The sequence below is a fragment of the Dreissena polymorpha genome, chromosome 9, assembly GCF_020536995.1.
Source record: "Dreissena polymorpha isolate Duluth1 chromosome 9, UMN_Dpol_1.0, whole genome shotgun sequence".
Classification (NCBI taxonomy): Eukaryota; Metazoa; Mollusca; class Bivalvia; order Myida; family Dreissenidae; genus Dreissena; species Dreissena polymorpha.
This window is the reverse complement of record NC_068363.1, coordinates 82020842-82144304: the sequence shown is the minus strand read 5'-3', so window position 1 is coordinate 82144304 and position 123463 is coordinate 82020842. Positions and strand designations below refer to the sequence as shown.

Below are 123463 nucleotides of genomic sequence, written 5' to 3'. Positions count from 1 at the left end.
GGATGATAAACTCAAGAACGCTAGGCCTGGGATCATGAAATTGATAGGAGATTGATCATGACTACAGATGCTCCCTATTGATTTTAGGTCACTAGGTCAAGGTACAGTGACCAGAAAAGTTTAAAATGTTTCCGGATTGATAATCAAAGAACGCTTATGGCCTAGGATCATGAAACTTTGTAGGTAGAGGGATTGGCTGGCAGATGACCCCTATTGATTTTCAGGTCACTAGGTCGAGGTTCAAAGGTCACGGTGTGACACGAAAAAGTTAAAATGGTTTCCGGATGATGATAACTCAAGAACGCTTATGCTAGGGTAGGATCATGAAACTTCATAGGTACATTGATCATGATTGCAGTTGACCCCTACTGATTTTCAGGTCAAAGGTCAAGGTCAGGTGACCCGAAATAGTAAAATGGTTTCCGGATGATAACTCAAGAAAGCTTATGCCTAGGATCATGAAACTTGATAGGTAGATTGATCATGACTCAAAGTTGACCCTATTTGATTTTCAGGTCACTATATCAAAGGTCAAGGTCACGGTGACCTGAAATAGTAAAATGGTTTCTGGATGATAACCCAAGAACGCTAATGGCTACGATCATGAAACTTCATAGGCACATTGATCATGACTGGCAGATGACCCCTATTGATTTTCAGGTCACTAGGTCAAAGGTCAGGTCACAGTGACAATAAACATATTCATTTTAAATCTAGGATTTAATAACCTGCAGGAGAAGCTCAAAAGGGTATAGTGAAAAGCCATACCAGTCATGTGACATTTTATTAATTTTATATCTTTAAATATCTATATTATAGTACGCCACTCAACCTTCGCCTTGACACAAACACAACTTAAAGAGTTTGAGGGAGGATCTCAGATAGTGTGATTGAGTAGGTAATTGGTATATTGCCAATTTGGTATGTAGTAATTGACTGTGTTAACTCACCTGAGGATAGGTGGAGGAGGAACGTAGAGGAGTGGATAATCATGAATATTTGTTTTTATAAGCATGCACTAAAATTTCTTTTTTGACGATGCTGCGAAGCATCGTCTAAGTTATCATATCAAGAACAAATTCTTCCAATGGCACCTATGTAAAAGACCAAGCCAGTCCGATTGAGATAGCTCGATTTTCTAATCGGCATACCTCGCTGATTATCATTGATAAAGGTATAAGAAGCTCAGCTATAAATAGGACAGCATATTCTGGGAAAAGATTTAATAATAGTTTGAAAATGTTAATTTTAAATCAGTATATACAATCCATTATATGTTTATAGATCAATGAAACAACTATGCATTCAGTAAATAAATTGCGAATTGAACGTGTATAATTAACTTTCAACGCGATCATGAGTGTAAAGAAAACAAATTATTTCGAAACCTGCCATTTGTAAACGTTGTAGCGACTATGGTACATTTTGTATATAAACAGCATAATAGCCGTATCATATCTGTGATACTCGCTGTTCTGCGTGCTTTCTCATTTTGCATATTTAATAAATATTTAAAACATAATTACAGAGCCACATCAGTGCACATACTATGTTTGACAATTCATTCGTTTGTTGGATATTGTTGCTGTTTTAAACACATATTAGGTTCATATCGCGGAGATTTAGTTAACCTTACCATTGTGTTCATGGGCGAACTCACGTATTCAAGTGCTCTTACGACTATGTGCTCATACCCACTTTTGATCGGGAATCATCATGAAATTAATGCAGTAAGACGAACAAACATGCCTTAGCTTATTGAATTAGAGAAAAAGAACAATAATCAAAAGAGAAAAAGTATATGTTCATGCACATGGGATTGTGAAATCACGTCCGTACACATAGCATCATTAACTTAGGAAAGGAAACAACGAAATATAAAGTTGGTATAACATACATGTGAAGTTAAAGATCATGGTGTAATTAAAAAGCATGTCAAGCTTTGAATTTATATGCTGAAACATAATGTCATAACCCACAAACGTTTTACTGTAACAGACATTTTTTTAAGATAAGTGGTACAGAAAATACACGTTGAATACCTTTTTAAAGATATTTGTTGTTATATTTAATCGAGAATGTAACCCGCCTCCCAGATTGGCTGAAACGATCAAGTTCCCCACGGGTACTACTTCTCCGTACCCCCATTTTTTTTCGTACCCTACATTTTTTGTACCCAATTTGTTTCGTACCCAATTTTTTTTTTCGTACCCAAATTTTTGCTCATAACCAAAATTTTTTTCGTACCCAATTTTTTTCCTACCCAAATTTGTTTCGTAACCAAATCTTTTTACGTACTTATTTTTTTTGGCATAATTGCTGTACCCAAAATTTTCGTATCCATTTTTTTCCTACCCAAAATTTTCGTACCCACATACACAATTGTGATGATGTAGATAAATTTAAATAGATGCTTTTATATCAATCCTCTTCAAAAGCATCGTCACACCAGTACTGTCAGTACTTTCATTAGTACATGGAAATATGCATACTGCTTAGATTTTATTTAACTAATTTAATTAAATCAAATCACTTTGATCCAAAATAATAAAACTCACTGGTTCAACAATGACAGTCAGTTAGTCAGTTGTGAAAACTACCAATCACCTTCGATATTTTTGATTACCTATAACAAATTAAAATCAACGTTGAAATTATAACTCCAAAGTACACAATCATTGGGCATTATAAAATTTAATATTGTTAGGCATCATAATACACAATGGCATTATATTTATGCCCCCCTTTGAAGAAGAGGGGGTATATTGTTTTGCACATGTCGGTCGGTCCGTTCGTCCGTCGATCGGTCGGTCCGTCCGTCCACTGATTGGTTTCCGAATGATAACTCAAGAACGCTTACACCTAGGATCATGAAACTTCATAGGTACATTGATCATGACTCGCAGATGACCCCTATTGATTTTCAGGTCACTAGGTCAAAGGTCAAGGTGACGGTGACTCGAACTAGTAAAATGGTTTCCAGATGATAACTCAAGAATGCTTATGCCTAGGATCATGAAACTTCATAGGTACATTGATCATGACTCGCAGATGACCCCTATTGATTTTCAGGTCACTAGGTCAAAGGTCACGGTGACTTGACACAGTAAAATGGTTTCCGGATGATAACTTAAGAAAGCTTACGCCTAGGATCTTGAAACTTCATAGGTACTTTGATCATGACTGACAGATGCTATTGATTTTCAAGTCACTTGGTCAAAGGTCAAGGTCACAGTGACTCGAAACAGTAAAATGCGATCCTGATGATAACTCAAGAATAATTATGCCTAGGATCATGAAACTTCATAGGTACATTGATCATGACTCGCAGATGACCCCTATTGATTTTTAGGTCACTAGGTCAAAGGTCAAGGTCACAGTGACAATAAACGTATTCACACAATGGCTGCCACTACAACAGACAGCCTATATGGGGGGCATGCATGTTTTACAAACAGCCCTTGTTTAATACATGATATTTTCCAAATATTTCCTCAAAACTCTGCAAGAATATGTACGAAAAAATAAATATGAAATGGTTCTTTTCCTCTCTGCACAAATAACCATATTTTTTTTTAGCACACCTGAGCACAACGTGTTAACACTCTGGATGCCATGTTAATTGTCCAATCTCCCTGAAATTTGGTCAGAACATTCATTTTTAATGATGCCTCGGCTGAGTTCAAAAATGTTCTGGTTGGTTGAAAAACATATCTGCCAGGGGGGCAGGGTAGTTTTCCTTATATGGCTATAGTGAAATCTTGTTAACTTGGTCACTACAATTTTTCTAATGATATCTCTGCCTAGTTTAAAAATGGTTCAAGTCTGTTGAAAACCATGGCTGCCAGGGTCGGCTCAGTTTCCCTCAAATGACTATACTATAGTGCAAACATTCTACAAGTCACATTTTTCGTCTAATCATCATGAAACTTTGTCAGAACATTAATTTTGTTCTAATGATGTATCTGCTGAATTTGAAAATGGTTCCAGTTTTTCAATAAACATGGAAGCCAGGGATTTCGGGTTTCCTTATATGGCTATATTGAAACCTTATTAACAAGCAAAAAGTCACATTTTTAGTACAATTTTTCTTGAAACTTGGTCACAACATTTGTTGTTATGATATCTTGGACGTGTTCAAAAATGCTACTGGTTCATTGAATATCATGGCAGCTAGGGTGAGGGAAGTTTTCCTTATATGGCTGAGTGAAGCGTACAGCTACATGTATCTCAGGTATCCATTGTCAATTTGATACAAACCACAGTATCTTAAATAGAATTACTACTGTCCAACAAATTTGAATAGATTAAAGAAATGATAACTTCTAAATTAGGATACTTAAGATAGCTGTACGTTTTATAATAACAACTTCAAAAATTTATGTTTAGATTTTCCTTTCTTTTTAGGTATCAAATGCAGTTTGGAGAAGAGATTTGTTGTTCTACCTCAAAGTCAGCATCGTATATGGACAATTGTAGCAAATAAAGACAAGCCCCAAACCCCCTTGGTCATGATTCATGGCATGGGAGGTGGGGTAGGACTATGGGTGCAAAGCATAGACTCGCTGGCAGAGAAACGACCAGTGTACGCTTTTGACCTTCTGGGATTTGGACGCAGCTCAAGGCCAAAGTTCAGCTCTAGTGCCAAACTGGCTGAAATGGAGTTTGTGGAATCTATTGAAGAGTGGCGTCAGGAGATGAAAATTGAGAAAATGGCCCTGCTGGGACACTCTCTTGGTGCTTATTTAGCCAGTGCTTATTCTTTGAAATACCCTGAAAAAATAGAACACTTATTTCTAATTGATCCATGGGGATTTCCAGGTAAGCCAAGTGGCGAAAATGAACGATCCCGAAGAATACCAACCTGGGTTAAAGCAATTGGTAGAATTTTATCTCCCTTCAACCCGCTTGCTTTAGTACGAGCTGCCGGACCTTGGGGTGAGTTATTATACATATGCAGAGGCCTTCAAACCAGTCTTTAAATATATCTGTCCTAGGTTTTCCCTGCAAAATCTAAATTAGTGGCCAAATCATTTGATTCTTCAATAACAACTGTTATTTATAAATATAAAAAAAACAAAAAAACTAGTATTATTTTCAGAATTTTTTATAGGCAAATGGGATTTTTAGAGGGTGATTGCTGTTTAAGCTACTGGTAGCACATATGATACAGAAAAATAGTTAAATGAAGACCTATTAACTTGTATCTGATTATAGATCGTTCTGTCTTTCTGTTTGCTCCATTTTTTTGCCTCTGTGCATATATCATGTTTATTTCTATCATATTGTTACCAGGCTTGTTTGAGGAATGATGATGCACTAGTGACTGTCCCAAATTATTTCTTTTTTTTATATATGTCCGCGTTTATTTTCAGCTTTGTTCAATTTTCAACAAATATTGAGTTTGATTTGTCTTGTGAATGGTTTCAAGAAAATTGAGTTTAGCCAGTAAAAATAGTTTCATAACTTTGCTGATTAGTGATGTATCAAAGTAAAACATTGAATCCGTTAAAACATTACTTTAATAAAATAAAATCAAGTAAAGTTAAATAAAAATAACATATAAGAATCACCAAATAAAATAATTATTATATTAATAACAAACAAGGGCAGTAAAGATGGCAGTCTGTATTCCCTTTCATACTGGTATGTCAATACCACAGATTCATTGAATTAGGGACATGCATAATTTAATAATCAGAGATTCTTTTCATTGAAAGTTGGGTCCGGTAATCCGCCCTATTCCCAATTGAAAAAAGTATATATTTTTCCCGAATGGTAGCTAAAAATTCCCAATCGAAGGTTTCAACAAAAATTTTTTTTTTTTAGATCTCAATATTTAGTTCCTTTCCCATCCATATAAGTTCAGCCTTAGTAAATATAAAACTGAAAACACTTGTATTCTCAATTTTGAAGCATTTGTTAGCAAAACAACAACAACACCAATTTTCCAATTTGAGTCAAAACGCCGCAAATTGTCTCAATCCAAGGGGACCCGGCTCCATTCCCAAAATGTTGAAAAAAAAACAACAGAGATAATAAATTCCAATATTGACAACATTGTTTGAGAGATATAAGAGATCAGAAACCAATGTTATGAAGTACAATAATAAAAGAATAATGTTTAAGTGTAACAAAATTTGGTAGTATAATTGTTTGGAGTATTTCTAAAATATCTCTAATATCAAAAGCATAAAATATATTGATAGAGAAGCATTAATTTGACAAATTGTGCAATCTGTTATGTCTTGAATTAAGACTGGTCAGATTTGAGTTGTGTAATGGCAGATTATGAAAAATCCCTGTGAAAATATATTCCATGACCAGAACTTGTTTTTGTACATATGACTGTGACGCTCATTCTGTAAACATTTTAGTACATAATTTAATTAGGCACATTTATAAATGAGCATATTGTTTTTTTTTAAATGAGTGATGATTTATGATTAGTTTTTCATAGGGAATATATAGTATTATGATGCAGTAAATATTATGTATGTGACTGCATTTTGTATATTACTGTAAACTACTAGTATTCAGGGGTTTCACTGGGTCAAAAAAAGTTGTTGCCACTTTTTCAATATGTAAAAAACCTTTACATGTCTGTAAATCAGACTTTAAATATAGACAATGACATAAATGTAAAAACAGTTCATTGATTTATTGTTAATATCCTGCATTCCATTTATGTCTTTGCCTCTATTATCATTTTTACAAGTATATAAACACATTAATTTCAAGATAAACTTTACTCTTCATAAGATTTATTTTTTCATACAAATAAGAAGTTTTTTGCTCTTGGATTATCAATTTATCATACTTCCAGTTGATATTGAATGTTATTTTAGCTACTAAAGTTTTATATTTTTGCCAATATTTGCCCATAGTTATAAAATTAAAAATAACAATAATTAATATTGACAGATTTCAAGAGTCAATTAACATCATTTCTCAACATAAGTAGCATAAATTCTATTCTCGTGATTGAAATTCAACTTTATAATTGTTAATAATATGAGATTTTTACTTACAACAATAAATTTCAACTAATTTAATAATGTCAACATTATTCACAGTTTATCGGGTAGGGAGAATATATGACAATATCGTAATAACACTTTACTTGCAGAGCGCTAAATCCTGCTCCCAAAAAAAGATCTTCATTTGTTGAAATAACAGCTAAATGACAGTGTTTTCTTAGTTCAAAAATCAAATCCAAAACAAATATTTGTTTCGATGCCGTAATTTAGCTTCGTTTTTGAAAAAAAGGAAACCTCATTTCCAATAAAAAAATATGCTTAAACTAAAAAAATACATTGGTAATTTGAAATAAAAATCACTATATTGCAAACAAATGCATTTACACATTTAGAGTTGTTATTTTTTACTTGAATGGAGTTTAATTACCGGTAACCAAGTGTGGAACAGATGCTGTGATGTTGGAGATTAACTTTCACACCATGTTAATCTCTTCTGATAACAAACAATGCCATTAGGGATTGCTTAGGTTGCTAGCATGCGGTGTGATGAATAAATATGCTCCAGTTATCTACCAAACAAGATTTATTGTAATATAGATTAGCACAGTCTGAAAATATTACAAATAAGGTGTCAATAATGAAATTCGCCACAATGAAAAATGTGTTGCCACTTTTGAAAATTTGTTGCAATGTGCGACAGTGGCATTGAAACCCCTGAGTATGAGTTTATGGTAGACATATTATGTCAATGTTTGTCTTTATTAATCATATTTTAATTGTTGCAGGCCCAGGCTTGATAACAAGATTTCGCCCAGACTTGAGGGAAAAATTTGTCAGTGTGTTTGAAGATAACACAATTCTGGACTACATATACCACTGTAATGCACAAACACCCAGGTAAGCTTGACTGAGATTTTATCATTTATTCATGTACAGATTTTGCAAAAAAACTTTGTTCCACCAATATTTACTACCATTAATATTGGTATATACTACAACCTTGCCTTATCAAAATCTTATTATGAATTAAAATGACAGAATTTTAAGTTCCCAATAAATTTACATTTATTTTATGACCATGATGATTTAAACATGGCAACCAGGGGGCGGGGCATTTTTCCTTATATGGCTTTATATGACTTTAGTAAAACCTTGATATCACTCTAGAGGCCACATTTATAGTCCAATCCTCATGAAACTTGTTCAGAAGATTTATCATAACACTATCTTGGACGAGTTCGAAAATGGTTCAGGTTGGTGAAACAACATGCCTGCCAAAGATTGGTGTCAGGGGCGAGCTGTTTTTCTTATATAGCTGTACTAAAACCTTGTTAACACTTTTGAAGTCAGATTTAGTGCCCAATCTCTATACAACTTGATCAGAACATTTGTTCTAAAAATATCTTGGCTGACTTCTGAAAGGGATCCAGTTTGTTAAAATGGGATCCAGACATAAGCCCCCCAGGACAAAACCCCCCCAATGAAAAAATGAACATTTGGACAATACCCCCCAGTAGAAATGACAGGTAGGATATAAGCCCCCCAGTGCTTATTTTGCATCTGGAAATTTGCCCCCCAGTGCTTATTTTAGAAGTGGACATTTGCCCCCCAGTGCCTTATTTTCAATGACATTACTCGATTGAGCAGATAATCATGTCCAATTATCACCACCTGATTACTCAAAACCTTTGAGATGATAAACTATTTCTCCAATTACCACCACTAAAAGGCTAAAAGAATGGAAGGGATAAATAAGAATATACAGTGTTAAAAAATGATCTTTATTTTGCAATTAAAAATACAATTGCAATTACGATAGATGTGATAGTTCCTTATATACTAAATTTTTGTTAATTATCACTCAAACAATGTAACTACAAAAATAATTGCCTTTAAATGTTGTTATATGTGTTTACTTAAATTATCATTATTTGTACTAAATTATGATAATTATTATTGATAATCCTTTTGATTGATTAACTAAAGAAGCCTTTAATTTTCATCAACAAGTATATGATCAAAGCCACATGTCACACCTTTAACAAGCTGATAATCCCTTTGATTGATTAAATAAAGAACAATTAAAATTCTTTAAGATGTTTGTTTTACCTAAGATGAGGCAATTAAAGTGAGTTTCCTGACCTTTTTTATTTCAAATTATAATGATCCAAGTTTCTATGATTATATATTTATGAGATATGAAGCAATACTGAATCCAAATATATGGAAACAACATATGATATTAGCACTGGGGGGCAAATGTCCACTTCTAGAATAAGCACTGGGGGGCAAATTTCCAGATGCAAAATAAGCACTGGGGGGCTTATATCCTACCTGTCATTTCTACTGGGGGGGGTATTGTCCAAATGTTCATTTTTTCATTGGGGGGGGGGGGGGGGTTTGTCCTGGGGGGCTTATGCCCTACAATCGTTGAAATACATGGCTGTCAGGTTGCTGGGCAGTTTACCTTTAATGGCTGTATTGAAACTTTGTTAACTCAATAGAACTCATGCTTTTTGCCCAATAATCATGAAACTTGCTCAGAATATTTGTTCTAATAATATCACAGTCGAGTCCAAAAATGGGTCTGGTCTGTGTATAAAGGTGGCTGCATATCCTTATCTTAAATGTCCATATCAAGTGTGAGTGTTGGAGGATGCATGGTTAAGTTAGTAGACCGTGTGAGAGATCTTGGTGTTACAATGACCAACACTCTTAACCTTGACCTTCACATCACGAAGAAGTGCCAAATTGCCCAAATTCAATTGCGTTATTTAAAAGCTATACGCAGGCTTTTGACACAGAAGTTAGCGGAGGTGTTAGCGCATGGTCTTGTACACTCCCATATTGACTTTTGCAATGGTCTTTTCACCGACCTACCAGCTTACCAAATTCAAAAGCTTCAGCGGACTCAAACCATGCCGCAAGAGTGGTCCTGAATGTGTCATTTGATCAACCAAGCACTGAACTCTTGAAACAACTCCACTGGCTACCAGTAAAAGCTAGAATCATGTACAAAGTCCTGGTTATCAATGTGCGGGAACAAAAACTGTCATGTGACCACAAATGCTAACGACCACGGCTATTTTGTGGACAAAACGTCAATCGAAGGTATGTTTTCTTATACCGTATTTTACCATGCATAGCGCGCAGTTTTTTACCTTCAAATTTTAAAATAAAAATTCAGTGCGCGTAATACATTGACACAACGCTTTCCTGGTTGCTAAATTGCAAAAAATCCATTTCGTAATCGTAAATCTTCACAATTGCCGCCATTTTTTTATTGCAGAAAACTACACCCTATAATGTTATAGACTGAAAGGGCCGTTGTCGAAACAACAAAAAGCGGGAAAGGGTAGGAATGAACGGGGTGGTAACAGTTTTGACAAAAATTAAAAGATGACAAAATGTCTTTGTTGGTGTTTTCACACTTCTTTATTGATTGTTCATTAAAAAAAATCGAGGTATATCAATCCCCGCGTCGTCGCGGTATTGTTTGTTTAAGTTTTTGTTGTCATGAAAACTCGTTGATTTACAACGCAAAACGTCTTATTTGAACTGACGCTAATTATTTCAATCATATTTCTCAACTTCGCTTTTGCTTTATTTTGATAATTTAATCCAAATTTTAATGTTAGCAATTCCGAAAATTTGCACTCTATGTGAATTGACAGTTTGACGTCATCAAAGGAAAGCCGCTTCCTGTCTGAAGCAATAAAGCGACAAGTTTCTCGCCGACAAAATTGGCTTCCTTTGTCTAGCAATCAACATGCCGAACCAATCGTGTGTTTGTTCCTCAATGGCAATCGTCCAATTAAATAATAGCACATGCAAAGCTCCGCCTCGAACCTTTTTGCAGAGAACGGAGGTGGAGTTAAACGGTTAATTGAGCAAGTGTTATACGTTAGTTGAGTTCCGATTTGCCGAAATTTCTCGGCCCTAAGCATTGAAACGAGGAATACATTTATCAATGATTTTCCGATCTCTGCATTAATATGCTACCGTGCGAGTATACTACGTAGGTTACAAACCAACAATAGAGATATAGACTCATTTTAGTTTCTTTCAATAGAGACAAACAAATGATATTTGTCTAATGGCTTTACGCCGTTAACACCAACTGTATGGAATTGAGCGTTCGGGTGTATTGTTTGACTCACTATAAATACCGATCAACTAGACGCAGTGACGGCGCGAAATACCGGGTCAAACTGGATTAAATCGGGAGCATCTCTTAATGGGGAAATATTTAAGTCGATGAAAAATAAAATGGGATCCACGGACGATTTGCGTAAAATTGGACATTGCGATGTTGCGGGTCTGCAGAAGACTATGTCATACGATGTTGTGAGCGGCAGGTAATGAAAATGTTACACTGTTCAAATGTGAGGAATAGGTAATAGTGGTTCGAATTTAACGCGCAGGGGTCTTGAAAAAACACGCGCAGTGCGCCACAATAAGGACATATACGGTGTTCTCGAGAGAATAATCTTAAAAATTGTCGAAAATATAATGCTTTGCAATCCATGCTCCTGATCGTATAAACGCTCCCTACTTTAAAACAAAACATTAAGCACCCGAAAAACTCAGATTAAATGATTGCGCAATATAAGAATGGCGGCCATTTTCGGCCCAATTTTCAGGATTTTGATCTTGAATCCTTTTTTTTCTCCTTTTTGCTTTAAAAAATCGCATGCGCGTTATACATGGGAGCGCGCTATGCATGGTAAAATACGGTATTTTCTCCATTTTAGCAGAACACATGTTACAATGTCTTGGCACACCGTACGCAGTGCGAATTCTACTTTTCATTGATGTATTGCTCATATTTTTAGGTATAATACTTTCTGAGAACATTCAAAGACAAATATAGAACTCAACAGAGCAGACGACCACACATTTTTATTAATACCTGTGTTTGTTTTTAAAGCAATTAAAACTGAAGGTTTTATTACTGTATGCGTAATTTTTTCAAATACGACAAAATATTAGTCTCAATATTATTATTTTATTATTTAGAACGACCGACGACATTTGTTTTGAAATTGGCAAACGACAACACTTGAGTTATAGGCGAGTGACCACACACTGTATGCTTGAAACATGTATGCATGCAATGAAATGTATATTTCAGATGGATCACTCAAACCCACAGATTTGTAGCTATTGTGGCAATGTTTTTAAAAGCAAGTCATCTCTGTGCATGAGATGAGTCACAAAGAGACTGGGAAGGGATATACCTGCTACGATTAAGTGTACTTCAGCAAGGCAAATCTAAACAGGCACAGGTGCAATAATTTTTTTAATCATGTATTGAATTATGTTTGTCAGAAAGTGTAATAAATACAAAAATATGCTGTTAAGTTCTTCTTTTTAATAACAAGTATATCATGTCTGCACATGCAAAAAGTCTTACTTCCTTATGTTTGTAATGGGATCAAAATGGGCTTAATTAGCAGCTTGTAGTAATGATAGTCTACACCATATGATTAATACTAATTGACCCATTATAAAATATATAAGAAAATTGAGAATGTATGTATATAATAAAACGCTATTTAATGGTACTGATAATTATAATTTTAGATATCATGTACATGGTGAAGAGAAGGCATTCGTGTGTATCAAGTGCAGTAAGCGATTTATTCAGAGTAATGCTCCATGAAACTAGGCGACCAATTTGAACATCTACGTCTAACACCTAATCATTGTGTGTGATCAATGTGTAGTAAGAACACAATTTTGGCATCAACATTGTTTTTCACCTGCTTGAAAGGAGCCATTTCGGGGGTATTTTTCATCTTCATTTACGAGTTGTTTGCTTTTTTCTAGTGCCATACTATTTGTTATTAATTGGTGCCTCTGATAAATCATTTATAAAAACCTTGTTCTTTAGTTCATGTTTTGTTTGTTATTGTTTTTTTATGCGTAACAATAACGATGGTGTAGATTCATTCAAATAGTTTATACAATTTGTTATGCTCATTTGAAGTAAAAATGAGTCACATGATACAAAAGCCTTATTAATACAGATATAATATAAACATTTCTAGTCAAAAGTTTCAACACAATTTGATTGATGGTTTGCTATTGCTTTTGTATTATATTAATGCATACTTGATGTTCCATATGGCGAAGTCATTAATGTGATGATTTATGACTATTTACACTCAGTGCTATTTTTTATGTTCTGTGATAATGTGTTCAGGAAATATAATTATACATTTTAGACTTACAGTTTTATGTTTGCAAATTTCCTCACTGTGATCTTTGTCTTTGATTATTTTTATAATAAATTGTTGATCTGAAAAATGTTTGTTGTAAATAAAATAAATGAACAGTTTTATGATTGAAAGGATACAAATTTCAATTTTCACTCGTTTCACCATTCAACACCATTGTAAATAACTGCATATTTCATATTAAGACTTCCACCTCATTTATGAAATTTAATATGCATATATTGACACTTATAACAAGTTAAACAATAAGTTGCGTATCCACAAACTCCACTGACGCATGGGATACGTAAACAATATGTAGAAAAAAATGCACATTCAGTTGGTAAATTTTCGTTTAAGTATTTACCTTTAATTGAATATGTCATTAGCTGGTATATAATCTATATTATTTACATTCAAATTCACCGTTTTGATGTTCCAATATAGTACACGAAACACAATGAAAGTTAGATGACGTCTGTTAAGCCCATTTAAGAAGTAACCAGCATTTTGAATTCATTTCTTCTAGCTTTTTCCCACCTAACACCAAGGGCGCCTTTTAGTAGAGAGTTTCTGTCCGTATCAACGGTGCCGCCTTTCTTCTAACTCCCTTTTTGATGATCAAAGAAATGGTCCCTGAAAGATTACATACCATATTGAGATTTATTATTTTAAACACCAGGTAGCGCAAATATTATGATAAAATATATTACAACAAATTTGGTTCGTATTTAATTATTTGTAACTTAAAAATTATTGTTGTAAGTTAAAACATTGCTAGCCTATTTCGAAGTTAAACAATCCACGTGGTTTCCATTTGATATTTGTTTTGTCATAACGATCGGAATTGAGCATACATGTACTAGCGGGATAAACAAAACGAAGTTTGTTTTCATAGCCTTCAATTAGTCCAACTAACTTACTTGATCGTAATATCAGTAACGACTGCTCTGGATGTAGATACACATGCCACACACAATTCTGGTCACACTCTGCTGATGGTAAATCCTTGGACTTTTCCAGCAGATGATATTTATGAGATCGTCCCTTACGATATATAAATGGTCTATAATGAAAAATATATTGTTATATGCATGGAGATTCTATGACTATATACTAAATTATACTAAAGTATACAAAGGTACTAAACAAAACGAGTGTTTAATAATTAAGTGTGGTCGTTCGCATAAATTTATTTCTAAGTGTGGTTGTTCGCAAACATTTTTCAAGTGTGGTCGTTCGCACATTTATTTTTCCCCTTGTAATTCTACTATAGACAATGTTAATAACCTTTTCAAAACTATGTAGATTTCGAAGCTGTTCTGTTGGTCTGTTTCGAATAGTTAAACATTGACAACTTAGTCTTTTAAAAGAGAAACGCCTACAGAAAAAAGATGAGTGGTCGTCTGCATCATCGAGTTCGATATTTGTCTTTGAATGTTCTCAAAAAGTATTATACGTAAAAATATTAGCAATACATCAATGAAAAGTAGAATTTGCACTGCGTACGGTGCACCAAGGCATTGTAACATGTGTTCTGCTAAAACAGAGAAAATATAAGGAAACATACCTTTGATTGACGTTTTGTCTGCAAAATAGCCGTGGTCGTTCGCATTTGTGGTCACGTGACAGTTTTTGTTCCCGCACATTGGTTATGGTCTTTGTGTTGTCCATGGTTATGCTTCAGGTTACTTGCAAGAAATGTTTGTCCCAGCAAACAGTCGGTATAGACTTCGATAACAAAGTGACTGTAATCTTGTTATTCCCAAGAGGCGAACTAAGATGGCGGATAGATCTTTAGCTGTTGTTGGCCCGAAGTGGTGGAAAAATTTACCAAGCCACTTAAAAATCATTGACAATGAGGGCTGTTTTAGATCAAGACCTAAAACTCATTTGCTCAATCTTTTTCATGGATAACCAATGTGCAGTGTTTGTGAAGCGCAATAGAATATTTTTATAATAATTTTGCGCTATATAAGTGACATGTATTTGTATTATTTGTATTTATATTTGTATTTATATATAGCGTTTTGTATATATAGCTATAGTGAAACTGTGTACATTCTAGATACACATCTTTAGCATATTCAGCATACAATTTGAACAGAACATTTGTTCAAATACCTGAGTTCAAAAATACATGTAGTTCTAGGTAAAAAGCAAGTTAAGAAGCCATATTTTGTTGAGAACCAATACACTGAGTTGAAGGGCTGAGACATTCTTTTTATCGACCCTCACAAATAAATGAGGTAACTTTTGGTTCAAAAGTTAGTAAGTATATGTACACAAGTATACCAACAGGACAGACAGACAGACAGACAGACAGACAGACAGACAGACAGACAGACAGACAGACAGACAGACAGACAGACAGACAGACAGACAGACAGACAGACAGACAGACAGACAGACAGACAGACAGACAGACAGACAGACAGACAGACAGACAGACAGACAGACAGACAGACAGGCAGGCAGGCAGGCAGGCAGGCAGGCAGGCAGGCAGGCAGGCAGGCAGGCAGGCAGGCAGGCAGGCAGGCAGGCAGGCAGGCATTTACAATTAGGACCTGCATACTAGAACATTACATTTAAATATAGAATAATTTGGTTCATTTGTGTAGTTTTAATAATTATACTATAAACATTACACATCATTTTAACACCTAAATAGTTTATTGAAATTATAGAGCTTTTTGTTAATTATCTTTTAATATAAGAATGAATGTTTTTGCTGATTTGGCTGATTTGTCTAGTTGGGCCAAACAGAATGTTCAAATATATTCAGACAGGCAAAAATGTATGCCTTTTGAGGCAAAAGTGTGCATGTTTGCATAATTGTGTACATGTAGGCATATCTATTTTCAGCTATTGTGTTTATTATAAATGCATTAAATAATTGGTTTCTAGCTTTCTTTGGATATAGAACATAAGCCTTGAAAAATATTCAGGGAAGCTGTAAACTGAGAAGGTTAACAAATTGCAAATAAAAAAATGGCTCAGTAATTTTCTAACGGGGGCTGTTGTCTTACTTGATTAATGATTGTAGAAGAGTGAGCTTTACACTCTCCTTGTGTGGACATTTTTGAAATGGGTCAGCAATATACTAAGGATAATGCCCTAAAAAAGACCACACATTCACTCACCTGTTAATGCACCCCTTCGAAGAAGAGGGGATATATTGTTTTGCTGGATGTCGGTCTGTCTGTCCGACTGTCTGTCAGCAGACAAGTTTCTTTCCGATCAATAACTTGCTAAAAAAAATGACCGATTGACTTGATACTTCACATGTGCATTGGCCTTGGAAACTAGATTAACCCTTTTGAAATTTGATTCACCAGGTCAAAGGTCATTGGAAGAATAAGTGTGAAAATTGTTTCAGATCAACAACTCATTAACAAATAGACCGATTGGTTTGATACTTCACATGTGTATTGGCCTTGGACATTTTATGATCGCTAATGAAATTGGGGTCACTAGGTCAAAGGTCAAGATCACTGTCACAATAAGTGTGAAAATTGTTTGCAATCAATAACTCGTCAATGAATTAACTGATTAGCATGATACTTCACATGTGAATTGGCCTTGGACAGTAGTTGACTCCTATTGGAATTAAGATCACTAGTTGAAAGGTCAAGGCACTGTGTCAAGACCAGTGATTTTTTTTGATTTTTTTTGTTACAGCCTGTGCCATTTGGATTGGAAAAATTAGCGCGATAAACCATGAAATTGGGAAACATTATAAATATGATTATAAGAACAGAATAAAAATTATTAAAGTATGTTTGACAGCAATTTTATATTATAAATTGCTAATTTAATGTGTTCTTACAATGAAGACAATGTTAAGTTAATATCCTTCCACATGCATATTGAACTTGCAATAATCTATATATATTCTTAAATATACCATTTAATCATAACCTCTTTAACAGTAAGAATTAAATTCAGTATTTTTTTAATTAAATATCATATGGTGAAAACATTAACAAATATTTAAAAAAAAAACGCTTTAGTGGTCTTGCTATGTCAATGATGTATGAAATGGGGTTAAAATAATTTATTTCATTTCTTTATCTTTCAACATCTTGCACTTGACATCCTCCGTTCAATGCTATTTCAGTAAACTGTAAACAAACATAATAAAGCAGAATATGCATATGAATCTGATTTTACACAGATCCACTAACATATAAATCATATCATGTTTGTCTCTTTCCATTTTCGAACGATACTCATCTTAAATGCATTAACTTTGTGAGTACCGGTAGACTAATGCCAATTTCCCAACACTGATTTCCGTGATGCACATTCACTGTGAAGATTTCTAATAAATATTTGTTGTTTTTATCTCAAACGTTGTATTTTGCGTTAATGGACACAGTAAATTATTCCGTAATAACCATATGATATCCGTTGTTTATTTGAATATTATTTATCATTTTCGCCGCTCATCGCAAATTTCTCGTCTGCTTGCCGCCATCTTGGACGTGTGTAAAAACAGGCGTTTACAATCGGGATACATCGACTATCGTCGGTATCCTCCGAAATATTGAGAGAGATGTGGATAGCAACGTTAAATCGTATTTGGCTAAATTCGCGAACAATACGTAAGTCAGTTGTCGTTCGGCGACGTCTCGACAAGCTCGATCGGCACTCGTTCAAAATTATTGCTAAATTATTGCTAAATTACATTGTAATCTTATTGGCTTTATTGGGAAAATTTTGTCCTTTTGGGGGAAATTTTAATCAAATTTTTGGGAAAAAACGTCATTTTTTGCAATTGGGAAGCAGCCAAATATCGGCTGTAATTTTTGGCAAAAAAAATCACTGAAGACCCTGTTTGGGGGCATGAGTCTCTGACCGCAGAGCTCCTGTTTAATTTTTATTGCTTTTAATTTTAAATTTTTGGGGGGAGCATATAGTCGCCGCTTTGTCTGTCCGTGCGTGTGTCCGTCCGTCCGTTCACAATTTTTGTCCAGGCTATTTCTCAGCATTTAATAACCGGAATTCAATTAAACTTTATGGGAAGCTTCACTACCAAGAGGAGATGTGCATATTATCAGCCGGTTCTGGTCGGATGATTTTTCACAGAGTTACGACCCTTTGAAATTTTCCATTAACTGTACATATAGTGCAATTCTTGTCCGGGCTATTTCTCAGCAACTAATGACCGGAATTCAATGAAACTTTATGGGAAGCTCTACTACCAAAAGGAGATGTGCATATTATCAGCCAGTTATGGTCCGATGATTTTTCACAGACTGATGGCCCTTTGAAATTTTCCATTAACTGTACATATAGTGCAATTCTTGTCCGGGCGATTTCTCAGCAACTAATGACTGGAATTCAATGAAACTTTATGGGAAGCTTCACTACCAAGAGGAGATGTGCATATTATCAGCCGGTTCTGGCCGGATGATTTTTCACATACTTATGGCCCTTTGAAATTTTCCATTGTACATATAGTGCAATTCTTGTCCGAGCTATTTCTCAGCAACTTATTACGGGAATTCAATGAAAATATTATGGGAAGCTTCACTACCAAGAGGAGATGTGCATATTATCAGTCGGTTATGGTCAGATGATTTTTCACAGAGTTATGGCCCTTTGAAATTTTCCATTAACTGTACATATAATGCAATTCTTGTCCGGGCTATTTCTCAGCAACTAATGACTGGAATTCAATGAAACTTTATGGAAAGCTTCACTACCAAGAGGAGATGTGCATATTATCAGGCGGTTATAGTCGGATGATTTTTCACAGAGTTATGACCCTTTGAAATTTTCTATAAACTATACATATAGTGCAATGCTTGTCCGGGCTATTTCTCCCAAACTACTGACTTGAATTTAATGAAGCTTTGTAGGAAGCTTAACTACCTTGAGGAGATGCGCATGTTATTTGTGGGTTCTGGTTAGATGATTTATTTAGACAGTTATGGCCCTTTGAAATTTCTATGTTGCTAAACCATCCATCCTATTATTTTGTCCAAAGTTATGCCCCTCAAGACGTTTACTTTTATCTGAATATATAGTGCAATATTGTGACAAAAAAAAACTTTGGGGAGCATCACCCGTCTCCGACGGTTTCTTGTTATCATTACAATTTATAATCTTACAAATTCTATTGACATAAAACCTTTCAGCGGTGAGGCTGCATTTCGAACACTCTCACATCCTCTGGGTTACCCTAAACGTCCAATGATGCACCGTGTGGCGGAGATTGACAGAGAATTACCCATCACCTTCATCTATGGGTCTAAAACATGGATGGATCGCACTTGCGGGGCGGAAACAGTGTATCTACGAAATGGATGTCACGTAGATGTTGAGGTAAATTATAGGTGATATCACCCCTAGGTCAATTTTAAGTATAGCAGTTTTCAGTGAAAATATTATCCAGATTTTTGCAATTAATTTTTTTTATCTGACGGGAAAAAACAAACTTGTATATGAAAAATTAATGGAAGTTTGATTCAAATAATGAAAAAAGTTATGAAGTATGTTTTGGAAATGATAATTTATATATCAGCTTGGTTTGTATCGCCAGATAAGTTTGGTTTTCCAAAGTCTAGCAATTTCTGCATGTGACAGTGAAAAAGTGTGTTGATGTACCGAAATTACTCTATGTTTTCGGACACTCAAAGTTTTCAGACACCCCTGTTTTCAGCAAATATAATTATTTTTTGTGACTCTTAATTTTTCGGACACACGAGTTTTCGTCCATAATTAATGTCTCTAAGTTTTTGGACAGTATAATTTACAGCGCAATTTTACCAAATGTCGGTCCTGTTTTCGATATCTAATGACACTTTGATCACTGGGTTTTACAACCGGATTAACATCATAAAACATTGCAGGTGCATGCCTGACGGCAATGGACCATTACATTTGCTTTTTATAGGGTAAATAATCTTGTAAACCGGTATTTAACAATGGTTTTGCCCGATAGCATAAGCGTTATGACAATTACCAGGGGTAGGGCCAATTAGCAGTTCAACTATCTACCGCAATGGTAGTACCCATTCTCAGTAAAATAACTGTGACAAATACTTAACTTTCAAAGTTTGGTGCACCCTATTGCAAGTTTAACGAACAATGGAAGGGTTAGACAAGAAATATCAGAAATGAAAAAACAAAGAATTCATAGTTTGCTTTTTTATTGCGTTAATTACAGGTTCGTACTAGCGAGTATCGGTACATCACATGCTCATCTTTGAACTTGTTGGTCAAAGTACAACCTTGTAGTTACTATCTGTTTAATAAATTAAGCGTTTAAAATTATTTGAAATGCAGTGCACACATATATAACTGTAATTTATACTATACGGCATGGTATTTTACAAGTGCGTGCTATTACCGGTAGTGGTTGATACAATTGACGCTTTTTTCGGACACTTCAATTTTCGACTCTAAGTTTTCGGACACCGAAAATATTTTGTGAATATTTTTTGTATCTTAGTTTTCGGACACGAAAAAATTTAATTATTTTTAAGTGTCCGAAAACATAGAGTAATTACAGTATTTTATAAATTGATTAAAGCTTAATGGATTTGCATGAAGGGTTCGAAAATTATAAAACAGTATATGTGTAACAATTGTTCAAAATGCAAAAATTCTTTCACAACCCTCAACTTGTTTTCTATTGACAACGAAGGAAAATAAGTGTTATTTTGCATTTAACCATGGGCGGAGCCTAATGTTTCAATAAATTTTTCAGGAAATACAAGGCTTTAATGCAGAAACTAGGAATCTTTGAACAACAAATGTTTGCTTCGTGGAGGGCAGTAAAATCACATTAGTTCACACAACTGTTTATGTTTTGTCAATACTTAACATTTGTTTTGCATTTATGAGCAAAAAAGCTTCAGAGAGTATATCAATACTCATAGTGTCACTTTTCAGGCAGCATGTAGCATTGCGACTTTTCTGTGCGAACCTTCCTGTCTTAGCCATAACCAGCTTTATATTGATGGATGTGAACCACCTTTTGTTGACTTAGGTGTAACACCCGTTTACCTACCTTAAAGGTCAAGGGCACACTTTAAGGTCAAATGCCAAATTAGTCATTAACAGCTTGAACACTCCCGTGTTGGCCATAACTTTGCGATATATTTATGGATTTTGAAAAAAAATAACCACAAATGATAACCATCAAAATATGACATGTTGGATACAACACTTATCTCTACCTCTGACAGGGGAAGGACACATTTACAGTCAAATCCAAAGAAGGCAAATGTTTACAGGACAAGTCTTGTAAAATGGGAAATATTATATGACTTTGACTATGACACAATGTGCTCTTGGTGAGCTTTTGTGATCGCCCTTTGTCCATTGTCTGTTGTGCGGAGTAAACCTTTGCCTTGTTAACACTCAAGAGGCCACACTTACTGTCCGATCTTCATGAAATTCTGTCAGAAATTTGTGCCTAGGGCGAATTTAAATGGTATTGGTTGGTTGAAAAACACGGCTGCAAGGGGGCAGGGCAATTTTCCTAATTTGGCTTTAGTAAAACCTTGTTTACACTCTAGAGGCCACATTTATTGTGCTATAATCATGAAACTTGGTCAGAAGATTTGTCCCAATGCTATCTTGGAGGAGTTAGAAAAATGGTTTCGGTTGCTTGAAAAACATGGCCATCAGGGGACGGAGCTTTTTTCATTTAATGGCTATAATAAAACTTTGGTAACACTCTAGTGGCAACATGTTTTGTCCTGTCTTCATGAAACTAGGTCAGAACATTCGTTCTAATGATATCTTGGATGAGTTTGAATATGGTTCTGGTCTGTTGAAAAACATGGCCTCCAGGGGGCGGAGTTTTTCCCTAATATGGCAAGCTGCTGGAACCATTTTCGAACTTATCCAAGATCATAAGGACAAATCTTCTAACCAAGTTTCATGATGATCGTACAATAAATGTTGCCTCTAGAGTGTTAACAAGGTTTTACTAAAGCCTTATAAGGAAAAATGCCCCGCCCCCTGGTGGCCATGTTTTTAAACCAACTGTTACCGTTTTTGAACTCATCCAAGATATCACACAACAACAATACCAAAAATTTTATAAACACATATGAAGAGCAAGAAAAATAATCATAAATATATTGGGAAAGACCTTGCCGACATACTATTGTAAATTGACAAGTGCCCCCAAAATAAGTTGTGTAACCTACAGTATGGTATAATAGTGTGGGAAAAAACAATAACATTCAAATAAAAATGGCTTCCTTGTTTTTTATTTTCGTCTTCAAATTTATTTTAAATGCTGTGTACGTACCTGAAAAAGATAGAAAATATTAATGTTAACTTTATAACGCTTGTACATCTATATTCAGATAATAAATGTAACACAATTATTAGCATAGTTACAGTTAAAACAACGGGGAGCAGACATGTGTGAGTTACCATAACTCGGTAACGGAAAAGGAAAAAATCTCTTGGCATGGCTGTATTGGTGTATAACGCACATCAAGTTTTTATTAACATAGTTACAGTTAAAACAACGGGGAGCAGACATGTGTGAGTTACCGTAACTCGGTAACGGAAAAGGAAAAAATCTCTTGGCATGGCTGTATTGGTGTATAACGCACATCAAGTTTTTAAAATTAAATTTTGTGGTAAAAAGTGTGTGTTATACACAGCGTTTTACGGTAACCTACAATGATTTTAATATATTACGCGAAAAAGCATACATACATAAAATATCATGATGTCATCTCTTCAAATCCCAGATTCATTAATAAACAGGATTGAAAAAAAGACATGTGTCCATAGGACTAGGATGCCCCCACATTCCACCATTGTCTCCTCTTATGTCAAAAAGAAGCTGTTAATAGCCAAATTTGACTTTAATCCATAAGTATGACCGTGACCATTGAGCTAATTAGATAGGAGATGGCACACCACTCTCAATCTCATGGAAGTCCACCTTGAGAATTTGAGTGAAGGGGCAGATGTCCGTTTAGTCCTGATTTCATGAAGGGGCAGATGTCCGAAGGGGCAAATGTCCTACATTCTATGATTGTTGAAATTTGTGCCAACTTATTTCAAAAGAAATAAGTTGTCTAATGACCAAATTTATTATTATACGTCTAAGCGGAACCTTGACCTTTGAGGTATGGACACGGCGTTACACAGGACATGTTGTCTTGTCCTGGAGGTCATTTGTGGTATCGATTTCAAAATCCATCAGTATAAAGCAAAGTTATGACAACAACAGGAATGTTCTAGATGTTAATGGCCAAATAACACCTTTGACCTATAAATGTGATCTTGACCTTTGAGTTTAGGAGATAGATTTTATCTTATTATGGATGACATCTGTGCCAAAATTTATAAAGATCTTTAGCTCACCTGATTGCCCAGGTGAGCTTTTGTGACCGGTCTTTGTCCGTCGTCCGTCCGTCCGTCCGTTTACATTTGTTCGTAAACACTCTAAAGGCCACATTTATTGTCCGATCTTCATGAAACTTGGTCAGAAGCTTTGTCCCAATGAAATCTCGGTCGAGTTCGAAACTGGATCGTGTCGGGTCAAAAACTAGGTCACTAGGTCAAAAAAAAGAAAAAACTTGTAAACACTGTAGAAGTCACATTTCATGCCTAATCTTCATGTAACATTGTAAAAATGTTTGTCTAAATGATATGTTGGTTGAGTTCAAAAGTGGTTCCGGTCCATTGAAAAACATGGCCGCCAGTGGGCGGGGCAGTTTTCCTTATTTGGCTATAGAGAAACCTTGTAAACACTCTAGAAGTCACAATTTTTGCCCAAACATCATGAAAGTTGGTCAAAACATTGGTTTTATTGATATCTCGGACGAGTTCGAAAATGGTCCAGATCGGTGAAAAAACATGGCCGTCAGTGGGTGGGGCATTTTTCTCTATATGTTTATAGTGAAAACATGTGAACACTTTAGAAGTCACATTTTTGGCCCAATTTTCATGAAATTTGGTCAGAACATTTTTTCTTTGATATGAGAGTTGAGTTCGAAAATGGTTCCGCTCAGTTGAATAACATGGCTGCTGGGGGGGGGGGACAGTTTTCTTATATTTATATAGTAAAAAAAGCTGACCTACTAATTGTTTATAATATCAATTTAATACTACTCCAGTTTCACTTCTTTATATTGTGAACACTCTAGAAGTCTCATTTTTTGCCCAATCATCATGAAACTTTGTGAAAAGATTGGTTTGATATATATCTCAGATGAGTTCACGAATGGTCCGGATCGGTATAAAAACATGGCTGCCAGTGGGGGGGTGGCAGTTTTCCTTATTTGGCTTTAGAGAAACCTTGTAAACACTCTAGAAGTCACAATTTTTGCCCAATCATCATGAAAGTTAGTCAAAACATTGGTTTTATTGATATCTCGGACGAGTTCGAAAATGGTCCAGATTGGTGTAAAAACATGGCCGCCAGTGGGCGGGGCATTTTTCTCTATATGTATATAGTGAAAACATCTGAACACATGAAATTTGGTCAGAACATTTGTTTCCTGGATATGAGAGTTGAGTTCGAAAATGGTTCCGGTCAGTTGAATAACATGGCTGCCGGGGGGGGGGGGGCAGTTTTCTTATATTTATATAGTAAAAAAAGCTTGTGAACACTCTAGAAGTCACATTTTTTGCCCAATCATTATGAAACTTTGTGAAAAGATTGGTTTTATATATATCTCAGATGAGTAAGCAAATGGTCCCGATCGGTAAAAAAACATGGCTGCCCGGGGGGGGGGGGGGGCAGTTTTCCTTATGTGACTAGAGAACAACCTTGTGATCGGACACAATAGAAGTCACATGTTTTGCCTACTCATCTTGAAACTTAGTCAATACATTGGTTTTATTGATTTCTTGGACAAGTTGGAAAATGGCTCAGATCAGTGAAACACACTTTTTAGCTCACCTGATTGCTCAGGTGAGGTTTTAGGATTGGTCTTTGTCCGCCGTCCGCCCGTCCACATTTGGATTGTAAACACTATAGCATTCACATTTCTCAAGCATTCTTTATCAAAGTTGCTGAAAGATCTCAGTCAAGTTTGATAATGAGCAAAATCACATAATAAATGCCATAATTATTGCCCTTAGATTGTCCAAAATTTTCATTTTATTGTACAAAATTCTTGTTAAAACTCTAGAGGTCACAATTTTGTTTCAGATTTTATGAATCTTGGTCATAATTTTTATTTTTGTAAGCAAAGTTTGATATTTGGTAAGGGGTGTCGACCCAAAATATAGGTCACCATGTCAAATCTTACAAAAACAAAAACACTCCATACACCAGAGTTTAGGTTCAATAATGATGAAACTTGACCAGGATGTTTGTCTGGACAATATCTAGGTCAAGTTTGACGTTTGGGAAAGATTAAATTAACCGACTCCTCTCAGATGAGCGAACTAGGGCCATCTTGAAACTTAGTCAAAACAATGGTTTTATTGATTTCTTGGACAAGTTGGAAAATGGCTCAGATCAGTGAAACACACTTTTTAGCTCATATTGTTTATTGCATACATGCCATACGTCCTGGATTATCCCGGAAATGAAGAACGTGTCCGGCAGCCCCAGAAATCTGTCAAATGTCCTGGATTTTACAAAATCCATATATTCATGTAACTTATCTGCACCTCGAATCTGTGTTCCCACTAATCCGCAGCGTCGCCATGGCAATGCATACCTGAATAGGTGACTTCGCTGCGTGTCAAAATCGATCAATTGACCAGAAGATTCTTGCGGTTGTGAATTAGTCATGCATGAAAAAACCCGTGTCAATATCAATTTATAGTTTTAGTGGTTTTGTTATACCAAGCACACTAATAGGTCCATATTGTGTGCTCCTCCAAGATAAAATCGTGGACAGTTACTTCATAGACTTTTGATGAAAAAATCGATGTTGTCCTCGTGGAAATTGTGCATTTCATGCATAATTCAGTTATATCAAAACATTTATTTTTACGCGAGATTTAATTATAAAAAAACACACATAAACAATGAGTATCTTAATTGTCTTTATATATATAAGATAATAAAATTATTGAAACAATAACTGTAACGTATACTAAATAAACATTTAGCAAATATATTATACGACTTTATGCTGCTAAGCGCACCTGCCACTTACATCATTTTTAACAAGATGGCGGACTTTAAAGAAAATAAATTGTGACTCGGCAATCATGGCAAATAAAGATCGAATTAACGATGGAGATCATACACTTAGAAAAGATTAATGAAATACCTGTGATAATTAACGAATCATAAAATCGTTTTAGATGCTAACAACATATTTATTAGTAATGTGTACTCAATTTAAGATGTGAAAAAATGCCTACCAAAAGTGCATATATGTCTATATATATCACTATATGTATACATGTCCCGGAAAATCGGCAAATATCCCGGAAAATTGAGCTCAATGTCCCAGAATTGGTCTGAAAATTTATGGCACGTATGTTTATGATCAAATTAAAAATTAGACCCTTAAGTGTTATCTCCGCATGTACAATATTGTAAATTCAGGCCTGTCAGTCCAATTTTCAGGACTGTTTGTCAGGTAAAAGATTGAGATTGTTTTCGAGGGTTTGTCTAGGCTTCTTTAAGTTGTCTGCATTGCAAAATGAGCACTTGCAATAGCGTCTGTAGATATGTGCTTCCCTGTACCAATGCCCACTTGTTGCTGACCTGATTGGTCCATTTTTATGCATCTTTATTATCTGACTAAACCCGGTGAAATTGGTCCAGCCCTAGTAGCTTCACAAGATTATCTGATTACTTATTAATACAAATGTCAATTTGCGTGTTTTGAATTGCAATAGCAATTATCATAGTAGTCACATGCGCCATCATGATCTTGGCTGTCAATATCAAGGCGTGAAAAAGGCTGGTCGTCATTTATCTAGGCTGTGATTAAACAAAGCCATATCTTACATGCGCACTCACATACTACAAGTATCAGCTACTTTTGTTTTGGGAATGTTGACATATTATTAAGATATTACGAAGGTACGCAACTGGCTTATTTTAACATTAAATTCTGTACCCAATAGTTCCCTTAAACAAGACGGCCTGAAAAGCCCAAAGTTGTTCACCTGAGATGTAAAGGAACTGACCTGTTCTGTGCAGCCCAAGATATGATAAGAACATATGTTCTGACAAAGTTTCATTTAGATTTAACTATAAATGTGACTTAGAATATTAACAAGGTTTTACTATAGGCGTATACAGAAAAATGCCGCGCCCCGCCAGGCCATGCTTTTAAACAGACCAGAACCATTTCCAAACTCATCCAAGATATCATTACATAAAAAATGTTCCGACCAAGTTCAATAAAGAATGGACTATAAAAGTGACTTTACAGTGTTAACAAGGTTTTACTATAGCCTTATAAGGAAATATTCCAACCCCTAGCGGCCATGTTTTAAAAAAAATCTGGAACCATTTTCGAACTCATCCAAGATATCATTAGAACGAATGTTCTGATCAAGTGTCATAAAGATTAGACAATAAATGAGATTTCTAGAACTCTTTAGAAGTCACATTTATGGTTCAATCTTCATGTAACTTGGTTAGAACTTTTGCTCTTATGACAGCTTGGCTGAGTTAAAAAAATGTTTCCTGTCCTTTCAAAAACATGACTGCCAGTTTTCATTATATACGGCTACAGTAAAATCTTTTTAACATTTACCTTATTAACGCTCTAGAGGCCACGTGACTTGTCCAATCTTCCTGAAACTTGGTCAGAACACTTTTCCCAATGATTTCTGGAATGAGTTTGAAAATTGTTCCTGTTAATTGAAAAACATGGCTTCCAGGGGGCATGGCAGTTTTCCTTATATTGCTATAGTAAAACCTTGTTAACACTTTAAGAGTAACATTTATAGTCAAATCTTCATGAATATTAATCAGAATATTTGTCCCAATTATATCTCAGCTCAGTTTGAAAATGGTTCCGGTCCATTGAAAAACATGTCTAACAGCATTGTTTTTCAACCATCCGGAACCTTTTGAAAACTCATCCAAGATATCTTTGAGAAAAATATGCTGAACAAGTTTCACGAAGCTTGATCATAAAATCTGGTCTCTATGGTGTAAACATGGCTTTACTATAGCCATATATTAAAAAGGAAAAATTTCCAGCCCTCTGGAGGAATTTTTTTTTAACCAACCAGAACCATTTTTAAAAACATCCTAGATATCATTGGGATCTATGTTCTAACCAAGTTTCATAAAGATTGGACAACACATATGTAAATTCGGACTCTAGAATGTTAACAAGGTTTTACTTTAGTCATATATAAACAATTGCCCCACTACCTTGCAGCCATGTTTTTCGACCAACTGGAACCATTTTCTAAATCGTCCAAGACATAAGAGGCAAATCTTCTGACCAAGTTTCATGAAAATCAGAAAATAAATATTGCCTCTAGAATGTTGACGCTGCATTTTGCATGATGAACAAAAGGCGATCAAAAAAGCTCACCATGAGAAGATTTTGCTCAGCTAAACAAGAGGACCTAACAGGCCCAAAGTCACCCACACCTGAGATACAAAGGAACTGGCCTGTAATGTGAAGCCAAATATATCATAAGAACAAATGTTCTGACAACGTTTCTTAAAGAGTGCACTTTAAAAAATGTAATTTTCGAGTGCGAACAAGGTTTTACTATAGCCATATAGGAATAATTTTCCCGCCCCCCCCATCTGGCGGATATGTTTTTCAACAGACCAGAATCATTTTCAAACTCATCCAAGATATCATTAAAATAAATGTTCTGACTAAGTTTCATGAACATTGGACAATAAATGTGACTTTTAGAGTGTTTACAGGTTTTTACTATAGCCATATAAGGAAAAATGTCCCGCCCCATGGCGGCAATGTTTTTAACCAACAGTTATCATTTTCAAACTCATCCAAGATATGATTGCGACAAATCTTCTGCCCAAGTTATATTAAGATCAGACAATAACTGTGGCCTCTAGAGTGTTAACAAGGTTTTACTATAGCCCTATTTGGAAAAATGCCCCCCCCCCCCCCCCCCCTGGCGGCAATGTTTTTCAAGCAACTGGAACCATTTTCAAACTCATTTAAAATATCATTGGGGAAAATCTCCTGACCAGGTTTCAGGATGATCGGACAATAAATGTGGCTTCTAGAGTGTTAACATGGTTTCACTTATACCATATAACGATACCTTGAATTGATATGTAAATAGTTCCTGTCTGTTTAAAAAACATGGCCGCTAGGGGGTGGGGCATTTATCCTAATATGGCTATAGTTAAACCTTGTTAACACGCTAAAAGTTACATTTATAGTTTACTGTTCATCAAACTTGGTCAGACCATTTGTTATGCCCCCCTTCGAAGAAGAGGGGGTATATTGTTTTGCACATTTCGGTCGGTCCATCGGTTGATCTGTGCACCAGATGGTTTCCAGATGAAAACTCAAGAATGCTTAGGCCTAGGATCATGAAACTTCATAGGAACATTGATCATGACTGGCAGATGACCCCTATTGATTTTCAGGTCACTAGGTCAAAGGTTAAGCTCACAGTGACTCGAAACAGTAAAATGGTTTCCAGATGATAACTCAAGAATGCTTAGGCCTAGGATCATGAAACTTCATAGGTCATGACTGGCAGATGACCCCTATTAATTTGCAGGGCACTAGGTCAAAGGTCAAGGCCACAGTGACTAGAAACAGTAAAATGGTTTCCTGATGATAACTCAAGAATAATAAGGTCAAGGATCATGAAACGTCATAGGTACATTGATCATGACTGGGAGATGATTTTCAGGTCACTAGGTCAAAGGTCAAGGTCACAGTAACATAAAACATATTCACACAAAGGTTGCCACTACAACTGACAGCCAATATGGGGGTATGCATGTTTTACAAACAGCCCTTGTTTTAATGATATCTTGGGCTGCACAGAACAGGTCAGTTCCTTTGTATCTTAGGTGAGCAACTTTGGGCCTTTGAGGCCCACTTGTAATGTAATTTGCAACAAACTGTTTATTTTAAAGGATTGATTCCCATTCATCACAAGTCACAAGCATCACCTTGTGCTTGTTGTAAAAACAAACAAATGTGCTCTTTTGAATATATTGTGGTATAATTTTAATGTGTGTGTGTGTGTGTGTGTGTGTGTGTGTGTGTGTGTGTGTGTGTGTGTGTGTGTGTGTGTGTGTGTGTGTGTGTGGGTGCGTGCGTGCGTGCGTGCGTGCGTGCGTGTGTGCATACATTTTATTTTTGCCATATAGTAATACATCCATTCATATACAATTCATGTAAAATCGTGCAACATACATAGCAAATAATAAACACGCACATGTAGGGTGTGTATAGCCATGGGAGTAGTAATCCAAAATTTACATACAACACATGTTTCAAATTCAAATTCGGAAAAAGGAAAGAAAAGAAAAATACTGTATACACTTCATAGATTGAAGATTCATATTGATGGATATTAACATAGTTTCGATCTTATCCCATTCCTGTTTAACTATTAACATATCTTTGTCTTTCATTTTTTAGCAACAAAAAAAAAGAAAAAACTACAATATTGGTTTACTTATAAAAGTAAAAGTGACAACATTGGTTTACTTATAAAAGTAAAGTAACATGTCATTAAAGTAGAGAAACACATGTATGTGTGCATATTTTTTTCTATTTATAAAATAATATGCACGTAAGGAAGATGATTTATTTAATTGCTGAGTTTCATTATGTGTATTAAATTTAAAGTGCAGATTTAACAAAATGCAGATGTGATGAACTATACATATATTATGTGTTATGATTAATTAGGTAGTTGCAGGGGATGTCTGAAAAAGTTTTGACTAATGATCAGTTTTTCGATTCTTCTTCTGTTTTTATTGTAGCTTTGTATATTTCAAATGTTTGTTTCATGCTATTTACAACTCTATTTTTATACGCCCGTCTATGACGGGACGTATTATGGTATACCCCGCGTCTGTCCGTCCGTCTGTTAATGTCGTACGCTACGTCAAATATCCTTTGACAGATTTTCTTCAAATTTTAACACAATCTTAATATTGATAAACCCTGATCCCCTTTCGTTTTTGACGGAATTCTGAATTGTCGTTCCAGAGTTATGGGACTTTGTTCGTCAAAATTTCGTGATTTCATTGAATGTCCTACTGTAGCTCAAATATCCTTCGATGGATTTTTTTCAAATTTCAACACAATCTTAATATTGATAAACCCTGATCCCCTTTCGTTTTTGACGGAATTCTGAATTGTCGTTCCAGAGTTATGGGACTTTGTTCGTCAAAATTTCGTGATTTCATTGAATGTCCTACTGTAGCTCAAATATCCTTCGATGGATTTTTTTCAAATTTCAACACAATCTTAATATTGATAAACCCTGATCCCCTTTCGTTTTTGACGGAATTCTGAATTGTCGTTCCAGAGTTATGGGACTTTGTTCGTCAAAATTTCGTGATTTCATTGAATGTCCTACCGTAGCTCAAATATCCTTCGATGGATTTTTTTCAAATTTCAACACAATCTTAATATTGATAAACATTGATCCCCTTTCGTTTTTTAAGGAATTCTGAATTGTCGTTCCAGAGTTATGGGACTTTGTTCGTCAAAATTTCGTGATTTCATTGAATGTCCTACCGTAGCTCAAATATCCTTCGATGGATTTTTTTCAAATTTCAACACAATCTTAATATTGATAAACCCTGATCCCCTTTCGTTTTTGACGGAATTCTGAATTGTTGTTCCAGAGTTATGGGACTTTGTTGAATGTCAAGGAGACGGCGCTCCATGCTCATGTACTTATAAAATAAACCATGTATTCAAATACAAATAAACTGAAGTAAAAAAATGATTCAAAGGGTTATTTATTACCTTACTACTTCATTGGCGAACGACGGGCGTATCATGCGCTCATGGCGCAGCTCTTTATTCTTCTTTTGACAATCAAAAATGTACCGTTTAATTTCAAGGCATACAATGTTAATATCAGTCAGTTTGGAATTTGTAATCCCAAGTATTACATCCTGACATGTCAGCTGAGTAAGTAAGCTAGGTCTACTCCTCTTGATGATTTCAACAGCAAATTTAACAATTTCTTGGGTAAAGGGGCAGTACCAGAACAAGTGTGTTATGTTTTCTATTTCATTATTACAGAATGTACATAGATTATTGGCAACAATTTTCATCTTGAACATAATAGATTTTGTTCCCAAGATTCTGTGGATATTTATACACTGCAACCATCTAATATATGTATCCCTAGTTAAATTGAACACCAGTGTATATACCTTTTTCCAATCTATATTTACAAATTCTGAATTCCATTGTGTTTGACAAGTTGGAATATCTCTATTTTGAATTAATATTTTATAAATATGTTTGTCTTCTTTAGGACTGGTTACTATTTTCTTTATATAAGTCGGTAGTATAAGCCCTTGGGTTTTATTGTTTAAATTTGACATGTTATGACAATTTCCAATGTATCTTCTTATAATGCTGGTTAATCCTTGGTATAATAGGAAATTAACATGTGTTCCAAGAAGTAATTCCAGAGATTCTTTTGAAATAAAACAATCACTTTCTATCATTATGTCTCTAACAAAACGGAAACCTCTTTCATATAAACTTTTCATATAAATATGACTGTTGTTCAGTTAAAAATTATGATTATAAAATAGTGGGATGTCCAGAATATCATCACTTTTTATTATTGGCAGCTTTTCAATGTACAATATATATGCTTTTAATACATCAATCCAAAATTATTTTTTTGGCTGTAAACATACTTTCTCTGTGTACAATTTACCAGTGTTAACAATTGTTTTAAAATCTATTATCGATTTAACAAGTGTGTAACAATTTCCTTCGCTTGACACTAATCTCTTTAGCCATGTTAGTTTCATGTATTTCGCAAATGAACATATATCAATCATATTTAAACCGCCTTCATTTTACTCTTTAACAACAACGGTGGCTTTTATTTTGCTTGGTCCTGCCCAAATAAAGTAGTAAAAGACTTCATTTAAATGTTTCATGGTTTCATGGTTTCTATTTTTGGTGTTGGTAGAGATATAAATAAAAACGTAATGAAAGGTAAAAGTAATGATTTAAAAATTGTTATTTTTCCAAGTGTTGTTATATTTCTGCGATTCGAATGACTTATAGCTCTTCTAATACTTTCAATTTTATGTTCAAAGTTTGTTTTTACCATGTTTTCTAAGTTAACATCAAAGGTTATTCCAGGAATTTTAAAAGCAGTAGCTCCTCAGTTTATATTTAGTTTTAATTGATCTAGTGCTATACTTCATTGAGCCTATCCAAATTAAATTAGTTTTGCCATAGTTAATGGTTAGTCTTGAGTATCTTGAAAATTCATGATGCAGGTCTAAAGTACAAGTTAGGGATTATTCTGATCCTTCAAGTAGTAGAGATGTATCGTCAGCAAATTGAGATATTTTATATTCTATGTCTTTTATTCTTATTCCTTTTATTTGTTTGCTTTCCCTTATTTTAATAGCAAGAATTTCTGCACATATAATAATCAAAGTACTGACAGTACTGGTGTGACGATGCTTTTGAGAGGATGGATATAAAAGCATCTAGTTAAGTTTATGTACATCACCACAATCACCACAATTGTGTATGTTGGTACGAAAGAAAAATTTGGTACAAAAATTTTGCGAACAAAATTTGGGTATGAAAACAAATTTGGGTACGAAAAAATATTTGGGAACAAAAAAATTGGGACCGAAAAAAATTTGGGTAAGAACAAAAAATTGGGGATGAAAAAAAAATTGGGTACGAAAAAAAAATTGGGTACGAAAAATTTTAGGTACGGAAAAAAAATTGGGGAAACGGGAAAGTAGTACCTGTGGGGAACTTGACCCACACTCGCACATTTTCGGCCCTTTCCGTCAAACATCAGATAAGTTCCTCGAAGGCAGTAGTATGAATACACATTTCAGAAGCGGTAATGCGGTCCTACCTACGCGCCTCAAAATGTAAGCGAAATATGTACACAAGTCTGCCAGGAATGATTGAATTAACGAAGAAAATCATGTATTGATGTAAGTTTTTTGAAGAAATGTGCAGAAAATATATTAAACAAGAGCAGTGTTTGTGAAACACAATGCCCCCTGCTGCGCAGCTTTGAAGCCATATATTTTACCTTTGACCTTGAAGGATGACCTTGACCTTTCACCACTCAAAATGTGCAGCTCCATGACATACACATGCATGCCGAATATGGAGTTGCTATCTTCAATATTGCAAAATTTGACCTTTGACCTTGACCTTGAAGGATGACCTTGACCTTTCACCAATCAATATGTGCAGCTCTATGAGATACGCATGCACGCCAATATTGAAAAAGTTATGGCCAATGTTAAAGTTTTCGGACAGACAGACAGACGCTTTATATTTGACATTTGACCTTTAAGGATGACCTTCACCTTTCACAACTGAAAATGTGCAGCTCCATGAGATGCACATGTATGCCAAATATCAAGTTGCTATGTTCAATATTAAACAAGTTATGGCCATTAAAGTTTTCGGACGGACAGACTGACACACTGACTGACTGACTGACTGACAGTTCAACTGATATAGGCCACCCTACCGGGGGCATTAAAAGCAATGGCAATATTTTTCTCAGCCACATAATTGTTAATAGTTTGATATCACAAAACGAAAGTGAAAGTAGAACTGTCAAAAATGACAACCTGTCAAAGTGTTGTTTTTGCTGGCACGAGAAGGCGATTACACTCAATGTGTTCACATTTTGACCATAGGCTTTGTCAATGACCTTTATAGTATGGGTAGCTTTGATATTATTTATTGCTTTCATGTAACTGCATGATTGTGTATATGTTTACAATACACAAAGCATAAATAATGATATAAATATACTGATTGAGCTTATAATAATCTGAGAACTATAGCCAGGTCAATTAAGGACTTAAAATACTGAGCTTATAATAATCTGAGAACTATAGCCAGGTCAATTAAGGACTTAAAATACAATTTTGTGTCCTGATTTCATGAAGAAATGACCATGCATATCCTAGATTTCAAATTCAAGGCCCTGGTGTGACACATTGGTAGCATTACCGTTAAACTGTTACCAGGCTTATGAAATTAGTTTTTATTGAACTATCTAAGGAAATCTAAATCAGGCACTGATTTTTCTTGTTTTAATACAGTCATAGATCAGTTGTGGCCTCTGGGTAATGACCAATTTTTGCTTACTTGTCACACCCTTAAAACTTTCCACACGTCTATAATAGCAAATCTGGATTTAGGTGATCTTCATGGTAAATTTAAACTTTAGCTCTGTTACAAGAGTGCTGGTAAAGTCCAGTCACATATTTAAATCTAGGCCATGTCAAAATCAAAGTGTCAAAGACAAATGAAAGATGCGTTCATTAATTATTGTCCAGTTGTTTACTACTGCTGTAAGTTTTTATATAATATGACTGATGAACATCATGTGAGAGAAAATTCACATTATCATTGTATATCAGGTTTAGCAGCCTTTTAGATAACAAAGTATGCTAGTTTTCAATGTCGCTTCTGGGTATCAAACCCGTAGGGCTTTTAGGAAGATTCTGAAATTTTCGATCCCTCGAGAGCAACCAAACCAAAAATTAAGTCAAATATTGCCGACTCGGTTTTTTGAGTCGGTTCATGAGGGATAATGGAGCTTGATTGGTCATTGTCGGCTCTGGTACTACTTACATGTACCATGGGTACTCTTAAGTATACTTACATGTACCCTGGGTACTCTAAGTATACTTACATGTATCCCAGGTACGGTAAATAAACATAATTGTACTTGGTCCATATTAGACTGTACCCGAGTTGTATTCGCGCCCAAAATCCGATGTCGTAAAACGCGCAACCGATTATCTTAAACACACTTCTCTTAAAAAAACACTGCATCAACATGGTTTTTGAGTATGTGTTACGATAATATAGAGGCCATTCTACAGAAAATTGACATAAATGTGTATATATAATTATTACAAAAAAATAGTTGACAACGACTGATTTAGGGTTAAATTTCCCGGGTACATTTTAGTATATTTACCGTACCCAGGATACATGTAAGTATACTAAAGAGTACCCGGGGTACATGTATGTAGTACCCGAGCCGACAATGAACAATCGAGCGATACTGGAAGGTGCAACATCTCTCACGCCCCCTAGCATCGCCTTTAGCAGTATTCAATTCTCAACAGGAAAGTGCTGGAGTCATTGATCCTGAGGGGCAAGAAAAACAATAGATTAATGTTCGAAATAAATAATTTGATTAATGACAATTCTATTATTTGAGCCAGGTCACAGGAAAAGCGCAGTCAAATCATTATCCAATTAAATTATTTGTTATTGTCAGAAAAACGCTTTTAAGCAAACAGCTTTCAAGCGACTGCAGGCTGATCTAGATCCAAACTGGCCACAATCGCCTTAATGTCTCTTTTACTGTGACACAGTTCATTTAACTTTAAAATGATAAAAAGTACTAACACTAAGAAATAGTACAAACCAGTAAAGAGTTTGAAATCAATGTTGAATTTCAGGACAGCTTGGTGATCTGCAAATCCCCGATGAAATGTTGATATCGGGTATCATAGTCATTCAATAAGTCGCAAAATGCTAGAATACAATTTATAAAGCACAATGTGACTTATATTGATAAATAAAAATACCAGTATGCCAGTTTTGCCGTGTCAAGCTGTTACGATCCAGAAAGTCCTTCATTCACATCGAGTATATATCCTTTGAATTCCAACTATTGTTGTCATAAGCGAAGATTAAGTGAATAAATAATTCATATATCCTAAATGACAGCTTCTAAATAGCGAAACAAGCCAATTTATGCAGTAAGAAAGTTTTGAATCGAGACCCTCACTGGGGCGGCCATTGTTGAATGTTGAAACACGAACGACAACTCTGCTAGGAGAATGTTATCAATGACGAGCAATCTCCTACGCAGTGGCGAATGCAAATGGGAAGTAACCTAAAAAATCGAGTTATCTCAATCGGACTGGCTCGGTCTTTTACATAGGTCGCAATTGTGAATTTTTTATGTCCCCCACTATAGTAGAGGGGGACATATTGTTTTTGCCCTGTCTGTTGGTCTGTTGGTCCGTTGGTCTGTTTGCGCCAACTTTAACATTTGCAATAACTTTTGCAATATTGAAGATAGGAACTTGATATTTGGCATGCATATGTATCTCATGGAGCTGCACATTTTGAGTGGTGAAAGGTGAAGGTCAAGGTCATCCTTCAAGGTCAAATATATGGGTCAAAATCGCTCATTTAATGTATACTTTTGCAGTATTTCAATATTCAAGATAGCAACTTGATATTTGGCATGCATGTGTATCTCATGGAGCTGCACAATTTGAGTGGTGAAAGGTCAAGGTCAAGGTCATCCTTCAAGGTCAGATGTCAAATATATGTGGCCAAAATCGCTCATTTTATGAGTACTTTTGCAATATTGAAGATAGCAACTTGATATTTGGCATGCATGTGTATCTCATGGAGCTGCACATTTTGAGTGGTGAAAGGTCAAGGTCAAGGTCATCCTTCAAGGTCAGAGGTCAAATATATGTGGCCCAAATCGCTAATTTTATGAATACTTTTGCAATATTGAAGATAGCAACTTGATATTTGGCATGCATGTGTATCTCATGGAGCTGCACATTTTAGTGGTGAAAGGTCAAGGTCAAGGTCATCCTTCAACGTCATATATATGGGTCAAAATTGCTCATGTAATGTCACTTCTGCAATATTGAAGCTAGCAATTTTATATTTGAAATGCATGTGTATCTCATGGAGCTGCACATTTTGAGTGGTGAAAGATCAAGATCAAGGTAATCCTACAAGGTCAAACTTCATATAGGGGGACATTGTGTTTCACAAACGCATCTTGTTCAGAAATATTAATTCCCAATTTTAGATCACTCTCATTAGAAAAAAGTATATGGCGTTATATGGCCCCTCCAGGGATTATTTTTAACTTCAACTGCCACCAATATCAACACCATGGTGTTGGAAGGTCTTTAGTTAAAGAAGACTGTCACATTCGTTTGGCTGGTTTTTAGATGATTATCAAAACTTGGACAATGCTGTTCCAGCATCGTCAAAAATGTAAGCACTTATTGGGTCTCCTTGACGACAGCCCCTCTCTATACAGAAGGTGTTCGACAAGAATCCATTTATTTGTATTGAGGCCATAGTGTTTTGCAAGAACATGGATATCTATTTTTGAAACATTGGTCCGAAATTAAAAAAACTTAAGGTGGTTTCTATAAATTGGAAAGACAAGGTATCAAACGCTTTTTCAAAATCGATTGTCATTAGTAAACCAGGTAAATTATTTTCTTCAGCGTATTTCAGGATGTCATAAAGTAACCTTGTGTTTTCACCAATAAATCGTCCTTTAATAAAGCCAGTTTGGTCTTTGGAGATTAAAATATCAAGTACAGTTTTTAGTCTATTTGCTATGGATCCTGATGCTAGTTTGTAAACAACATTTAATTAAGTTAATGATCTTAAATTTTTCAGATGACACTTTGGCTTGTTTTCTTTTGGTTTGCAAGTTATAATTCCATGTTTTTGTGTTATGGATAAGGAGTTTGTAATAAAGGCATAATTAAGACCTCTTACAACAAAATGACCTAACTTTTTCCAAATACTTTAAAGAATTCAGCAGTGAATCCATCAGAGCCTGGACTTTTGTCAGATTTCATGTTTTTAAGAGTTATGGATACTTCCTCAATATTAAGCATTCCTTCTAATGTCATACTTAATTTCGTTGTCTTTCTTTTTGTACAATGTTTTATAGAATGAGACAGCTTCATATAAAATTTCATTTTGATCCTGCAATTTAACACCATTTTCTAATTCAATAAAAGGTATCGACTTGTTTACATAATAGCTTGATTCCAGCGAGCAAAAGTATTTTGACAGTTTTTCCCCATCTTCTATCCATTTAGCTCTAGATCGAATAAAATACCATTTACGTTTATTTTCCCTTATATTTAATAGTTCGTGTTGTAGTTCTATTAGTTGGTCTTTATTTGTTTCGTTTCGTAATTTTTGAAGTCTGTCAATTTCCTGTATTAAATTAGATTCGCGGTTTTTGTTTAGTTTACTTTTATATGAAGAGAATGAAATAGTTTTTCCTCTTATTTCCATAAGTAATGTTTCTAGGAATAACTGGTCGTTGATGACAAATGTATATTATTATTGTCAGTATGTTCAATGTTTTCAAAGTTGTAAATAGGAATACAATATTGTTGTTTAACAGTTTCAATCAAAGTATTAATGCAGTTTAAATAGTCTATATTCTTTAACAATGTATTGTTGAATTTCTATAGCCCTTTTCCATGTGCTACATCTTCAAAACTTATTTCTAGGTCAATAATGGAGTGATCTGATTTATAACATGAATCAATCGTAGATTTTCTTATTTTAGATGACAGACAATTTGAAGTAAGGAAAAATCCAGTCTAGCCTGCTGTAACGGTGTAAATCTTAACCATGTATATTGTTGGGTAGTGCCGTTTATATATCTAAAAGTATCAATTATATTGTTATCTCTAATAATATCTTGTAATGTTTTTCTTGCATTTTTATTATTATTATTAATCGATGAATAATTTTGATAGTCCAAGTTAACATCTAATACACAGTTAAAGTCTCCGCATATAATGAATTCATCATTTTGAAATTATGTTAACTTTTTAAAGAGATCTGTAAAATGATGGGCGTGTCTTTATTAGGTCCATATAATGAACATAAGGTAAACCTACTGGTCATATATGTTAAATCCAGTAAGATGTAGTTACCTGAAGAATCATTTTCAATTTTATTCACTGTGATTGGTAGGTTTTTTCTAAACATGACACAAATTCCTCTAGAGTTTGATTTCCCAAAACTATTATAACATTCCACGTCCCATTCTGAGTAGATTTTATTTTTCATATCAGGAGTAAAGTGACAGTCTTGGAGACAGTAAATATGTGCTTGTTTCCCTTTTAAAAAATCAAAAACATCTCTACGTTTATTATTATTATTTAGGCCCCTACAGTTGTATGAGATTAATTTAAGATTATCCATTTAATATAGGTTGGTGGAACATGTGCTTAACAAATAAATTATTAAACATATAATTGGTATACAGTATACATCGACATCATTTTCAACTCTAAAATTCCGTATTTTAAGATGAAAGCAATTCAGCAAATTAAGTACAAAGAAACAAAGAAACAAGAACAAAATAAACAAAGGGGTAGCAAGGTAAAACAAATGATCGTGATTACAAGCAAACAAATCAGTTTGTTGACATCAAAATTCATGATTTTACAACATAATTTTTACATATATGTGTTAAAGAAGTGATTTTTACAACGTAAATGTTTTGAACTTATTATTGTATATGTCATTATTCATCTTATCACATCCAATGCAGAACATATAATATGATATTGAAAATGAGACAAACGCACCCGATTCTTACGCATAATGACATTTAAATACTTAAAGAGCATAATGTCTTAGATCAAAAGCATGTTTTCAAGTTATTTACATATACTTATATATATTTACATCTATATAGATAAATACTGACATACACAATCACCCACAAAAACATTCCCATATACATCTATATCTATATCCTAAATAAATGCATAATGCCTTAGATCATAAGCAAGCAGGTCACTGTATGGGATATATATATATATATATATTATATTAACATCTATATAAATACCGACAAACACCGTCACATACACAAAAACATACCCATATACAGCTAAATATATATATCCTAAATAAAAGCATCTTTAAGTATACATCAAAAATACAATTGTTATAGTGAAAAGAAAAGGACCAATGTTTTGTTATTAATTTTGTCTTGATTAGTCAGTGATATGATGTTGTTGTTTTTTAATGAAATATTAATTACTATAATTAATACAATGTTGTGTTATTATATTTGTCCTGATTAGACTAAATAAGTCGGCGATATGATGGTGTTTTTTTTAAATAAAATATTAATTGCTATAATACAATAGTTTTGGATAAAAGGAGCTTAAATTTGACAAACAGGTGTTTATTTTCTGAAGTCAACAACATCCATACACTCATATTATAAATACTTTTATTAAAATTATAAAACTAGTACGGAACAACTGCTTCTTTGATATAAATAGATAATTTTATCAACTTCCGTGTGCTGAAAATATCATTCGTATCTTAACTGTTCATTTTTATATTAAAATACTGTATCGTTCATCGTTAAGTAGAATTGGCATAGCCCCCTACACATAGAAACAACAAATAAAGCAGCATCAATAAATCAAGTATTCCATGCAGCTTAAACTTTGTCAAGCATATATAAATCAAAGTACTGACAGTACTGGTGTGACGATGCTTTTGAAGAGGATTGATATAAAAGCATCTATTGAATTTTATCTACATCACCACAATTGTATAAGAAGGTACGAACTTTTTGGGTAGGAAAAAAATGGTTACGAACATTTTGGGTACACAAATTATGCAACAAAAAAAAATGGGTTGAAAAAAGATTTGGTTACGAAAAAAAATTGGGTAGGAAAAAAAAATTGGGTACGACAAAAATTGGGTACGAGCAAAAATTAGGTACGAAAAAAATTGGGTATGAAAAATGTAGGGTACGAAAAAAAAATGGGGGTACAGGGAAGTAGTATCCGTGGGGAACTTGATCCATTCAGCGAAACTGGGAGGTGGGTTACATTCTCGATCAAATATAACAAGAAATATCTTTAAGATATTCGACGTGTATTTTCTGTACCTCTTATCTTAAAAAAACGTTATGTTACAGTAAAATGTTTGTGGGTTATAACTTAACGTTTCAGCATATAAATTCAAAACTTGACATGCTCTCTAATTTCACCATGCTCTTTAATTTCACATGTTTATCATACCAAACTTTATATTTCGTTGTTTCCTTTCCTAAGTTAATGATGCTGTACGGACGTTATTTCACATGCTCATGTGCATGAACATATAATTTTTATCTTTTGATTATTTTTTTTCTTTAATTCAATAAGCTTAGGCATGTTTGTGCGTTAAGTACAGCAATAATTTCATGATGAATCCGGAAAGTAGGTATGAGCACATAGTCGTAAGAGCACTTGAATACGTGAGTTCGCCTATGAACACATGGTAAGGTTAACCAAATCTCCGCGATATGACCTAATATGTGTTTAAAACAGCAAACAATATATAAACAAACGAATGAATAATCAAACATAGTATGTGTACTGATGTGGCTCTGTAATTTCTGTTTGAAAAGTTTATTAAATATGCAAAATGAGAAAGCACGCATAAGAGCGAGTTTCTCAGATGTCACATGGCTATTATGCTGTTTATATACCATAGTCGCTACAACGTTTACAATTGGCAGGTTCGAAATAATTCGTTTTCTTTACACTCATGATCGCGTAGAAAATTAATTATACACGTTTTTTTTCGCAATTTATTTACTGAATCACGACAAATGTCAAATACAATACAGAAAATGCATAGTTGTTTCATTGATCTACAAACATATAATGAATTGAATATAACTGATTAAAAATTAACGTTTTCAAACTATTATAAAATCTTTTTCCCAGAATATGCTGTCCTATTTATAGCTGAGCTTCCTATACCTTTATCAATGATAATAAGTGAGGTATGCCGATTAGAAAATCGAGCTATCTCAATCGGACTGGCTCGGTCGTTTACATAGGTCGCCATTGTGAAGATTTTTCGCAGCATCGTCAAAAATGATTTCAGTAAAGTCTATCATTCATATGCATCAATTTTGTAAATATCAATCTAAGTATACTACATGAAAACATTTTTGAAACAAGGGCTGTTTGTAAAACATGCATGCACCCCATATGGGCTGTCAGTTGTAGTGGCAGCCATTGTGTGAATACGTTTTTTGGAACTGAGACCTTGACCTTTGACCTAGTGGCCTGAAAATCAATAGGGGTCATTTGCGAGTCATGATCAATGTACCTATGAAGTTTCATGATCCTAGGCATAAGCTTCCTTGTGTTATCATCCGGAAAACATTTTACTCTGTCAAGTCACCGTGACCTTGACCTTTGACCTAGTGACCTGAAAGTCAATAGGGGTCATCTGCGAGTCATGATCAATGTACCTAAGAAGTTTCATATCATAGGCGTAAGCATTCTTGAGTTATCATCCGGAAACTATTTTTCAAAGTTGAGTCACTGTGACCATGACCTTTGACGTAGTGACCTGAAAATCATTAGGGGTCATCTGCGAGTCATGATCAATGTACCTATGAAGTTTCATGATCCTAGGCATAAACGTTGTTGAGTTATCATCCGGAAACCATTTACTATTTCGGGTCACAGTGACCTTGACCTTTGACCTAGTGACCTAAATTCAATAGGTATCATCTGCGAGTCATGATCAATGTATCTATTAAGTTTCATGATCCTAGGCATAAGTGTTCTAGAGTTATCATCCGGAAACCATTTTACTGTTTCGGGTCACCGTGACCTTTGACCTAGTGACCTCAAAAGGGGTCATCTGCGAGTCATGATCAATGTTTCTATGAAGTTTCATGATCCTAGGCATAAGCGTTCTTGAGTTATCATCCGGAAACCATTTTACTATTTCGGGTCACCGTGACCTTGACCTCTGACCTAGTGACCTGAAAATCTATAGGGTTCATCTGCGAGTCATGATCAATGTACCTATGAAGTTTCATGATCCTAGGCATAAGCGTTCTTGAGTTATCATCTGGAAACCGTTTTACTATTTTGGGTCACCGTGACCTTGACCTTTGACCTAGTGATCTCAAAATCAATAGTGTTCATCTGCGAGTCATGATCAATGTACACATGAAGTTTCATGATCCTAGGCATAAGCGTTCTTGAGTTATCATCAGGAAACCATTTTACTATTTCGGGTCACCGTGACCTTGCTCTTTGACCTAGTGACCTCAAAATAAATATGGGTCATCTGCGAGTCATGATCAATGTACCTATGAAGTTTCATGATCCTAGGCCTAAGCGTTCTTGAGTTATCATCCGGAAACCATCTGGTGGACGGACAAACTGACAGACTAAGCGACATGTGCTAAACAATATACCCCGAACAAGCCACATAAGAAATGCAGCATAACACATTCTAAAAGTAAAAGATATCTGTGCAATGATATCTTTTCTTCAAATGGTAAGATGAACAAACAAGAGGGCCTGAAAGGCCCAAAGTCGTTCACCAGAGATAACAAGATATTATTGGGACAAATATTGTGACCAAAATTCTTGTAGATCGGAAAATAAATGTGACCTCTCGGGTGTTAACAATGTTTTACTATAGCAATATAAGGAAAAATGCCCCACCTCCTGGCAGCCATGTTTTTCAACCAATTGTAACCATTTTCTAACTGATCCAAGATATCATTGAGACTTATATTCTGGCCAAATTTTATGAAGATTGGAATATAAACGTGGCATCCAGCATTCTTGAGTTATCATCCGGAAACCATCTGGTGGACGGACATACGGACAGACATGTGCAAAACAATATACCCTTTCTTTTTCGAAGGGGGGCATAATAATACAGTAGAATGAACCAACAAGGGAGGCAACTTGTTATGTCACAATTTGGCAGTATATAAAAAGTGGTACTTAATTATCTCGCTAAACATGGGTCTAAATTACGTTTAAAAGCTATTTTCTGATTGGATGAAACAGTCCGAAATCATCCAATAAATAAAGTCGAGATATTTTTCTTGCGGAACATGCAATGCCATGCCGCATGCAAGCTATTTATAAAGTAAATATCGTAAATCAAAAGGTTTGTTATGTTTTTTTTCGCGGTCATAGACAGTGTTCCTGGCTGAAAACGATGCAATATTACTTGTAAATCATTCATGCATTAGTTTTTAGCAAGAAAGAGTCAGAATATTAGTGTAAAACATAAAAAAAAATATTTAAACTTGTGTCTGCTACAATTTAACGAGTGGTTACGGAAATTACCGATTGTACAGATGTACCGACAGACATATGCAAAACGAAAGAATTGCGTGCTTATTTCAAGTTTATCAGCCTTGAAATTACCTATTAATCAAATGAGAATCAAAATTATTAAAATATAAACCAGTAATGTTCATTAACACCAAAATCTTTGGGCACAACCATCATATTTTTGGAAACCGTGACGTATTGTTTTTCAGAAACCGACGATCGGTAATTTCCATAACCATATGGAAAATTTCATCACTGACAAGTTTTGTTTCTAATGTTTTTCTCAAATATTCTACCACAAAATTATAGTATACCATTACACAAATGAATGACAAGTAATAATTCCTTGATTTTGGGGAGGGACACTGTCTATAAATGCTAAAAAAAACATAAAGGCTAAACTGAAGTGCATACAATATTGAAAAATAAATCATAATTCAAGTGTAGACAAGTGTTCGTTTTATCCGATATATTCATTCATCCACATTGCTCAGACACTCAATTATCATGGAAATTATAACGAATATCTGACAAAAACTTGCATTATTTATTTTTATCTTTAAACTTCCATTTCATAAATGTTTTTTTGATAAACGTCGTTAATTATTAATTGTATATAGATTTCTCTATAGTTTGAAAAACATTTAGGCAAATATTTCTCATGTAAGATAAAATGCAAATAATTAATAAAATATTCCCTTTTAATCAGTATGTTGGTTTATCGGTCAATAACAATATCACTTTGAACATTGAATTATTTAAAAGTTATAACAAACATTAAATGTTCTCCGAACAAATGATTAATAACACATATAACAGATTGATAGGAAGATATGAACAAATCAAGGTTGCTAGGTTGCCTGCCTAGAATGGTCCTGTTAGTATGGAAGTACTTGATATATAAATTTATTAGCCTGTCGGTGTTGTAAAGACATAAAATATTTTATGAATGTCTCAAAGCGTGAATTATTTTGCATTTAGTAAAAGAAAGGCAACATATAACCCTTAAGTGGCTGACAAGAACTTGTGGCTGAATACGACTAAAAAGAGGCATTATTCTTCTTGAAAATGAAAGTAAACATCATAATATATGAATTTTCTTATCAAAAGTGTTATTTTTTGTGAATAGGGGAAATACATATTCAAGAATAAACAATATAATTATAAATGTTTTGGCGAAGTGCATTATAGTATTATCATAGTACCAGTTTTGGTCTAAAAATCCAGTAACATTTTTTAAATTTCATAACCCCTTGTTGCAAAAAAAAATCATGAAAAATAGAATTTTAAGAGTAACCTATTAAAATAAAATAAAAAATGCTTTATTAGACCCTAGATATTATTTTTTGCAATCATTTTTCATCAATTACAAATGTTTAAAAAAAATAAATTTCATGCTACTCATGGAACCAGTTTTTTGTAGAAAATTAATTACATTTTTTTTAAATGCGTTACCCCTTGTTGCCAAAAAATTCATAAAAAATATAATTTTCAAAGAGATCCTTTAAAACAAAAAGAAAATGCCTTCTTAAACCTTAAATATTATTCCTTCAAGCATTTTACATCAATAATTATTTATGTTTGAAAAAATTATTGGTTCATGCTAAATACTGTTTGATATACTGTAAATAATGTAACTACACATCCAAGTAGTGAGTCCATCAAACTATTGCAACCGAAACACCTGGTGTGCCAAGGCACCAGCCGAAGTCAAATGCCTTCTGACTTAGTGCATTTTACTATTTATATTTTTATGCATTTGTATATGTTTGAAAAATTGTATAATCTTAAATGACATCTTCTGACCATGCATGTCCTAGATTTCAAAATCCAGGCCCTGGTCTGACACATTGGTAACATTAACGTTAAACTGTTACCAGGCTTCTGAATTTAATTAGCCAGGTCACAGGAAAAGGGCAGTCTAATCAGTATCCAATTAAACTATTTGTCATTGTCAGAAAACCGCTCATAAGCAAACAGCTTTCAAGCAACTGCAGGCTGAACTGGATCTAAACTGGCCACAATAGCCTTAATGTCTCTTTTACTGGGATACAGTTCATTTAATTTTTAAGAAATCTTGTCATGTTTTGGTAAATTGACAAAAATTGAAAAAAGTTGTATCGGATTCGCAAATTTTTGTTTAAGTTATGTTATTTTTAGGAAACAGTATTACTGAACATTTACCCTTGTCTAATATAGCGATTATATGCATCTTTTAACGATTGAAACATTATAAAGCGTTGCAACGCCAAACGGTTGAATAATTTGGAGAGTTATGTTGTTGTTGTTTAATTGTGTGAAACTACGAAGATTGCTTATATTAGGTATAAAATACGTCAACCATTTATACTTGGCAGAAAAGTCTAGCAGGCTAATGCGTTTTTACTCCAGGACTAAGGGGGTCACTGGTTCAAGCCCTGTGGCGGACTACTTTTTTTTAAAGAATTTTATTCTTGATTTTAAACTGGAGCTTTTAAGATCCAATGTTTACATTTATCAATATAAAGCATTTAATGACTAACTTCAAAACATGTTAAAATCTGTGAAACATAATATCTACTCCTATAAATATGAGGTCGATATACATGGACTAAACGGTAAATTACGTCTTATTATTTGGACTATGATATCAACTACTTAAATAGAAAGAAGAAAGAATTCATACAAACCAGTAATTTGAGTTAAGAGTTTGTAACCAATGTTGTATTTCAGGACAGCTTGGTGATATGCAAATTCCATATGAGCTGTTGAAATTGGGTATCATAGCCATTCAATAAGTCGCAAAATGCTCGAACAAAATTTATAAAGCAAAATGTGACTTAAATTGATAACTAAAAATACCAGTATCATCAGTATGCCAGTTTTGCCTTGTCAAACTGTCGAGATCCAGAAAGTGCTTCATTTCACATTGAATATATCCTTCGAATTCCATTTATTGTTGCATTGCTAAATAGCGAAACAAGCCAATTTAAGCTGTAAGAAAGTTTTGACACGAGTGTTATCAAGTCTCTCATAGGCGAAGTCATTGTTGTAGAAAGTGATCCATTCACATCGAATATATCCTTCGAATTCCATCCATTGTTGTCATTAGCGGAGATTTAGTGAATAAATAATTCATATATCATAAATGACAGCTTCTAAATAGCGAAACAAGCCAATTTATGCAGTAAGAAAGTTTTGAATCGAGACTTTCATGGGGGGGGCCATTGTTGAATGTTGAAACACGAACGACAACTCTGCTAGGAGAATCAACAAGCAATCTCCTACGCAGTGGCTTATGCCCAAGGGAAGTAACTGAAAAATCGAGTTATCTCAATCGGACTGGCTCGGTCTTTTACATAGGTCGCCATTGTGAATTTTTTTTTATGGTTATTATACCTTAGACGATGCTGTTCCAGCATCGTCAAAAAGAAGCTTACTATGGCAGTTTTAGTAGATTAATTGTTTAAATAAAAATAGTATAGATATTTCATTTGATCATAATATTGAGTCGCACAGCCAACATTACAGTCATAGTGCGTGCTTAATCATAAAACATGGCTTACACAGGCTGTTTTAGCAGATTAATTGTTCAAATGAAAATAGTATAGATATTTCATTTTTTAAATAATATTCAGCCGCACAGCCAACATAACAGTCATAGTGCATGCTTAATCATAAAACATGGCTTACACATGCAGTTTTAGCAGATTGTTTAAATAAAAATAGCATAGATATTTCATTTTTAAATAATATTCAGCCGCAGAGCCAACATTACAGTCATTGTGCGTTCTTAATAATAAAAAAATGCATTAACAAGCACACATAGTTAAGACAATGACCACTTTTTTTGAAAACAAATAAGGGAATGATATGAATAGAAATGACATATAAGGAGTGACAAATAAACATCAGCGTTATTAACATAAACATTCAATTAAAGTTACAAGAAAGTATTTATTTGTGTTTATTATTTTAGAAAAGGTTTATATGTTATTTTTTTGCAAATTTGCATATTCTAAACACATGTTGACTTCATTTAAATAAGATAAGGTCTATAGTCTCACTAGTGGTTTGTGATGGTTTAAGTAATCCAATTTATCAAGGTGTATGACCACATGCTAACAATAGAATTGTTGGCTATCGCCCACTTAATGATGTATAGTCTGTTTTACAGATTGACTTTTATATGCCTTTTTATAGACTGTTTAATTACTTATTTGTTAACAGGTTTAATTATATCGAATAATGTATCGAGAAGTGCATTTCTGTTATATATCAATCATTCTCTATCGCCCACTAGATAATATATAGTCTGGTTTGAAGATTGACATATATATGCCGTTTTATATTCTGTTTCATTGCTAATTTGTTTACAAAGTATACTTACATTGAATAATGTATCGAGAAGTGCATTTCTGTTATATATCAAGCATTGTTTAAAAGAAAAAAAAATCAACAAATGGTATTAGTTAATTATAGGGTATAGTTACAAAAAATAATAGGATTTATTTACAATTTTTTTTTTGAATTACAGAGAATTGTGTAACATACAGAAGCGTATACTATTTAATTAGAATCATACCATCTTTCAGTGACATGGGGTCCATACATGGTAGTTATGGTGTCTCTAACGTCCACTCACTCCTGTTCTTCTGAAGCGCCTGAATTATTCAATAACATTGTTCACGTTGTCGTAAATGTCAAATTTGATGCGCTCATCGGCAACAGTTTGACCATATACAGAACCGTTAAAGTACCAGGCACTACTAATGTCCGGGTGCAGGTGAAGCCTACTGATAAGCCCCTGGTTGGGCTTGGTAACGTCATCCACCAGTTGATAACCATTGTTCTTCATGGGGGCCCTCTTTCGCATAATGGTGGACTTTGCGGAGTTGTTTTTCAGTTTAATGAGGACTGGGCGTGTTTGCCCCCGCGTTGTGGGGATACGATGGATCGCTACTATATCAGTCAGCAGTAAGTCTACCCCTGCATGGGTCTTCAGGGTTGATGTTACTGTTTTTGTTAGTGATTCTTCTGATTCGTCCCTATTTTCTTGAATGTTCAATATCTTCATATTATTCTTCCTGGAGTATTGTTCATTGTAATTTGCTTTTTGATGTGCCAGTTTGCTCAGCTCATATGCTTTATTTACTTGTTCCTGTAGTGATTTATTTTCAGAGGTTGTGATGTCTTCTATTTTTTGTATTTATTCTTTTAGGTTTGTATTATCAAACTCTAGGGAGTCGATTTTTAATTGCATTTCATTAAACATCTAACTAACTAAGTGCTCTATCTTATTGTTCATGTTCTCTTCAATTTCGGCCATAATTGTTGTGATTGTGCTGGTAATTAATTCTTCTATCTCCTCTTTTTTTAGCATACTCTTGAGCTCCTCCCTCGAACTGGTAATTTCCTTTGTCATATTTTGCAGCTGTGTTTGGATAGCATGTAGCTCATCCATGCTGTCCAGAATTACTTGTCTCACTGTCAGGTCGGGATTTCTTAATAGCCTGCTTTGTTTGAGGTTTTGTCCCCGTAAAATTCAATTTACTCATAGTTATGAGTAAATTTATTATTCTCTATTCTCAAAATACTATTAAAATCTCATCATCTTTATAACCCATATCATCATCATTATCATTATCAAACAAATAATAAACCAAAGACAAAATAGGAGTGAGTGCTTGTATTTGACAGGACTTTCAACATATAAACGCAAAAAACAATTCTTCTGACGCCCGTATGTGTTGTATGTGCAATGGATATAGACCTCAACGGCACCGCTCAATTGATGAGCCTCGAAACGACTGGAAACAGTGTAACATCTTTGTTCAGGTGTATAAAGAACTGAAACGATACTATTTAAATGCTGTAGGGCATGTAATTATGAATTCTTCACATGCACATGTGTGTCATGTGAAAAAATGCAAATTTATTCATAACAATTAGACGTCATGTATATAATTCAAATAAAGAGTTACTGTTTGAATAAACTGATCCCGGCCGATGCCCAAAGTGCACACAGGACGCCCACAATGCCCATCAATCACGCTAACTTGCTTAAATATTATAAATTAACAATTATGAAACATTAATTTGTTCAAAGAAGCTGCTAATATCTGCAAGATTCATCCATCACCACCAATCAAGAGAAGTGTACATGACTTCACGTACACCCCATACAATAATCAGTAGTAATAAACGATTCAGGTAAAACCGCGAGCGGGATACGCAACCCTACTGCCATTTTTGTTTTCTTATTTTTTCTTTTAATGGCAGGGGGACGTATGAGGACCCATGGCTCGAGACCGGTGTCTAGGTGCCTTCATCACCTCCCGAAACCTCTAATTTTAGAGAAATCTACAAATAAGCAGCTATTATTATACTGTAAACATTAAGTATTATTTAGTAAAAAATGTAATTAAAACATTATCAATTTCATTGCGCAAATTAACATAACAAACAAACATCAAAAGCATCCCGCACACACCCCGGACATCAACATAAAAACAAACAAATCACTCAAACCATAAAATCCATAAAGCACCTAAAAAGAATGTTGATAAATCATAAGTATTCCGAGAAATATATAAATGCATATGACGAACAGCTATATTAAACCGACTTCAACATCTAACCAGTCACACCAAAATGAAAATATTAAGTAATCGTACAATAAGAATGTCTTTAAAATTAAACGTTCATTACGAAAGACAACAAAAAATAATAACACTGAAATTTAAACATACCAATATTTCAATAAATATGCTGGAGGTACTATCTCCAGGAAGTGAGAGTCTCGAAAAACATGACACCCATAACTTAAAAAACCTCATTCAAACACAATATTAAGTAAAAAATGAGTCAAAATAATCAAGAAAACTTAGCTGCTTCAGACTTAAATGAAAATACACCCATCGTCTTTCCCAGTAAAGGAATCGGTTTGTGTTAAGATCCCATCTCACATGGACTAAAAACCGAACTGAAAATATACTAAATATAGACTTTATAATTGCAAAATTATAAACATAAAAGCAATGTAACCAATTATTTAACCATACATATGTTCATTAAGGGCGGGCGGGCGGGGTTATCACCCTTTCGTTTTCTTGCTCCATAACTTTGCCTGTCAAAAACAACCCTCGAATGGCGTCTCACTAGATGTGCAAATCATATATACCCCAAAACGAAAAACTCGTGCGCTTTCGCGCTAAAACATGCACACAAAACCCGTGCATTATACGCGCTAAACCATTACCATAATCTCTCTTCTAAATAACACGTATTAAACCATACTATACCGTATTTATCAAACCGAGAATAATTTCATTTACTCATAGTTATGAGTAAATTTATTATTCTCTATTCTCAAAATACTATTAAAATCTCATCATCTTTATAACCCATATCATCATCATTATCATTATCAAACAAATAATAAACCAAAGACAAAATAGGAGTGAGTGCTTGTATATGACAGGACTTTCGAATAAAACAAAGAGAGAATACAAATAATATAAAACATAAAATGAATACCTAAATATTCTCCACCACGTTATATACCTCTCGAACTGTGTTTTAACTGAAAAGATACAATTATAAACATTTGTAAAAGCAATAAAATTAATTCAATCAAAATAGGCACACTATGACCTTCAACAACGGTCAACTGACCACACAAGCCAACTGGCTTATCAACATCAGGCACACTCTGGCCTTCACAAACGGTCAAATGACCACACAAGCCAAACGGCTAATCAACATCAGGCACACTCTGGCCTTCACAAACGGTCAAATGACCACACAAGCCAAACGGCTAATCAACATCAGGCACACTCTGGCCTTCACAAACGGTCAAATGACCAATCGAATAATGCACAAGAGAATTAAACAGATATAATAAAACAATATTTACAAAATTAATGATAAACATTAAAACGGAAATAAAAAATATCATAATCATAATCCTTATAATAATAATAACATACTACATAAACCATACCTTTATGTTCTCCAATACTTAATATACAATTCGTACTGTCCAGTTACTGCACTGCAAAAAAAAACTTGCAAAGATTGTTAATTCCATGTGAACATGCTTTTTAAGAAAATAAGTTCAACTCACAAAAGCCAACCGGCTTTCACACATCAGATCAACTTGCTTTAAAAAACGGTCAACTGACCATACAAGCCAACTGGTTTACAGAATCAGGCCAAATGGCCGTAAACAAATTGGTCCAATGACCACAAGGAAACATACACACAACACAAACACAGAACTTAATAATACTCAAAAGCATTCCCAAACCATTTATATAATAATATATTATAGTGTCTTTAAATGTGCTACGAACAACACATCATACATTTCAAATCACACATACATTAATAATGACTTTTCACAAATCTAAATTTAGCGACACCGATAATCTGTCTTTCAAAGAATCTTTAACATATCCGTCCTTAGTGGAAACACTTTTCCATCTACCATGTCTTTGCCAAAGTCTATCCACAGTCTTATTATTGGCACTTATAGATGCTCCACCAGCACGAAAAGAATGAAGTCCATATTTAGAAGAAACATAACCCAATAGACTTCACTTCTTCTTAAAACTATCATTTATAGTAGAATAACTTATATGCTTATTATTAGAAATCAATTTGAAACAGTGTTTAACATTACACAAATAAACTGGTCTAAACACATAATCAGTAGATGAACATGCAATATCTGCAACACACAAATACTTTTCAAACAATTTCACAGGACATGTGTCTGTATTAGTTTTTGCAATCAGAACAGTATTACCCTCTCTTAAAATGTCCGTTTTTGACTTTTCAATTTTAATATCACAATGCGTATCTAAAAATACAACATCTGATCTTTTAACAGACAAAATTTCACTTATCCTAAAAAACAAGCATAAAATAAGAAAAAGATTGTAACGCCTCTTAAATACCCCAAAGAACAATCGCTCTCAGAAACAAAAGTGTGATAAAATTTCTTTAATATATCTGATGTAATAGGCTCCTTTTTAAATAACGGCTTTGCAATTCTCCGAATGCACCCACATAAAATACATCATAATAATCCTAGTAATAATAATAACATACTACATAAACCATACCTTTATGTTCTTCAATACTTAATATACTATTCGAACTGTCCAGTTACTGCATTGCAAACAATAATTTTGCAAATATTGTAAATTCTATGAGACTTTCGTTCCAAGAAAGTTCGGTAACCTGACAACACAAGCCAACAGGCTTTCACACACCATATAGACTGGCTTTAAAAACGGTCAACTGACCATACAAGCCAACTGGCTTTCAAAATCAGGCCAATTGGCCTTAAACAACTTGGTCCAATGACCACAAGAGACATGCACAAATACCAAACACATTTTACTAATGTTCTCACAATCAATACGTATGTTCTGCTCTTAAAATTAAAACTACCGACTTGACATTTGTTTTAAGGTTCAATTCACCAACACAGACAAACTTTAAGCTACTGATCGAACCCTGGCTCAAATTTCCATGGCAATAGCATAAGCTCAATTGATATACTAGAACACCGTATTAATTTTGATTTACTAATTTGAAAACAACAAAATGCTTAACACACTCAAATACAAAGCTATAGGTACTTGGTCGGCTGCAAAACTCGTCAATTTTTGGAATTTTAACCCATCAAACAAATCTCAAAGAAAACCGGTATTGATGCAAAGTTGAATTTCTGTGACTCTAAAAGGAATACATGTACCATCTGAGAATAATCCCTGTTGCTGAACCGTTACTTGTTTTTGTTCAATTAAACGCAAAACCTAGAGACTCATTCATTTTTACGTGCTAAACCATAACCATACTCACTTTCTCTTCTAAATAATATGTATAGACCAACATCATTCGGTATTTATCAAACCTAAAATAATATCATTCACTAAAAATTCGTTAATGTAGTATTATCCATTCACAAAATACTGTCAACTATTCCTCCTCCTCATCAATAATGTTAGCATCATCATCAACATTTATAACATCATCATCAATAAAATCATCATTATTAATCTTAACAAGTTATTTTCTAACACATAATTACACAAAAAAAAACAACAAATTATACCTTTCGAGCTGCCCTCTTACTATAATGTTACACTATTCATTATTTATTCTTCGAACTGTCCAGCTTCTGAAAAAATAAACTTCGCAAACATGTGTAAATGCAATTTCAACATGTGTTTTGAGACATTTTTCTGAACTGACACGCAAGCAAACTGGCTTATACGCATCTGAAAAAAATCTGCTTTCAACAAACTGTCAACGGACAACCCGAGCTAACCGGTTAATTTACATAAGCCAATCTGGCCCTTAATAACATACATTTAATGTTCTCCAATATATAATATCCTTCGAACAGTACAATCTTAACATTAAATAAAAACAAAAATGTAAATGTAAACGCACGTTTAACAAATTTGGTTAACAAACTACACGCGCTAACTGGGTTTATCCACATCTGGTCAACTGGCTTTCACCAAAACGATAAGCAAATTACACATGTTAACTGGCATTCAAAAAACGGCCAAACACCATAAAAGCAAAATGTCTTTACACATCAAGCCAACAGGCCACCAAACAAGAACAAAAACTATCACGAAAACAAAATGACTTATATTGCAAATAAATCCGGTCTACTGTTGTTATCATTACAGTACCTAATCTTTAAAAATGCATTTAACTATGACGAAACTAAATTTAACAAAACCGATAAATGCCTTTCATCTAAGTTTAAAACAACAGTCTTATTGTCAACGCTCTTTTCAAACCAAATTTATACCACAGTTTATCCAAAATATCGTAAATTAATTAGCACATATGCATGCACCATTATTGACACCAACCTTGCAGGGAAAACTTAACGTCTTAAATTATTATGAAAAATATAATAACTCAAAATGTTTTAATTCAATTTAGAGATTTTTTTTTTTTAATTGTATTTAATAACATATAAACTGTTTATTCAATATCCAGCGAACGAGATGTAATATATGCAAAACACAAACATGTTTCAAAAAAAAAGTTTACAAGACAAGTCTCTATAGCTGTTTCATAGATGAATAGAATATATATTTCCGTAATGTATCGATTTTTGATGTTTCATTCTTAATTCACAATTGGAATACCTGAATAGTTTAAAGATATGTTCGCATAAATTTTTATCCGCTCATTATCATACCACGTCATATATCGCACACAACCATCTAGCTGAATTATAAGGAAAACGGCATTTAATTGTTATTAATCGTTTGTTGAATTATACGCTTGGAACTAATACACAAACTTGTAACACATGTATTACCATATAAGGTGTTATATCTTATAAACAATAAAAATAAAGCAAGGTGTTCGTAAAAACATGAGGGAGAGTGATCTAACTCTGCTATCAAAACAACTTGGAGTGACACACTATGTGGCCTTACCTATATATAATCCTACCAGACCATTACATTTGCGACCTCTTTTTGAACTTAAATAGTTTCATTTTTACCCAATAATCAAATCAATTGATGTATCTGAATAATTGGAACTAAACAAAAACAACAGCACAAATAAAGATATGGAGCATGTTATTGAATATACTTATCATAAAAGTTAACAAGGAACACAACCTGTGTTAATTTCAATCGGAATGTTGTTGCCAGTGTTATTACAATAAACAGAACCAACAAGTCTGACCTTTGTTCGAAGTTCCAGCTCACCATTCCGCTTCTAGCAGAGAATCAGTCCTCTCATCGAAAATCTCCTTCCGAATACTATGTATTTCGCAAATGAACGCCTAAACTACTTTATCACCCTTTCGTTTTCTTGCTCCATAACTTTGCCTGTCAAAAACAACCCTCGAATGGCGTCTCACTAGATGTGCAAATCATATATACCCCAAAACGAAAAACTCGTGCGCTTTCGCGCTAAAACATGCACACAAAACCCGTGCATTATACGCGCTAAACCATTACCATAATCTCTCTTCTAAATAACACGTATTAAACCATACTATTCCGTATTTATCAAACCGAGAATAATTTCATTTTGTCTGGCCTTTTATTGTATTTTCACTCATTGTTCAAGCAACTCTTGTTGAAAGGCAAGATGGAGATACTTGAGAAGAACAGTTAGTTTTCACAAAAATTTTATTGTATTGATAATCCAGCTTTTGTTCTGCCTCGGCCTATGATCCAGGTAAGCACAGGTAAACCCAGGTATTCAGGGGTTTTCTCAAAATAGTATATTGTGAAAAAATTCAACAGTCATTCATCTATTGTAGAAAAAAAATCAACACCTTCAATCTATTCTTTTCAATCACAATATTTCCAATGTTTCACTTTATCACTTGAAGAACTTAACATTCATGTACATGTTGTACTAAAAAAAATTATGACTTAGTCACTACAAACATGTATTTAAATGTATTTTTTCAGAGCACTTTATCCACACATCTCACTGTGATGACCTTGAACTATTTCATTTTTTTTTTAAATTATTTAATCAATAATTTTGACGAGACAAGCAGGGTTCGACAAATCCACTTGCCCGTTTTCAATTACGAGTAGAAATCGGCTCCGGACGAGTGAATATTCCGGCAGCGCTCATCCTGTAGGACGAGTAGCATTTCTTGCCGAAAAGATCTAAATTTCAAGTTTTAACACATCTTTACCAAACAAAACAACGTTTAATCGGTGATTTAAAATTAACTGGATGTTGATTTCTCCACACTGCGATAAAATAAGTCCTGTTCAGGTTACGGACTGATACCGGTATGTTTCGTGAATGTTTCTTTTACAGTACGGTATACGGTCTTTTCATACTGCTAAAAAAATCGTCTAAATTCATCACATCTTGAGATTGAAAGAGTGGCTATTGGCAAATTTTAATGGACGAAAATGACAAAGAGAAAACTGCCTTGTGTACACACAGAGGCTTGTTTGAGTTTAACAAAATGCCTGTCGGACTCTCAAATGCTCCTAAAGTGTAATCATAATGATTGTGCCATGAGGACAAAATGAAAAACAAACAAGTGAAAAGTGTGTTAAAACAGTTTATAAGCTTTATTGAAACTGGTGAGTTAACAGTTCTATATGAAAACCAATAGAAAATCACAATAAAACATATTAGTTCAGATTTATTGCAGTTTTTGAATAAATTGCAGGGCAAGTACATATTTCAGCAGGGCAAGTGAAAATTCTTAGCTACTCGCCCTGCAGGGCAAGTTGCTGAAAACAATTTTGTCGACCCCTGACAAGCTATGAATGAATATTTCTGCAAATAATTTAAATGTCAATAAATGTGTTGAAGTTTCTATTCTGTTAACATTTTCAGACGATACCGGGTGCCGGTCATCATGTGTATGCAGACAGACCAGAAAGCTTCAACAAAATAATGAACCAGTACCTGGACAAAATGGATGTACATTCGGACAACGAGAGGAAAAAGAAAGTGGCGTTACGTCAGGTGAAGTCAGAAGCAGATCTGGAAGAATACCCTTTTACACAAGTGTGACAGTTTTGAAATATGTAAACATTGCCAAGTTGGCCCCAGTCCTCAAATGTTTAAAAATGGAACTTTACAGATCCTGTTGTAGTTGACAACTAACCAACCAAAACTAGAAAGAAATGCATTAACATGTGTAAACTGATAATAATTTGCTACTAATGATTCTTAATGTTTTTATAACATGATGCTTCTGGTAAATCATAATTATATTCCATTAACACAAAAAACTTATGAAGATAAACATAAATAAATCACATAAATATATATATATATATTTCAGTTTCCACTAAAATAAACTTCATTTCCTGACATTAAAACGGGTGCCATATTAGCACACATTGAGTTATTACATTGGAACGGGGCGTACCGTTTCAAACTATCTTAGAAGCAGATTGAAATATTTGTAATATTAAGAATCAGGGAAGATATCCCCGGTTACGTCCAATTCAGATCCAGAGAATTTAATAACTCAAGTTTGTTATGTACAATCTCAGAACTGTCAAACAACAATTTCGGCATATTATTTGAAATCGGTTTTAAATAACAATGGATTTCAAATAAAGGAAAATAATCATTTTTCTGTGTTGTTGTGATGATATTTTGGAAGAATTCCAAGGAAGCACAGGCGCCATGGAAGCCTTATTGCAATGCATACTCACTCACACATGATTGCAAGAAATGAAAGAACTTCAGAAATATTCTTAGAAAATTTTCAAATAAGTTAAACAAATTATCTTCATTATTACAGATAATAATCAAATATTGAAACAAAACCAAACCTTTTTTTAATGTCGCTTCAGATGTAACCTTCATATTTGGTATGCATGTGTATATGGACAAGGCCTTTCCAAACTTGCACAAATTTTGACCCCTTTGACCTTGAACTTAGGGTCCGCGTTTAGGTTTCGAAACCGCGTTTAGGTTTCGAAAAAGTGTTTTTCACGCGCATATGTCATCCTATGGTGACAGCTCTTGTTTAAATAAATAATAATCATAATCTGGACAATGCATATGTTAAAAGTAATCTTGTTTTGCCAAAATGATTAATTAAATTAATTATTTATGACTACTGAGTATTGTTGTATGCATGCCTATGACACTAGTGAGTATTGTTGTATGCATGCCTATGACACTAGTGAGTATTGTTGTATGCATTCCTATGACACTAGTGAGTATTGTTGTATGCATGCCTATGACACTAGTGAGTATTGTTGTATGCATGCTTATAACACAAGTGAGTATTGTTATTGAAATTGTTCTTACTTTGTACAGATCATTACACACAAAATAAACGCATTACTATCTGCACCTTGTTTTAGCTCACCTGATTACATTGTGCTCATGGCGAGCTTTTGGGATCACTTTTTGTCGATTGTCTGTCATCCGTCGTCAACATTTTGCCTTGTTAACAATCAAGAGGCCACATTTCTTTGTCTGATCTTCATGAAGCTTGGTCCGAAGATTTGTCCTAATGATATCTTGGTTGAGTTCGAAACTGGATAATGTGAGGTCAATAACTAGGTCACTAGCTGAAATTAAAGAAAAGGCTTGTTTATGCTGTAGAAGTCACATATTATGTCCAATCTTCATGAAACTTGGTCATAACATTTTTAGCTCATCTATTTATTGAAAATAATTATGAGCTATTGTCATCACCTTGGCGTCTGCGTCGGCGTACGGTTAAGTTTTGCGTTTAGGTCCACTTTTCTCATAAAGTATCAATGCTATTGCATTCAAACTTGGTACACTTACTTACTATCATGAGGGGACTGAGCAGGCAAAGTTAGAAAACTCTGGCGTGCATTTTGACAGAATTATGTGCCCTTTTTATACTTACAAAATTGAAAATTTTGGTTAAGTTTTGTGTTTAGGTCAATTTTATTCCTTAAGTATCAAAGCTATTGCTTTCATACTTGCAACACTTACTAACTATCATAAGGGGACTGTGCAGGCAAAGTAATGTAACTCTGACTGGCATTTTGACAGAATTATGTGCCCTTTTTATACTTAGAAAATTGAAAATTTGGTTAAGTTTTGTGTTTAGGTCCACTTTATTCCTAAAGTATCAAAGCTATTGGTTTCATACTTGCAACACTTACTAACTATCATAAGGGGACTGTGCAGGCAAAGTTATGTAACTCTGACTGGGACTTTGAAGGAATTATGGGCCCTTTATACTTAGAAAATTTAAAATTTGGTTAAGTTTTGTGTTTTGGTCCACTTTACCCCTAAAGTATCATAGATATTGCTTTCATACTTGGAACACTCGCAAACTATCATAAGGGGACGGTAAAGGACAAGTTTCATAACCCTGGTTGTCATTTTTACGGAATTATGGCCCTTTTTTGACTTAGTAACTTTGAATATATGGTTAAATTTTGTGTTTAGATCCACTTTACTTCTAAAGTATCAAGGCTATTGCTTTCAAACTTCAAATACTTTCATGCTATCATGAGGGTTGGTTCTGTACCTGGCAAGTTGAATTTTACCTTGACCTTTGAATGACCTTGACTCACAAGGTCAAATTATTAAATTTTGCTAAAATAGCCATAACTTCTTTATTTATGATTAGATTTGATTGATACTTTGACAAAACAACTCTTACCTAACATACCACAATAGACTCCACCCAAACCATCCCCCCACGCCCCCCCCCCTGATTCCCCCTATTTTTTTTTTATGTCCCCCTCTATAGTAGTGGGGAATATATTGTCTTTGCCCTTTCTGTTGGTCTGTTGGTTGGTCTGTTGGTTGGTTGGTTTGCGCCAACTTTAACATTTTGCAATAACTTTTGCTATATTGAATATAGCAACTTGATATTTGGCATGCATGTGTATCTCATGGAGCTGCACATTTTGAGTGGTGAAAGGTCAAGGTCATCCTTCAAGGTCAGAGGTCAAATATATGTGGCCAAAATCGCTCATTTTATAAATACTTTTGCAATATTGAAGATAGCAACTTGATATTTGGCATGCATGTGTATCTCAGGGAGCTGCACATTTTGAGTGGTGAAAGGTCAAGGTCATCCTTCAAGGTCAGAGGTCAAATATATGTGGCCCAAATCGCTTATTTTATGAATACTTTTGAAATATTGAAGATAGCAACTTGATATTTGGCATGCATGTGTATCTCATGGAGCTGCACAATTTGAGTGGTGAAAGGTCAAGGTCATCCTTCAAGGTCAGAGGTCAAATATATGTCGCCCAAATCGCTAATTTTATGAATACTTTTGCAATATTGAAGATAGCAACTTGATATTTGGCATGCATGTGTATCTAATGGAGCTGCACATTTTGAGTGGTGAAAGGTCAAGGTCAAATATATGGGTCAAAATTGCTCATGTAATGTCACTTCTTCAATATTGAAGCTAGCAATTTTATATTTCAAATGCATGTGTATCTCATGGAGCTGCACATTTTGAGTGGTGAAGGTCAAGGTCATCCTTCAAGGTCAAACGTCATATAGGGGGACATTGTGTTTCACAAACGCATCTTGTTAATCATCTAATAAATCACCACCACACCCTTACACTATACCCCCCCAACCCTCCCCCCCCCCAAAAAAAAATGTTGTTAAACATGGTTAAAAAACACAAATATTTATTTTTATTTTATTTTTAGCTCACCCGTCACAAAGTGACATTGTGAGCTTATGTGACCGTGTGATGTCCGGCGTCCGTGTGTGCGTGCGTGTGTCCGTCAACAATTTGTTTGTGTAGACAGTAGAGGTCATATTTTTCATCCAATCTTTATGAAATTTGGTCAGAATGTTTTTCTTGATGAAATCTGGGTTGGGATTGTATTTGGGTCATCTGGGGTCAAAAACTAGGTCACTAGGTCAAATAATAGAAAAACCTTGTGTAGACAATAGAGGTCACATTTTTCATCCAATATTTATGAAATTTGGTCAGAATGTTTTTCTTGATGAAATCTGGGTTGGAATTGTATATGGGTCATCTGGGGTCAAAAACTAGGTCAATAGGTCAAATAATAGAAAAACCTTTAACAGCATAATTAATTGTTTTTCACTAAGTTTATAATAATAATTTATATATCAGATTAAAGAGAATAAAATTTTCTTTATTATGGTTTTTATTTCATGAAAATCCATAAATGATAAGTGTTATTAATCGTTATTTAATTATTGAACAATGCGGATTATCGGTATTGATTTTTTTTCCTGACATGCCATCCCAGATTAAACTCTTTCAGCTGTAGACTGTGCATTAATACATCGCCGTGTTATTGACCTGAAAGATTGATACGCAGTCGGCATAAACACCGGTCAGAACCGGTCATCGAGACATAGAGAATAATAGGTTGGTGACGTGGATGGAGAATGGTTATCTGGCAAGTTCGAGGAATTTATCGGCGAACCCGATAAGATCCTCCGACGAGCCAGATAACCATTCTCCATCTACGTCACCAACCTATTATTCTATTTATCCTGTCACATTTACAACATTCGTTGAAATGTTTCTAAAATATCTAGTTTTCGAGTATTTTGTGTTAAATATGTAATATGGTAAACAGCATGCGCGAAAAAAAACATTGTGACGTCACGTCAGGCAAAGCGCTTAGGCTAGCTTCCATCTTGTTAAAACACACAGAAATCGAGTTACTCCTAATTAATTCAATACACAAAGACGAATTATGCTGTTTAAATAATAATGTTTTTTACATGTATTTGGTATTTTATTAATAGAAAAAAAGTATATTTTATTAATAGTAAATGCATGCGCATGCGCGGATAGCAACTAACGGATATTCGAGGTCACGTGGTCATCTAGCCTAATACCTTTAGGATATAAGGTTACCTGGTTATCGGGCTGATTTAAAGGCATGTGACAGGATAAATTGGAATATTACTGGTGTGAAAACAAAATATCTTAGCGGCTTAAATAAACAATTACATCTGATAAAAGATTAAAGATTGCAGCCGATTTAAATCAATTTGAATCGTTCACCATTCACAGTGACAAAAAACGTATTCACAAAATGGCTGCTACTACAACTTATAGCCCATATAGGGGGGCATGCATGTTTTACAAACAGCCCTTGTTTAAATGTCATTTTTGATCTTTTACTGGAGCTTTTAAAATTTCATGTTTACATTTATCAATATAAAGCATTTAATGACAAACTTCAAAACATGCCAAAATCTGTGAAAAGGCCCCTTTAAGGTAGCGCACCTCTAATGATTTCCCGCGATTTATTTTACGATCAATGCCGATTTTCAATGATCGGTTATTTCCGAGAGATGCATTTTATTTTTTTCAAACTTCGAATTTGATATGTGTTTACCTAATTCATTTAGAATACATTATTTTCACTGTAAATCTCAGAACTTTCATCCAATTATTTATTTGAAAAAATAACAATGGATTTCAAAGGAAAATAATCATTTTTCTGTGTTGTTTGATGATATTTTGGAAGAATTCCAAGGAAGCACAGGCGCCATGGAAGCCTTATTGCAATGCATACTCACTCACACATGATTGCAAGAAATGAAAGAACTTCAGAAATATTCTAAGAAAATTTTCAAATAATTTAAACAAATTATTTCTTTATTACAGATAATTTTTAAATCTTGAAACAAAACCAAACCTTTTTTTAATGTCGCTTCAGAAGTAACCTTTATTGGTATGCATGTGTTATGGAAATTGTATACACACCTTGCAAATTTTGACTTTGACCAACTTAGGGTCCGCGTTTAGGTAATTTAGGTTTCGAAAAACGAATTTTGCGCATATGTTCCTATGGTGACAGCTTTGTTTAAATAAATAATAATCATAATCTGGACAATGCATATGTTAAAAGTAATCTTGTTTTGCCAAAATGATTAATTAAATTAATTATTTATGACTACTGAGTATTGTTGTATGCATGCCTATGACACTAGTGAGTATTGTTGTATGCATGCCTATGACACTAGTGAGTATTGTTGTATGCATTCCTATGACACTAGTGAGTATTGTTGTATGCATGCCTATGACACTAGTGAGTATTGTTGTATGCATGCTTATAACACAAGTGAGTATTGTTATTGAAATTGTTCTTACTTTGTACAGATCATTACACACAAAATAAACGCATTACTATCTGCACCTTGTTTTAGCTCACCTGATTACATTGTGCTCATGGCGAGCTTTTGGGATCACTTTTTGTCGATTGTCTGTCATCCGTCGTCAACATTTTGCCTTGTTAACAATCAAGAGGCCACATTTCTTTGTCTGATCTTCATGAAGCTTGGTCCGAAGATTTGTCCTAATGATATCTTGGTTGAGTTCGAAACTGGATAATGTGAGGTCAATAACTAGGTCACTAGCTGAAATTAAAGAAAAGGCTTGTTTATGCTGTAGAAGTCACATATTATGTCCAATCTTCATGAAACTTGGTCATAACATTTTTAGCTCATCTATTTATTGAAAATAATTATGAGCTATTGTCATCACCTTGGCGTCGGCGTCTGCGTCGGCGTACGGTTAAGTTTTGCGTTTAGGTCCACTTTTCTCATAAAGTATCAATGCTATTGCATTCAAACTTGGTACACTTACTTACTATCATGAGGGGACTGAGCAGGCAAAGTTAGATAACTCTGGCGTGCATTTTGACAGAATTATGTGCCCTTTTTATACTTAGAAAATTGAAAATTTTGGTTAAGTTTTGTGTTTAGGTCAATTTTATTCCTTAAGTATCAAAGCTATTGCTTTCATACTTGCAACACTTACTAACTATCATAAGGGGACTGTGCAGGCAAAGTAATGTAACTCTGACTGGCATTTTGACAGAATTATGTGCCCTTTTTATACTTAGAAAATTGAAAATTTGGTTAAGTTTTGTGTTTAGGTCCACTTTATTCCTAAAGTATCAAAGCTATTGGTTTCATACTTGCAACACTTACTAACTATCATAAGGGGACTGTGCAGGCAAAGTTATGTAACTCTGACTGGGACTTTGAAGGAATTATGGGCCCTTTATACTAAGAAAATTGAAAATTTGGTTAAGTTTTGTGTTTTGGTCCACTTTACCCCTAAAGTATCATAGATATTGCTTTCATACTTGGAACACTCGCAAACTATCATAAGGGGACAGTAAAGGACAAGTTTCATAACCCTGGTTGTCATTTTTACGGAATTATGGCCCTTTTTTGACTTAGTAACTTTGAATATATGGTTAAATTTTGTGTTTAGATCCACTTTACTTCTAAAGTATCAAGGCTATTGCTTTCAAACTTCAAATACTTTCATGCTATCATGAGGGTTGGTTCTGTACCTGGCAAGTTAAATTTTACCTTGACCTTTGAATGACCTTGACTCACAAGGTCAAATTATTAAATTTTGCTAAAATAGCCATAACTTCTTTATTTATGATTAGATTTGATTGATACTTTGACAAAACAACTCTTACCTAACATACCACAATAGACTCCACCCAAACCATCCCCCACGCCCCCCCCTGATTCCCCCTAATTTTTTTTTATGTCCCCCTCTATAGTAGTGGGGGATATATTGTCTTTGCCCTTTCTGTTGGTCTGTTGGTTGGTCTGTTGGTTGGTTGGTTTGCGCCAACTTTAACATTTTGCAATAACTTTTGCTATATTGAATATAGCAACTTGATATTTGGCATGCATGTGTATCTCATGGAGCTGCACATTTTGAGTGGTGAAAGGTCAAGGTCAAGGTCATCCTTCAAGGTCAGAGGTCAAATATATGTGGCCAAAATCGCTCATTTTATAAATACTTTTGCAATATTGAAGATAGCAACTTGATATTTGGCATGCATGTGTATCTCAGGGAGCTGCACATTTTGAGTGGTGAAAGGTCAAGGTCATCCTTCAAGGTCAGAGGTCAAATATATGTGGCCCAAATCGCTTATTTTATGAATACTTTTGAAATATTGAAGATAGCAACTTGATATTTGGCATGCATGTGTATCTCATGGAGCTGCACAATTTGAGTGGTGAAAGGTCAAGGTCATCCTTCAAGGTCAGAGGTCAAATATATGTCGCCCAAATCGCTAATTTTATGAATACTTTTGCAATATTGAAGATAGCAACTTGATATTTGGCATGCATGTGTATCTAATGGAGCTGCACATTTTGAGTGGTGAAAGGTCAAGGTCATCCTTCAAGGTCAAATATATGCGTCAAAATTGCTCATGTAATGTCACTTCTTCAATATTGAAGCTAGCAATTTTATATTTCAAATGCATGTGTATCTCATGGAGCTGCACATTTTGAGTGGTGAAGGTCAAGGTCATCCTTCAAGGTCAAACGTCATATAGGGGGACATTGTGTTTCACAAACGCATCTTGTTAATCATCTAATAAATCACCACCACACCCTTACACTATACCCCCCAACCCTCCCCCCCCCCAAAAAAAAATGTTGTTAAACATGGTTAAAAAACACAAATATTTATTTTTATTTTATTTTTAGCTCACCCGTCACGAAGTGACATTGTGAGCTTATGTGACCGTGTGATGTCCGGCGTCCGTGTGTGCGTGCGTGTGTCCGTCAACAATTTGTTTGTGTAGACAGTAGAGGTCACATTTTTCATCCAATCTTTATGAAATTTGGTCAGAATGTTTTTCTTGATGAAATCTGGGTTGGGATTGTATTTGGGTCATCTGGGGTCAAAAACTAGGTCACTATGTCAAATAATAGAAAAACCTTGTGTAGACAATAGAGGTCACATTTTTCATCCAATATTTATGAAATTTGGTCAGAATGTTTTTCTTGATGAAATCTGGGTTGGAATTGTATATGGGTCATCTGGGGTCAAAAACTAGGTCAATAGGTCAAATAATAGAAAAACCTTTAACAGCATAATTAATTGTTTTTCACTAAGTTTATAATAATAATTTATATATCAGATTAAAGAGAATAAAATTTTCTTTATTATGGTTTTTATTTCATGAAAATCCATAAATGATAAGTGTTATTAATCGTTATTTAATTATTGAACAATGCGGATTATCGGTATTGATTTTTTTTCCTGACATGCCATCCCAGATTAAACTCTTTCAGCTGTAGACTGTGCATTAATACATCGCCGTGTTATTGACCTGAAAGATTGATACGCAGTCGGCATTAACACCGGTCAGAACCGGTCATCGAGACATAGAGAATAATAGGTTGGTGACGTGGATGGAGAATGGTTATCTGGCAAGTTCGAGGAATTTATCGGCGAACCCGATAAGATCCTCCGACGAGCCAGATAACCATTCTCCATCTACGTCACCAACCTATTATTCTATTTATCCTGTCACATTTACAACATTCGTTGAAATGTTTCTAAAATATCTAGTTTTCGAGTATTTTGTGTTTAAATATGTAATATGGTAAACAGCATGCGCGAAAAAAAACATTGTGACGTCACGTCAGGCAAAGCGCTTAGGCTAGCTTCCATCTTGTTAAAACACACAGAAATCGAGTTACTCCTAATTAATTCAATACACAAAGACGAAATTATGCTGTTTAAATAATAATGTTTTTTACATGTATTTGGTATTTTATTAATAGAAAAAAAGTATATTTTATTAATAGTAAATGCATGCGCATGCGCGGATAGCAACTAACGGATATTCGAGGTCACGTGGTCATCTAGCCTAATACCTTTAGGGATATAAGGTTACCTGGTTATCGGGCTGATTTAAAGGCATGTGACAGGATAAATTGGAATATTACTGGTGTGAAAACAAAATATCTTAGCGGCTTAAATAAACAATTACATCTGATAAAAGATTAAAGATTGCAGCCGATTTAAATCAATTTGAATCGTTCACCATTCACAGTGACAAAGAACGTATTCACTAAATGGCTGCTACTACAACTTATAGCCCATATAGGGGGGCATGCATGTTTTACAAACAGCCCTTGTTTAAATGTTATTTTTGATCTTTTACTGGAGCTTTTAAAATTTCATGTTTACATTTATCAATATAAAGCATTTAATGACAAACTTCAAAACATGCCAAAATCTGTGAAAAGGCCCCTTTAAGGTAGCGCACCTCTAATGATTTCCCGCGATTTATTTTACGATCAATGCCGATCTTCAATGATCGGTTATTTCCGAGAGATGCATTTTATTTTTTTCAAACTTCGAATTTTGATATGTGTTTACCTAATTCATTTAGAATACATTATTTTCACTATAAATATTGACTTTGATCCAATTATTATCTGAAAAATACGAGTTCGCGATTTCTTCAAAGATCGACTAGCCTTTTTACCTGTTTACTTATGGATATCTCATTTAAGGTTGCACGGTTGTGAAGTTGTCATGGCCGAGTGGTTAAGGCGATGGACTTGATATCTTTTGGGATCTTCCCGCGCAGGTTCGAATCCTGCCGACACCGCATTCTTTTTGCGACGCTTTTTATTTCTTTTCTAACGTAATTTGATTTAATATAGCATATAAGCTATGTTTATTGTTAAATATGTTGAAAATTGTATACACATCCTTCAATTTTTAAAATTAAAGCAACGTTATGGCTAAATTGGGTAATTTACTGCTGAAAATACGAATGATGCATGTTGCATTTATATTTTTCTTTCAAAAAGTAAACGGTAAATCTGTCTATTTCTTGGTATTTTTGCTGTATATAGTGTTTCTATAAAAAATTAAGTTTAAACTAAAACTTAAATGATACTATTTTAAATTTTATGACACTTTGTTTTTAACCGACCCAATTTTTACTTGGCTGAAATCACTTACATTTCATGGCACTATTCCATAGATAAAAATTTGTAAAAAATAAATGTCTGTAAAAGAATACTTATTTCATCTTGTTTAAACTTAAAACACCTTTACTGCATCTGTACACACCAACTACATGCCCATATTTGGAAATTTGAATGAATTATTTAACTTTTATATACCCCAGGGTTGAAAATAAAATGGACAAAGCCGAGCGTGAGGGTGGTTTTGAAAAAATCGGTATATTTTTTTTTAAAGCATGGAAAGCCTACCTACAAATTTGCATGTAGTTCAGTGAAATGATGCTGATTAGGGAAATAATTAATTAAATTATATTTGGATATGTGCCCATTAGAGGTGCGCTACCTTAATACCAGTGTCGTTTTAATGTTTTCGATCTATTTGTGTCCCCAATAAGAATAACTCGCACATGTTCGGTTATACGCGTTATTTACCGAAATAACTCTGATCACGCCATACTATATTCGTAAAATATTCTGAACGTAGAGACGGAATTTGCCGAGTGTGTTCCGATGTACCTGAAATACAAACTGTTGCAAGTCGGTATATTCCGTGACAGCGTCTGGAAATTTCCTAACGGATATTTATAAAGTACTAGTGCACGTTAATTCGCAAAATGCGAGAGCCGGGACCATGCAGCAAGGTGCTCGCATATGTTAGAGGTCAATTGTCTTCAATGAAAACAGAATTGCGAAGCGAAAATAACGTTGACGTATAATTGTTTTCAGGTGATTTCGTTTTCAAAATATTGTTGTCTTCTTTCCAAAAGATTATTTCACAACTAATTTTATTGTGAGATTTGCCTGATATGCTGAGGTTTCTTACCAAAGTATTACCTGGTACTGATACTATTATATTGAGAATATTGGCAAAACAAATTCGTCGACACCCAAGTGATTGATAATCTTTTAATTGAAGGTACCTCAGATGAGCATGAGACTGCTGAACCTGTAGTGCGTTCAGTTACAGCGAACGTTCGCTATAGTTCGCGAACGTTCGCTACTGAACGCTCGGTTCGCCGCGAACGTTCGCGAACCGAATCGAACCCTCTTGGGAGGTAGTTCGCTATAGTTCGCTAGCGAAACCAAGATGGCGGACAAATAAATATGTTGTATTTGTTCAGTGTAACTTCGATATTGTTTCCTTTTTTTGTAGTACAAAAATGAATTGAACAATAAACAAAGTGTATAGGAGGTTTTGGGGATTCCGATAATGACATCACGTATGCGCATCCTCAAATTTTGGCCGTCAACACTGCGGCCATTCTGCTATTGTTTGCGTTTGATGATCCGTATCGTGATAAGATTTCAATCATATTCGCGACCCTTTTTAAGAACAACAAAATACTCAGAAATTGAAATTCTTTCAGACTAAATAGAATCCAATGAATGAACACAAATAAGGACGAAAACAAACAAAAAATTGATTGATTTTATGTAATCAACATAAAGAAACTATTTGAACCTTTATGTCCGTAAAAACTTACCTTGTTACAGATTAACTAAATCCTCTTGATACATGTAAATGTTTTTATTTAATTGTTCACAACAATTTTGTCACTCCTTATTTCAGCATTTTTAACCACCCATTGTTTAATTGCCCCTTTGTTCATCACAAACCGATTATCTCGTTATGATCGGATACTGTCCAGACTACTAAAACAGGGTGTCATAAACCCAGGGACCTATATTTGTATGACTCAGTATGGGGTCATTAACCACATGTGTCTGGTCATTAAACACAATTTATGATACCTCCTTGTCATCTCTTGGCATATTAAGCCAAAAACTTAACAGTTGCTTTAATAAAACATTTGAACATATTTAAAAAATAGGCGTACATTTGTCCGAAATGGATTAACAGGAACTATTAAGTATATATATTAACCAGTTTAAACATAACACTTAAGTGTTTTATAATGAAAATACATTTAAAATATTGTAGAAATTTACTGCTACACAATTATCGTATTAAACGGGTACCCGCAAATGTAAACTCCGATGTAATAACGTGTAAAGATCGTGCGTTTTTGCAGTGTTCGAAACATCATCGTGAAAACAAGCAATCGCGTTTGATCATAATACGGATATAAAATACTTGGGTAAAATAAATGTATAGATTTATGGTATAATAAAATGCCAGATTTGTATCGCTCATTATCACTACAAAAGAGTTTTTAATATAGATGTGCATTCAAAGACAGTTCAATTCGCAAAATATGCAGGTGTTTTTTTTTTCCATTTGAATGCTACAGTATAATTTATTCATATTTTCATTAAATGTAAACGAAACGAAAATTCATTCAATGTAAAAGAAAATTACAACTACATTTGAAGATTGTAATGTATTGCGCTATTTTAGGGCTTTGTTTTATAACTGATTCAATGCACCTCTTACACTATATTTCGATCGCTAATGAAAAATAACACTATCGCATCCACACCACTTATAATTATAATCAAATTATTATAGGTTTTATTATTTTTGAAATATCTGTTAGTTAAGTACTTTCTGTGTTATTAGCGATTTCCGTCATCAAAATCGCAATCAATTTTCTGGGAGCCGCCATCTTGAAACGTTCGCGCCGAACTTATCGTTCAATAAGACCGAATCGGAAACGAACCATCAATGGCGAACGTTCGCTGTAACTGAACGCACTACTGATAATGTCGTAGACTTTGACGCAGAAACTCAACAAATCAATTATCAATACTGTAAAGATGACAAGAGTGATTACTGTTCAGATTTTCAGGAGGAAGGAGACGATGCTGTGGTGTTTATTTAGGTTAGCTCTTCAGTGGGTTTTGCCTGCAATTACTGCAACTACTAACAACGACACTTGACTAATACACTCACATGAGCATCGACTTTAAACCTTGTCAGGATGGCAGACGTCGTCCTCGGCAGTACACACTTCAAGGGAAATACTTGTCTGCTGTCGTCGTCGGCTGCACACCACCGGTCCTCCTGGGAATACCTACCCCACGCACAGCTTACCAGGGCAAGACACTAAGTCACAGGCTAATGCACAGTCTAATACCTACCGTCACAGGCTTATACACGTATCCTCCTGAAAATACTTACATCTGGGCATCTATCCTCCTGGCAATACTTACCTCAGGGAACACGTCTGCACACGTCCGCGGACCGGGTAGCAAGAGAGCATGTTCATCCCATCAGGCATCTGCGTCCATTTGATTGGCTCCACATCATGCAGCATGGTCCCGTTACATGAACGACGCAAGCCGGGTACCACTCTGCAGGGCGTGGCACCGGATGTTACTGGCACTACACTCCCCTCACTTTTCTCTTTTTGGGACGACCCGCCCCCCTACTCACAAAGGAATCGTCCCACCGAATGTCATAGTCAGTCCGCCACAGACGTCCCGTCGCACCCGAGGAAGTATATTGACTATCTCTCGGACCCCAATGCCCCTTTCGTAAGCAAGGAGGGCGCCTTCGCGATGTACGCCTAGACGCAGGGACCTAGCGGATATATGACCTTGCCCAGACTCCCCAAAGTTGGGACAACTTAATTGTTTCAAAACTACAGGCACGCCACAACGTGGGCAGAATGGGGGACTTAACCCTAGATAGACCACAACTAATTTAACCCATTGGTCGGTTTTCGTACGACCACCAAGAGTATTTTAATATGCATGCATATCCCAATTAAAGTGTAATACCCTCCATAAAATGTCAGTGATCCCTGGTCTGTAATAAAATGAAAATAGAATGCTAACATTTAAGTATTGATTTATATTGCCGTTCACAGTCTCATGCCGAGAACTGAAAGATACAACCGGCCCAAGGACCCTTAAACAACCCGGAGATTAATGGGCTCGCCCAGCCAGTAAATCCACAAAGCTTTAGCCATGGACAGGATCAGCTGTGAACAGTTAAACGCTAAAATTTCACTAAAAAACTTATCTAAATAATAATTACCACCACGTTGGGTGACATGCAACAGTTTCCCACGGTTCCTGACATGCAATAGTTCCCCACAGTTCCTGACATGCAACAATTTACATCTTTTAATGGCATAATATACAATTATGACATGTCCTTGAGTGGTTATTCAGAGAAATATAAATAAAAGTGGACTGAAAGAGCTCACAGCTGGATCTGATAAGAGTAATCTAAATGCCTCGCCCTGCCGCCAACTTCCCCCAAATATTCAGCGAAGCGACGTGTACCCATTACGACATCAGGCGTATTACACTCGCGTGAAAACACACGGTCAGTACAAGTACGAAATAACCTTGAGAATGTCAATGCTTGCATTTCTACTATTAAACAACAACACTACAACAATTATATTGTGTTTTTTTCTATATATTTACGGGTGGCAATACCAATCCAAACATCTCCCACTCAGGGAAACATGAACAGAAAAATGAAAAAAAGGTATCTGACAGTGATTCATTTTGCCGTGCGTTCCAGACGCACGTTTTTTTCTGGGGACGCATCATTCTCAAACATGTGCGTTTTCGGGACGCATTGTTTAAAAACTCCGATTTTCAACATCGTCAAAGTTGTACATGATACCGAGTACGATTCGTGGATATAAGCAAAACACATGTCAACACCGTTTTGAAGAAGTAGAACGGAAGTCACATTACTACATTGGGAATGTAGTACGCGTATTTTGATTGGTTGAAATATATCAATTATCAAATCAGTTACGGCGTTTTATTAAAAGTTTGTTGGACGATTAATTGGCTGTCCCGGATGATAAACAAAGAAAATGCGACCGAAAAAGGTTTTTAAAAATTGATCCTCAACAATTTAAACTCGCTATCTATCTATCTTTCAATACTGCCGGAACCCCCTTGCGGGTACTATTGGCAGGTGCGCGTGTCAGTGCAAGAATAAAAGGTTTAAAAGCATTGAAAGGGAGACTTCAAAGCATGAAAGTGAGGTGAAGATAAAAGTGTAATAGTGTTAAACAAGAAGAAACATATTTATAGGTTAAAAGTTGTTTAACACTGTTTTGTGCATTCAGGGACGACTGGGGAGTAGAGTGGGGCTAAGGCAACGCTTGAACCCCTAGGTCTGCCTGCTGTACAACTGAGGCCGGTAGGCCGTTCCAAAGAACTATGGTGTAAGGAAAGAAGGAATATTTAAAGTAGTTGGCTGATGTATGGACTTGTCTGAATGAGAGTGGGTGCATATGACGAGTCATCCTCATAGGCCTCTCAAGATATGATGGCGGCGAAATGGCTACCAAGCCATACACAATTTTGTAAAAAAGGGTCAGTCGGGAGAGGTCACGTCGGTCCTTCAAAGTCTGCCAGCCAAGTTCAGTCTGCATACCGGTAACACTGCTGTAGAATGAGAAGTCGTTTTTCACCCAGCGGACTGCTCTAAGTTGTACTTTTTCTATTTTGTCACTATTTTGTTTGGTATGTGGACTCCAGACAGAGGACGCATATTCTAACTGGGGTCTAACTAAGGTCTTATAGGCTACTTCTCTGATGTTTTCATTTTTAGTCTGTATATTCCTGCGGATGAAACCAAGAGATTTATTAGCATTCGTTGCAATGTTGGTAATATGTTTGTTTCAAGAAAGATCATCTGAAATGGAAACACCTAAATATTAAGCTCTGTCTACGACTTCAAGGATTTGTCCATGTAGCCTGTAATTGAAGATGAATTTATGTTTTTTCTTAGAAATAACAAAGACTACACATTTGCTAGGGTTAAACTCCATGTCCCACAAGTTTTCTCAATGTACTAATTTGTCTAAATCATTTTGAAGAGAGGCACAGTCTTGCAAGTTGTTAATAGCCAAGTATACAGCAGTGTCATCTGCAAACAAACGAACTTGAGAAGAGATAGAGTAAGGAAGGTCATTTATGTATAAAAGAAAGAGTAAGGGACCAAGTACTGAGCCTTGTGGCACGCCCGATGTTACAGGGACTTCTGATGAGCATTCTCCTTCCAGAACAACTGTTTGCGATCTGCCTATGAGAAAAGACTTAATCCAGGAAATTGTAGATTTGTTCACTCCATGTTGCTGTAATTTAAAAAGTAATTTAAGGTGGCTGACTTTGTCGAAAGCTTTGCTGAAGTCTAGAAGTATAAGATCAGTTTGATGACCATTTGCGAGGTTGCGAGCCAGTTCATCGACAAGTTGAATAAGTTGGGTTTCGCAGGATCGACGTTCCCTGAAACCATGTTATGTTTATTAAAATGTGCTGTGAGGTTGGAAGCTACAATATGCTCTAAAACTTTGCAAAGAATACATGTTAGTGATATTGGTCTATAGTTGGCTGGATCTTCTTTATTTCCTTTTTTGAACAGAGGTACAATATTTGCAGAGGTCCAAATCTTTGGTAAGATGCCTGTGTCAATAGATTTCTGAAAAAGAAGAGATAATATAGGTGCAATTTGCTGACGAAGATTTTGAAGGACAAGTGGCCTGATGTTTTCTGGACCTGCAGCTTTGTGGGGTTTCAGATTGGAAAGGAGCTTCAAAACACCGTTGACCGAGATAGTGATTTCTGGCATGATTGGGTATTTGCGACTTGAAGAAGAATGAACATTAAGAGTTCTCCAGGGCTGAAAAGCAAGATTGAGATAGAGTTAGAGGGGACATTGGGCTAAAAACTGACTGAAATTGCTGGTTCAGGATATTGGCTTTGTCTGTATTTGAAGATTTTGTTGTATCTGAAATTTTATCATATAATGTTGAAATACCTCATGCATCTTGTTTGGCGCTCTTGATAAGACTGAAAAGTTTTTTGGAGTTAAATTTTTAGCTGGATTCATCTGGTTCTCCATTTTGGTCTTTTATACCTAAAATATATTCAATGTAATTATTATATGATAATTTGATGGTCTTCTTGATCTGGTGTTTAAGATTTAAAAGTGTTGATTTAATTTTGATGTTTCTCATTTTCTTCATTTTATTATGGAGTTTGTCCCTCTTCCTTATTAGGCGTTTGATGGGCTGTGTTATCCACGGAAGGGATACTTTTGGACCTATTCTTTTTGTGGGGACGTAATCTGAAATTCCTTTAGTAATAGCATTACAAAATTTCTCCCAGATGTCTTCCACTGGAGCTGTTGAGTAATTTGACAAAATATCATTAGACATAATTTCCATGTACTCTTTGAATCCATCCCAGTCTGCTTTCTTATATAAATGTACTGTTCTAGGTTTTTGACACATTTGTTTTGGTTTAACACTGGCTGTGAAGGAAACAATTTGATGATCTGAGATACCTGGAAGACAAGAGATATTATTTATTAGTGTTTGATTTGTAGTGAGAAAAAGATCAAGAATGTTGTCGCCTCTTGTAATATCAGTAACCATTTGAGTCAGTCCAAAATCTGAAAGTAAATCAATGAAATCATCATAAAGGTTAACAAAATTACAGTTGGGTTTAATAGATGGAACATGATCTGTACTCCATGATAATTTTGGGTAATTGAAGTCACCTAGGATCCAAAGATTTCCTTTTAATTTACTTGCTAGATCTAAAGATTTTCTTAATTCCAAGGCGCTGTTGATGTCTGCTTCTTTAGGTCTGTAATAAGTGGTGGCTATGATGGTACTTTTGACGAGTATAAATACTCCGCCTCCTTTGCCTGATCTGTATTGTCTGAAAGAAGAATAACTAAATATTGTGGAAAAATTTCACTATCTTTGTGATCATTATGTAGCCACGACTCTGTTCCTACAACAATATCTGGTCGGTGGTGATCGAGTAGCGCTATGAATTCAGGCTTTTTATTAACTATGGATTGACAATTTACTAAAATAACTTTTAGTTTTGGATACTGTTTATTGTATGGAACTTTACGATTTGTTTTGGCTGGCGTCCCGGTACTTTGTCGTCTTGGGTCGGGTAAGTCAGTGTGAAGGTCACTCAGAATGGAAAAGCTATTTTGCAAATCCACAGATAAAGATGAGTTGGTAGAAAATTCACCGCATCACAAATCGAGCAAACCCAGGAGATCGACGCATCACGAGCTACAAGATCATCATATGAAGTCTGACTGATGTCCTGACAGCTGATGTGAAACCAATTTGTACAGGAGTCACATTCAAGGGCTGGGTCATAATCTCTTACCTCAATGCCACAGGAACCACATGGATACTGAGGTCCGGGGTTCTTTTCAATATCAGGAGACATGGACATAAGTAGAATACATAAATAGAGTAATGACATGTTACGTGATGGTTTGACTGGTGGGGTAGGGCCGCATCGACGCATGCTTTTCAAAAGACTAGCGCAGGCGACTGTTCTTGTTGGACGTAAGCTATTAGCCTGTTTACTCATAAAAGGACGAACTGTGTCAGCCTCTGACTGTGGAAACAACCTCAGACAGAAGACTATTATGAATACTGGTAACAACATACCTGTATACATCCTGCTTAGCGATATGTAAACAAACAAAAATGGCGGGTGTTGAGGGTCAAGGTCACGATTTTACCTGTGTCAGTGTATGTAAACACCAAAAGTAGGAAAAATACGCACAAATACGGCTAGGTAAGAAAAACCATAGACCAAGGAACAACCTACAAACGTGTTACCAACTGATATTAGCACAAGGAATAATCCCTGAATGTAGATATTGATCGATAACGCAGCCTCGATGTAAACCATGTGGTTAAAATATGAAGAATAAACGGCGGAAAACACAGTTTGCGTTCGTCTGTTGTGAGCGCAGATAGTTATTATTTATATAGTAAAGCGATGTTATTATTCTTTTCTGGATTAATTGAGCAGTGTTGTTTTTTCTAAAGTGACAATAAAAATGTGCAAGTTCTGAAATAAATAGCATTATTTTTATACGGTACATACATAATAATGATACAGATCGTACAGTATTCCGTCCTATGTAACGTAGAATGTAAGTACATATAACAACACAGACATCTGCTGTTCATACTGCAGGATGTGAGAGCGGGTTTTTCTATACAGAATAAGGTCTTGACCAAATTCATGAACAGGTTTACTGTAGGGAAACAAGACAAACTCATGGGAGTGCAGTTGTGCAATTCTGCCCGGAATGAATTTGTGGAAAAAGCTCTCCCTGTTTGGAGAAAAAACAAGGCGAGAAGGCTATACACCTGAAGTACAGTAGGAGTGTTGTTACACTAAATCTATATTGAAGTTGTAAACCTTTTGACCATAGGGGAAATTGTATTTTGTCACACTGTTTGAAAGAGCTAATTTGGACCAAAAAATTATAAACTCTAGTCATCCAATTTATTAAAAGTCTAGTCAGTCCAAACTGTTAAAGATGTAAAAAGTTCTCTGTATAAAATGTTATATGTTTCACTGTTTGTTATTAAAAGTAAAACAAATAAAGATTTTACTTGCTATAAACCTATTTCTGTTTTTAGCTGTAAAATTGCATAAAAGAGACCCTGGCTAAGGTGTATCATGTTAAGTATATTATTTGTAACGAATTTACAAAGACACAATCTGGGACCCATTGTTTTCAGTTTGGACCCATTGTTTCAAAATATGCGAGTCCTGGGACTCATTGATGTAGATTTTAAAATGAATCACTGGACTATCAGTTGCCGGATGTCATGACAGTGAAATCAACCCTGCGTTGTCACGGAGACCAAGAGTAACCAGTCTAATAATGTATATTCAAAGTTACTAAATAATAACCAAACAATGGACTGGTGGGCGAGGCCAATAAGGGACTAATCGAATAAGTAGACACGTGCCTGATTAATCAAACACATCGTTTCTATCAACAGAATTGTTTGACACATAAAAAGTTTACACTTCACTGACACTAAATATGGAGCGAAACACAACTAAAATAAAACAAGAAAAACAGAGAACTATTAAAGGTACCCACCCCCACCCTTTAACTAGATAATTACCTTAGGCCCCCACGCTCGCTCAGACACTTACCTTATTTCCACCGTTGGGACCGCTCCCAACGGCGAGAACTTGAGGGTCGCCACCCTTCAGAGCCACACCTAAAAGGTCCCAGAGATCCATCCTCCGAGATCTTCCGGCGTACACACGCGGCAACTCCGTAACCGCACGCACCGCTCTGGCGGTTTACTGAGGAGTCGCCATGACTTAACTGGTTCCTAAAAAAAATTATGACTTAGTCACTACAAACATGTATTTAAATGTATTTTTTTCAGAGCACTTTATCCACACATCTCACTGTGATGACCTTGAACTATTTCATTTTTTTTTAAATTATTTAATCAATAATTTTGACGAGACAAGCAGGGTTCGACAAATCCACTTGCCCGTTTTCAATTACGAGTAGAAATCGGCTCCGGACGAGTGAATATTCCGGCAGCGCTCATCCTGCAGGACGAGTAGCATTTCTTGCCGAAAAGATCTAAATTTCAAGTTTTAACACATCTTTACCAAACAAAACAACGTTTAATCGGTGATTTAAAATTAACTGGATGTTGATTTCTCCACACTGCGATAAAATAAGTCCTGTTCAGGTTACGCGCTGATACCGGTATGTTTCGTGAATGTTTCTTTTACAGTACGGTATACGGTCTTTTCATACTGCTAAAAAAATCGTCTAAATTCATCACATCTTGAGATTGAAAGAGTGGCTATTGGCAAATTTTAATGGACGAAAATGACAAAGAGAAAACTGCCTTGTGTACACACAGAGGCTTGTTTGAGTTTAACAAAATGCCTGTCGGACTCTCAAATGCTCCTAAAGTGTAATCATAATGATTGTGCCATGAGGACAAAATGAAAAACAAACAAGTGAAAAGTGTGTTAAAACAGTTTATAAGCTTTATTGAAACTGGTGAGTTAACAGTTCTATATGAAAACCAATAGAAAATCACAATAAAACATATAAGTTCAGATTTATTGCAGTTTTTGAATAAATTGCAGGGCAAGTACATATTTCAGCAGGGCAAGTGAAAATTCTTAGCTACTCGCCCTGCAGGGCAAGTTGCTGAAAACAATTTTGTCGACCCCTGACAAGCTATGAATGAATATTTCTGCAAATAATTTAAATGTCAATAAAATGTGTTGAAGTTTCTATTCTGTTAACATTTTCAGACGATACCGGGTGCCGGTCATCATGTGTATGCAGACAGACCAGAAAGCTTCAACAAAATAATGAACCAGTACCTGGACAAAATGGATGTACATTCGGACAACGAGAGGAAAAAGAAAGTGGCGTTACTTCAGGTGAAGTCAGAAGCAGATCTGGAAGAATACCCTTTTACACAAGTGTGACAGTTTTGAAATATGTAAACATTGCCAAATTGGCCCCAGTCCTCAAATGTTTAAAAATGGAACTTTACAGATCCTGTTGTAGTTGACAACTAACCAACCAAAACTAGAAAGAAATGCATTAACATGTGTAAACTGATAATAATTTGCTACTAATGATTCTTAATGTTTTTATAACATGATGCTTCTGGTAAATCATAATTATATTCCATTAACACAAAAAACTTATGAAGATAAACATAAATAAATCACATAAATATATATTTCAGTTTCCAGTAAAATAAACTTCATTTCCTGACATTAAAACGGGTGCCATATTAGCACACATTGAGTTATTACATTGGAACGGGGCGTACCGTTTCAAACTATCTTAGAAGCAGATTGAAATATTTGTAATATTAAGAATCAGGGAAGATATCCCCGGTTACGTCCAATTCAGATCCAGAGAATTTAATAACTCAAGTTTGTTATGTACAATCTCAGAACTGTCAAACAACAATTTCGGCATATTATTTGAAATCGGTTTTAAATAACAATGGATTTCAAATAAAGGAAAATAATCATTTTTCTGTGTTGTTGTGATGATATTTTGGAAGAATTCCAAGGAAGCACAGGCGCCATGGAAGCCTTATTGCAATGCATACTCACTCACACATGATTGCAAGAAATGAAAGAACTTCAGAAATATTCTAAGAAAATTTTCAAATAATTTTAACAAATTATCTTCATTATTACAGATAATTATCAAATATTGAAACAAAACCAAACCTTTTTTTAATGTCGCTTCAGATGTAACCTTCATATTTGGTATGCATGTGTATATGGACAAGGCCTTTCCAAACTTGCACAAATTTTGACCCCTTTGACCTTGAACTTAGGGTCCGCGTTTAGGTTTCGAAACCGCGTTTAGGTTTCGAAAAAGTGTTTTTTACGCGCATATGTCATCCTATGGTGACAGCTCTTGTTTAAATAAATAATAATCATAATCTGGACAATGCATATGTTAAAAGTAATCTTGTTTTGCCAAAATGATTAATTAAATTAATTATTTATGACTACTGAGTATTGTTGTATGCATGCCTATGACACTAGTGAGTATTGTTGTATGCATGCCTATGACACTAGTGAGTATTGTTGTATGCATTCCTATGACACTAGTGAGTATTGTTGTATGCATGCCTATGACACTAGTGAGTATTGTTGTATGCATGCTTATAACACAAGTGAGTATTGTTATTGAAATTGTTCTTACTTTGTACAGATCATTACACACAAAATAAACGCATTACTATCTGCACCTTGTTTTAGCTCACCTGATTACATTGTGCTCATGGCGAGCTTTTGGGATCACTTTTTGTCGATTGTCTGTCATCCGTCGTCAACATTTTGCCTTGTTAACAATCAAGAGGCCACATTTCTTTGTCTGATCTTCATGAAGCTTGGTCCGAAGATTTGTCCTAATGATATCTTGGTTGAGTTCGAAACTGGATAATGTGAGGTCAATAACTAGGTCACTAGCTGAAATTAAAGAAAAGGCTTGTTTATGCTGTAGAAGTCACATATTATGTCCAATCTTCATGAAACTTGGTCATAACATTTTTAGCTCATCTATTTATTGAAAATAATTATGAGCTATTGTCATCACCTTGGCGTCGGCGTCTGCGTCGGCGTACGGTTAAGTTTTGCGTTTAGGTCCACTTTTCTCATAAAGTATCAATGCTATTGCATTCAAACTTGGTACACTTACTTACTATCATGAGGGGACTGAGCAGGCAAAGTTAGATAACTCTGGCGTGCATTTTGACAGAATTATGTGCCCTTTTTATACTTAGAAAATTTAAAATTTTGGTTAAGTTTTGTGTTTAGGTCAATTTTATTCCTTAAGTATCAAAGCTATTGCTTTCATACTTGCAACACTTACTAACTATCATAAGGGGACTGTGCAGGCAAAGTAATGTAACTCTGACTGGCATTTTGACAGAATTATGTGCCCTTTTTATACTTAGAAAATTGAAAATTTGGTTAAGTTTTGTGTTTAGGTCCACTTTATTCCTAAAGTATCAAAGCTATTGGTTTCATACTTGCAACACTTACTAACTATCATAAGGGGACTGTGCAGGCAAAGTTATGTAACTCTGACTGGGACTTTGAAGGAATTATGGGCCCTTTATACTAAGAAAATTGAAAATTTGGTTAAGTTTTGTGTTTTGGTCCACTTTACCCCTAAAGTATCATAGATATTGCTTTCATACTTGGAACACTCGCAAACTATCATAAGGGGACAGTAAAGGACAAGTTTCATAACCCTGGTTGTCATTTTTACGGAATTATGGCCCTTTTTTGACTTAGTAACTTTGAATATATGGTTAAATTTTGTGTTTAGATCCACTTTACTTCTAAAGTATCAAGGCTATTGCTTTCAAACTTCAAATACTTTCATGCTATCATGAGGGTTGGTTCTGTACCTGGCAAGTTAAATTTTACCTTGACCTTTGAATGACCTTGACTCACAAGGTCAAATTATTAAATTTTGCTAAAATAGCCATAACTTCTTTATTTATGATTAGATTTGATTGATACTTTGACAAAACAACTCTTACCTAACATACCACAATAGACTCCACCCAAACCATCCCCCACGCCCCCCCCTGATTCCCCCTAATTTTTTTTATGTCCCCCTCTATAGTAGTGGGGGATATATTGTCTTTGCCCTTTCTGTTGGTCTGTTGGTTGGTCTGTTGGTTGGTTGGTTTGCGCCAACTTTAACATTTTGCAATAACTTTTGCTATATTGAATATAGCAACTTGATATTTGGCATGCATGTGTATCTCATGGAGCTGCACATTTTGAGTGGTGAAAGGTCAAGGTCAAGGTCATCCTTCAAGGTCAGAGGTCAAATATATGTGGCCAAAATCGCTCATTTTATAAATACTTTTGCAATATTGAAGATAGCAACTTGATATTTGGCATGCATGTGTATCTCAGGGAGCTGCACATTTTGAGTGGTGAAAGGTCAAGGTCATCCTTCAAGGTCAGAGGTCAAATATATGTGGCCCAAATCGCTTATTTTATGAATACTTTTGAAATATTGAAGATAGCAACTTGATATTTGGCATGCATGTGTATCTCATGGAGCTGCACAATTTGAGTGGTGAAAGGTCAAGGTCATCCTTCAAGGTCAGAGGTCAAATATATGTCGCCCAAATCGCTAATTTTATGAATACTTTTGCAATATTGAAGATAGCAACTTGATATTTGGCATGCATGTGTATCTAATGGAGCTGCACATTTTGAGTGGTGAAAGGTCAAGGTCATCCTTCAAGGTCAAATATATGCGTCAAAATTGCTCATGTCATGTCACTTCTTCAATATTGAAGCTAGCAATTTTATATTTCAAATGCATGTGTATCTCATGGAGCTGCACATTTTGAGTGGTGAAGGTCAAGGTCATCCTTCAAGGTCAAACGTCATATAGGGGGACATTGTGTTTCACAAACGCATCTTGTTAATCATCTAATAAATCACCACCACACCCTTACACTATACCCCCCAACCCTCCCCCCCCCCAAAAAAAAATGTTGTTAAACATGGTTAAAAAACACAAATATTTATTTTTATTTTATTTTTAGCTCACCCGTCACGAAGTGACATTGTGAGCTTATGTGACCGTGTGATGTCCGGCGTCCGTGTGTGCGTGCGTGTGTCCGTCAACAATTTGTTTGTGTAGACAGTAGAGGTCACATTTTTCATCCAATCTTTATGAAATTTGGTCAGAATGTTTTTCTTGATGAAATCTGGGTTGGGATTGTATTTGGGTCATCTGGGGTCAAAAACTAGGTCACTATGTCAAATAATAGAAAAACCTTGTGTAGACAATAGAGGTCACATTTTTTATCCAATATTTATGAAATTTGGTCAGAATGTTTTTCTTGATGAAATCTGGGTTGGAATTGTATATGGGTCATCTGGGGTCAAAAACTAGGTCAATAGGTCAAATAATAGAAAAACCTTTAACAGCATAATTAATTGTTTTTCACTAAGTTTATAATAATAATTTATATATCAGATTAAAGAGAATAAAATTTTCTTTATTATGGTTTTTATTTCATGAAAATCCATAAATGATAAGTGTTATTAATCGTTATTTAATTATTGAACAATGCGGATTATCGGTATTGATTTTTTTTCCTGACATGCCATCCCAGATTAAACTCTTTCAGCTGTAGACTGTGCATTAATACATCGCCGTGTTATTGACCTGAAAGATTGATACGCAGTCGGCATTAACACCGGTCAGAACCGGTCATCGAGACATAGAAAATAATAGGTTGGTGACGTGGATGGAGAATGGTTATCTGGCAAGTTCGAGGAATTTATCGGCGAACCCGATAAGATCCTCCGACGAGCCAGATAACCATTCTCCATCTACGTCACCAACCTATTATTCTATTTATCCTGTCACATTTACAACATTCGTTGAAATGTTTCTAAAATATCTAGTTTTCGAGTATTTTGTGTTTAAATATGTAATATGGTAAACAGCATGCGCGAAAAAAAACATTGTGACGTCACGTCAGGCAAAGCGCTTAGGCTAGCTTCCATCTTGTTAAAACACACAGAAATCGAGTTACTCCTAATTAATTCAATACACAAAGACGAAATTATGCTGTTTAAATAATAATGTTTTTTACATGTATTTGGTATTTTATTAATAGAAAAAAAGTATATTTTATTAATAGTAAATGCATGCGCATGCGCGGATAGCAACTAACGGATATTCGAGGTCACGTGGTCATCTAGCCTAATACCTTTAGGGATATAAGGTTACCTGGTTATCGGGCTGATTTAAAGGCATGTGACAGGATAAATTGGAATATTACTGGTGTGAAAACAAAATATCTTAGCGGCTTAAATAAACAATTACATCTGATAAAAGATTAAAGATTGCAGCCGATTTAAATCAATTTGAATTGTTCACCATTCACAGTGACAAAGAACGTATTCACTAAATGGCTGCTACTACAACTTATAGCCCATATAGGGGGGCATGCATGTTTTACAAACAGCCCTTGTTTAAATGTTATTTTTGATCTTTTACTGGAGCTTTTAAAATTTCATGTTTACATTTATCAATATAAAGCATTTAATGACAAACTTCAAAACATGCCAAAATCTGTAAAAAGGCCCCTTTAAGGTAGCGCACCTCTAATGATTTCCCGCGATTTATTTTACGATCAATGCCGATCTTCAATGATCGGTTATTTCCGAGAGATGCATTTTATTTTTTTCAAACTTCGAATTTTGATATGTGTTTACCTAATTCATTTAGAATACATTATTTTCACTATAAATATTGACTTTGATCCGATTATTATCTGAAAAATACGAGTTCGCGATTTCTTCAAAGATCGACTAGCCTTTTTACCTGTTTACTTATGGATATCTCATTTAAGGTTGCACGGTTGTGAAGTTGTCATGGCCGAGTGGTTAAGGCGATGGACTTGATATCTTTTGGGATCTTCCCGCGCAGGTTCGAATCCTGCCGACACCGCATTCTTTTTGCGACGCGTTTTATTTCTTTTCTAACGTAATTTGATTTAATATAGCATATAAGCTATGTTTATTGTTAAATATGTTGAAAATTGTATACACATCCTTCAATTTTTAAAATTAAAGCAACGTTATGGCTAAATTGGGTAATTTACTGCTGAAAATACGAATGATGCATGTTGCATTTATATTTTTCTTTCAAAAAGTAAACGGTAAATCTGTCTATTTCTTGGTATTTTTGCTGTATATAGTGTTTCTATAAAAAATTAAGTTTAAACTAAAACTTAAATGATACTATTTTAAATTTTATGACACTTTGTTTTTAACCGACCCAATTTTTACTTGGCTGAAATCACTTACATTTCATGGCACTATTCCATAGATAAAAATTTGTAAAAAATAAATGTCTGTAAAAGAATACTTATTTCATCTTGTTTAAACTTAAAACACCTTTACTGCATCTGTACACACCAACTACATGCCCATATTTGGAAATTTGAATGAATTATTTAACTTTTATATACCCCAGGGTTGAAAATAAAATGCTCAAAGCCGAGCGTGAGGGTGGTTTTGAAAAAATCGGTATATTTTTTTTAAAGCATGGAAAGCCTACCTACAAATTTGCATGTAGTTCAGTGAAATGATGCTGATTAGGGAAATAATTAATTAAATTATATTTGGATATGTGCCCATTAGAGGTGCGCTACCTTAATACCAGTGTCGTTTTAATGTTTTCGATCTATTTGTGTCCCCAATAAGAATAACTCGCACATGTTCGGTTATACGCGTTATTTACCGAAATAACTCTGATCACGCCATACTATATTCGTAAAATATTCTGAACGTAGAGACGGAATTTGCCGAGTGTGTTCCGATGTACCTGAAATACAAACTGTTGCAAGTCGGTATATTCCGTGACAGCGTCTGGAAATTTCCTAACGGATATTTATAAAGTACTAGTGCACGTTAATTCGCAAAATGCGAGAGCCGGGACCATGCAGCAAGGTGCTCGCATATGTTAGAGGTCAATTGTCTTCAATGAAAACAGAATTGCGAAGCGAAAATAACGTTGACGTATAATTGTTTTCAGGTGATTTCGTTTTCAAAATATTGTTGTCTTCTTTCCAAAAGATTATTTCACAACTAATTTTATTGTGAGATTTGCCTGATATGCTGAGGTTTCTTACCAAAGTATTACCTGGTACTGATACTATTATATTGAGAATATTGGCAAAACAAATTCGTCGACACCCAAGTGATTGATAATCTTTTAATTGAAGGTACCTCAGATGAGCATGAGACTGCTGAACCTGTAGTGCGTTCAGTTACAGCGAACGTTCGCTATAGTTCGCGAACGTTCGCTACTGAACGCTCGGTTCGCCGCGAACGTTCGCGAACCGAATCGAACCCTCTTGGGAGGTAGTTCGCTATAGTTCGCTAGCGAAACCAAGATGGCGGACAAATAAATATGTTGTATTTGTTCAGTGTAACTTCGATATTGTTTCCTTTTTTTGTAGTACAAAAATGAATTGAACAATAAACAAAGTGTATAGGAGGTTTTGGGGATTCCGATAATGACATCACGTATGCGCATCCTCAAATTTTGGCCGTCAACACTGCGGCCATTCTGCTATTGTTTGCGTTTGATGATCCGTATCGTGATAAGATTTCAATCATATTCGCGACCCTTTTTAAGAACAACAAAATACTCAGAAATTGAAATTCTTTCAGACTAAATAGAATCCAATGAATGAACACAAATAAGGACGAAAACAAACAAAAAATTGATTGATTTTATGTAATCAACATAAAGAAACTATTTGAACCTTTATGTCCGTAAAAACTTACCTTGTTACAGATTAACTAAATCCTCTTGATACATGTAAATGTTTTTATTTAATTGTTCACAACAATTTTGTCACTCCTTATTTCAGCATTTTTAACCACCCATTGTTTAATTGCCCCTTTGTTCATCACAAACCGATTATCTCGTTATGATCGGATACTGTCCAGACTACTAAAACAGGGTGTCATAAACCCAGGGACCTATATTTGTATGACTCAGTATGGGGTCATTAACCACATGTGTCTGGTCATTAAACACAATTTATGATACCTCCTTGTCATCTCTTGGCATATTAAGCCAAAAACTTAACAGTTGCTTTAATAAAACATTTGAACATATTTAAAAAATAGGCGTACATTTGTCCGAAATGGATTAACAGGAACTATTAAGTATATATATTAACCAGTTTAAACATAACACTTAAGTGTTTTATAATGAAAATACATTTAAAATATTGTAGAAATTTACTGCTACACAATTATCGTATTAAACGGGTACCCGCAAATGTAAACTCCGATGTAATAACGTGTAAAGATCGTGCGTTTTTGCAGTGTTCGAAACATCATCGTGAAAACAAGCAATCGCGTTTGATCATAATACGGATATAAAATACTTGGGTAAAATAAATGTATAGATTTATGGTATAATAAAATGCCAGATTTGTATCGCTCATTATCACTACAAAAGAGTTTTCAATATAGATGTGCATTCAAAGACAGTTCAATTCGCAAAATATGCAGGTGTTTTTTTTTCCATTTGAATGCTACAGTATAATTTATTCATATTTTCATTAAATGTAAACGAAACGAAAATTCATTCAATGTAAAAGAAAATTACAACTACATTTGAAGATTGTAATGTATTGCGCTATTTTAGGGCTTTGTTTTATAACTGATTCAATGCACCTCTTACACTATATTTCGATCGCTAATGAAAAATAACACTATCGCATCCACACCACTTATAATTATAATCAAATTATTATAGGTTTTATTATTTTTGAAATATCTGTTAGTTAAGTACTTTCTGTGTTATTAGCGATTTCCGTCATCAAAATCGCAATCAATTTTCTGGGAGCCGCCATCTTGAAACGTTCGCGCCGAACTTATCGTTCAATAAGACCGAATCGGAAACGAACCATCAATGGCGAACGTTCGCTGTAACTGAACGCACTACTGATAATGTCGTAGACTTTGACGCAGAAACTCAACAAATCAATTATCAATACTGTAAAGATGACAAGAGTGATTACTGTTCAGATTTTCAGGAGGAAGGAGACGATGCTGTGGTGTTTATTTAGGTTAGCTCTTCAGTGGGTTTTGCCTGCAATTACTGCAACTACTAACAACGACACTTGACTAATACACTCACATGAGCATCGACTTTAAACCTTGTCAGGATGGCAGACGTCGTCCTCGGCAGTACACACTTCAAGGGAAATACTTGTCTGCTGTCGTCGTCGGCTGCACACCACCGGTCCTCCTGGGAATACCTACCCCACGCACAGCTTACCAGGGCAAGACACTAAGTCACAGGCTAATGCACAGTCTAATACCTACCGTCACAGGCTTATACACGTATCCTCCTGAAAATACTTACATCTGGGCATCTATCCTCCTGGCAATACTTACCTCAGGGAACACGTCTGCACACGTCCGCGGACCGGGTAGCAAGAGAGCATGTTCATCCCATCAGGCATCTGCGTCCATTTGATTGGCTCCACATCATGCAGCATGGTCCCGTTACATGAACGACGCAAGCCGGGTACCACTCTGCAGGGCGTGGCACCGGATGTTACTGGCACTACACTCCCCTCACTTTTCTCTTTTTGGGACGACCCGCCCCCCTACTCACAAAGGAATCGTCCCACCGAATGTCATAGTCAGTCCGCCACAGACGTCCCGTCGCACCCGAGGAAGTATATTGACTATCTCTCGGACCCCAATGCCCCTTTCGTAAGCAAGGAGGGCGCCTTCGCGATGTACGCCTAGACGCAGGGACCTAGCGGATATATGACCTTGCCCAGACTCCCCAAAGTTGGGACAACTTAATTGTTTCAAAACTACAGGCACGCCACAACGTGGGCAGAATGGGGGACTTAACCCTAGATAGACCACAACTAATTTAACCCATTGGTCGGTTTTCGTACGACCACCAAGAGTATTTTAATATGCATGCATATCCCAATTAAAGTGTAATACCCTCCATAAAATGTCAGTGATCCCTGGTCTGTAATAAAATGAAAATAGAATGCTAACATTTAAGTATTGATTTATATTGCCGTTCACAGTCTCATGCCGAGAACTGAAAGATACAACCGGCCCAAGGACCCTTAAACAACCCGGAGATTAATGGGCTCGCCCAGCCAGTAAATCCACAAAGCTTTAGCCATGGACAGGATCAGCTGTGAACAGTTAAACGCTAAAATTTCACTAAAAAACTTATCTAAATAATAATTACCACCACGTTGGGTGACATGCAACAGTTTCCCACGGTTCCTGACATGCAATAGTTCCCCACAGTTCCTGACATGCAACAATTTACATCTTTTAATGGCATAATATACAATTATGACATGTCCTTGAGTGGTTATTCAGAGAAATATAAATAAAAGTGGACTGAAAGAGCTCACAGCTGGATCTGATAAGAGTAATCTAAATGCCTCGCCCTGCCGCCAACTTCCCCCAAATATTCAGCGAAGCGACGTGTACCCATTACGACATCAGGCGTATTACACTCGCGTGAAAACACACGGTCAGTACAAGTACGAAATAACCTTGAGAATGTCAATGCTTGCATTTCTACTATTAAACAACAACACTACAACAATTATATTGTGTTTTTTTCTATATATTTACGGGTGGCAATACCAATCCAAACATCTCCCACTCAGGGAAACATGAACAGAAAAATGAAAAAAAGGTATCTGACAGTGATTCATTTTGCCGTGCGTTCCAGACGCACGTTTTTTTCTGGGGACGCATCATTCTCAAACATGTGCGTTTTCGGGACGCATTGTTTAAAAACTCCGATTTTCAAAATCGTCAAAGTTGTACATGATACCGAGTACGATTCGTGGATATAAGCAAAACACATGTCAACACCGTTTTGAAGAAGTAGAACGGAAGTCACATTACTACATTGGGAATGTAGTACGCGTATTTTGATTGGTTGAAATATATCAATTATCAAATCAGTTACGGCGTTTTATTAAAAGTTTGTTGGACGATTAATTGGCTGTCCCGGATGATAAACAAAGAAAATGCGACCGAAAAAGGTTTTTAAAAATTGATCCTCAACAATTTAAACTCGCTATCTATCTATCTTTCAATACTGCCGGAACCCCCTTGCGGGTACTATTGGCAGGTGCGCGTGTCAGTGCAAGAATAAAAGGTTTAAAAGCATTGAAAGGGAGACTTCAAAGCATGAAAGTGAGGTGAAGATAAAAGTGTAATAGTGTTAAACAAGAAGAAACATATTTATAGGTTAAAAGTTGTTTAACACTGTTTTGTGCATTCAGGGACGACTGGGGAGTAGAGTGGGGCTAAGGCAACGCTTGAACCCCTAGGTCTGCCTGCTGTACAACTGAGGCCGGTAGGCCGTTCCAAAGAACTATGGTGTAAGGAAAGAAGGAATATTTAAAGTAGTTGGCTGATGTATGGACTTGTCTGAATGAGAGTGGGTGCATATGACGAGTCATCCTCATAGGCCTCTCAAGATATGATGGCGGCGAAATGGCTACCAAGCCATACACAATTTTGTAAAAAAGGGTCAGTCGGGAGAGGTCACGTCGGTCCTTCAAAGTCTGCCAGCCAAGTTCAGTCTGCATACCGGTAACACTGCTGTAGAATGAGAAGTCGTTTTTCACCCAGCGGACTGCTCTAAGTTGTACTTTTTCTATTTTGTCACTATTTTGTTTGGTATGTGGACTCCAGACAGAGGACGCATATTCTAACTGGGGTCTAACTAAGGTCTTATAGGCTACTTCTCTGATGTTTTCATTTTTAGTCTGTATATTCCTGCGGATGAAACCAAGAGATTTATTAGCATTCGTTGCAATGTTGGTAATATGTTTGTTTCAAGAAAGATCATCTGAAATGGAAACACCTAAATATTAAGCTCTGTCTACGACTTCAAGGATTTGTCCATGTAGCCTGTAATTGAAGATGAATTTATGTTTTTTCTTAGAAATAACAAAGACTACACATTTGCTAGGGTTAAACTCCATGTCCCACAAGTTTTCTCAATGTACTAATTTGTCTAAATCATTTTGAAGAGAGGCACAGTCTTGCAAGTTGTTAATAGCCAAGTATACAGCAGTGTCATCTGCAAACAAACGAACTTGAGAAGAGATAGAGTAAGGAAGGTCATTTATGTATAAAAGAAAGAGTAAGGGACCAAGTACTGAGCCTTGTGGCACGCCCGATGTTACAGGGACTTCTGATGAGCATTCTCCTTCCAGAACAACTGTTTGCGATCTGCCTATGAGAAAAGACTTAATCCAGGAAATTGTAGATTTGTTCACTCCATGTTGCTGTAATTTAAAAAGTAATTTAAGGTGGCTGACTTTGTCGAAAGCTTTGCTGAAGTCTAGAAGTATAAGATCAGTTTGATGACCATTTGCGAGGTTGCGAGCCAGTTCATCGACAAGTTGAATAAGTTGGGTTTCGCAGGATCGACGTTCCCTGAAACCATGTTATGTTTATTAAAATGTGCTGTGAGGTTGGAAGCTACAATATGCTCTAAAACTTTGCAAAGAATACATGTTAGTGATATTGGTATATAGTTGGCTGGATCTTCTTTATTTCCTTTTTTGAACAGAGGTACAATATTTGCAGAGGTCCAAATCTTTGGTAAGATGCCTGTGTCAATAGATTTCTGAAAAAGAAGAGATAATATAGGTGCAATTTGCTGACGAAGATTTTGAAGGACAAGTGGCCTGATGTTTTCTGGACCTGCAGCTTTGTGGGGTTTCAGATTGGAAAGGAGCTTCAAAACACCGTTGACCGAGATAGTGATTTCTGGCATGATTGGGTATTTGCGACTTGAAGAAGAATGAACATTAAGAGTTCTCCAGGGCTGAAAAGCAAGATTGAGATAGAGTTAGAGGGGACATTGGGCTAAAAACTGACTGAAATTGCTGGTTCAGGATATTGGCTTTGTCTGTATTTGAAGATTTTGTTGTATCTGAAATTTTATCATATAATGTTGAAATACCTCATGCATCTTGTTTGGCGCTCTTGATAAGACTGAAAAGTTTTTTGGAGTTAAATTTTTAGCTGGATTCATCTGGTTCTCCATTTTGGTCTTTTATACCTAAAATATATTCAATGTAATTATTATATGATAATTTGATGGTCTTCTTGATCTGGTGTTTAAGATTTAAAAGTGTTGATTTAATTTTGATGTTTCTCATTTTCTTCATTTTATTATGGAGTTTGTCCCTCTTCCTTATTAGGCGTTTGATGGGCTGTGTTATCCACGGAAGGGATACTTTTGGACCTATTCTTTTTGTGGGGACGTAATCTGAAATTCCTTTAGTAATAGCATTACAAAATTTCTCCCAGATGTCTTCCACTGGAGCTGTTGAGTAATTTGACAAAATATCATTAGACATAATTTCCATGTACTCTTTGAATCCATCCCAGTCTGCTTTCTTATATAAATGTACTGTTCTAGGTTTTTGACACATTTGTTTTGGTTTAACACTGGCTGTGAAGGAAACAATTTGATGATCTGAGATACCTGGAAGACAAGAGATATTATTTATTAGTGTTTGATTTGTAGTGAGAAAAAGATCAAGAATGTTGTCGCCTCTTGTAATATCAGTAACCATTTGAGTCAGTCCAAAATCTGAAAGTAAATCAATGAAATCATCATAAAGGTTAACAAAATTACAGTTGGGTTTAATAGATGGAACATGATCTGTACTCCATGATAATTTTGGGTAATTGAAGTCACCTAGGATCCAAAGATTTCCTTTTAATTTACTTGCTAGATCTAAAGATTTTCTTAATTCCAAGGCGCTGTTGATGTCTGCTTCTTTAGGTCTGTAATAAGTGGTGGCTATGATGGTACTTTTGACGAGTATAAATACTCCGCCTCCTTTGCCTGATCTGTATTGTCTGAAAGAAGAATAACTAAATATTGTGGAAAAATTTCACTATCTTTGTGATCATTATGTAGCCACGACTCTGTTCCTACAACAATATCTGGTCGGTGGTGATCGAGTAGCGCTATGAATTCAGGCTTTTTATTAACTATGGATTGACAATTTACTAAAATAACTTTTAGTTTTGGATACTGTTTATTGTATGGAACTTTACGATTTGTTTTGGCTGGCGTCCCGGTACTTTGTCGTCTTGGGTCGGGTAAGTCAGTGTGAAGGTCACTCAGAATGGAAAAGCTATTTTGCAAATCCACAGATAAAGATGAGTTGGTAGAAAATTCACCGCATCACAAATCGAGCAAACCCAGGAGATCGACGCATCACGAGCTACAAGATCATCATATGAAGTCTGACTGATGTCCTGACAGCTGATGTGAAACCAATTTGTACAGGAGTCACATTCAAGGGCTGGGTCATAATCTCTTACCTCAATGCCACAGGAACCACATGGATACTGAGGTCCGGGGTTCTTTTCAATATCAGGAGACATGGACATAAGTAGAATACATAAATAGAGTAATGACATGTTACGTGATGGTTTGACTGGTGGGGTAGGGCCGCATCGACGCATGCTTTTCAAAAGACTAGCGCAGGCGACTGTTCTTGTTGGACGTAAGCTATTAGCCTGTTTACTCATAAAAGGACGAACTGTGTCAGCCTCTGACTGTGGAAACAACCTCAGACAGAAGACTATTATGAATACTGGTAACAACATACCTGTATACATCCTGCTTAGCGATATGTAAACAAACAAAAATGGCGGGTGTTGAGGGTCAAGGTCACGATTTTACCTGTGTCAGTGTATGTAAACACCAAAAGTAGGAAAAATACGCACAAATACGGCTAGGTAAGAAAAACCATAGACCAAGGAACAACCTACAAACGTGTTACCAACTGATATTAGCACAAGGAATAATCCCTGAATGTAGATATTGATCGATAACGCAGCCTCGATGTAAACCATGTGGTTAAAATATGAAGAATAAACGGCGGAAAACACAGTTTGCGTTCGTCTGTTGTGAGCGCAGATAGTTATTATTTATATAGTAAAGCGATGTTATTATTCTTTTCTGGATTAATTGAGCAGTGTTGTTTTTTCTAAAGTGACAATAAAAATGTGCAAGTTCTGAAATAAATAGCATTATTTTTATACGGTACATACATAATAATGATACAGATCGTACAGTATTCCGTCCTATGTAACGTAGAATGTAAGTACATATAACAACACAGACATCTGCTGTTCATACTGCAGGATGTGAGAGCGGGTTTTTCTATACAGAATAAGGTCTTGACCAAATTCATGAACAGGTTTACTGTAGGGAAACAAGACAAACTCATGGGAGTGCAGTTGTGCAATTCTGCCCGGAATGAATTTGTGGAAAAAGCTCTCCCTGTTTGGAGAAAAAACAAGGCGAGAAGGCTATACACCTGAAGTACAGTAGGAGTGTTGTTACACTAAATCTATATTGAAGTTGTAAACCTTTTGACCATAGGGGAAATTGTATTTTGTCACACTGTTTGAAAGAGCTAATTTGGACCAAAAAATTATAAACTCTAGTCATCCAATTTATTAAAAGTCTAGTCAGTCCAAACTGTTAAAGATGTAAAAAGTTCTCTGTATAAAATGTTATATGTTTCACTGTTTGTTATTAAAAGTAAAACAAATAAAGATTTTACTTGCTATAAACCTATTTCTGTTTTTAGCTGTAAAATTGCATAAAAGAGACCCCTGGCTAAGGTGTATCATGTTAAGTATATTATTTGTAACGAATTTACAAAGACACAATCTGGGACCCATTGTTTTCAGTTTGGACCCATTGTTTCAAAATATGCGAGTCCTGGGACTCATTGATGTAGATTTTAAAATGAATCACTGGACTATCAGTTGCCGGATGTCATGACAGTGAAATCAACCCTGCGTTGTCACGGAGACCAAGAGTAACCAGTCTAATAATGTATATTCAAAGTTACTAAATAATAACCAAACAATGGACTGGTGGGCGAGGCCAATAAGGGACTAATCGAATAAGTAGACACGTGCCTGATTAATCAAACACATCGTTTCTATCAACAGAATTGTTTGACACATAAAAAGTTTACACTTCACTGACACTAAATATGGAGCGAAACACAACTAAAATAAAACAAGAAAAACAGAGAACTATTAAAGGTACCCACCCCCACCCTTTAACTAGATAATTACCTTAGGCCCCCACGCTCGCTCAGACACTTACCTTATTTCCACCGTTGGGACCGCTCCCAACGGCGAGAACTTGAGGGTCGCCACCCTTCAGAGCCACACCTAAAAGGTCCCAGAGATCCATCCTCCGAGATCTTCCGGCGTACACACGCGGCAACTCCGTAACCGCACGCACCGCTCTGGCGGTTTACTGAGGAGTCGCCATGACTTAACTGGTTCCTAAAAAAAATTATGACTTAGTCACTACAAACATGTATTTAAATGTATTTTTTTCAGAGCACTTTATCCACACATCTCACTGTGATGACCTTGAACTATTTTTTTAAATTATTTAATCAATAATTTTGACGAGACAAGCAGGGTTCGACAAATCCACTTGCCCGTTTTCAATTACGAGTAGAAATCGGCTCCGGACGAGTGAATATTCCGGCAGCGCTCATCCTGCAGGACGAGTAGCATTTCTTGCCGAAAAGATCTAAATTTCAAGTTTTAACACATCTTTACCAAACAAAACAACGTTTAATCGGTGATTTAAAATTAACTGGATGTTGATTTCTCCACACTGCGATAAAATAAGTCCTGTTCAGGTTACGCGCTGATACCGGTATGTTTCGTGAATGTTTCTTTTACAGTACGGTATACGGTCTTTTCATACTGCTAAAAAAATCGTCTAAATTCATCACATCTTGAGATTGAAAGAGTGGCTATTGGCAAATTTTAATGGACGAAAATGACAAAGAGAAAACTGCCTTGTGTACACACAGAGGCTTGTTTGAGTTTAACAAAATGCCTGTCGGACTCTCAAATGCTCCTAAAGTGTAATCATAATGATTGTGCCATGAGGACAAAATGAAAAACAAACAAGTGAAAAGTGTGTTAAAACAGTTTATAAGCTTTATTGAAACTGGTGAGTTAACAGTTCTATATGAAAACCAATAGAAAATCACAATAAAACATATTAGTTCAGATTTATTGCAGTTTTTGAATAGATTGCAGGGCAAGTACATATTTCAGCAGGGCAAGTGAAAATTCTTAGCTACTCGCCCTGCAGGGCAAGTTGCTGAAAACAATTTTGTCGACCCCTGACAAGCTATGAATGAATATTTCTGCAAATAATTTAAATGTCAATAAAATGTGTTGAAGTTTCTATTCTGTTAACATTTTCAGACGATACCGGGTGCCGGTCATCATGTGTATGCAGACAGACCAGAAAGCTTCAACAAAATAATGAACCAGTACCTGGACAAAATGGATGTACATTCGGACAACGAGAGGAAAAAGAAAGTGGCGTTACTTCAGGTGAAGTCAGAAGCAGATCTGGAAGAATACCCTTTTACACAAGTGTGACAGTTTTGAAATATGTAAACATTGCCAAATTGGCCCCAGTCCTCAAATGTTTAAAAATGGAACTTTACAGATCCTGTTGTAGTTGACAACTAACCAACCAAAACTAGAAAGAAATGCATTAACATGTGTAAACTGATAATAATTTGCTACTAATGATTCTTAATGTTTTTATAACATGATGCTTCTGGTAAATCATAATTATATTCCATTAACACAAAAAACTTATGAAGATAAACATAAATAAATCACATAAATATATATATATATATATATATTTCAGTTTCCAGTAAAATAAACTTCATTTCCTGACATTAAAACGGGTGCCATATTAGCACACATTGAGTTATTACATTGGAACGGGGCGTACCGTTTCAAACTATCTTAGAAGCAGATTGAAATATTTGTAATATTAAGAATCAGGGAAGATATCCCCGGTTACGTCCAATTCAGATCCAGAGAATTTAATAACTCAAGTTTGTTATGTACAATCTCAGAACTGTCAAACAACAATTTCGGCATATTATTTGAAATCGGTTTTAAATAACAATGGATTTCAAATAAAGGAAAATAATCATTTTTCTGTGTTGTTGTGATGATATTTTGGAAGAATTCCAAGGAAGCACAGGCGCCATGGAAGCCTTATTGCAATGCATGATTGCAAGAAATGAAAGAACTTCAGAAATATTCTTAGAAAATTTTCAAATAAGTTAAACAAATTATCTTCATTATTACAGATAATAATCAAATATTGAAACAAAACCAAACCTTTTTTTAATGTCGCTTCAGATGTAACCTTCATATTTGGTATGCATGTGTATATGGACAAGGCCTTTCCAAACTTGCACAAATTTTGACCCCTTTGACCTTGAACTTAGGGTCCGCGTTTAGGTTTCGAAACCGCGTTTAGGTTTCGAAAAAGTGTTTTTTCACGCGCATATGTCATCCTATGGTGACAGCTCTTGTTTAAATAAATAATAATCATAATCTGGACAATGCATATGTTAAAAGTAATCTTGTTTTGCCAAAATGATTAATTAAATTAATTATTTATGACTACTGAGTATTGTTGTATGCATGCCTATGACACTAGTGAGTATTGTTGTATGCATGCCTATGACACTAGTGAGTATTGTTGTATGCATTCCTATGACACTAGTGAGTATTGTTGTATGCATGCCTATGACACTAGTGAGTATTGTTGTATGCATGCTTATAACACAAGTGAGTATTGTTATTGAAATTGTTCTTACTTTGTACAGATCATTACACACAAAATAAACGCATTACTATCTGCACCTTGTTTTAGCTCACCTGATTACATTGTGCTCATGGCGAGCTTTTGGGATCACTTTTTGTCGATTGTCTGTCATCCGTCGTCAACATTTTGCCTTGTTAACAATCAAGAGGCCACATTTCTTTGTCTGATCTTCATGAAGCTTGGTCCGAAGATTTGTCCTAATGATATCTTGGTTGAGTTCGAAACTGGATAATGTGAGGTCAATAACTAGGTCACTAGCTGAAATTAAAGAAAAGGCTTGTTTATGCTGTAGAAGTCACATATTATGTCCAATCTTCATGAAACTTGGTCATAACATTTTTAGCTCATCTATTTATTGAAAATAATTATGAGCTATTGTCATCACCTTGGCGTCGGCGTCTGCGTCGGCGTACGGTTAAGTTTTGCGTTTAGGTCCACTTTTCTCATAAAGTATCAATGCTATTGCATTCAAACTTGGTACAGATAAAGATGAGTTGGTAGAAAATTCACCGCATCACAAATCGAGCAAACCCAGGAGATCGACGCATCACGAGCTACAAGATCATCATATTGACTGATGTCCTGACAGCTGATGTGAAACCAATTTGTACAGGAGTCACATTCAAGGGCTGGGTCATAATCTCTTACCTCAATGCCACAGGAACCACATGGATACTGAGGTCCGGGGTTCTTTTCAATATCAGGAGACATGGACATAAGTAGAATACATAAATAGAGTAATGACATGTTACGTGATGGTTTGACTGGTGGGGTAGGGCCGCATCGACGCATGCTTTTCAAAAGACTAGCGCAGGCGACTGTTCTTGTTGGACGTAAGCTATTAGCCTGTTTACTCATAAAAGGACGAACTGTGTCAGCCTCTGACTGTGGAAACAACCTCAGACAGAAGACTATTATGAATACTGGTAACAAACATACCTGTATACATCCTGCTTAGCGATATGTAAACAAACAAAAATGGCGGGTGTTGAGGGTCAAGGTCACGATTTTACCTGTGCTCAGTGTATGTAAAACACCAAAAATAGGAAAAATACGCACAAATACGGCTAGGTAGAAAAACCATAGACCAAGGAACAACCTACAAACGTGTTACCAACTGATATTAGCACAAGGAATAATCCCTGAATGTAGATATGATCGATAACGCCAGCCTCGACTGTAAACCATGGTGGTTAAAAATATGAAGAATAAACGGCGGACCGGAAAACAGTTTGCGTTTCGTCTGTTGTGAGCGCAGATAGTTATTATTTATATAGTAAAGCGATGTTATTATTCTTTTCTGGATTAATTGAGCAGTGGTGTGTTTTTCTAAAGTGACAATAAAAATGTGCAAGTTCTGAAATACAATAGCATTATTTTTTATACGGTACATACATAATAATGATACAGATCGTACAGTATTCCTAGTATTTCTATGTAACGTAGAATGTAAGTACATATAACAACACAGACATCTGCTGTTCATACTGCAGGATGTGAGAGCGGGTTTTTCTATACAGAATAAGGTCTTGACCAAATTCATGAACAGGTTTACTGTAGGGAAACAAGACAAACTCATGAGAGTGCAGTTGTGCAATTCTGCCCGGAATGAATTTGTGGAAAAAGCTCTCCCTGTTTGGAGAAAAAACAAGGCGAGAAGGCTATACACCTGAAGTACAGTAGGAGTGTTGTTACACTAAATCTATATTGAAGTTGTAAACCTTTTGACCATAGGGGAAATTGTATTTTGTCACACTGTTTGAAAGAGCTAATTTGGACCAAAAAATTATAAACTCTAGTCATCCAATTTATTAAAAGTCTAGTCAGTCCAAACTGTTAAAGATGTAAAAAGTTCTCTGTATAAAATGTTATATGTTTCACTGTTTGTTATTAAAAGTAAAACAAATAAAGATTTTACTTGCTATAAACCTATTTCTGTTTTTAGCTGTAAAATTGCATAAAAGACACCCTGGCTAAGGTGTATCATGTTAAGTATATTATTTGTAACGAATTTACAAAGACACAATCTGGGACCCATTGTTTTCAGTTTGGACCCATTGTTTCAAAATATGCGAGTCCTGGGACTCATTGATGTAGATTTTAAAATGAATCACTGGACTATCAGTTGCCGGATGTCATGACAGTGAAATCAACCCTGCGTTGTCACGGAGACCAAGAGTAACCAGTCTAATAATGTATATTCAAAGTTACTAAATAATAACCAAACAATGGACTGGTGGGCGAGGCCAATAAGGGACTAATCGAATAACGGCCCGGCTATTAGCGACCAAAGCCGCCCCTTCCGGGCCTATGAAACTGCATTGACTTTGGGGCACCACGTGGTTGACCACGAAAGCGACTGACCTCTAGACCTTGAACGTTTGGCTGGCGATATATTTGACAGACCCTTTATTGCACGGAGAACATGAAGTGAAGGGGTGACTGCCACCGCAGTTGACATACACGTGTTCAAATGTACAACTATGACCAAATCGACATGAACTTTTGAGAAAATCCCGACAAAAGTACCGTCCCGTTTTCATTTATGCGACACCCGTTTCTCTAAATGACATGCATCTAAGCCACAAATCCTGATTGAGCGCCGACCATGAAGAAGGCATAGCCGCCTGTCTAGACCGAAACTGGTGGTCATATTCCCTCCAAGACATTCCCCCTGCCGTGCAGCACACTGTAAAGAATAACACTGTAAAGAAATAGTGTAACATTTCGTGAAACCTCTGAGGTTGAGCAGATAAAGATATATCCATGAAAATTATAAATGCATCTGGCCAACGTTCGATTGAACTAATAATATCTTTGCAATCCTTTGGACGACTTTCTAACGACCCATTATTCAAAACGAAAACAGCACCCCCGTTTGTGTAGTCCGCTATCTCAAGTGGTCCCTTAAGCAATAATGCAAGATTTATCTATTCTCCACGACAAATACGCTGTTTAAGCGACGCAGGTACGTGGATTAAAACATCACCATAAGCTTGTGTCTAGGCAATATAGAAATGCTCTGAAAGTTATTCATTCGAGACAGACATGAATTATCGTTTGCATTGTACGTCGCCTCGTGTCATTGGTTCCACCGCCGGTACCGGATTGACCGCCGCTCGCATCCCCCGTTCCCCTGTTCCCGCTATGGCCTTTCATGTCCGTCTCCGCATGCCGTTGCCTCTACCCGACATTGTAGATATATGAATGTGTATACACAAGTTGTTTCAGCGACAGCTATTTCGAAAAGAATGAGAAGGCATGGTGCTCTGGTTTATATACCTATGAGTGACGTCAGAAAGTCACTGAGTGACGTCAGAAGGTCACTATTAAATCGATTTCTTCATGGATTATTATCATCTGCTAGTATCTTTTAATCGCACGAGATTTAAACCTTTCTTTACCGAAGACATGCATTCGCTACTTCAAATAAATGAAATTAATTTTTTTATATAAATTTTTATTAATTGCTTTACGCAAAATAATCATATTGTACAGTCCCAGAAATGCTTATTTAAAAAAAAGTTCAAAAATTGCAAATTTGTAAAGTTTGTACTTTTGCTTCGTTTTGATATTTAACTTTATTAAGATGTGAAATTTCTCAAAATAAAACGATTTTTCCAATCCAAAGATTCGTCACTTGTTTTCACCGTTTCAGTTATGTAAATAAAAGCGCAAAAATTGCAAATTTGTAAAGTTTGAACTTTCCTTACGAAAAAATAAACGTCACAAATATGCAAAGTTCAAATTTTTCAAATTTGTAATTTTCGTTTTACGATGCTATAAGAGCGATGTATTAATTACTGCACACAAAATAATCAGTCCCAGAAATGCTCATTTCAAAAAAGTTCAAAAATTGCAAATTTGTAAAATTTGAACTTTGCTCCTTTTTTATATTGAACTTTATTCAAATGCGAAATCTATCAAAATAAACGATTTTCCCCCGCCAAACACATAGCATGTTCAAATTTTACAAATTTGCAATCTTCTAATTATGATGCGAAAACAGCAAAACATGAATCTTTTCGAACTGTTCTTACCATTGTATTCATCACTTGAAACACATGTTTTCACCTTTTCAGTTATTTAATAAAATAAATTTCAAAAATTGCAAATTTGTAAAATATGAACTTTCCTTACGCAAAAAAATAAACGTCACAAATATGTTCAAATTGTACAAATTTGCAATTTTCGTTTTACGATGCTATAAGAGCGATGTATCGAGCTTTTCGAGCTGTCATTATGTTGTATTCATTGCTACACACAAAATAATCATATTTGTATTTGTTAACTTCTTTTTTATGTTTAACTTTATTCAGATGCGAAATATCTCAAAACAAACGATTTTTCCCTTCCAAGGACATAGCAACCCAGCAAACACGTAACGTTATTACAACATTGTGATTTGGTTGTATTTTGGTCAGGTCATGAAATAATCTTATGCGGACGTTGTGGCAACGTTATTACCATAACTATGTGAAACTTAATTTGATTTGATGTAAATTGATATAACGAGAAAAAGAAAACAATTTGATAAAAAATAAAATCAAAACTCGTGTTTTTTTTTCTACATTTTTTGCAATAACGTTAAAATAACGTTGTTTATACGTTATTTTAGAACGTTATTATAGAACGTTTATCCAACGTTATAACATAACGTTTGACCAACTTTGTTTTTGGTCATACCATCTTATGTTCCTTTTTTAATGTTATAATTATTATCTGTTATCTTTGGTAAACGATTTAAATAAAAATACCGTATATAATTTTTCATAAATATTTCAACAGTTTTTCTGAAGCTTTTTGAAAAAGCTTTTAGAGCTAGTTTTAGTTGAGATTTTTATGCGTTGGGGGGTTAAATTAAACTTGTAAACAATAAATTTTACTAAATATTCACAAAAACATAGCATACAAGATATACCACATATTAGGTTTATACACTAAAATATACATTTGCAACTCAACAAATTTGAATATTCTGAATACGAAACCGCGGTTTTTTCGCTGCCTGTTTGGCGCAAGGACAAACTAACACAGAAGCGGTGTGCAAAAAACGAAAATTCACTTATTCCAGAAAACATGTTCGATAAATAACTACATTTTCAGGAAAACGACATGTGTATATAATCAATTTGCATATATGATCGCGTTTGGCATGATTCATAATGTGAAAATACTGAGCTCAAGCAGTATTGTGAAAATACTGAGCTCAAGCCGAGGATTGAACCCACGACCTCCAGGGTGGTAGTCAGACACTTAAACCACGTCTCTAAAGAGCCAGGCCAACAGTAAGGCTGTTGGAAGTGACCTTATTTCACTACACTCCTCCCCCTTTTAATGTTTCAAGGCCCAGAAACACCCGCTACAGCATGTCTTGCATCCGCATGGCCCCATGGCCCTCCCAGAAACAGCTCAGACGCATTCCCGCATTCACAGTTCTTTGCCTCGTCGCCATTAATGTGAAAATACTGATCTCAAGCCGGGGAATGAACCCACGACCTCCAAAGTGGTAGTCAGACACTTTAACCACGTCGCTAAAGACGTTATTTCACTACATTTAGTTAACCTGAACTCTAAGCTATAAGGATAATACGACTTCGTTTTGCCCCTAATACTTGTTCGCACCCAGTAAACGTATAATGGGAAGTGAAAATACAATTCCGAATTATGAAATTAATAATAAATATAGAATAATAGAACATTAATTTCATGCATTTTTAATATTGATGCATCTCCAGGCATTTCTTTAATAGAAGTTTGGTAGTCATTAACCCCCAGTCATTGTCGCAAAAATTGCATCCATTGGTGTCTTAAAACTTCCAGAAATACCAACATTTACCTGGCATAACATAAACTGTTAAAGGCGGACATTTACCCAGACAAACATGTACCTGTTAAGGACTGATATTTACCCGGCCTTAAATAGTTGTTACAAATATTTGAGTTTTAAACTGTCTTGATATATTTGCAGATGGAATACGGAAGGTATCGAACATGACGAGATCCGAGGTGGAAGTCATCGTTACAGATTTCTTAAAACACGCACCGTATCAGCACGGCAGATGTGTGTGTGGTAAAATAATACATCAAAAGCTATTTTTAAAACAGCTATACACAATCTTTTCTTATATAAAATAATTAAAAATAAATATCAAAATCGTACATTTAATCTAACTTGTGTGCAGAATAACACACATTTTTCAACTTCCATTATTTAAATGGACTTGCTGATTGATAAAGTTATTCAATTATTTATTAACCTGTAGTGTTTGTGTTTCTTTTACAGAAAAGAATGTCCAACCAGACTACAGACCAGAATGAAATGCTCCCCGAGGCTGTTGTGCATGATTCAGACAGCAACTAGCTATACAGTGATATTATGGACTAGTCATATTCATTTATAGTATGATCAAATGTCACCATTATGTGTTCTGTCTCACAAAGACCGTAACGTTCTAGCTGTTCATACTTAAAACATTTTGAATAAATCCTTCTCATAAAAATATGTGTACATATTTTTGAAAATTTAAATATAGCAAGCACACATAGTTTCCGTGAAAGCCACTCAATTGTGGCTATTATTATATGTTACCTGATGGTTGAAATAGGTTTTTTCATTGTTTTGGTATTTTTTAACCATTGTAAACATTAAAAAACCCATGACGTAAAGTTTGTAGGGATCTGCTAGATGGAATCACCAGTTAGTCTCAAAAAATGTTTTCTATGAAACTTTATGGGCATTTAACAAAATAATATTGAGGATTTTTCCTCGCTTCATTGGGAAAAGGCCCTAGCCTATGGATTTAGGGAAAAAATTGCTCATTTTGGGAAAAAATCTCGCTAAAATTACTGCTTTGGGAAATGGAAAAGCTGGTGTTAGTTAGGATTTTTGAGAAAACTGCATAATTTTAAAGAAACTGTCAATTGGGTAGGAGCCTTTAAAGGCTGTAGGTCTCTGTTATATAAGGCTGAAAACCCCTGATATTGTCTTTAATACTCAAAAGTATTTTCTGTGTATTTATAATTTGAGTCTTGTTCTGAGAAAACTGGGCATAATGCATGTGCGTAAAGTGTCGTCCCAGATTAGCCTGTGCACTCCGTACAGGCTAATCAGGGACAACACTGACCGCTTTTATGACATTTGTCGTTAAAATGAAGACTCTTAGCAAAAATCCAATTTATTCGGAAAGTGTCGTCCCTGCACAGGCTAATCTGGGACGACACTTTACGCACATTCATTATGCCCAGTTTTGTCAGAACGCGACACATTTTGTTACCTGGAAAATGTGCAAATTTTATATACTTTCATAAATGTAAATGTTTACTTGTGCACGTGTGTCGAGAACAAATTTTCTGTGTATGAAAATAAAGCTATAGGACTGTTCTAAAACTTTGTAGAAGTAATGCAAAAGCGACATAATTTTTAAAAAGGTAAGTGTTTTAAACAATTTATTGGCTTTGTCTGTAAGGCCTACACAACTTTGCGTGTTTCCATTGACCCGACCAACCCAATTTTTAACGGACCCTTAACATTTTTTGGCCATTTAAAGTCATATTTTTTATTGAATTTTTTCCGGATTATTTTATCAAATTATGATTTTGCCATCACAGAATTACAAAGAAATGATGTTTCACTTGTCAGTATTAAAATTACTTTTGTCATTGCAATTACTTTTTTAGTGGAAAATGACGTGTAAAGGTAAAAAAATAGATGGCAAAAGTTGTGGCGACCTACCTACCCTATATTTTTGTGGAAAAAAACATGTCAGTGGAAACTACAACTTTTTTACGTCTAATATCGATGTTTAATTTCTTGCAGTTGTAGACAATTTGCTCTATTATTGTAATTATAGACAGGGTCTTTATAAATGAAGTATGAACTTCCTGTTCAAAAAAGAGAAAAAAAAATGGAAGTTAAGAAAATGTTCTTACAAAACTGAAACCTTATTTTGAAAAAATATATCTGTGATTACACTTAAAAAGGTAAAATATGCATATCTTTTTTCTATGCATTACATATATAAAGTTGTGACACTTCCATGGATGTATTTTAGAATTTTTTGTGATTTAAAATGGGTAACCTTTCACAAATGCTTTGAACAGACATGGTTACCGGAAGTTCATTGTTTTAGCCAACTAATTGGCTATATGTGATTTAAATGATTCTTGTAGATAATATTTGAGCCTTTTTTAGTTTGTTAATGTACTAATGTTTAATCATTGTAAACAACTAAAAACATTGCATTCATTCATTTTTCAACTAAAATATTAAAGTTTGTGAGGTTAACATTGTTTGATTGTTTTATAATTTTTTAATAAAATAATTAAAATATGGCGTGTGTAGTGTGTCAATGATACAGTTAGGTCATATAAAGGTTGCATTTTGGTTACTTTATAATGCTATTTATAACGTTAATACAACGTTTTATGGAGTTCACCAAATCACGTCGTATGGACGTTGTAAAATTACGTTTTATACATATCCTATAACGTTATTATAACGTTTTTACAACGTTATTGTGTTTGCTGGGAAGTTCAAATTTTACAAATTTGCAATTTTCTTATTATCAAGCGAAAACAGCAAAACATGAATCTTTTCGAACTGTCTTACCATTGTATTCATCACTTGAAACACTTGAAACTCATGTTTTCAACTTTTCAGTTATGTAAATAAAATAAAGTTCAAAAATTGCAAATTTGTAAAATATTAACGCAAAAAATAAACGTCACAAATTTTACAAGTTTGCAATTTTCATTTTACGATGCTATCAGAGCGATGTATCGAGATTTTCGAGCTGTCATTGAGTTGTATTAATTGGTACACGCAAAATAATCTAATTTGAACAGTCCAAGAAATGCTTATTTTAAAAAAGTTTAAAAATTGCATATTTGTAAAATTTGAAATTTGCTTCTTTTTGTTATTGAACTTTATTCAGATGCGAAATCTCTCAAAATAAACGATTTTCCCTTCCAAAGACATAGTTTTACAAAGTTAACATATTTGCAATGTTCTTATTATCAAGCGAAAACAGCGAAACTTTTCGAACTGTTTTTACCATTGTATTCATCACTTGAAACACTTGAAACACATGTTTTCACCTTTTCAGCTAGGTTAATAAAATGAAGTTCAAAAAATTGCAAATTTGTAAAATATTAACGCAAAAAATATACGTCACAAATTTTACAAGTTTGCAATTTTCATTTTACGATGCTATAGGAGCGATGTATCGAGCTTTTTGAGCTGTCATTGAGTTGTATTGATTGCTATTTGTTTACTTCTTTTTAATGTTTAACTTTAAACAGATGCGAAATATCTCAAAACAAACGATTTTTCCCTTTCCTTTGTATGTATGTACATAGCAAGTTCAAATTTTAAAAATTTGCAATTTTCTAATTTTGATAGGAAAACAACAAAATTGTTCGAACTGTTCTTACCTTTGTACTCATCACTTGAAACACATATTTTCACCGTTTTAGTTATGTTAATAAAATAAAGTTCAATAATTGCAAATTTGTAAAATTTGAACTTTCCTTACTCAAAAAATAAACGTCACAAATATGCAAGTTTAACAAATTTGCATTTTTAGTTTTACGATACTATAAAAGCGATGTATCAAGCTTTTCGAGCTGTCATTGAGTTGTATTCATTGCTACAATCATATTTGTATTGTTCCAGAAATGAAAATTTTAAAAAAGTTTAAACATTTCAAATTTGTAAATACTTCTTTTTAATGTTGATATTTAACTTTATTCAGATGCAAAATCTCTCCAAATAAACGATTTTCCCCCGCCAGAGCAAGTTGAAATTTTACAAATTTGCAATTTTCTAATTATGATGCGATATTTAAACAGCCAAAAACCTGAATCTTTTCGAACTGTTCTTATCATTGTATTCATCACTTGATAAACATGTTATCACCGTGTCAGTTAGGTAAATAAAATAATCATATTTGTATTTGTTTACTTCTTTTTAATGTTAAACTTTATTCAGATGCGAAATATCTCACGATTTTCCCCCACCAAAATAGAAAGTTCAAATTTTACAAATTTGCATATTTCTAATTATGATGCGAAAACAGCAAAACATGAATCTATTCGAACTGTTCTTACCGTTTCACCACTTGAAACACCTGTTTTCACCGTTTCAGTTGTGATAATAACATGAAGTTCAAAAATTACAAATTTGTAATATTTGTTTGCGTTAGGGTTAGGGTATAAACGTCACAAATATGCAAAGTTCAAATTTTACAAATTTGCAATTTTCGTTTAACGATGCTATAAGAGCGATGTATCGAGCTTTTCGAGCTGTCATTGAGTTGTATTCATTGCTACACACAAAATAAACATATTTGAACAGTTCCAGAAATTCATTTTAAGAAAAGTTCAAAAATTGCAAATTTGTAAAATTTGTTGATATTTATCTTTATTCAGATGCAATATCTCTCAAAATAAACGATTTTCTCCCACCAAAATAGCAAGTTCAAATTTGAAAAGTTTGCAATTTACTAATTATGATGCAATTATAAACTGCAAAGCATGAATCTTTTCGAACTGTTCTTACCATTGCACTCATCTCTTGAAACACATAGTTTCACCGTTTCAGTAAAGCAAATGAAATAAGTTCAAATATTGCAAATTTGTAAAATTTGAACTTTCCTTGTTTTAAATGTTAAACTTTATTCAGATGCGAAATCTCTCAAAATGAACGATTTTCCCCCGCCAAAGAACAAATTTGAAATTTTCTAATTTTGATGCAAAAACAGCAAAATATGAATCTTTTCGAACTGTTCTTACCATTGTACTCATCTCTTGAAACACATAGTTTCACGGTTTTAGTAATGTAAATAAAGTAAAATTAAAAAATTGAAAATTTGTAAAATATGAACTTTTCTTACGCTAAAAAAACGTCACAAATATTTGTAGAGTTCAAATTTTAGAAATTTGCAATTTTCGTTTAACGATGCTATAAGAGCGATGTATCGAGCTTTTTGTAAAAAAAGTTCAAAAATTTCAAATTTGTAAAACTTTATGTTTAACTTTATTCAGATGCGAAATCTCTCAACATTAACGATTTTTCCCCGCCAAATAGAAGGCAAGTTCAAATTTTACAGATTTGCAATTTTCTAATTATGATGCGAAAACAGCAAAACATGAATCTTTTCGAACTGTTCTTACCGTTGTATTCATCACTTGAAACACATGTTTTCACCGTTTCAGTTATGTAAATAAAATAAAGTTCAAAAGTTGCAAATTTGTAAAATTTGAACTTTCCTTACGCTAAAAAAACGTAACAAATATTTGTAGAGTTCAAATTTTACAAATTTGCAATTTTCGTTTTACGATACTATAAGAGCGAGGTATCGAGCTTTTCGAGCTGTCATTGAGTTGTATTCATTTCTACAAACACAATAATCATATTTGTGCAGTCCCAGAAATGCTTATTTCAAAAAGTTCAAAAATTGCAAATTCGTAAAATTTGAACTTTATGTCTTTTTGATGTTTTACTTTATTGAGATGCGAAATTTTTCAACATTATCGATTTTCCCCCGCCAAAGCAAGTTCAAATTTGCCATTTTCTAGTTATGATGCGAAAACAGCAAAACATGAATCATTTCGAACTGTTCTTACCATTGTACTCATCTCTTGAAACACAAAGTTTACCGTTTCAGTAAATGTAAATAAAATAAAGTTCAAAAATTGCAAATTTGCAAAATTTGAAATTTGTTCGTTTTTTAATGTAAAAAAAACAAAAAAATAAACGTCGGAAATATGTGAAAAAAAGTTCAAATTTTACATATTTGTAATTTTCGTTTTTCGATGCTCTAAGAGCGATGTATTAATTGCTGCACAAAAAATAATCATATTTGTACAGTCCCAGAAATGGAAATTAAAAAAGTTCAAAAATTGCAAATTTTTAAAATTTGAACTTTCCTTCTTATTTTTGTTAAACTTTATTCAGATGCGAAATATCTCAAAATAAATGATTTTTCCCTTCCAAAGACTTGGTATGTTCAAATTTTACAAAATGGCAATTTTCAAATTATGCTTCCAAAACAGCAAAACATGAATCTTCTCGAACTTTTCTTACAGTTGTATTTATCGCTTGAAACACATGTTTTCACCGTTCCAGATACGCAACTTAACAATGTTTAAAAATTGCAAATTTGTAATATTTGACTTTAGCTTCTTTTTGATGATATTATGATGCGAAAAACAGCAAAGCATGAATGTTTTCAAACCGTTCTTACCGTTGTACTCTTCGCTTGAAACACATGTTTTCACTGTTCCAAATACGCAAATAAACAAAGTTCAAAAACTGCAAATTTGAACATTAGATTCTTTTTGATGATATTATGATGCGAAATCAGCAAAGCATTAATCCTTTTAAACTGTTCTTACCGTTGTACTTATCGCTTGAAACACTTGCTTTCACCGTTCCAGATGCGCAAATAAACAAAGTTCAAAAATTGCAAATTTGTAAAATGTGAACTTAGCTTCTTTTTGATATTATGATACAAAAACAGCAAAGTTTAATCTTTTTAAACTGTTCTAAGCGTTGTACTCATCACTTGAAACACATGTTTTCACTGTTCCAGATACGCAAATAAACAAAGTTCAAAAATTGCAAATTTGTAAAATTTAAACTTAGCTTCTTTTTGAAGATATTATGATGCGAAAACAGCAAAGCATGAATGTTTTCAAACTGTTCTTACCGTTGTATTTATCGCTTGAAACACATGTTTTCACCGTCCCAGATACGCAAATAAACAAAGTTAAAAAATTGCAAATTTGTAAAATTTGAACCTAGCTTCTTTTTGATGATATTATGAATACGAAAACAGCAAGCGTGAATCTTTTCAAACCATTGTACTCATCGCTTGAAACACATGTTTTCACTGTTCCAGATACGCAAATAAAAAAAGTTCAAAAATTGCAAATTTGTAAAGTTTGAACTTTGATTCTTTTTTATGATATTATGATTCGAAAACAGCAAAGCATGAATCTTTTCAAACTCTTCTTAGCGTTGTACTCATCGCTTGAAACACATATTTTCACCGTTCCAGATACGCAATTAAAAAAAGTTCAAAAACTGCAAATTTGTAAAATTTGAACGTAGCTTCTTTTTGATGATATAATGATACGAAAACAGCAAACATGAATCTTTTCAAACTGTTCTTACCGTTGTACTCATCGCTTGAAACACATGTTTTTACCGTTCCAGATACGCAAATTAACAAAGTTCAAAAATTGCAAATTTGTAAAATTTGAACGTAGCTTCTTTTTGATGATATAATGATACGAAAACAGCAAACATGAATCTTTTCAAACTGTTGTTACCGTTGTACTCATCGCTTGAAACACATGTTTTCACTGTTCCAGATACGCAAATAAACAAAGTCACAAATATGCAAAGTTCAAATTTAACAAATTTGCAATTTTCGTTTTACGATGCTTTTAGAGCTTTCCGAGCTGTCATTGAGTTGAATTCATTGCTACACACAATTTTCATATTTCTATAGGTCCAGAAATGCAAATTAAGAAAAGTTCAAAAAATGCAAATTTGTAAAATTTTAAGTTTAAATCTTTTTGATGTTTAACTTTATTCAGATGCGAAATCTCTCAAAATAAACGATTTTCCCCCCGCCAAAGCCATAGCAAGTTCAAGTTTTACAAATTTGCAATTTTCTAATTATGATGCGATATTTAAACAGCAAAACATGAATCTTTTCGAACTGTTCTTACCATTGTATTCATCACTTGAAACACATGTTTTCACCGTTTCAGTGATGTAAATAAAATAAAGCTCAAAAATTGCAAATTTGTAAAATATCAACTTTCCTTACGTAAAAAATAAACGTCACAAATATGCAAAGTTCAAATTGTATAAATTTGCAATTTTCGTTTTACGATGCTATAAGAGCGATGTATCGAGCATTCGAGCTGTCATTGAGTTGTATTCATTGCTACAGACAAAAAACTCACATTTGTACAGTCAAATGCAAATTTAAAAAAGTTAAAAAATTACAAATTTGTAAAATTTGAACGTTCCTTCTTATATTTGTTAAACTTTATTAAGATGCGAAATATCTCAAAATAAATAATTTTTCCTTGCAAAGACTTAGTAAGTTTAAATTTTACAAAATTGCAATTTTCAAATTATGCTGCCAAAACAGCAAAACATGAATCTTTTCGAACCATTCTTACAGTTTTATTCATCACTTGAAACACATGTTTTCACCGTTCCAAATACGCAAAAAAACAATGTTTAAAAATTGCAAATTTGTCATATTTGAACTTAGCTTCTCTTTGATGATATTGTAATATAAGTAATCCTAAGCAAAACTAATAATAAGGTTTCATAACATGTTTCATTATCTAGGATATGGGCAAAGACCTACTCACCGAATGTTGACAGATTCTGACAGTTCGTTGAATTACATGACATATGCATGTTGAACAGTATTTATCGACGGCACGAAACCGTTACATTGGTGTCAGAATTGGGGATGCTAATATACTTTTAGCATCTCAGAACTTTTGTTTTTCGTCACCACGGGGAAAACAGCAAGGGACAGAAACGGGAACGGCCTGACGAAAACGGGAACGGCCTGACGAGAACGGGAACGGCCTGACGAAAACGGGAACGGCCTGACGAAAACGGGAACGGCCTGACGAAAACGGAAACGGCCTGAAGAAAACGGGAACGACCTGACGAAAACGGAAACGGCCTGACGAAACAGGAACGGCCTGACGAAACCATTACCTTCACATTAGTCGTACAATGGCGGACAGCAATGACCAGTCCGACTCCGAGGTTGACTTCAATGTGAACGAGAACGGAAGAGGGGAAGGTCAAGAGTACCAAGAGGGCCAATTTGACGAGGCATATGGTGGCTTTAACAGTCGTGGACCGCGTCCAAACATTAAACCAGACCCTTATTCCGGAGATGAAGATTGGGACCAGTACATCGCATACTTCGAAGATTGTTTAGAGTTTGCACAATGGAACGAAAAGGAGAAGTTACTATACCTTGCTACATCTCTTAAACAGCAGGCTCGCATGCATTACAGTTCGTTACCTGTTGCAGAGAGTCTTACAAACTCCTGACAAACAGATTAGAACAGAGGTTTGGACAACAGAACAACAGAACAGATGGCTTTCAAAGATGCAAAGCAGAATGAGGGGAAAAACAGAAACAAATGCTGCTTTGGGGGATGAAATACGACTACTGTCTCAGAAAGCCTATTCAACACTAGATCAAGAGGCCCAAGAAATGCTTGCATTAATTACTATAAGAATGTTTCAGCCGAGATGAGATGCCGTTTAATGGATAAAAATTGCCAGACAATTAGTGAAGCTGTGGAGGTGGTTGAGCGTTATGAAGAGGTGTTGGGACGTCCGGGGCAAGGTGTAGGAGCGCAGATTAGGGATGTTACAAATACAAGCAGCAGAGAGAGATCTTTTGAAACCAACCCGGTACATGAGGGAACTTATGATCAGTTTACCAGTGCCATTAAGCGTATTGAGCAACGATTGGACAAACTTGAATGGGAGGCAGAATCTCTGGAAGATCGTGCTACAGATGTGGTTCTACAAACCATTTCATCAGAGAATGTCCGATAAAAGACAACAGACGAGGACTGCAGCAGGAAAACTTCAGACCGTCACGTCAATAGGTCGTGATGCGACGGTTCAAGTGAAAAATCGACCTAAACAAATAGATGTGCCATGCAGACCAGATGAAATTTGAAATTTGTTCGTTTTTTAATGTAAAAAAAACGAAAAAAATAAACGTCGGAAATATGTGAAAAAAAGTTCAAATTTTACATATTTGTAATTTTCGTTTTTCGATGCTCTAAGAGCGATGTATTAATTGCTGCACAAAAATAATCATATTTGTACAGTCCCAGAAATGGAAATTAAAAACGTTCAAAAATTGCAAATTTTTAAAATTTGAACTTTCCTTCTTATTTTTGTTAAACAGATGCGAAATATCTCAAAATAAATGATTTTTCCCTTCCAAAGACTTGGTATGTTCAAATTTTACAAAATGGCAATTTTCAAATTATGCTTCCAAAACATGAATCTTCTCGAACTTTTCTTACAGTTGTATTTATCGCTTGAAACACATGTTTTCACCGTTCCAGATACGCAACTTAACAATGTTTAAAAATTGCAAATTTGTAATATTTGACTTTAGCTTCTCTTTGATGATATTATGATGCGAAAACAGCAAACCATAAATCTTTTCAAACTGTTCTTACCGTTGAACTCATCGCTTGAAAAACGTGTTTTCACTGTTCCAAATACGCAAATAAACAAAGTTCAAAAATTGCAAATTTGTAAAATTTGAACTTAGCTTCTTTTTGATGATATTATGATGCGAAAAACAGCAAAGCATGAATGTTTTCAAACCGTTCTTACCGTTGTACTCTTCGCTTGAAACACATGTTTTCACTGTTCCAAATACGCAAATAAACAAAGTTCAAAAACTGCAAATTTGAACATTAGATTCTTTTTGATGATATTATGATGCGAAATCAGCAAAGCATTAATCCTTTCAAACTGTTCTTACCGTTGTACTTATCGCTTGAAACACTTGCTTTCACCGTTCCAGATGCGCAAATAAACAAAGTTCAAAAATTGCAAATTTGTAAAATTTAAACTTAGCTTCTTTTTGAAGATATTATGATGCGAAAACAGCAAAGCATGAATGTTTTCAAACTGTTCTTACCGTTGTATTTATCGCTTGAAACACATGTTTTCACCGTCCCAGATACGCAAATAAACAAAGTTAAAAAATTGCAAATTTGTAAAATTTGAACCTAGCTTCTTTTTGATGATATTATGAATACGAAAACAGCAAGCGTGAATCTTTTCAAACCATTGTACTCATCGCTTGAAACACATGTTTTCACTGTTCCAGATACGCAAATAAAAAAAGTTCAAAAATTGCAAATTTGTAAAGTATGAACTTTGATTCTTTTTTATGATATTATGATTCGAAAACAGCAAAGCATGAATCTTTTCAAACTCTTCTTAGCGTTGTACTCATCGCTTGAAACACATATTTTCACCGTTCCAGATACGCAATTAAAAAAAGTTCAAAAATTGCAAATTTGTAAAATTTGAACGTAGCTTCTTTTTGATGATATAATGATACGAAAACAGCAAACATGAATCTTTTCAAACTGTTCTTACCGTTGTTCTCATCGCTTGAAACACATGTTTTTACCGTTCCAGATACGCAAATTAACAAAGTTCAAAAATTGCAAATTTGTAAAATTTGAACGTAGCTTCTTTTTGATGATATAATGATACGAAAACAGCAAACATGAATCTTTTCAAACTGTTGTTACCGTTGTACTCATCGCTTGAAACACATGTTTTCACTGTTCCAGATACGCAAATAAACAAAGTCACAAATATGCAAAGTTCAAATTTAACAAATTTGCAATTTTCGTTTTACGATGCTTTTAGAGCGATGTTTCGAGCTTTCCGAGCTGTCATTGAGTTGAATTCATTGCTACACACAATTTTCATATTTCTATAGGTCCAGAAATGCAAATTAAGAAAAGTTCAAAAAATGCAAATTTGTAAAATTTTAAGTTTAAATCTTTTTGATGTTTAACTTTATTCAGATGCGAAATCTCTCAAAATAAACGATTTTCCCCCCGCCAAAGCCATAGCAAGTTCAAGTTTTACAAATTTGCAATTTTCTAATTATGATGCGATATTTAAACAGCAAAACATGAATCTTTTCGAACTGTTCTTACCATTGTATTCATCACTTGAAACACATGTTTTCACCGTTTCAGTGATGTAAATAAAATAAAGCTCAAAAATTGCAAATTTGTAAAATATCAACTTTCCTTACGTAAAAAATAAACGTCACAAATATGCAAAGTTCAAATTGTATAAATTTGCAATTTTCGTTTTACGATGCTATAAGAGCGATGTATCGAGCATTCGAGCTGTCATTGAGTTGTATTCATTGCTACAGACAAAAAACTCACATTTGTACAGTCAAATGCAAATTTAAAAAAGTTAAAAAATTACAAATTTGTAAAATTTGAACGTTCCTTCTTATATTTGTTAAACTTTATTAAGATGCGAAATATCTCAAAATAAATAATTTTTCCTTGCAAAGACTTAGTAAGTTTAAATTTTACAAAATTGCAATTTTCAAATTATGCTGCCAAAACAGCAAAACATGAATCTTTTCGAACCATTCTTACAGTTTTATTCATCACTTGAAACACATGTTTTCACCGTTCCAAATACGCAAATAAACAATGTTTAAAAATTGCAAATTTGTCATATTTGAACTTAGCTTCTCTTTGATGATATTGTAATATAAGTAATCCTAAGCAAAACTAATAATAAGGTTTCATAACATGTTTCATTATCTAGGATATGGGCAAAGACCTACTCACCGAATGTTGACAGATTCTGACAGTTCGTTGAATTACATGACATATGCATGTTGAACAGTATTTATCGACGGCACGAAACCGTTACATTGGTGTCAGAATTGGGGATGCTAATATACTTTTAGCATCTCAGAACTTTTGTTTTTCGTCACCACGGGGAAAACAGCAAGGGACAGAAACGGGAACGGCCTGACGAAAACGGGAACGGCCTGACGAGAACGGGAACGGCCTGACGAAAACGGGAACGGCCTGACGAAAACGGGAACGGCCTGACGAAAACGGAAACGGCCTGAAGAAAACGGGAACGACCTGACGAAAACGGAAACGGCCTGACGAAACAGGAACGGCCTGACGAAACCATTACCTTCACATTAGTCGTACAATGGCGGACAGCAATGACCAGTCCGACTCCGAGGTTGACTTCAATGTGAACGAGAACGGAAGAGGAGAGGTCAAGAGTACCAAGAGGGCCAATTTGACGAGGCATATGGTGGCTTTAACAGTCGTGGACCGCGTCCAAACATTAAACCAGACCCTTATTCCGGAGATGAAGATTGGGACCAGTACATCGCATACTTCGAAGATTGTTTAGAGTTTGCACAATGGAACGAAAAGGAGAAGTTACTATACCTTGCTACATCTCTTAAACAGCAGGCTCGCATGCATTACAGTTCGTTACCTGTTGCAGAGAGTCTTACAAACTCCTGACAAACAGATTAGAACAGAGGTTTGGACAACAGAACAACAGAACAGATGGCTTTCAAAGATGCAAAGCAGAATGAGGGGAAAAACAGAAACAAATGCTGCTTTGGGGGATGAAATACGACTACTGTCTCAGAAAGCCTATTCAACACTAGATCAAGAGGCCCAAGAAATGCTTGCATTAATTACTATAAGAATGTTTCAGCCGAGATGAGATGCCGTTTAATGGATAAAAATTGCCAGACAATTAGTGAAGCTGTGGAGGTGGTTGAGCGTTATGAAGAGGTGTTGGGACGTCCGGGGCAAGGTGTAGGAGCGCAGATTAGGGATGTTACAAATACAAGCAGCAGAGAGAGATCTTTTGAAACCAACCCGGTACATGAGGGAACTTATGATCAGTTTACCAGTGCCATTAAGCGTATTGAGCAACGATTGGACAAACTTGAATGGGAGGCAGAATCTCTGGAAGATCGTGCTACAGATGTGGTTCTACAAACCATTTCATCAGAGAATGTCCGATAAAAGACAACAGACGAGGACTGCAGCAGGAAAACTTCAGACCGTCACGTCAATAGGTCGTGATGCGACGGTTCAAGGGAAAAATCGACCTAAACAAATAGATGTGCCATGCAGACCAGATGAAATTTGAAATTTGTTCTTTTTTTAATGTAAAAAAAACGAAAAAAATAAACGTCGGAAATATGTGAAAAAAAGTTCAAATTTTACATATTTGTAATTTTCGTTTTTCGATGCTCTAAGAGCGATGTATTAATTGCTGCACAAAAAATAATCATATTTGTACAGTCCCAGAAATGGAAATTAAAAAAGTTCAAAAATTGCAAATTTTTAAAATTTGAACTTTCCTTCTTATTTTTGTTAAACTTTATTCAGATGCGAAATATCTCAAAATAAATGATTTTTCCCTTCCAAAGACTTGGTATGTTCAAATTTTACAAAATGGCAATTTTCAAATTATGCTTCCAAAACAGCAAAACATGAATCTTCTCGAACTTTTCTTACAGTTGTATTTATCGCTTGAAACACATGTTTTCACCGTTCCAGATACGCAACTTAACAATGTTTAAAAATTGCAAATTTGTAATATTTGACTTTAGCTTCTCTTTGATGATATTATGATGCGAAAACAGCAAACCATAAATCTTTTCAAACTGTTCTTACCGTTGAACTCATCGCTTGAAAAACGTGTTTTCACTGTTCCAAATACGCAAATAAACAAAGTTCAAAAATTGCAAATTTGTAAAATTTGAACCTAGCTTCTTTTTGATGATATTATGAATACGAAAACAGCAAGCGTGAATCTTTTCAAACCATTGTACTCATCGCTTGAAACACATGTTTTCACTGTTCCAGATACGCAAATAAAAAAAGTTCAAAAATTGCAAATTTGTAAAGTTTGAACTTTGATTCTTTTTTATGATATTATGATTCGAAAACAGCAAAGCATGAATCTTTTCAAACTCTTCTTAGCGTTGAACTCATCGCTTGAAACACATATTTTCACCGTTCCAGATACGCAATTAAAAAAAGTTCAAAAATTGCAAATTTGTAAAATTTGAACGTAGCTTCTTTTTGATGATATAATGATACGAAAACAGCAAACATGAATCTTTTCAAACTGTTCTTACCGTTGTACTCATCGCTTGAAACACATGTTTTTACCGTTCCAGATACGCAAATACCCCGGTAAACAAAGTTCAAAAATTGCAAATTTGTAAAATTTCAACGTAGCTTCTTTTTAATGATATTATGATACGAAAACAGCAAGCATGAATCTTTTCAAACTGTTCTTACCGTTGTACTCATCGCTTGAAACACATGTCTTCACTGTTCCAGATACGCAAATAAACTAAGTTCAAAAATTGCAAATGTGTAAAATTTGAACGTAGCTTCTTTTTGATGATATTATGATGCGAAAACAGCAAAGCATGACTCTTTTCAAACTGTTCTTACCGCTGTACTCATCGCTTGAAACACATGTTTTTACCGTTCCAGATACGCAAATTAACAAAGTTCAAAAATTGCAAATTTGTAAAATTTGAACGTAGCTTCTTTTTGATGATATAATGATACGAAAACAGCAAACATGAATCTTTTCAAACTGTTGTTACCGTTGTACTCATCGCTTGAAACACATGTTTTCACTGTTCCAGATACGCAAATAAACAAAGTCACAAATATGCAAAGTTCAAATTTAACAAATTTGCAATTTTCGTTTTACGATGCTTTTAGAGCGATGTTTCGAGCTTTCCGAGCTGTCATTGAGTTGAATTCATTGCTACACACAATTTTCATATTTCTATAGGTCCAGAAATGCAAATTAAGAAAAGTTCAAAAAATGCAAATTTGTAAAATTTTAAGTTTAAATCTTTTTGATGTTTAAGTTTATTCAGATGCGAAATCTCTCAAAATAAACGATTTTCCCCCCGCCAAAGCCATAGCAAGTTCAAGTTTTACAAATTTGCAATTTTCTAATTATGATGCGATATTTAAACAGCAAAACATGAATCTTTTCGAACTGTTCTTACCATTGTATTCATCACTTGAAACACATGTTTTCACCGTTTCAGTGATGTAAATAAAATAAAGCTCAAAAATTGCAAATTTGTAAAATATCAACTTTCCTTACGTAAAAAATAAACGTCACAAATATGCAAAGTTCAAATTGTATAAATTTGCAATTTTCGTTTTACGATGCTATAAGAGCGATGTATCGAGCATTCGAGCTGTCATTGAGTTGTATTCATTGCTACAGACAAAAAACTCACATTTGTACAGTCAAATGCAAATTTAAAAAAGTTAAAAAATTACAAATTTGTAAAATTTGAACGTTCCTTCTTATATTTGTTAAACTTTATTAAGATGCGAAATATCTCAAAATAAATAATTTTTCCTTGCAAAGACTTAGTAAGTTTAAATTTTACAAAATTGCAATTTTCAAATTATGCTGCCAAAACAGCAAAACATGAATCTTTTCGAACCATTCTTACAGTTTTATTTGAAACACATGTTTTCACCGTTCCAAATACGCAAATAAACAATGTTTAAAAATTGCAAATTTGTCATATTTGAACTTAGCTTCTCTTTGATGATATTGTAATATAAGTAATCCTAAGCAAAACTAATAATAAGGTTTCATAACATGTTTCATTATCTAGGATATGGGCAAAGACCTACTCACCGAATGTTGACAGATTCTGACAGTTCGTTGAGTTACATGACATATGCATGTTGAACAGTATTTATCGACGGCACGAAACCGTTACATTGGTGTCAGAATTGGGGATGCTAATATACTTTTAGCATCTCAGAACTTTTGTTTTTCGTCACCACGGGGAAAACAGCAAGGGACAGAAACGGGAACGGCCTGACGAAAACGGGAACGGCCTGACGAGAACGGGAACGGCCTGACGAAAACGGGAACGGCCTGACGAAAACGGGAACGGCCTGACGAAAACGGAAACGGCCTGAAGAAAACGGGAACGACCTGACGAAAACGGAAACGGCCTGACGAAACAGGAACGGCCTGACGAAACCATTACCTTCACATTAGTCGTACAATGGCGGACAGCAATGACCAGTCCGACTCCGAGGTTGACTTCAATGTGAACGAGAACGGAAGAGGGGAAGGTCAAGAGTACCAAGAGGGCCAATTTGACGAGGCATATGGTGGCTTTAACAGTCGTGGACCGCGTCCAAACATTAAACCAGACCCTTATTCCGGAGATGAAGATTGGGACCAGTACATCGCATACTTCGAAGATTGTTTAGAGTTTGCACAATGGAACGAAAAGGAGAAGTTACTATACCTTGCTACATCTCTTAAACAGCAGGCTCGCATGCATTACAGTTCGTTACCTGTTGCAGAGAGTCTTACAAACTCCTGACAAACAGATTAGAACAGAGGTTTGGACAACAGAACAACAGAACAGATGGCTTTCAAAGATGCAAAGCAGAATGAGGGGAAAAACAGAAACAAATGCTGCTTTGGGGGATGAAATACGACTACTGTCTCAGAAAGCCTATTCAACACTAGATCAAGAGGCCCAAGAAATGCTTGCATTAATTACTATAAGAATGTTTCAGCCGAGATGAGATGCCGTTTAATGGATAAAAATTGCCAGACAATTAGTGAAGCTGTGGAGGTGGTTGAGCGTTATGAAGAGGTGTTGGGACGTCCGGGGCAAGGTGTAGGAGCGCAGATTAGGGGTGTTACAAATACAAGCAGCAGAGAGAGATCTTTTGAAACCAACCCGGTACATGAGGGAACTTATGATCAGTTTACCAGTGCCATTAAGCGTATTGAGCAACGATTGGACAAACTTGAATGGGAGGCAGAATCTCTGGAAGATCGTGCTACAGATGTGGTTCTACAAACCATTTCATCAGAGAATGTCCGATAAAAGACAACAGACGAGGACTGCAGCAGGAAAACTTCAGACCGTCACGTCAATAGGTCGTGATGCGACGGTTCAAGTGAAAAATCGACCTAACCAAATAGATGTGCCATGCAGACCAGATGAAAAGGCATTGCGGGTTGGTCACTGCAGCGATCTGATAAAAACGAAAGACAATGGTGTCTATATTGAAGGATTAATAGACGGAACTGCGGTAACCTTGCTATTAGATAGTGGAGCAACAACCACTTTAATATCTAAAGACACCCTTGAGGCTATAGGAAAGAAGACGGATGATTTGCGTGATCGTACAGTTTGTGCCGTAGACGGCACACCTTTAAACGTTCAAGGTTCTGTAGAGTTGAAGTTGAAGGTCGGAGTTTCACGATTGCAATTGACGCCACCGTTTGCGATATACCAAATATTCAAGGAATTCTGGGACAAGATTTTATGGCAAACCACATTAAATCCTGGGACATTAAACATCATAAACTTCACACACTGGATGGTAATACAATAGATTGTGTTACAGAAGGGACTGGGCGGAGTGCATGCAGGGTGCTCGTGAAAGAGAAGGTTGAAATACCACCTAGGAGCTTTCAGATGTTACCTGTAGAAATAAAAGGCTTTGTGCCAGAGGTAGTGTTTGTTATGGGATCCAAGGCTTGCAGGACATAAGTTGTCGAGTTGTTGCATGCATTGTTGAAACTCAGGGAGAAGATGTGTCCGTGTGTGTTGTGAACGATTTTGATGAAACAGTTAGTTTGGAAGCAGGATATCTTGTTGGCGAGTGTTTCCCAGTTGAGGACCCCATAATTTCTAAAGAATTT

General features: G+C 35.0%; 1 protein-coding gene and 3 long non-coding RNA genes across 5 annotated transcripts; 3 read left to right on the top strand and 1 right to left on the bottom strand.

Annotated features, from left to right (window-relative positions):
• Positions 1-4413: 4413 nt before the first annotated feature.
• LOC127844004 ((Lyso)-N-acylphosphatidylethanolamine lipase-like) lies at positions 4414-60086 on the top strand. Its single transcript, XM_052373970.1, has 4 exons — positions 4414-4938; positions 7766-7877; positions 19348-19534; positions 58605-60086. Exons 1-4 carry the CDS (start codon positions 4512-4514, stop codon positions 58782-58784), a joined length of 906 nt encoding a protein of 301 aa, XP_052229930.1. The 5' UTR covers positions 4414-4511; the 3' UTR covers positions 58785-60086.
• LOC127844029 (uncharacterized) lies at positions 9866-12995 on the top strand. The gene is made up of 3 exons (XR_008032524.1): positions 9866-10091; positions 12115-12268; positions 12567-12995. It is a non-coding gene; the product is annotated as an uncharacterized LOC127844029 (long non-coding RNA).
• On the bottom strand, positions 52846-57303 carry LOC127844020 (uncharacterized). The gene is made up of 3 exons (XR_008032516.1): positions 56967-57303; positions 55354-55419; positions 52846-53280 (listed from the first exon to the last, which is right to left on the bottom strand). It is a non-coding gene; the product is annotated as an uncharacterized LOC127844020 (long non-coding RNA).
• Positions 60087-78086: 18000 nt separating the features above from the next.
• LOC127844015 (uncharacterized) lies at positions 78087-101009 on the top strand. 2 transcript variants are annotated; one of them, XR_008032511.1, is made up of 2 exons: positions 78087-78466; positions 100631-101009. It is a non-coding gene; the product is annotated as an uncharacterized LOC127844015 (long non-coding RNA). The 2 variants fall into 2 exon arrangements; XR_008032510.1 differs by lacking the exon at positions 78087-78466 and adding an exon at positions 95205-95584.
• Positions 101010-123463: the final 22454 nt, after the last annotated feature.

Bases quoted from the DNA above. Each gene is read 5' to 3' on its own strand.
- LOC127844004 (XM_052373970.1), top strand. From the start codon at position 4,512: ATGATTCATGGCATGGGAGGTGGGGTAGGACTATGGGTGCAAAGCATA. The intron at 4,939-7,765 runs GTGAGTTATTAT...TAATTGTTGCAG, and splicing joins ACGAGCTGCCGGACCTTGGG to GCCCAGGCTTGATAACAAGA. The intron at 19,535-58,604 runs GTAAATTATAGG...TAACATTTTCAG, and splicing joins GATGTCACGTAGATGTTGAG to ACGATACCGGGTGCCGGTCA.